The sequence below is a fragment of the Diorhabda carinulata genome, chromosome 2 (assembly GCF_026250575.1).
Source record: "Diorhabda carinulata isolate Delta chromosome 2, icDioCari1.1, whole genome shotgun sequence".
Taxonomy (NCBI): domain Eukaryota; kingdom Metazoa; phylum Arthropoda; class Insecta; order Coleoptera; family Chrysomelidae; genus Diorhabda; species Diorhabda carinulata.
In genome coordinates, this window is record NC_079461.1 from 17505924 (window position 1) to 17645343 (window position 139420).

Genomic DNA, 139420 nt, shown 5'->3' on the forward strand with positions numbered 1-139420 from the left:
TGACTGCATCTCATTGGCCACGAAAAACTTTGAAGTGATATTTATAACAAAATATTTTTTGACACTTAATTTTTCATAAACATAAAGCAAACCTCGTGAATTATTTCAATTGTCCATTATATTTACTCAAGGTTAAAATTAGTATTATTGTCACCAGACATAATAATTATAAAAAGTCCAAATGACATAATAATTTCCCATTTAAAATTATTTAAATTTAAAAACATTGCACGAATGTAACGCAAACAGAGATGCAATCTTTTAAGTGTAAAACTATTAGTCATTTAGTTAAAGGATACAATAACATTCCCTATTTTCACCCTCCATTAACGTATCCTCGCGGATTACATTTGAGGTATCAAATTACGTACTTTATTTTATATAGATGTGACTGTAACAACCAGACTTATAGATAATTACAACTTTTTTATTTATTTAATATTCTGGCGTTTGGCGAGTATGGTCGTCAGATTATTGAAGCCAAGTTTAACTACTTATTTTATTATTTAATAAATAGTTTATTTCAAAGTAGTTTTGATGTTTTAATACAACGAATATGGTGAACCATCATTAGTTAGCCCTTTTTAGGTTGTTTACAAATAAAAATCATATTTGTTAAATAAACATGTAGTACATATATATTTACTTATGTCTAAAAAAATAACAATAATTTATAACATTTTTACAGTTTTTTAATAATACTTTCAATGAGTATACATTCTTAATTTGAAATCACTTCTACATAATTAGCCGGATAAAGACCAACTCTACCGTCTTTCCTGCCTTTACACCAACCCTGTTCGTCTTCATCTTCTAATTTTTCAAAAACGTCTCCTGGAATAAAGATGTTTATTAGTACACCTCTAAATTTAATAAAAATAATGTGAAAACACGGTCAAAAGGAGAAATTCAAAATTGTGGTTACTACAAAACCATTTCCTTAATAACGTACCGAGAATATTTGCAAGAACCATAGACAAAAGATTAGAAACAATCCTTACAGAAACTCAGTTTGAATTCATACCCAATAGGACACAAAACACGATATTCATTTTGAGAAAAGAGGAATATACACCTGTGTTTAATCGATCTTGAAAAAACCTTCGATACATAGAGAAGACTTATGGAAGATATTCGAACAGAGAGAAATAAACCGAAACTCAATTAGAAGCTTTAGTATCTGTATCGTATAGCAACATGAAAAATTGCATATAAAATCCACTGCTCTACACAGTCGATGAGGATATAAAAAAATGGACAAAGTTACACTAACAGAAAGATGTTATGCTAATGATATGATCATATTTGTAGAGGACGAAGAAACAATACATAAAAATTGTACAACTAAACAATAAAAAGATACAATATGAATATAAACGTATATAAAATTAATACAATGATCATAATCACAAAAAAAAGACACACGACAAAATAAGAAATTATGTGATTAGTTTATTGTTACTATCGCTAGAAATATTGTTAGGAAATGTAATCGTCTGTAACAAGACATATTTTACCACACTGATATCGTTTACAAACAGAAGAAACAAAATAGGGCCTAGTACAGAACCTTGGGGCACTCCACATTGTATCGGCTTGCAAGAAGACATCGTTGTATCAACCCTTACAAGCTGACTTATGTTGGTGAGGTATGACTTAAACTGTAACCGTATTACTGCAATTTGTTAATTAAAATATTATAATTAACACAATCGAAAGCCTTAGAAAGATCACGAAAAGTTGTTGCAGTGGATGGCTGTTTACACGTAAACATTATTTCATAAATTAGGATAAATTAGGTGTAATGAACAACATATATGTTTGATTGTGGTATTTTTGGGTGAATAATTAAGATAAGTGAGAGTTTAGAATTCAACGTGTGCGTTTGATTTAAGCAGAATCGAACCAAACACAAAATAAAAGTAGAATATTTCATGGCGATCCTGCCAGTGCGCAGCTCGTCGTAATGCAAAAATATTCAACGTATCAGACAGCAGAGCGGCCCTACAATCACTTGACTTATATAAAATTGAGTCAAAGCTTGTTTGGGACTGCATGAAATCTTTAAAGTCAATGGGATGAAACAATAACTCTCTCTGGCCACACCAGAGCATACGACAATGAACAATCTGATCAAGGTCTGATCAATCAAGGTCTAAAATAATCGATTTCTTTATTATTGTACCAACTGATCTCAAAAATCCCTTTCATTGGGTAAAGATGAGCTAAGGAGAGTTACTGGTATGCTTGCTGGACACAATCTATTGAACTATCACCTCGACCTCGACTACCCCCTTTTATGAGTGCCAGTTAATCCATAAACAAAGACTACGGTACTTAAATACAAGCTTTTTGTATCTAGAAGAAGTTACCTACGTAGCTCCCAGATAGACTTTTGCAAAATCCGGGGTACACAATAAATCAATAGGTCTAAATGTTAGCGAGTTATATTCACGGATTTACGCTCTCTAACTTATCTATTTCTTTACTTTCTGATATTCCACAAAAAACTACATACTACTCACCGGTTTTAAAACTAAGCTCGTCATTTTCTGCGCCATCATAATCGTACAATGCTTTAACGGGTACTCCCGGTTCTCCATTATCAACGAGAGCATCGTTTTCTTCCCACTCTTCTTCTTCGAAAGGATTAGATTCATTTCCTTTATTTGTGGAGCCGTTCCTACGGAATATACACATTTTTATAAAAATAGTTATACTATGTGAATTTTGAGGATGAAACATATTATTCGGGATACTAAAACGAAAACTCCAACTAAGCACTCTGTTTACACTACATTTACAACACTCACAATTACACTGTCTGACTTACTGATAAAAAGACGATAAAATGATTATCGAAACGTGAGTCAAGCAGTGTGATCGTAAACAGTATGTTCACCAACGGTTCCGAAAATTCCAACTTAGTTTAAATAAACTCCAATTGAACACTCTGTTTACACTATATTTACAACACTCACAATTACACTGTCCGACTTACTGAGTTTACCTTCAGTTTCTGAAGATGATAACATGATTATAGTGTTGATATAGTGGTAGTGTAAACAGTGTGTTCATCAACGGTTCCGAAAATTCCAACTTTTGATACAAAAATGTCACATTCATTCAAGACTAAAATATCAACATATAGAAACAGTCTAAACAAAATTGAAAAAATAATATTTTGAATATCTTTTTGATATTGAAACTTAAGAGTGAGGGGACAAAAAATCCGAACAAATTGTTTGTTTTAATTTAATTATTTGTACTTCACTCTATAAAACAAACACTGTAATTACACACATTTTATATAACTGAATCAGCACCCAGTGAGTCCCCTTTCCAAATACGTTCGATTGGCCTTAGTTGAGGCACATTAGAAACATTTCTAGACTTCTCAATAAATGGAATATTCAACTCTGCAAAAGCTCCAAAAACGTCATTTGCATAATGAGCAATTGCACTAATTGGACAAAACACAACATTTTCTTCAGGATGCTTTTTCTTTATGAACAGCATTAATCTATATCTAGCATACTCTTTTTCATATATTTCTGAGGTTACAGAATTTTCAGGGTGCCAAACGTATGCTGAAGAACGACCAGGAGAAGATATCGCCAAACATACCAAACAATTTTTTGTGTATTTGGAAATACACAAACTATTTTGAAATATTTATCAGGCGAAAACTCAAAGTCACTGAGATTTCTAAGTTTTGATTATTTTTTCATTTTTTACAGAATATTTGGGTGCCGATTTTCTTGATTTTTTAACTACAATGTGTTCCTTTGTAATGCTGCTAGCATATATTTGATCAAATTTGAATTTTCTGGAAGGAAATTAATAGAAATGCGACATAGTTATTGATTGGGACAAGTGAATACACTATCAAAGTATTGGGCTCCCATTTTTGAGAATTTAAAAATTTTGTAGATAGTTTAAACATTTCAGTAAGGCCGCCTTATTGCGTGACGTCATAGGTATAAACACTGAACATAAGATATAAAGTAGATAAGACAGTTATTCTCATGGTTATTCTTTGATTTAACTTTGATTAATTTAGAAAATGTTATATAAATCGTGTTTTGTGCCAGGATGTGAAAATACCACGACAAAAACACCTGAAGATTTTATTATGATGCCAAAAAATTCGAATATACTACAACGAAAATGGTTTGAAAATGTTGGTTGTTTTGACGATACTGCGAGATGTAATTATTTTTGTTGCCAGGATCATTTTAATGTAAGTAACATTCCAATTTAACTTATTTTAACATTTTATAATAATTAAGTTTATTATGCTTTTAATTTTTAATGTAATAATATAAGAATATAACCTATAAAAGGTTTATTAACTTTATTCTTATATATGAAAAAATGTTATTTGTATGTAACTAATAAAAATAACAGCACACGCTAAGTTGCCGGCAACGATAACCCCGTGATCATCAAGCAAACAACTGCTCAATATTTTTTAAACCAATGAAGTGATAACTGAAAACCAATGAGAAACCAAGTACAAAGGATTGCATTTTCCCTGGTGAGCAGTCAAGTCAATACTTCCCGACTTATTCACGACTGAAATTTTCAATTTTCAGGATGTTTCGTAAAAATATAAAGAACGAAAATATTTCTTAAAAAAAACATAAAAATAGTGTGTTTGTGATTAATGCACATCTAATATAAAAGTAATTATTACTTGTTGAAAGTAGATGAGTATTTTCAAACGCGAAAATGGAGAGTTTCTACATATAATAACCAATAAATAATGCATTTTCGGGAAATATTTAAAAGACATTATTTGAGGACCTTTAAAAAACCTTTATTTTAATTTTTTACAAAAATTCCTAGCATCAAAACTGAGAGAGTTATGAAGAGAATAATGTCGATTCCTATTTTTTCAGCGGGAAAAAATAATGAAAATCTCACCTATGACGTCACAAATGAAAACCAATGAGAATTGTTTTCTTATGTAGTAAAATTTGAAATTTTTGCGATTTTTGATTAAATATTTGGATATTTAGATCTTTTACTTATAAAGTATTCCAGTACAACAGCATTGTTCAACTTCCTTTATATACAAACACTTTTTAGGTTATGTTTACTGGCGAACCATCGATCGTGTTCGCTTGCTAATTATTGCTATAATAATAAACAAATCGACTAGTTACATGAAAAAAAATGACTCACGTGATCGTATTAGAAGGACTATTGATTGTTTCTACAGTTGTTTTAACTTCAGTAACTTGTGTTACCACATTTGATGGTTTATTTGGCACTTCTTTCTTGATTGATTTCTGAGACGAATAATCCTAAAAAACAAAAATCTGGATGATGATTTTATATATAATATAGAAATAAAAAAAAAGTTAGACATCAGTGAATACTAACAAAAATCTCATCTTATAAAAGGACGTTTCCATGAAGTTGGAGTCAGACGACTGGCGAAATTATGTTGATTAATAGATCACCTACAACGTCAATATCAATGCAATTACAAAAATTCAATCGATAGCTTCAACTTATTTTTGAGAAATACAACTCAACAAAAAGTAGAAAAAATTATTGTGGTTAAAACAAATTTCTATTTTAATATTTATGTTGTAGGTGATCTTTTGGTAATTTAATACTTTTTTTTGGCTCTAGAAAATCAAGGAATTTTTAAAATCTTCGGTTTTAAGGCGGATTTACGAAAAAAATTATGGGAATAAAAAAAACTAGTATTGGTTTCAGGGCTTTAAATGTTCATGAAGATCCTCTCATTCGTGTATATTTGTTAATAACTTTTTTCCAAATAATCAAATGAAGTTGTATAATTTTTTTCCATAACATACACAAAAAAAACAAACAAATTGAAAAAAAAATTTACAAAAAGTAATTATTAAGGTGATATGAACAAAAACATTCTTAAAATCACTTATTGTAATCAAGTGTACAATATTAAAAGTTAAATGTTCACCATTAAAAAAATGGTTAGGTAAGGTTAGGTAAGATTAGGTACAACTAGGTACTAGGTACAAAAAAAAATTATACAAAAAGTAATGAATTTTCTATGAATATGAAAATTAAAGATAATCACTCCGTAATATATTTTATTTTGATACTCACTATATGTTGAATAAATTTAACAAGTTGTGTTCAATATTTTCGAAAATTAAACAACAATTGAAAAAAATATTAACGTTTGGTTAATATCTCATATAATTCAAGCTTTTCAATACCCTCTTATTGAAAAGTAGCCTAACTCTTTGAACTAGATTATTTAAAACGACAGATTTGGGTTTTTGGCCCCCTTCATCATGCATACCATTCACGACACCATCAATGATGAAGTTTTCCCCATACACACGACTCATTCTCCGAAGAATTTCTGCGGCACTATGGCCTTCAGCCTGTAGAAAACGAATCACACTTGGCGGGAGCATCAATAATGGCGGACATGTTTACTTGGATGCAGCACAACGCCGTCTGACACATGAGTGTTAACAATAGCGTGTAGTGCGAGAGCTTCGCAGTCGCCTACAGCCTGTTAGGAGACTTCGCAGCTACAGAATTCCTATTAGAAGATTTGGCAGCTACAGACTTCCTGATAGAAGACTTCGCACCTACAGAGAGGCCCACGGACCGACTACCCTCATTTTTGACAAACAAAGATAACGTAACCCAAACTGTTTTAAGCATATAAAATATTCCAAAAGTACATGGTTGCACTTGCATCTTTTATCCAGGAATTTGCTATATTACGTAATACATCTGACCTACTAATATATACAAGGTGATTCAGAATTATGTACATCGAGTTATACGAGTTGCTAGCACAACCAAAAGTAATTGGTACTTCTTCATTTAGACTTTTTCCGGAAACAACATTTTAAAATGGTAACTCGAAATTTTTTTCTTTCCAAATATATGTCAATTAATTTTGATTACATTAATATTTTGTGAGTGTTTGTAAGGCACTAGAATAATTAATTTCATGTCACCACCCACTGTATCTATCATTAATACAGGTCTGAAGGTTGAGCTAGAGTTATTGCATCACATTTTTTTCTCAATTTTAATGATTTATTTCGCTAGACTATCCCACGTAAAAATAGCAAAACTATATGGTTGGATATTGTTTCTAGGAAACTGAAATAGTTCAGAAAGGGAAAGGATCAATGATCCTCTAGAACCAACAACTAGTGTGTTGAAATATATAAACGAAACAAAGAAAGCAACGACATAATAACTAAGGAGAAAATGATGAAAGGATAATTGAAAATATCGATCTCCTTTATATTAAAACATGATCTTTGTAATCACAACCATTTCATAGAAAAAATAAGGTTCAGTAAACATAAAAGGGACTATAAGTTTTGGACATCCTTTAAAATGTATAAATAATTGAAAATAATTTTGGATAACCTTGTATATTACGACTTTGGTAGCAAGTTTTAAATGATATTATCTAGAATAAACAATATTACGAAAAAAAATCCTTAGAACAGAATAGCAAAACTATATGGTTGGATCTAGTTACTAGCAAACAACGACATAATAACTAAGGAGAAAATGATGAAAGGATAATTCAAAATATCGATCTTCTTTATATTAATACATGATCTTCGTAATCACAACCATTCCATAGAAAAAATAAGGTTCAGTAAACATAAAAAAGAACTATAAGTTTTGGACATCCTTTAAACTGTATAAATAAATAGAAATAATTTGGGCAACCTTGTATATTTTGAGTTTGGTAGCAAGTTTTAAATGATATTATCTGGAATAAACAAATTTAGAAAAAAAGTCCTTAGAAGCAAAATAGCAACAATATATGGTTGGATATAGTTTCTAGGAAACTGAGAAAGTACAGAAAGGGAAAGGATCCATGATCCTGTAGAACCAACAACTAAATAGTGTGTGGAAATATATAAAAGAAGCAGGAGAGCAACGACATAATAACTAAGGAGAAAATAATGAAAGGATAATTCAAAATTTAGATCAGTTTAGTCATAAATTGAACAAGAAACTAGAAGAAGAGGATGTGGCATAAGATGAAAATTTAATTAGCAATGAAGAAACTATCTTGAAAACAATAAGCAATGAAATGTAAGAAACACAATCGAACTTTTATATTTTAACCAGTTTTGATATCACACAATACTAAATTATTAATATTAAATTAATAATATAATTGTTTATAACTATAAAATAAATTCTCCAAGAAAATTTGTATTATTGATTTGGGAAGAAAAATTAACAAATATCGATAAAATCTTTTTTATTATAAAATATTTTTAAAAACATATAAGAATTTGTATACATGGTAAATAATTAATTTGGCATTGATTATTCCTGCTTTTCGGGGAGCGCTGCAAAAAAATATAAAAAATTAATCATCATCGCATTAAAATAAAATTGAAACAAATTTATTTTGAAAATTATAGAGAAAAACTAATCTACGAAAAGCAAGTGTGTGGAGAGCCAAAAGCCAGAATTGAATTATATCCCGATTCTTGAAAATGTAATATCCAAAATTCAACGTAACTTTTTCTTTATTAATTAATATTATTTTGAAGCGAGCTAATGACATTGATTCTATTCATCTGGTTAACCCAATCAAATTTTCCGCAAAAGTCCTAATGTAGAATATTGTAAATGTTGTGCTCTCACCAAAATGAAAATGTAAATTACAATTTCAAGAATTAGGATTCAGTTAAGTGACAATTCTTCTACTTACCATTTTCGTTCAATTGATTAATCGATCAAAACAAATTCCTTCACTTTGTCAGTACAGTGGATAAAAACTCACTATCAATTCATTCAGTGTGGGTCGTTAGTAGTAGCTTTAATTTTATAAATTTAAATAACTAAAAATCACGGGATTTTATGTAACGTAATGCATTGCGGTGTTTTCATATGCCAATCATTTGGTGAGGTTGTTAACTTAGTAAAAAGTGTCTTAACTTTCACATGCTTTCTTTTCTAAATATTTGAATGTTTTCAAATGAACAAGCAATATGGAGTCTCAGTTTGGATAAAACCAAATGACATTGAGCAAATTGAAAAATTTAGTGATGTTGGAAATCAATTACCAAAAAGCAAAAGATTGCCCAGTCACTCAAATTATATTTTTTATTTGTTAAAAGGTTTTCAAGTAACATTATTCTGTGTGTCCATGAAGTGCTATATCTAACCTTATTAAATTTTTTTCTGAAGTTATTTCAATCTATAATCAAATTTGTTCTTGCCCGTTGCCTAAAATTCGAATCGTACTGCCTCAATCGATAAATAAAAAACCTGAACTTTTGTATAAAAAAAGTTTTCATGAACTACTCGCTATATATAAGGTTTTAATGTCATATTGACAGACAAACACACAGTTTAAAGTTTTCTGATAAACTATATTTTTTGTTTTGTGTTGTAGTGGGTAAATAAACAAAGTTAAATGTTTTTCGACGTTTAATTGTCCATGCGCGAAACATGAAAACTCCAAGTTGATTCCGCAAACTTCCAGCGACTGGCCTTGCGATTTATTTATGGTTATCGCAATGGCCAGACGTACCGGAAATTTGTAATCGTTTAAAATCGTTGGAATCATCGATATATGCAGGATCCTTTGTATTTTCCCTTTATGATTGTTGCCTCAATGACGTTATTCATCACCTTTTTCACATCCTGTTCCACTGCAGAGTCGAAGTTGATTAATATCACGCTGCATGATGACAACTGATCCTTATTTTAACTGAAAATCGTGAGGTAATAATCCAGGTAATTCTGTGAATTTAAAAACTCCGTGGGAGTCATCCCGGTTCATAACGGTGTCGACTGATTTGAAGGAAGCCAAACATATTTTTTGTTTTATTTTGTGGAACGTAAATAAACAAAGATGAATGTTTTTCCGACGTACAATTGTCCATGCGCGAAACAGGGAAACTCCAAGTTTATTTCGCAAACTTCCAACGACTGGCCTTGCGATTTATTTATGGTCATCGCAATGGCAAGACGTACCGGAAATTTGTAAACGTTTAGAATCGTTGGAATAATCGATATACGCAGGATCTTTTGTATTTTCCCTTTATGATTGTTGCCTCAATGACTTTATTCATCACCTTTTTCACATCCAGTTCCATTGCACAGTCTAGGTTGATTAATGTCACCCTGAATGATGACAACTGTTCCTTATTTTAACTGAAAATCGTGAGGTAGTAATCCAGGTAATTCCAGTGAATTTAAAAACTCCGTGGGAGTCATCCCGGTTCATCGACGGTGTCGACTGATTGAAGGAAGCCAACTGTTACGAAAAAAAATTCTGAATGGTCGCATTGATATCCTTATTTTTTTCCGCCATTTATGATTATTGAGCTATTGCGCTATATCTGAAACACGCTGAATAAGCTCCTCTTTTGACTCTGTGATGTGCCTGTAATCTGTTGGTAATGTGATGTTCAACAGCTGCTTCGTAAACACATTTAAAGTTTCATCTTGTTGCAAAAAAACTCGAGCACGTATATTATTGCGTTCGGAAATTTAATTTGTGATAAAACATCAAAAAAAATCAAAATTATTGTTTCCATTTAATTCCGAGCATTTTCATATTTATTCACATTTTAAACCTTCTCTGGACTGGACTGGAAACAGTGAATTGGCAAAAAAATTAATTGAAATCAACAGTCGATTCGTTTTTTAATCAGATCAGAAGGAAAAATTTAAGAAATGAAACTATTTTATGAATAAAAATATTGAGGTTGCACCCTATATCATAAATAATTTATTCAAAAAATAGTAAATTAAAATTAATAATTAATCTGCTTCGGATTTTTTCATTTGATTATTTATTCAATAAATATTAATTTTATGTAAAGCACTATCTAAAAACACGGCATGCTTTAGTCGAATACCACAATTGTAGAGAGAGAACCCTAACCAGGGTAAAGTTAAGTAAAAATAATAAAGAGTGAAAAAAAATAATAGTAGAATGAAAGCTATTGGAAAAGGAGGAGACTATAATAAAAATGAAAGGAAAAATAATTTACTGGCGATCTGAGATAGAGAAGGGAAAGAATGTGCGTTTTTAAGGTTAAAAAGTTAAAGGTAATGAAAAGATCTACAACTTTTGTATTTACACTTTTTTCACATAACCTCAAAATTCATGTGAAAAATTCACTTTCGCTTTCAATTTTTATCATTTACGAACAAATTTTATTTTTCACGAAATGTAATGAAAACTTATCTTCTTATGTCCCAAATATACTGTAATTTATTCGAATCGAAATATTTATTTTTTCACGTAATTTTGACATAATCGAACGAAAATTCTCCCGTCAATATATCAGATTTTTATTCGTTGTAATATCTACTTTTTGATAGTGTATAAATTTATTTAACAAAAAACTTTCTCAGAAAAGGCAATAAAAAAAATCTCATTACGTACAATTTAGTAATAAGAGTTAAAATAGGGAGCGAGTTTTTTTTCTTATTTTTAGACTTTTCTGGGAAAATTTACCTTAGATCATCCGTAAATTATTTTTCCTTTTATTTTTATCATATTCTCATCCTTTTCCAATGAGTTTTATCTACTATTTATCGATAGACCGATAAATTAATAAACTGGGAAAAAATAATAATTTCATATTATTATTTTTTTTGTGATTATATATCTTGATTTTAGGTATCTTTTCATGGAAAATCATGATTTATCTTGATTTTTACCTGTTATTATAAACTAATTTTCTATGAAAAGACACCTAAAATCAAGATATATAATCACTAAATTAAAATAAAAAGATACAAAAAATAAAAAGTTGATGAAAATATTATTTAGATAAAACGATTTTGATGTTATAAGCCAAATATTTTTAAACGTTTTAAAATGTAAAAATGCTTTAAATTAGAACCAAAATATTTCGATGTCATTCTAAAAACTCACAATTCAACAATTAATCGATTCGAAACTCGAAGAAACTCACCTTCAAGGTGAACATATCTCACGATACATACCTCAAAATATAATCTTCTAAGAATACAAATAAAAAATTGTTAATATACAAACTACAAAACAGACAAATAGGTGAACACTTCAAAAAAAAATTCAATTAAATAATAATTAATATTTTCACTAGTATAATGAGATTAGCTTCATTTAAAAATTTTCAAAATTTAATTTTAGCTTTTGTAAATTTTTTTATAATGATCACATTTGAAAGTTGGTTGTATTTTTATTTCGAACCATAAAAGGACGAGATTTCATTGATCCCCCTGTATAAAAATATGTCTCAATTTTATTTTACTGATTTTTAACCCAAATTAATTGTGGGATTTTTGTGAATCCCAGTCCAGATAAAATATGAATCGTATTTTTTCAGAAGTCATGGGGTTCTAGTCGAAAAAGTAGGTTAGTTAGTGGTCGTCTTGAGGGGGCTTGAAAAATACGTTTTAACGAATATCTATCAAACCGCGCATCATACGACAAAAATAACTTAAATCATTTTTATAGATAATAATTTTTGGCATTTTTTTATTTGAAAATTTTTTTTGTATAATGCATAGATTTTTAATTATGGCAGTCCAAACTTTTTACAATATAGTTTTTGCTAAATATATAGTTAACGGTTTATGATTAAAAATCATTAAAATCATTAAAATGGTGGTAATTGAATTTGTAGAGCACGAAATTTCCTATAAATTGTATAAAAAACTTTTTCGGGCTAGAAATTGAAATATATAAAAAATAAGTAGAGGATGTCCCCCCACAAACGAAGGGTGATGAGGTTGAAGTCATATTTGGATTTGAGATCGTCAAAAATGATGTCAGGACCGATTTTCATGCTATTAACCACATTTTCAAATAATCATTGTGCATTTTTTCATTTTGAGCAGTGTATATTGATAAACGACATTTAGCGTGTGATATTTTTGAAACATTCACCCTTATTAAATAATTAAAAAAGCATACATGCAAATCTTCTCCGACTTGACGCTGATGGATCAAAGTGATTCCGGATGGAGAAGCCTCTTTGGATTTCCCTTTGTGGATGTCACGAAATTCTTCAGTGTAGTCCTAGACGAAAACGCAATCACAAAATAAAAAAATAATAATAAAACTACACATGCGTATCTAAACAGAATATTTTGAAATTTTACCTCGAATTGCGGCCAATTCATTGCCATGTTAACGCCGTGATTGTTCGACCACCATTTTAAATCTTTTTCGTAATCAGCGTTGTTAATTGTATGATAAAATTCTTCATATATTTGAGTTAACCTGTATAAACAACAAATAATAATTTATTTGTCATTAGTTATTAGAAATAGGGACGATATACAATAAGTGTCTGTAATTTGAAATTTGCACATTTCATTATATAAAATGGTACATCGCAAAATTTTTTTTTTAAATTATCGTTATTTTTTCCAAAAATATGATGGCTCAATTTCGATTTAGTGGCACAAATTTTTTTAGGGACCATATATCTGGTAAACTATCATAACTACAAAATTCTCGATTTTGGGGTTATTGATGTAACTGCATTATCAAAGTGTATATTCTTGATTGGATAGTTGTCTTTTCTGCCCAGTTAATAAATGGCGTCGTAGCCAATGTGAATTTAATGTATCTGTCATGATATGATACGAGGAAAAGTCAAGTAACTTGAGTTACAACTGTATACCCCTATTAAATACTGAGTGCGAAGAACATGCAAATGTGTTAAGAGAGTTTACCCCCGATAAAAAAAGGCAACACTGTCAAAAGCTGACATGTGTCCACAAGGTAACAGTTATAGGAGGTATTGCTACTACTTTTCTTGTTTATATGATTTATGGCGTTTTAAGTGTCAAATATTAATAATTATACTCCATTATTTATACTTGTAACAAAACAAATGAGTTATTGTTCTCAAGTGAGTGAAAAATCCATGTGGGATGAAACAGTGGGTGCTCGTGGTGGTTGTGAAATAGTATCGTACATTTTTAAATGGGCAAAAAAAAATTAGGGGCTGAAATAGTGGAGCTCCCCTGTAAAGTCAGAAAAATGTCAATTACGATAGTTTACTTCTGATGTACAGATAAATATTTCGATAGGGGACCGTCTCCTCAATCATAAGACATAAAAATTGTCTTAAGAAATGACAAATTAAAAAGTTATAGTTTGACTCAACTTTACTCGACAAGCTTTTGTTTTCCATAATATTTTTGTTTTTGCTTAATTCCAAAATTGATGATTTAAATACCTTAACAAAATTAGCGAATAATTGCTCTGGGTAAAGAAAAATTTTTCACAATAAAAGGTGCAGGGTCTTCGAAAAAATCGACTTAAAAGAAATGTAAATACCGATTATAACAAAAATGGATTCCATCTAAACCAGTCATACATTAGTCAATTTGGACAGCAATAATTCATACTAATTGTTAGTCAACTACAATGTGCACCAACCATTCGAAAACAGCAAACTCTAGCAATTCCAAAGACACCTCTCAGACACCACAGATGTACTTTGAACCTCCGGCTAGCCAATGCACATACAACCAAATATATACCAGAATAATTCATACCTTACACTATAACGGAGATAGAAAATAGTAACAGTGAAACAGACACTCAAGACAATCCGCATGAATGGTGGGTAGTCAAAAAAAGGAAAAAAACAAACACGAAGGAAAACCTCCATCGATATACATATATTACACTTTAAAAATTAATGCTGATACACCGGAAATGTACAAAAAACTAATCTGACACCTCAACAATGAAAAAAATCATTCAAACATCCAAAATAGAGTCCATTGATCCAAAATAGAGAAGATAGAGTCTATTGAGTGCACATCCAACTAGTGTGGGAGCGCAAACTATGAAAGCATTAGCTAACAAAAACATGAGATCTCTAATGTTTTCACCTGGGTATACCAGGCAATGAGGGCGCAGACAAAAAGGGGGCAACGACTCCGTACCAAGGAGATGCCTCATCAATAACGAATTAAACGGATGGCTAAAGAATCAGTTGGAGTCTGACTGGAGAAAAGCTTCATGAATAAGACAATACAAAATATTCATAACCATAATCATATAATCTCAGAAGAACTTCTAGTGATGAACAGAAACGACATTAAACTGGTGGTAAGTCTTCTGACAGATGCAAGTGATGGAAACAGCAGAGCATCTACTCTGCGAAGGTCCTGTCTATTTTGTTAAAAGGCTTAAGTACCTTGAAGGAGTAGTACTAACACCTTGGGAAGTGGTACACAAGAACAATGAGATGTAAAGTCTTATACAACATATCTTCTGAGTATAGGTGCTGTAAATGACTCCCAGAAACAACCTTCGAGTAGATTAAAAAATTCAAAACACTCAAAACTAGTTAATTTATCAGTTTTGATGTTGTTGATTAGAAGGTCATTTTTAAATGTGATATTGAGACACTTACGTTGGATCTTGAGACAAATTGAGGTGTTTATGTATTTCAAATAGAATCGATTTTATAAAATTAAGCCTTTGAGCTTCCATTTCTTGACATTTATCAAACACGACTGTCATATCTTCCATATATTTAGGGTTATATTGATTTATTTCTTGGAGCGCCAATTCGTATTTTTCTCGACACTTTTGAACTTCTTCCTTAGATTTTTGTACCCTGTCTTGCATTTTCCTAACCTATAACAAGCAATAGATTAATATTAATTCACAAAAGGGTAGAAAACTAAAAATGAAATTAGTTATCCCTAAGTGAAAATAATGAAAGGATCGCAACTATATGTTCTTCTTCTTATTTAGGTCTACCGCTAGAGGGTGTATTTGAAAAACTTAAAAAAGAAAATTTTTTCTAAATATACCCAATTAAGTGGTACTTTATATACGATAATCGAATTCTTTAACAAATTCTGCGCATTTTTTATTTTACAAGTTTTAGTTTATCTCTTTGTATAAGAGGTGAGGAAGCAGGGCCGTTCCTAGCTTGTTGGCTCCTTCAATATTTACATTAAAAAATTTCTAATAACAATTTTATAAATTAAAATAAAATGAAATACAAAGTTCAATATCTTAAAATTTATTTTTTCTAGCTTTGACAGACGAAAAAGTGGTCACAATGGATATAACAGAAAGATCTGAGAATTTTTAATTATTTTTAATTTTGAAAAAGACCTTTCTGTTGGCGCAACTGAGACTGTTAAAGTAAGGAGGTCTTAAAGAAATTTCTGTATTTGTTCTACAATACCATATATCTGCGTCACTAAACAAAAAGTCATTGCATCGGTATTCGATATTGTTGGTACCATAAGTAGACAATTAATTTTAAATATACTAACTACTAACTACTTTAAATATACTACTTTATTCAGAATTTCCTAGCTATTAGATTTTTTAAAGTCTCTTTTAATGCTAATCGTCGACTTATAACCAAAATGTCGGTGTCCCCCAAGGGTCCGTTATAAACCCCATTCTATTTAATCTATATCTCTGCTCTGGTCTCCTTTTCCCCATTAAATATGCTTTACATGTAGACGATCTAATAATTTTTAACCATGGTTCTTCCATCTCAACTACTACTAGTCTAATTCAGTCACCAGTAAATACAAGAGTCTTAGGACTAACTCTATCCGTCACAGAATCCAAAATTATTAAATTTAGCATACGACCATCGACAATATTCCCCTGAGTCTTTATTGACAACAACCCCCTTCCCGTTGTGGATCACTGTAATCACAGCATACCATGGAAATCAAATCTACAAACTATTAAACCTCAACTATGAAGCTAATGAGTCTCCACTTTATACCCGACGACAGTAACTACTTCTTTCTTATGCTGCCTCTGTATCATCTAACCCCTTATACCCACTATTCATAACCACCACTAAAACTTTATACCAACCATCAATCATTCCACCAATAATCCCATAAAGCTTCTCGACAGCACAGACGTCTCACAAACAAGCCCTTTTCCTATTTCCACTACCCCACCATTGACACCCAAAACAAGAAATCGATTATGCCTTTAAACAAATAGTCCCAGCGAAAAGAACAAATTAGTGAAAGTAATCGCAGAAATTGTTCAAGTGATATTTATAAGTAAATTATTGTAAGTTAAGTGTATAGAACGAGTATAAATATAAATGTTTTTACTTTACCTGATCAGCAGAAAATGATGTATCTCCCGCCGCGTTTCTTTCTTGATTAGAAGCCGATTTTTCCGTTTTACACGCTGTATGGTAATCAGTTTTAGCTTTTTCCACTTTTTGTAAAAGTTTGGTCCAAGGTTTTTGCGCCTTTTTGAAAGTATCTTCCATATCTTTCTTTTCTTTTATATTCATCATAGACTGAAAATAAATAAATTGTTTTATGAATAACTAGCCGTTTGGACTCCGTTGTCGCCGTGTTTACGACTTTGGCGACTACTTTACCTACTCGTCGCTCTTAACAGTCTACAAGATGGGACTAACTCGGAAACGGTATGTGTAGAATATTCTCCCATATTATGGGTAGTATCACCTTCGATATGGAAGCAACAGTGATAAATGAGAAGGATGAAGAAGATCTCAAGATAATCCAGAGAAAAATACTGAGAACTATAATCGAATCAGACTAAATTGGATAGGATACCTCATGAGAAGGAAGTCTACAGAAGTGGTTAGGAAGATAACACAATGGATACCTGGTATGAACAAGAGGCAGATGCAGATGCAGATGCAGACCAAGAAATACCTGGAGAAATCAAATTGAACAACAGACCTAGATGAAATACCAACAATCCTATTGAATAATTGCGCAGCTGAACTAACAAGTCTCCTAAGCAAACTCTTTCCTCTATCATATAAAAGAGATCTCGTCCCCTAAGATTGGAAAATTGCTCGGTTCAATCCATACCAAAAAAAAGGAAAGAAGATGGTTCTCAATAACTACCGTCGGATTGCTTTGGTCCCAACTATTGCCAAGGTCATGGATCATCATCAGCAACCATCAATACAGCTTCCATGAACATAGATCAACCGGGGAACTCTTGGCCTATGTCACGTATGGAATGGAGCTATAAAGAAATCTAGAGGGATCGCACTATACATTTCGAAGGATTTGACGAAATTTGGTATGCCAATCTTCTAAATAGATTAAGATCGTACGGTTTGTCGTCTTCACTTATCGACTGGTTTGGTAGCTTTCGCAAAGACCGATCCATCCAGGTCGCTATCAACGGACACACCGCAAAAAGGTTTGAAGTCAATGCTGGTGTTCCCCAGGGATGCATCTTGCCCCCTACTCTCTTAATACATCATCAACGATCTACTCGACCAAACTGCAAACCCGATCTGTAGCTTTGACGATTATAGCAATTTGGTGTCGTCGTTAAAATCAAAATCAATTCTTGAAAACATTTCGGAGTGGAAACAATCTGAGTTTAATGCAGCAAAGACCCAGACTATTTTTACAAAAAAACTGTTGGGTGTTGAGGTTGGAAGCAATATGTCCTGGCATTTAACCACGGTAGCTTCACAAAAACTTGGATACCTCTTCAAGACCAAAAAGCTATATACTTCGCAGCATCTTCTAATTCTTTAAAAAGCCCAGATTAGTCCATCTCAAGAAAGCAATTCGACTTATAAGCGAACCAGAGTGGACCGGAAACTTAGACAGCTTAGAGCATAGAAGAAAAATTGTTGACCCGAGTCTCCTGCCACTACCACTCTTCCGAACTATTCAGCATAATTCTACCTGCAGACGACCAGTGCAAGTCTATGGAATCAGTTACCAAAGCACGTGTTTCCTGAACAACTTTTTACATAAAAAAATAAAAAAGGAATAGCAGAGAAACTCAACAATATTACGAACTCGTCCACGATATGGACCGTCAAGCCGGTTCTGTTCAATTATGTTGATAAAATCTAAAATTTGGTAGCAGGATATAAGTTTCCAATAACGATTTGAATTGTTTTTTATAACCCGTTTACAGTATGTTATGGTTGTTTTCATAGCATCAATTTCTAGTAAGTCCTTTTCATTTATTTACATTATAGAACCGAATTATCGAGATATCAGTTTTGTATAAATAGGCTCTCGTTCGTCAGTGAGTCGGTCAGTAAATAATTGGATGTCATAATAATGAAATAGTAAAATAAAAAGTAAGCAGTGAATAGTTAGTCTTAGTGTATAATTTAGTGAATCTAGTGTAAGTGTATAAATAAATTAATTAAATAGTTAATTAATTAATTAATTCATACTGTCTGTATGAATTTATCCCGTCATATGAGAAGTTTAAATATATAGGAAAAACATCACAATATAAACAAAAAAATTTAAAAAAAATACTAAAAAAGGAATAGAAATTATTAGAATATAGTATAGAAAAGTACCAGGAAAAGAGGAAGTATGGAATTGATAAAGTATGAAGGAGACGAACTTCAAGAAAAATTATATAGTTACGAACGTGTGTTCCAAAGTAGAAAGTAATCGAAGAATTTTAATAAATTATGTAAATTAGTTAAGAAATAGTGATAAGTGAATTATTATAAGTGAGTTTAGTGTACAGTGGCATCGAAGAGAAAGGCGATTATTAGCCGATCAGTATTCTCATTGGACTCTGTAACAATGGTGAACTGTTTTATTCGATTCGGTCTATACCATTCGGATGATCGAGATAGAGTATGGAGACGACCAAGGAAGCGATTTACTCAATATACCATTCGTGAATCATGGCCTTTTGAAAGGGGATCAGTTATAGTTTAGGATGGAATTAATTTCCACGCTCGGACGAATCACAGTTCTGGACTGGCTTGCACGATCTAAATCCCATAGAGCATTTGTGGAATAATAAATCAGTTCTTCGAGAAGAATGGGATATTATGGCGGCGGGGTACGTCCAGAATTTAATTTCGATGCCTGACAGGGTTAGAGCCCTTCGCCATAGCAGAGGGAGTAATATTAGAATTAAATAAACCAAATAAAAAAGTAAAATAACGTTTTTTATACCTTATGATAATTGTCCTTTTGCCATTGTTTGATTTTATTAACAACATCATTGGCTAATTTATCTCTTATTCTAGAATGTAAATCACATCTCCGGTCTGCTTCAACTAACGATCCCTTCCAAGCTGCTTCGGTAGTTCCATATTCCGGTCCCTTTTCTATTGCGTCATTCCATTTTTTCGACCACGCTTTCATCGCTTTCGCATAGTTTCTTTCTATATCGGCTCGTTCACTAACCAATGATATTAGTTCTTGACACAATTTGTAACCATCTTCAATTCGTTTCGTAGTCTTTTTGTAGTTGCCGGGTTCCCAGAATGAATCACTTGTGGCTATGAGCATGTTGTCATCACTGTGATGTGACATTATAAAGCTGAAAATAAATAGTTACATCAAATGAACGCAAGAAAGTAATCAAAAATAAGAATTTTGATTCATATTTGTAAACCAAAGTATTTAATTTCACTAACTCGTCGACGACATGAACCGTGAAGCCGGTCCTGTTAGGTTTTGATGAAAATGTGTAAAGTTTGGCGAATGCGGGTTTTGTCGGATACATGTTTTTATACATATATACAATAGCGATTTGTTTATATTGTTTTTAAAAACCAATTTCTACGTGGGATTGTTTCTTTATTTACTTATTACTTCATAAAATTATTGGAGAAATGCTTTTTCATATAAATATTATCTTGTTTATCACCTAAGAAGTCAGTACAATTGAATGTCTTAGCGAACGGATCGAAATAGTAAAAAGTAACCGATGAATTTAAATAAATTATATAAGTGTGAATAGTTAATTATTATAGTGAGTAGTTTAGTGTAAGTGTGTAAATAAATTAAATGAGTAAGAGACAGTGTGTTTAAATAAATAAGGAAAAATTTAAATGGAATATCATTGAATTAAACTGATTTAAGTTATCCAAACATTTTTATTTATTATACAAGGGAAAATGTTTGATTAAAGAAATCTTATATACAGTGTGGAATAACCAAATGGAATAAATTGGTTGATAAATAAATAAGGGCGTGTTGGGGAAAACGCTTACTCGGCTTACAGCATAGCGAACAAAAAATTGTCGGACGGAGCCAGATCAGGAATATATGGTGGATGTTCAATATATGTGAAGCCACATTCGTGTATAGTAACTTTGGAACGCAGAGTGGACTGGAGCATCATCACTTTATTGGTGCTTTTTGTGACGTTTGCACTTCTTTTCGATTATGTCATGGAAATCTCTTTTGGATTTCGGATCATAGTAAACGGTCCTTAGAACATTTGTTTTGCAAAAGTCGGTCTATGCTGCAATTTCTTTTGTTTTTAGGCGCGGAAACAATTTTTTTACTAATTTCAATGTTTGATATGGCGGACAAAAGTCACCGTAAAGAGCCGCCCTTTTCTTTATTTGTGCAGGTGTTAATCCCAGCGCAAACCTCAATTTGAGAAATTTTGTCAGAAAAACTTAATCCGGTCGTCTTTCAAGCTCTACTATAATAAAATAGGTCGAAGTAGAAAGTTGTAATTTTGTGTTAAGGTTGTTCAGACTTGTCACTGGCGCGAGTATAAGTTCAAATAAAAATTTATCACTGATACCTGTAGGCACAAAAGTTTTATTTCTCATTCGAATTTTTGGTTTGTAACGGAGCTATGAAACACTATGTGTAGTTCGAGATAATATAAAAATAAAGATATCTATTATTTCTAACTTTTTTTATATCGTTTAAAAGAACTCATTGCCCAAGTTTGTCGTATATGATTGGTGCACCCTGTATAAAAAAAGAGAATAATTTATAACACCGTCGGCCAGATTTTTTAAAATTTATCCAATTAAGTGGCACTTTATATACGATAATCGAATTCGAATAAAAATTTTGACGTTTCGACTACTTTCAGTCTTTATGAAAATATTTTGATAAAGGCTGAAAATAGTCGAAACGTCAAAATTTTGACCTTTCATAAATTATAAAAAAAATTATTTTATAACAGAAGAGACCTAAAATCAAGACGATTTAGAAACTTAAGCTTATCTAAAAGGTCTAATAAAGTAGCTCTTATTGGGAACGTGGCAATGAAACACCAAAGTGGACAAACTTTAACATAATTCCTGAGCTTTCGAATACTTATGTATTCATCGTCTGGATAATAATTAAGATGTCCGGTGATTTTTGACAGTATTAATGCTTGTAAAAATTTTTAAATTCATAGGATTCAAAATTCAATATTAAAAGTGACGTGATAGAAATAGAGTTATAGCAATCAATAAATCACTACGCTTGATAATTCTATTAAGTGTCAATTTGAATATTGAATTTTGAATTATGATTGGCTATGGTCTATGCAAAAAAAGAGTCGAGAATTTTGGATGACTGTAAGACCAAAGAGGGTGTCGTAGTAAAAATTTGAAGGGCTTTGATTTTCTTTGTTACAAGTTCTAAAATATAAATTGTACACCTAATATGGACATAACCACTTGGACTTTGCCAAGCTTTTCTTACGCCAGAATGAACAAAAATCGTTTTGTGAGATCTCATTTTCTTGTCATGACTGGACTATAGAATAAAAAATTATCTAAAAAAATATATTCTTCTTATAATAGAATATTATTTTTTTTGTGTTTAATACCGCCGAGGGTTTGTCCAGTTCGAGTCTATGGGGTGGATTTCGGGATATGGAGCTCGTGCTATCTTTTAGCAATTGATTATCAATAAATTACCTCAAAGAGCGCGAGCTCGTAACTACTTGTGGCCGAGGTAGCGCAGCTTAACTCCGCCGAGAGGTTGTCGAGTTCGAGTTTTCGCGATACGGACTCATGCTATCGCAATTAATTAGAAATAAATTACACTGAAGAGCGCTTGTCTCTGGCTGTTTCTGTAGCCGAGTTAGCGTCTTCAGGCCGCAGTTTACTCCGAAGAGTGCGAGTTCGTAAATATCTTTGTCGCCAAGGTAGCGTTTTCAGAATGCCACAGCTTAACCCCACCGAGGAGGTCAAGTTCGAGTTTTGGGGTGTTTTTCGGGATCTGGAAGCAACGCTGTCTTTAAGCAAATAATTAGTAATAAATTACTCCGAAGAGCGCCCGTCCGTAGCTATTTCTGCCTTCAAGTTGGTGTTTCCGGGCTACTGCAGATTAACACCAACCTAGGGGTTGTCGAGTTCGAATCTTCAGGGGTGGCTTTCTTAATTAGCAATAAATTATCGCTTCGAGTTGGTTGCGACAGGTTCCACTTATGTCCTTATAATGCATATGGCTGCTGCAGCTTAATATTAAGGTGGAGGGAAACGTTTTGAGCAATAAAATCGGTTTTTGCGAAATAAATTAAGTTCTCTCCCCTAAAATAGCTGCCGCAACTTAATAATATGCATAGTATATTCTATACGTTTATTTGCTTTTCCATGATTTCCTTAGAAGGTGTGGAACGTTGGGTCGGATCTTCTTGCAAGTGTCGACGTCTGAGATTTTGTATAGCCCTCTAAACCAAAAAAGGGATAAATTTTGCGAGTATAAGTTCCAAAAAAAATAGAATAATCTTGGAACTGCTTGGTAGTGGGACTCAAAAAAACTTTCACAATTCACAATACCCTCCTTGTAGTCTTCTGAATTCTTATCGCACGTATTAAAGGAATGATTTTTAATAAAGTGCTAGTTCTTCATCAGGAATTATACGATTTTTCTACGAAGAATTTTTTGACTGGATACAGAACGAGTTTCTCAAGTGTACATTTTCAGACAAATACGTTTTTATTTTTTTGACCAGAGCAAATAATTTTGATTTTATCACGCAACAGTGCTTTTGTAGCAAAACTAATTTTCTAAGTTCAGTTTTACTATGTCTTGTTGTAAGTTAAAAAAATTAGAGCACTGTAAATATTATTTTAAAATGATTGTACTTTGAAAACCGTTTGGTGTAAAATTTTTTACCAAATAAATATTTTTAGAAAATAGTTAACATCTTAGTAGTAAAAATTCGTCGAAATTCCAATAAAATGTAATTACCCCAAAAGTGATTAAATGAAATTTTCAAAAAAACAAACAATGGTGTGTCAATTGTAAAGTAATATTTATGTAATCATCTAGAAGCTAAAAATATTATGTGTTTTTATTACTAATCTAATGAAACATAATTTATAAAATTCCACATACCACCTTTTGCATATGACACGCTTGATATGTATAATATAATACCAAAATTGTAGAGAATGACTCATGTTTGTAAAGATCCAGTCAAGTCAGTTTACCCTGTAAAAAAGTCGTGTTCAATAATCAAATTAGTGATTTATTACAAAGTCTACTTGATGCCCTGCCGTGTCATATATACACGGTGTTTTTAAATTCATGCGTCAAAATTCGGGAGCAATCGTATGAAATTAAGTTGTAATAGAATTCCCTCAGTCCGAGATATCACCCTTAAAAGGTGGTGTGACCAAAATTGCGTTTTCATTTTTTTTTCTAAAATTTCAGTAATATTAGAAACTTCTGTAATTCTGTAATTTTAGTGTAATCGTAAAGGACTAACTACGAGTGTTTTCTCAATATCTTGTAAAGTTTGTAAAAACTAAAAAAACAAACATAAAAATAACTAAATAAAGATATAAATACAATTAAATTTCAATATACAGAAGGAAACCACGATGAGTAACAAAATTATAGGTAAAAAAGATGATATCGATTTGATTTCAATTGGCAAGTGATTGTGCATAATATTAAGCCTTTAACTAATTCTGAACGTGGAGTAGGTAGGTAATAGTGGTGTTCCGCGTTCCTTTTGTAGTTTGAAGATTCGCTCAAATTGAGTCGCACCACACGTACCCCAGAAGGGAGATGCGACTCAATAAGGGCATAATGAACTGTTAGGAAGGTGGATAAGTTCAGTTCTTTGTAAACTGATCCCAACGCAAAACAGTAGGAAGGAAGTATTTTATATTTAAACAGAAATGATAAAAGCCTATTTTTGACCAATCTTTCTATGATCTTAGATAGAAGGAGTGCAATTGGACGATAATTCGATGCTTGATTTTCAACCTCATCTTTATACAGAGGCCTCAAGGCAATGGGGAAAAACACTAATTGGAAATGAAATGTTAATTAAAGCGGTAAGGTTATTTAATGTGCAATCGGGCAGAATCGAAAGTCCATCAGTTCCAGATGAGTATTTAATTTTGATGTCATCAATTGTACTGCGAAGCTATGCCAAAACTAAGGGCATAAGGAAGAAACTGTGTAATTTAGCATTAGCATCAGGGAGATATAAAAGCGGACCATTAGAAGGAGTTATAGAATTTGATAAATTTCGGCTACATTTACAAAGTAATTATTAAGGTTATCAAATGAAGTAAAGATTATACTAGATGAAGAAACCTCATTTCTTAGATCATTCACGATGGACCATGTTTCTTTAGAAATATTTTTGGCAGTTTTTAGTGTCTTGTGATAAATTTTTCTGTATAGTTTCACGTAATTTTTTAAGAAGACACTATCCGTGAATTTCCTTAGGTAAGATAAAGTTGGTATAGTCTTTGCAGATATACTTAAACCTTTAGTGAACCAGGGTTTATTTTGCTTATTTTTAATACGCCTAAAGGATAACAGACTAGTTAGTGTTTTTATCCAGTCCACATCCATATCATGATATATTGGGTGAACTGAAAACCGCTTGTTAAGTAGATTTTCTATCATCCACCACTTAGTTGCCACTGAAATTTCATCACCATCCGAACTTGTATCAATCGACATTACTTTCCAATGGTCTGAGCTGGACTGACACCGCTGGTGACTTCCTCGCTATTTGCAGTCGACATCCACCGCAACCCACTTGTCCTGTTCGTACCCTTAGTTGTAACTGAGGGTATTCTGATGGGAATGACGTTGTTTTGTAAGGAATTTGTTTTTTAAAATAATTTAGATTACGTTTGTAATTTCCCTTTGTAACGATTTTATCGAACTGACCTTAATCCTACTAACCTAATACTTACGGGAATACTTATAAAAGTACAGTTATTGCAGGATAGCATATATTTATGTGTATTTCGCAGGAAAATTTTTATCAGAATACTTGTATGTAAAGATTGGTAACTAATAAAATTAAATAATAGTGGAAAACTGTGATTAATCATAGTTTTTAACCTTAAATCTGATTATATCAAAACTAAAACTCTATAATTTGTTAAATTTTTTGGGGTTGATCTTAAAATATCCCCTTTGAAAAAGTTCAAAATGTTTTCGAATTTTTCACTGTTTATTAACAATCAAAGACATTAAAAAATTAATCATGTAAATAAAGCCATCAGGAATTTTTTCCGGTTATTGTAAAGAATTGAAAGTAATTTTTACAAAGTGTATAGTTTACAAAAATTAATTGATTTACAGTATGCTGGAAAGTTATGTAGTTGAATCAAAAGAAAAAGAATAAGAAAACAATGAAGACACAATGACTCACCACCACCGAAACGTTCCAAAAAAATAAAAATTAAAAAAATTATAATTGTAGAATGTTCATAACTGTAAAATCAATAAATTTTTGTAAACTAATAATCAATTCATTAGATCCTTAGAATGAGAAAATAACATTAATTTTTTTTTAAATAATAAAGTCGCTTCCAAAGCTCAATTTGTTCATTTATTAATGAAGAACAAAAAAGTCTTTGAATGTTCTTATCATATTTTCATTAGTTTATGAGATATTTGAATTGAAATAGGAAAAAAATAGTGATTTAATAAATAAAAAAACTCAATAAACTTTTGTAAAAATTAGTTTCAATTCATTAGATCCTCAGAATAAGAAAATAACATTATTTTTTTTAATATTATTTATAATTTTCTAAATAATGAAGTTAGAGCTCGGTTCCAAAGCTCAATTCGTTCATTTTTTAATGAAGAACAAAAAATCTTGGAATGTTCTTATCATATTTTCATTGATTTATGAGATATTTGAATTGAAATAGGAAAAAATTAGTGAATTTAATAAATAAAAAAACTCAATAAACTTTTGTAAAAATAAGTTTCAATTCAATGAAATATTTGGAAAAAAATGTTCCTGATGGCTTTATTTGAATAAATGAATGTCTTTGATTGTTGTTTATTGACATATCTACTTAGAACGCTAATTTTTTCATTCCTTGATAATAATATTTAATCAGGCAGGCAAACCACTTGTTTCGACCCTTATTTTCGCCGTTGAATTAAAATTATAGAGGGTGTAATCACTTCTTAACAGAAGCCTCATATTATCAATGCAATAATAAAAACAAAACAAAACCTATTTGTTACGTAATTTGTGACATTACTACAGAAAATAAATTCGAATTAAATTTATTTTTGAGGTCTATTTAATTTTATTCATTCTGTTAATTAAAATATTCGAAAGCCGTCTGTTCAATTTCCTCATCACTATTAAATCATCCATTACTTAATTCGATCTCCAGTTTTTTGAACAAATATTCGGACGGAGCTAGGTCAGTGCTATATGGTGATTTTTAAATTTCTGTTAAGCCACATTCGTGTAGCCTTGGAAAGCGAATCAGTGTAGATTAGATCATTATCGTAAATCAAACGTATACCTTAACTGATTTTGCTGAGACTTTTTTCTATAAATTTTTTACTCAACTGTCTTAATAAATCAGAGTAATATTTTGGCACGGTCTCTTTGGAAACTCTTTTGGATGTCGGATCATTTAGTAAAAGATCATAGTCTTGGTCTTCTTGTCAAAGCTCTAAGCTCTAGCTTGCAATTATTTTTGTCATATTTAAATTCTCATCCTTTAGAACATTTGTTTTGGTTACGTAGATCTTTGCTGCAATTACTTTTAGGTCTTCGATTTCAAATAGAAAGATGTGCGTCAGCGCTCAAACGTAAACTTTGTTTTTTTTGACCTATAAAAAATACTTACATCACAATTTTTTGTTAATTGTTTTTAAATTAGACGAACTTTGTAATAGTTAAATAATTTTTTTTTTTATTTTTTGGGCCTTCGGTTCAGAATAATGAACTAATTAGAAAAAAGCTTGTTTAAACATCTTTTTATCCACTTAATCTCCAATTTTTGGTAATCAAATTATGTAGCCTATTATAATGTCATTATATGTCTACGATATTGACATTTTTTCGAAATAGTTCATTTTATTTTATAAAAAAAAATCCGTGGTCAACAGAAAAATGGAAAACAGAAAAAAAAATCATTCCAGTTGATAAAAAAGGATTTCAAATGATCCCATAAGATTCCCCATGTATCACTTGGTCGTTTAATTGGTTTATAAATAAATTGCCGGTAAATCCTACCGAGAATTTCAAACATTCGAAATCGGTGTCAAGTTCAGTAGAAATTTTTATTATGAATACGTCGACGGTTTAATAAATTAAAATAAAAAAAAACATAAACAAATTTTGAAGGAATGTTTACATACTAATTGTAAACTAATAATATAATTCGTTTACTATATATATATAATGTTCAAACAACAAGATACAAAGGAACCAGGCCTGACCTAGAGATGGCGGTAGTTGCTTGAAAAGTACAAACAGCCATCAATAGCGAACATTTTCAGTAAATTTGTAAACATGGAAAAATTGGTCATCGATATGTGATACAACAATTTTATATAAAAGGCCTTAGCCCAACCAATATAAAACTAGATTCTATTCCTTCGTTATTAACAGTAAAATATTGAGTTTAAACTATCTTAAATGAGGTCAATAGACATCAGAAATCGACAATAGACCTCAATTGGCTTCAATGGATGATAATCGACAATATCTGACAAAAGTAGATGCCAATTTACATGAATATATAAGAATTGATGTGATTCGACTTCAATCTACGTCAATAGACATCAATCAACAGTAAAATATTGGTTATGTTAGTAAAATATCGTTAAACGAGGCCGTACGACCTGCGAAGGCCAGCATCGAAGTGGTCGACCAAATGAGGTGACGACTCCAGAAATGTTGAAGAAAAACCACAAAGTGGTAGTGGATAATTGTCGATTGAAAGTGTGCGAGCTAACAGACGTAGTAGTCATTCCAAAAAGTGCGGTACATCGCAAATTAACTGCAAAGTTGGACATGAAAAAGTTGTGCTCAAGATGGGTGACGCGTTTCAAAGAAATAAAATCAAATTTTAGCGATGTTTCATAATCAAGGATGGAACGTAGGTCCATCACTTCACACCCGAAACCAAGAATATAAAGACCGTTGCATTTGCAGGCAAGGTCGTGACGTCGTCTTTTTAGGATACGCGTGGAATAATTTTCATAGACTAACTTGAAAAAGGAAAAACTATCAAGGACGAATATTATGAGAAAATATCATACAAAAACGGCCGCATTTGGCTATGAAGAAAGTGTTGTTTTATCAAGACAATGCACGTGGACAAGTGAATGTAACCTCATCCGATTATTTTTGTTTTTTGTTGTTGTTTTATTTTTGTGTTACTGCTGGTTGAATTATAACTAGATGGTGAGTATAATAAACGAGTCAGATATATTAAATTTATTCTTGGATTGTTAATTGCGTAATTTTTTTATTGTATAAGATCTGCAACATAGCTTTCGTTGCAGGGTTAAGGTGGACAATAGGAAGCCATTATCTGTCTATCTATCTATATTACGATATACATCCGTGAAGTTATTATCACGGTATTCGATTAGATACTCTTGACTCGGCCGCTTCGTCGCCTCGTCCATAAACATCTATCTCGTATCGTACTTAATCACTTCCCGGACTTATAACGTAAATAACTAATAACTTAATAACAATCCAAGAGTGTTTTTTTAAAACCAAACAATTGTTTCAAAAGATAGACTTTCTTGCGCATTGCCTCAAGTTCGGTAGTACGAGGTGTAGGTATTAAATAACGAGACTGGTTACAAAAATGGGTTTTATTATAAAAATTATTCTACATTCGAATGTACCTCGCCACACACCTTTCCATACGTTTTTTCCATTGATCGAAGCAGTGCTGAATGTCTTCTTTAGTGAGAGCCTTTAGGAGGTCTGCCGTTTTTTGCTTTACCGCTTCCATCGACTCAAATCGGATCTCTTTCAAAACAGATCTTTTTCTAACCTTTTAAGGAAATCTGAGCAGATCCGTTGACGCTTTTGGTCAGAAGTCAGATTTTTTGGCACGAACTTCGCACTGAGTTTTGTCATGTAACTAATCGTGTAAAATTTTTCTAATCTTTCTTCATCGGCGTTTGAAGCCTCGGCAATCATCCGGATGCTCATTCGACGATCTGCACGCACAATTCGGTTGATTTTGGTCACTATTTCCGGAGTTGAAACAATCACAGGTTGACCTGGGCGCTGGTCATCTTCAATATCATCACTAAAGCGCTTACACCACTCAAAAACCCGCGCACGAGATAGAGAATTGTCCCCATAAACCTATTGCAACGATTTATAGCACTCAGTCAGAGTTTTTTCCAATTTAACTCCGTTTTTCGTCACACATGGTGAGAAAAAACACGTTCGTTTTAAATACCCAACCGTCTAGGGCGCCCTCTAGGCGCGCAGTCTCGTTATTTAATAACGAGACCTCGAATACCACTTCAATCCCTTCGAGAAAAAAACAGTTTTCGTGAGGACCATCCAGTTGTGAGCAAGTGCATTCTAATTTGTGAATTCTTAAAAATTTTTATAGAGAGAGTTTTTATTTACCAATACTTCCAAACCTTTTCATCATATAATATTTTTTTATCCAATTATAAGTTGCTAAATCAAACTGATGTTTTTGAGTATTTGAAATTTTGAGGTTATAGTGAAAAATTTAAACTTTTTTTGTACAGGATCTCTGCTCCACATTTTTTGTCCCGGCAGTCTGTATTGAATTCCTCAGTTTTCCGAAATTCAAAATGTTTTTGAGTACATGAACTCATTTTACTACAAAAATTTTGAAGTTAGGAACAAAATGCTTGAATACCAATCTGTACAAAATTTTGTACAGTAGTTTTTTGCTCCAGCATTTTTTTTGAATTCATCTTATTTTTAGAATTATTCCAAATATTCAAAATATTTTGAGTGTATAAATCCATTTTAAAACGAATATTTTGAGGTTAGGAAACAAATACCTGGGATACTTTTTTGTAAAGAATTTTGTACTCTACATTTTTTGTTATGGACTTTTTTTTCAAATTCCTCGCTGTTTTCAAGTTATTCGCGTTTCAAAATTTTTTTGAGTTTCATGTCCCAAAATTTCGTGCCCGTAATTTTGTTAAGAGTTGCTAGACTTATTCAGTAACCCAGAACCTCTCGGAATCTAGAAAATCAAAACCGCCCAATTTAATTCAAGGTTTTAGCTCAAAATTGCCTAATTTTCCTGTACTATTGACTGAGTGGTCGTTCGAGATCTATTATACTGAAACGAATCGCGCATAAAGATTTTTGAGTACGCACTCTATTCACTAAAGAAGCCAAAAACTTCTACGCTATATCCAAAAAAAAAAATGATTCTAAATAATCTACTGTTTAAAACACGTTTATATTTCATAGATTTTATGATCAACTCATACTACTGTAATTTTACAAAGTTTTGTTAAAATAAACAATTACCCAACTAAATTACTCGTGTATATTTATATACAGTATGTGATTAAGATAAAACATTTACATTCATTTCTAGTTAAGTGGACTTTATAAAGTAAAATAAGGTCAATATTTGATATTTAATTTACTCGATTTTTCAGTTATGTAAGAAAACCCAATAAAGGCAAAGTTTAATCAGTATTTAGATAGTTCGTATTGAAAAAATAGGAATTTCAACATAAAAACTTCGATAGATTAGCTTCTAACTTTTCTCTCTCGTCACCGTTGTCCTTAATAACCATCCCCAAGAAATACATAACTTTGAACTTGTTCTAGAAGTTCCTTCCTATATATATCACATATATTCAATGTCTCTAAAGCTTATTTTAATACTCGTTCTTCAAATTTTTGTTTTTTCCTAACTTAAAATAATACCACATGCCCCTGGTATAGAGAAGAATTATCTAAAGCAAGTCCAGATACAACTATTTTATTGACCGCCCTATATCCCGGACATAAACCCTATAGAGCAACTCCAAATTCAAAAGAGGAGCTTTACAATCCAATATGAATACAATTCCTAAAGCTTAGATTAAAACTTTCTCGCAGTAGCCTGCAGAAGAGAATAAATGCAGCTCCCGGAGGAAATACTCTGTATTAAATATTGTCTTGGTGATTTGGATCATGTTTTGTCATAATGACCACTTACTTCATGACATAATCACTATTCCGCGGGTATGAAGTGTATTTATCTGAATTAAATCCATATTCAACTATTAGATTGGCCGCCCTACATCCTGGACATAAACCCTATAGAGCAACTCCAAATTGTACATTTCAAACTTCACGCAGTAGCCTGCAGAGAAAAATAAATGCAGTAACTCAAGATCGATGAGGAAATACTCTGTATTAAATATTGTCTTGGTGATTTAGGATCATGTTTTGCCATAATGAAAAGAAAAGGTCAGAATAGAAAAAAATACACAGATACTTTCGATATCACCACAGGAGTAAGACAAGACCACCTTCTGTTCAACCTTTCTGTAGAAAAAGCTTTGATAGCAACTGAAGCTATTCCAAGAGGAAAAAATATCGAACAGTAAAAGTGACCTGAAAATACTGGCACAAGTATTCTATGAAGAAGCATGAAAAGTAGGATTGGAGGTAAATGAAGATAAGACTGAATATATGAAAGTGGGAAGAGTTGCAGAGCCCAATCATTCAACGCTAGACGTTATGAGATACAGTTTCAGAATTACCGAGGAATTTAAGTATGAACAGCAACAATAAAATAGAAGAAGAAATACAGATGAGAAGAAATACAGCCAGTAGATGTTTTTGGAGCCTGAATAAGAATATACGCAGTCAAAATACAACCAGTTTTATTGTATGAAGCTGAGGTGTGGACACTAACAAAACACAACTAGAAGAAGTTAATAACATATGAAAATGAAATATTAAGGAGGACATATGGGCCAGGAAAAACAGAGAGCTCAGGGATCAGTACAAACGACCAGATATTGTGGCTGTGATAAGAAGTAGAAAAATTAGGTGGCTGGGGCAAGTAAGAAGAGATTAAAAGACAATAATAAGAAGATCGTGGAGAGGTCAACCAGAAGGGAGGCGCCCACTGCGAAGAACCAGAGCAAGATGAAATGACAAATTGGGTGAAGATGTAAGGAGACTTGGTGGAGAAATATACATGGCTGAGGATAGAAAATTATGGAGGCACCTTGTTGGCGAGGCCAAAAACCAGCTTGGAATTGAGTGGCCGCAGTATTAGTAGTTTCTGTAGTTGCGGTTAAATCTTAAAAAATGTGTGTAATTTTTTTTCTTCATCTTTATCTTGAATACGGACGACGTTACGAAATTTTTTTACCGAGAAAACCCCAAATATTTTCTATCTATCCTAGAGACGGGATCACTTGTTTGTGAAACACCCTGTGTAAATAAATAATGAAAAGAAATATACTTCCATTATTTTTATATTAATGTTAATAACTGCCGAAAAAATATACTTAACAAGACCGGAACCTGTTCTTTCGGACTTGAGGATTTCCAGGACTCGCCTGTGGCGTAAACCATGGATGGCTTCACCATTTTACTAATTTGATCAATTGTCAAATCAGTTTTATCAAATTCATTTGCTTTCCAAGATAAATATTTCATTATTTAATTTTTTTAACATTAATTTTTCCGCAAAATTAGTATTCAATAAATAATTTTTTTAGATTGTCTTAACTTCTACATCAGTCATATCAAAGATACGGCCCGCAGGCCGTTTCCGACAAACGAGAGAGAAAGACAGTAACGCCATCTCTAAGCAGCAAGCAGAAATATCCTATTATTTTTTACGATAGAATCTTCCACGCGCTTCGAGTCTAGACTAGAACCATCATCAACCATATCAAACGAGTACGTCGGCGCGACGTGAGTCAGTTGAGTCGAGTAATCGAAGCGATACGGTTGAAGAAGGATTTTAATTGTAGTGATTGTGAAGGTATTGTGCATTTATTTGTGTCGTGCGCGTGCGATATTCATAATTGTTGTATCGAGTTCCATAATTGTTACGATTCGAGCTCAACATAATTACCTACCATCATTTATAACTTTGATATGATTTTTAACAACCGTATATTATATACTCATATAATTTAATTTCATTTATTTTCAATCTGACCCATCTACGAATTAAAAATTTAATATATGGCCCACTGCAAAATTGAGTTTGACACCTCTGTTCTACATAGTATTGGAGTTCAAAAGTTAATAAACCAATAAAACCTACAAACTTCATGAAACCGGCTAATAATTTTTATTTTTGTAAACAACAACTAAACTGTTATTGTAGTAATAACAACAATATATTTTTGACTAATGTTTGGAAGTATTTAATGTCAAGAAACTACCCACGATTGAATTCCTGAAACTTCTCAAAATAAAATTAGAATCGAGTTCATTGCAGCTGGATGTATCAATAAAAAAATAAATTTTAATTAATAAAGTGGCATCATCGCAAAACATAACATTACTAGAAAAATTTGGATCGTTTTGATTGTAACATTTTTCCATTATTAGGTCTGCAAACTCTTCACGTCTATCAAAATAGTCATCTGACAATTCTTGAACCAACGTTACTTTGTATGGATGGAATTTATTATCACGTAAAATTTTCATCAAGTTTCTTGAATATTTGTCTTGTAGTCAAATGTGGATAGTCCTCTAACAAGACATCTAAAGATTTGTTTCCAGTTGTTGCAGTTTTTCTACGCCCTGATTAGGATAAATCTTTTACCGAACCAGTTTCATTAAACTTTTCTACCAATTCAGTAAATCTTGTTATAGGATTTCGGTTAGGATATACATTATTAAAGATATTAAACGTTTCTTGTTGACTTCTACGCTCGTTCTTTTCCAGATAAACGATCCATTTTGACTTTCAATAAACTCCAACGATAATAATTTATCAAAACGTCAAATTTGTTATTGCAGCAGACATAGCCGCCAAAATCTATTACATTTTAACTTCGCAAAAGTAGATGTAACTCCGAAATTATGGCATTTAAGTATAGGGAACATTAGATGAATGATAAGAAGTATTTCGAATAGCGAAAAATATACAGGGTGATCATACAAACTCACTCTGTATGACAACCGCAAGCAAGGTGCATAAGGGCATATATAAAATCGTAAATGAACCTCTTAGACTTAAAAGTATTAACGAAAACATTGTGAAACAAAAAATTAGAGGTCAGAAATAAAAATGAAGACAAGTTATGATTATAAACCATACAGCAAAATATAAATAGTTATCAACATCAAAATTGATGAAGTAAACAGAAAATAAACAAGGTTGATCTCTAATTGTGTTTTGAATAAGGAGTTTTCATAATAATTGTCACAACAGACTTTCTGTCTTAACATAAAGACTGTGTTTTAATTTCCTAGTTTGACTACTTCCATATCAAAGCATGTGTCATTTATTATTATTATTTATTACTAAATGGCGTCATACTATAAATAGAATAATAATACAACTATATGATGTATTATAAACTGAAAGATCAATCACATTTTATCTATGTGACAGAAATATGTGATAAGAAGTTTTGTACCCACCCACATCATTTAAACATAATATTATCATATCTATTATGAAATAAGTGAATTACTGACAAAATTTCAGGATGTACTTCAATAAGAAACGAATTTTCTTCGAAATTGCATAATTTTGAATCAGGGAATTAATAGAAGATAAAACACGGACTCTTTCATTTCCCAAATCAATAATACTAAATCAGTTTGAGGCTCAGTATGAGTGAAAAGCATCAAAAATCACAAATACTTTTAGTGAGGAATGAATATATTACTTAGGTCTAATAGTTAAAATTTTATGAAATATAATGATCCAAAATATCGGCTTCTGCCATAGAAAACAAGTTGATATCTCAATTTACTAAATCATTCATCTTAAGCTAATAGAAAATATGGTAAACTTGGTACACAATAGATAATTATTATACAGCTTGTTTCAAAAAAAGGTGATCCCTCTTCTTTTTCCTAGCGTGCCGTATCAAGTCCCTTTGATGTTGGTAAAACTCTCACTATCTTAAGCTAGTCTAAATAACTGTCCTGCTTCTCTTATTCCAGTCCATTCTCTAATATTCTTTTGACTAAGAGGCTTATTTCCTTCCCATTCCTTCCCAAATAAGCTACTCTGTTAAGGACTGTATTGTTTATTTGTATAGCTGTCCACGTTATCAGTCAATGCTTCGGCACCATATAAGAGAGATCTGTTAAGGTAGCAGTGTCAAATTGGCAAAAATCAATAAAAAAATATGCAAAATTTGTAGCTTTTTTGTTGCTATTTAGTTACTGAAACTGTGATTTTGTTACTTAAGCTGTTCCCTAAAAATCGCCATTTATGCTAAATTCATATAAAGCTAGCATAAAATTTCAATAAACCAATAAATATCGAGTCAACTAGTGAACTAAAATTTGTTGCTGCAACTAAGTAGAGTAATAATCATATACTGTTTTCCATCGTTCTGTGCCTGTTATTTATTTGTAATATACTTTTTCTTAGTACTTCAACCTCTATATACCAAACAGTAATGATGAAATGTCAATTTTTGACAAATAAATCATAGACAACTCACAATTAATTGTTGAAAGATCAGATTTAGGTACATAATCATTATTTTTCACAAAAAAAGAACTTATACTTTTAGGTATAGGGAATGCTTGAAAAAAAAGAAATATTTTGGTAGTACTTTTCAATACTCATATAAAATATAGGGTTTCATTTAAAAAAAAACTAGAAAATGTATCAAATGTACAACCAAAATTGGTTATAACTTTTTAAATACTCCATAGAACACATCACAACTTCACATTATTGTAATAGAAGAATCAAGACGATTCCAAATATGCAATAGAATATAGGGTGTATATAAAAAATATTTAGTTTTAACAATGATCAAAGTGAAGTTATAATTTTTAAAAATACTTCTAATTAATTAATGGTTTTTGAGGTACTGCAAGCTGAAGCAATTTTTAAACTCCATTTTTTAGCAACAATTTGATCAAATTTATAAACAAGAATAACCTTTTTTCAATTGAACAATGTAATTAACGAAAAAAAAAACAATTATTTTACAACTGTATTAATTGCTGATAAATACATTTCATAAAGTTAAATTTAATTCATATGCATTTAAAATTCCTAGCAGTTTTTACTGCGTAATCGAGCAGGTACATAAAAACGTAGCATTATATAGGTAGTTTACCTGTATATGGACACCTACCTACTTTATAACAAACCTGTATGCAATTTACTGTGAAATTTGGTTACGGAATTTAGTAAACTGACACTTTTAAATAAAACATTAAACTTACTTTAGCAATTGGAATAAAATAACACTCCCAACAAATGAATATTAACACAAAATTAAATTAACTTCTATTTACCTACTTATCCACCTGATCACTGTATCAACAGTCAATTTATAGTATAACGTTGCGGTTTACACTAAATTAACCTAAACTAGTTTAACGGAGAGTTGTAGAATTTAAATATTTATTTTGTTTTGCAAATAAAAAAGTTCACAAGCCCAAAGAATTCCTGACACAACGACACTATCAATCCGATCTCTGAGATCCGTTTGATCAACTGCTCTGAACAGCACTCGACATATGCGTTGTACCTATTAAGATTGATTCTGTACAGTTCATGGTAACTTTGTTACAAATAACAAATAGTCAACCAACTAAGCAATCGATTAGTAACCAGATAAAAAAATCGAGATAGTAGCTGGGCTGCATTATCCAATTACAGAATGTCAAATCTGTTTCGTGTTCCATTAATATGACAGTTCGAAAAATAATCCATTGGACTAATTGTTTATATTATAATAATAGATATTTACTGACATCTTGCATACCAGCTGGATACCTGGAATAATAATTCACAGTGACGTAACCGTAACCGTTGTCTTTTTGGGTACATACACGTATAAACTAGGAAAGAATTTTATAAAATAACTTTATTTATTTATGTTTTGTTTGGAGCGAACATTGATTTTTTTTATATTTTGGGTAATTTCAATACACTTTATTTTTTTGAAAATTAGTTGAAATGATAACATAGTAAAACTATACACTTTAATAAAAAAATGTTTATCTTCCACTTTGCAATACTGATACAATTATTAATCCAGTGCTAATACTATGTACATCTACGTACTTTTATTATATTATGAATGCTGAATCAATATGGTATTTTTCTTCAATCAATTATAAACTATTTATTAGATTAATACACTCTACTTTTTCAACATACGTTCAAAAATAAGAAAAACTAACCATTTGACTCAAATTGAAAAAAATATATTTTAGTTTAAAGATGAAGTATGAAGAAAACTTTTTGAGAGCTAATAATTTTATTTTAATGCATCTAAAAGCTCTTGATTTCAGGTCTCTTCTGTTTTAAAATTAGTTTTTTTAAATAATTCTAAATTTGACGTTTCAACTCTTGTTTAAGTCTTTATCAAAATTAAAGAATTTTATTTTATATATCGTCAAATAAATAAATTGTAATGTATAAATAATTTGTTAATCAAAATAGACAAAGAGTATTTAATACTAATGACATTTGTAACTCTTCTTCCTCATGTGGTATTATTATATATCCAAGAATGTATACTCTTACATATTCAATTATAAAATGTATCCCTTGACTAATTTACTCCATCTCCATCAATGATTTTTATAACCAGTTTCAGTACTAAGGTCACAGAAGTGCTGTGTTCAATATGTCTGTCTGTCTACGTATATGGTTATCTATGATCTACCACGAGTATATTAAAATCTAAATTTATGCTGGAAACTAACAAATTATTCGATTAACTGTACAAATAAACGCTTTCAGCAATAAAAGAGATAAATTAGTTTCTATTCTAAAGCATAAATACCTATATTCAATTAAAAACAAAAACACTTCAAAATTTTGAAATGCAGGCAACCATCATCACAGTATGCAAGTTTTCTAAATTTTATATTTCATAATTTAAAGGGCTAAAGCGTATTAAGTTAATACTTTTGGAAACAATATGTACTTAATTTTTGATCTTTTTTTTCAATGTAAGCTAAAATTTAACCAAAAAATGAAAATCTAAATTAATGCTAGAAACTACAAAAGTATTCATTAATTGTGCAAATAAAGGCTTTTGGCAATCAAGGAGATGAATTACGTTCAATTTTGAAGCGCAAATATCTATGTTTAATTAAAAAGAAAAACACCTTGACATTTTGAAATACAGGCAATCAATATTACAATTTTCAAGTTTATGTTCTTTAAGCCAGTAGGAGCGTATTATGTTAATACTTCTAGAAACATCATTGTGCTTGATTTTCGTTTTTTTATAATCAAAATATTTTGATGCAAGCTAAAGTTTAACCGAAAAGTTAGAGATTTCCATTAATACTTAAGAATAGTTATCACAAGATAAAGACGAAAAAATAAAGCGATGTTGAAAACGTGGGCTTAAATTAACATATGATCGTTAAAACTTAATATTTATTACTTTTTTATTCATAGGGCAAACACACAAACATGTGATATGTGACGACAGTGTCGACATCTACTAATAATCAAAATTTTTTACTCATCTAAGTCTACCTTAAACTAGGGTCATTGTATAAAGAATTCTTTATACAATGCTATAGGGCTAATTTAAGGAATCTTAAGTGTTGTATCATCTTCTCCTGAAAGGTTATAATATAGTTCATTAGATGGCGCAAATTTTGAAATTTTTTGGAACGTAGTCATAGAGTAGTATTTTAGTTCTATGGTCGAAACACACCCTATATCTTAGTTGTGTCAATTGTCATATTACTTTTAATTCTATTTCTCTCATTTCCATAGTTTTCTTTTTTGCACTAACTATTAATCATTGGAGTAATACAATTTGAATTAGTATTTGCCCACCGCTTCTAGTAGGTTGGATGTGGTTAGGTTTAGGTATTTTTAAAAGTTAATAAGTTTACGATGCTTTCCAGTAAAACAAAACACTATTTACATTGTCTTCTTTTTTCAAGTGTGATAATATTTTTTGAGATATTTACTGGAGGCATTAGAAGCTTTAGCAGTGGAGTGTTTATACCACCATCAGAGTTAAATCCATGGATTCAGTACGGAGTTCTAGGAACGACTATTTTGTATATATTGAGATTCTTAACGTTTCTCCCTCTACCACAAGTACTTTTTAATTGTGTAGGCTTAACGCTCTATAACGCTTTTCCGGAAAAAGTAGTGTTAAAGGGATCACCGCTCTTGGCCCCTTTTATATGTATTCGCATTGTAACAAGAGGCGACTTTCCACAGTTAGTAAGTACTATAGTTTTATTACAATTAATCTGAATTCCGTTTTAACGAATTATCTACTTTTTCAATGAAACATTTCAAATCAACAAGTTCCTTATTATTTACAGTATTTCAAATTTTCCAAGCTTAAATGCCTAAAGAACCTTCTTTTGTAATATCCTTTTTTGTGATAGTCATTCTTGTACACATCCTACAGGATTTGTTAAATAATTTTAGAGATTTAAAGTCGCCTTAACTCATTCCCTATCTGATTTTCCTTTCACATAAATAAGGGTTATTGCTTCTAATTATTCTTTTATAATAAAAACTGAATGTAAATAATGCTGACGGAGATCTCTATAGCTATAGCTGTTTTCATATAATATGAAATGTTTAAAACTGATTTTGGTATGAACTTATTCTGATATCTTTGATTTATTCATCATACATTCAATCAAAGAAAAATCAATTAAAAGCTTAACTTTAGGTATTAAGTTGAAAAATTTAGCCATTAAAATATCTATTTTTTATAGAAATACTTATTTCTTTAATTTCTAATTTTTTAGATCTTTTAAGTCTCTATTAATTAAAAATTCGTTTGAAAGCATTTATAATTGGTAGGGATCTAAAATCAACATAATTTATCAACAAAGCAATATTAATTATTTGATTATTATTTTAAATTATTAGGAATTTTAAATTTCCAAAGGGAATACTATACATAGAGGTGTAAAATTCTTGGTAATAAATAATCTTTAGGAGAATATTCTCAAGAATTTTCTTATTAAGGGAATATCCCAGAATATTGTCCCAAATATTGTTTATAATACCAATATACCCTCAAGTACACTGCCGAGCATTAAATTAGTATCATCCCGTAATTTGAGAGGTTTTTATGGATTATTTTCCAAGTGTAACATAGTTTGCTGACTGTTTTCTTGAATAAAAAAAGTGTCTGTTGTTGAAAATTTATTGAAAGTAATGAAAATGAACAATTTTACTACACTATAATTTTCATTGAAACTAAAGAAATTTTAAGACTTTCAGTAGCGAGTATTCCCTCCTCGTGCAGTGATAACTCGTTGCAAACGACGAGGCATGTTTTGGATCGCATACCTGCACCAGTATGTTGTGAAGCTCTGTAGAATTTCTGAGGGCCAGCAAATGTCTCTGAAAAGGACTCCCCATCTCATCTCAAATATTTTCATTGGAATTTAAGTCTGGACTGCGAGCAGAACAAACAAATTGTGTGATGTGAACCTCCTCATTATACTTTAGTGTAAGGCCATGAATTATCATGCATAAAGGTTAAATAACCATGAATGAGGCAACATGGTTTTCTAGAACCTATCTCAGGTACCCATGCGCAGTTAACGTCCCAATCTCTATAAAGAAACACTACCTGTGAGCGTCAAAAACGCCCCCCTGTATCATAACTGATCTTCCACCAAATAGAAGTCACTGGGCAATCTCTCAGCTTGTGGTCGCCACACTCTTACACGTCTATCTGAGCAGGTAAGACAGAATCAAGATTAATTGGAAAAAAATAAGCGATTCCAATCTGCTATTGTCTAAGCAAGGTTTCTCGTGCAAGAAGATACAGAACAGAAGATAATAATGAATAAAAATTTTAAAATTCTTTTTACGGATGTTACTCGTTTTTTTTTACTGAGCAAGCCCCAAATATTTTTTAGTTTTCTATCTATCCTAGAGATGTGAATAAACTATCTATATATCTATAAAATTACTTTATCCAGAGATTCTAAAACCCTTTTGTTAAAATCATCCATTTTGCCCTAACAAACATCAAGTTTTTAAAAATCTGTTAAGTAGAAAATGAAAAATATTTTCAAATGCGCCCTTTAGTGGTTGATTATTATGGAAATAATTTCCAAGTGTTTCTCAGGACGACTTTTGTTATAATTTTTATTCTGTGAAACTGTAATATAATCTGCTTCTAAATTATATCGGATAGGCGTTCTTAGTTGCCCACCTGGTACATATTTTTAATTCATATATTCATTTTTGGTAATTTTCCGACAGAGTACTATCGTGGATTAAGTTACTTGATTAAATTTATTATATTCCTATCAATAGCTATTAATAAAATTAGTAAGATTCACTTTGACTTGATCATGAAGATAATCAGTTCAGAGATTAGTATTTGCAATAAATTTTATAATTTTAAGATTAAAATGATTCATCACTATACTAGGAATTTGTATTTACCTAACAATTAAAACAACTAATTAAAAATGGAATTATATTACATTTACCATAAGTAAAAACTGCTTACTAACCATTAATTAAAAAAAATTATATTCTAAATAGTATTTAAAAGTTGATTGCATATTAAGAAATTAAGTATAATTTTAGATCATTCCATTATCGCGGGTGCAACTTTAGACGCATGTTTTCAGTGTAATAAAATAAGAAATATTTTATAGTACAAGCAAAATAGGCGATTTTGAGCTAAAACCTTAAATTAAATTGGGCGGTTTTCATTTTCTATATTCTTATAGGTTTTGGGATACTGAATAAGTCTGGTAACTCGTTAACAAAATTACGGACACGAATTTTCGAAATTTTGAGACTTGAAAAATATTTTGAATCGCGAATAACCGGAAAACTATGAGGAATTCGAAAAAAAATACCGAAATAAAAAATGTAGAGTATAAAATTGTCTACAAAAAAGTATTTCAAGTTTTTGTTCCTACCTCAAAATTTTCACCTTAAAATGAGTTTATACATTCAAAAATATTTTGAATCGCGAATAACTGGAAAACTATGGGGAATTCGTAAAAAAGTGCTGTAACAAAAAATGTAGAGTACAAAATTCTCTACAAAAAAGTATTCCAAGTTTTTGTTCCTAACCTCAAAATTTTCACCTTTAAATAACCTTCAAATAAACACTTTTCTCTTAGACCCAATAACCTCAAACTTTGACTCATCACTCCATAAAACTCTCTCCCGTTCTTCACGCGTTTAATTTTAATTTTCTTTAGCCCATTGCAACTTCTTAATTATATTTTGACGTCTTGAAAGAAGTTTCTTCTCTCAATCTCCTTTTTACTATAGTACTCTTCTAAGGTATATCCCTAGATCAATCGATCTGAGCTGCTATTTCTGGGTGGTGTACAAAGACTTAACTCTAAAGGAGCATCATATTTTTATAGTGGCATAGAAAATTGAAGAGTATATAGAAATAAAGAAATAAAGGAAGAATATATTAAAAACTAATCAGTTTTGTACTTGCCCATTTGAGGTTGAAAGAAAAACAACCCTCGGATAATATTTTTACCTGCAAACGGGTGTCACAATTAAAAGAACATATCTTTGCTAATATTTCCTTGTAAGTGGGTCAGTTGCGTAATAAATAGATCTCTGGGATGTGCTTTCGCAAGTAAATTTGTAGAAATCAAACGTTGAATTAATTAAAATTCGAATATACTCTAGAAGAATTGAAAATTTGGCTGGCCATAGTCAGTATCATAAAATTGAGTTGCTGTATTTATTAACCTTTTGTAATTGCCACAAAGTTAAAATGTCCGTTTATTAGAACGGACTTCTGTATTTTATATGATTATAACTCTTTTGATATTTTATCTACTGATAAACCCACGCGATAAAATTATTTATCAATATTACTAAATTAAATCTACTTCCAGAAATTGTTTTGACTCCTAATGTTGTTTGTCGAGAAATTAGCTCCATAAGAACTCCAAGAATAGAAATGAAAAACAAAGTACTACATTCGTTTCCAGTTATCTCATTCAAAGGGAAATACTGAGTCAAAAGTTTACTGACATTGAAAGAACATTTCGTAATAAAATGTTTCGAAAATAAAGTTACGAAGTCAAAAATATTCTCAATTTCTATTTGTTATTTCAAAAATAGTTGAAACACTTCCAAAACAAAACTCTATTAAATGTAACGTTTTTAATTGGATCCCTTATGTCCCTTAGACACTTGAAGTTCTAGTTATTCCAATTTTAAATTTTTGATTTCTGCCTTTTGCTTTTATTATTTTAGGGCACAATTTTGGTATTCTCTAACAATTCCGACAAATAATCGTCGTTTATTTGCTTACATCCGTTTTTCAGGATATTCCAAAGAAGTAAGACGCTGCTTTGTCACTTCCCTGTCCAATTTCTCCCACAACAACTCAATCGGGTTAAGTTGAGTGACTGCTGCCAAATTATAACTTTCAGTACATTCTTCTTTCCCAATTTTTTTAAATACTCTTTGCACAAGTTCGAGGAATGCATGGGATCTTTGTCATGCAGTAAGATAAATGTTGTGCCGATCAGTTGCTGGCTAGAACATTCTTATCTTCCTCCAATTTTTTATAGCCTTCGTTTTTCAAAATCTCCGTAATTTTTACCAGGTGGTCTTCAGTCGCTTTTCGTCCAAAACATCCCGAAACCATCATCGATTCAAAAACCTCAAACTTTGACACATCATTTCATAAAATTTTCTTACAAATTTCGTGCGTCCAATTTTCATTTTCTTCGGCCTACTGCAATTTTCATTTTATTTTGACGTCTTGCCACCCTTCAAAAAGGTCGGCTTCTCTCAATCCCTTGTTTACTGTAAAAGTTCTGAAACGCAGATCCCTAGATTAATTGATCTGAGCTGTTATCTCTGGGCCCTTGAGTCGTCAAACACGTTTACTGATCATTACAATACGTTTATCTTTAGCTCCTGGCACTCCTAGCACTAGTTTCAATCGATAGTTCATGGGTTTTACCCTTTTTAAAACTTACAAGTCTGCATTTGCGAGAACGAAAACAATTTTTGTATACAAACTTCACGAATAAATATCTTGGTCCACAACTGAATTCCCAGTTGTTGAAGTTCGGTTGAATTTGTTCGTTTGTGGTGTACCGGTTAAGAGCTTTGGGTGTGGTTGACCTCCCAACTTAGCAGTTGCGGAAAAAAATACAATAAGGGAACACAAATGGATATTATTAAAGAAGGAACGAGTAGGTAGAACATATTTGATTAAAGACGAACTTATTCTCTATCATATAAAAATAACTGAATATATATTTTTTAAAATATAACCAAACAGGAATCTGTTCTATTATATTCGTTCTTTTCCCCAAATAAACAGATAATACGAATTTACAAAACTAACTGGAATTTTGTCAGCATTATAGAAAAAGAAAGTTAAAAAGATATAAGAAAAACTTACCAGCGTATATAAAGAATAATATCACCACAAATTTTACTAAATTTACTTTGATTTAAACACTTTTAGAGTGTAGGTAGATAGAGGACGATTTAGCAACGAAACTGGAGTCTTCAAACACTCGTATGTTGACAAATAACGGACACTATTATTTTTGGTTTGTAAGACAGGATTCCAACCTTCGCTTGATAAGATTTGTTTATTAAAGTGTATTATTTTGAAATTTATTGAATAGATTATGGGGATCTCAAAACTTTGAACCGGTAGTGTACATGAACCTTCGATTTTAAATAACTTCATAATATCTAGAGGTATAAAATCTTGATATTTTGAAGGCCGCTAAACGACATTGTCTACCAGTCGATCTCAAAAGAAAACACTGATTTAAACTATCATCCATTAAGTTTGGATTGTTGACGGTAAGAAATATATTGTAAAGAACTTGTATAACTTCTGTTCGTCAAAAACGTTTCCCTATAAGATTTTAAAAAGAAATATGGATCAATAATTGTGCCATTAATTATTCCTACCCAAACATTGATTTTCTGATGGTGTTGAATATGACCTTCAGTTATCCAATGCGGTTTATCCCTTCTCTACTATCTGAAATTTTGATGATTGATTGAATCATTTAGGCACAAGATCGTAGTTTACTTTTATAAAAATCCTGGAAACTTTCACAAAATGACATACGGCGATCGAGATCATCATCGTTGAGCTCTGTAACTGCATTTTATAAGGATGTTATTTCTCGACTTCCAGAATACTTAAAATAACATCAAATTTCACGTTTTCTGATAGCTAAGGTCCAACAATTTCAATATTTTTAATATGACTTGTTTTTCATTAGCCTAAACGTTAAATATTTCAAATTTCATGAGTTTATGTTTACGATTCGATATTTTCATTGGTTAACAGTGGAGATGATGAGTCCACGTGGACAGACGTTTTACCGAATTTTATACAGGGAGTAAATCATTTCTTAATTTAGTATGAGTGCGTATTTATGGAATATTGATTGTTCCTCGTATAACTGTCTTTTTCAATTGATATTAAAAGAAATATAGCTATTAGTAGCGATCTACTCCTAATAATTTATATCGTAGAAAGAAAAAAAATCAAATTTATATTCTGAATATATTTATTCAGTGGGGGTTCCGCCTCCCAGCTCCCGGCGGGGCTTGCACACACACCCCACTAGGTCTTAGCCCTGGACCCAGCAGGGGTTTAGCCCTTCACGCCTTTTGTTTATTAGAATACGTCAAGGACGAACTTTTCATCCCTACGTGCGTAATGTAGTATTTTTTATAATTTTTTAAAAACAAAAAATTTGACGCTTGTTTATTGAGTATATGCAAAAAGAATTGTAAATTAAGAATGTTAATTAGTATTATTTTGTTGATACAATATAGAATGTAATGTACTATAGTACTAAGTTGAAATATTACAAATAAAATCACTTACCACCAAAAACATAAAAAATATAAAATAATTCAAGTGGGAATAGTTTGGGTCAAGACTGGCCTTGGGAACCCCAATAAAATTGGCTGGCCCTTGTAAAAAAATGGACTCGAAATTTGTGGTGAATAAGCAGATTTTTAGGTGCACGAATCAAATGTTAGGGGTATTTACAGTTTTTGGAATATTCAAAACAAAAAGTTCCACCAGATTTTTAAAACTTAGCGATCCTTATTTAATTAAAAATAATTTTATACACATCAAGTGCAACAGATTTTTCTCGAAAAGTATTTGTTGAAAGTTATGGATAGGTAATCGTGATTATTAGGTTTTATATTTATAAATGAAATACACAGTGGTTAACATTCATATATTAAGTCTTTATTTAAAAGATTACTTTTTCGAGAAGCGTCCTCACGCTTGAAAGAGTCGGTTCGTACTAACTAAAAACTAATAATAAAATATTTACAATGAGGTCTAAGCCTCTCCTTAAGAATCGTAAAATTACAGATGTTTTACTAAAATATATGCATTACTCCGAAAAGAAAAAAAAAGAGTCCTTTGTGTAACCCATGTGTCCGGGGTCATAAAACAGAGGTAGGACTTACTTTTCCTTTTCTAAAATATCTTTCAACTAAATGTTAAGTTTCCTTAAACATAAAATCTAAGCATAATGTTAAAATACTAAAATAAAAATAATTTGTAAAATAGGATTCAATTTTGCTCAGAGAAATTCAACAGTATTCGATATTCAACATTTAACCGTCAAAAATTCCTTGAATGACTTTTGTTTCGATGACCTCACTAGATCTGGTGGATCTTGATGAGACGGGTGCTTGTTCCAATATCAAATTGACTTTGATACATGTATCAGTCTAATCAACATCCATCACTTCTAGTATAATCGTCGAAAAAAAATTATTCAACAAATAATAATTTTTTTATCGTTAAATCGTTAAAAGACAGAAATCTGTTTGAAGGGACTATCGACATCATTAGATAAGAGTATGCTCAGTGAAATATCACCAGCTGACAGACCAATCTAACCTAACCAAATTATGATTTAAGAAATAGAACAAGAAATCGACCTAAAATATTGGATTGGAACAAGTCCCCGTCTCATCTAGATCCACCAGATCTAGTGAGGTCATCGAAACAAAAGTCATTCAAGAAATTTTTTATGGTTAAATGTTGAGTGAGAAATATTTTTTGAAAAGAATTAGTTGCACTTAATAAGCACAAAAGTTTGAAAACCTGGCATATCTTTTTTATGTTATTTACGATAATTTTTTGCATTTCTTTGACGTGGGCCAGCAATTTTATAGGGGTGGGTTTAATACGCGCCATTACATTAAAAACTAAAACTACGTCCTACTAAATACAAAATTATTTTTGGTTTCCCTAAATTTTTCAATATAAAGTTATGTTGTATATAAACATGTAATATGACAAATAGGGATCGTGTTAAGACCATGTTAGACTGATTTCCAAATTCTCTTCATTATTTCAATGTCAATTATTTCCATTTCATGTTTAATATCGTAAATATTTAGGTTTAAAAAAGTGGAACATCAAATATGTCCAAAAGTTTATTCATATTTTAATTTAACCATAAATTTTAACCTAAAATTTAAATAACCCAGTTAGCTTGAAATGCTAACAAATAAATAGACAAATTCCGTGAGGAAAACAGCTTCATTAAAATTATACGAGGTGCGACTATTAAATAAGCAAACTGATTCTTTTCCCAACGGACTGCGAAAATAGTCTTTCTTGCATCCTAAGCACGTTATACAAACCATTCAGTTGCTCAGTTTGATCTTGAATTAATCTACGCACTAGTGATTCTTAGAAAATGCAAAGGAGACAGGCGGAGCACCGTATTGAGTTGAATATCTGTAAAAACGGTAAAGAACCTTATGCAATATTCACATTATTGTCGTTTGAACTTGAAACGATTGGTGTTTAGAGCAATCGTGCAGTTCTGAAATCTACAAAAACATTGAAAAACTTGGTAAATTAATACATGCTGAACATTTACGGCACTGAACCTTCATTAAGTATTAGTGACTTTTTCTGCAGTTAAGTCGGAGTCGAAGGAAGGAAAACAAAATTCGGAAACAGTTAAATGCAACGCTTGAAAAATTGTCAAAGGGCGATAAAGCAAGGTGTCAGGAATGGTGTCAGAATATTCCTTTTTTAGCAGAATATCGGGAAAAAGTCGCATTGCGCTAAATCTAGTGTGAATAAGAACGCTTCGTACAAATAGGAATACGAATTAGAAGTGACATGTGACGTAGTCATGTTAAAAAAAACGTTGGATCATCTCTTTACAGTTGTTCCACTCTGATCTCACTAATTTCTCTTTCAATTGATGCAAAAGACGACTATGACTTTGATGTTCAACTTTAACAGGCTTTTTGAACGAAACGAAAAGCGAGATTTCTTCGTCAAGCTTTAGAATAGTCAGTCGTCTGGTAGAAAGAACTTTAGACCTATTTACATTTGTTTTTGAAGTCGAAAGATCGTTCTTCGTTCTTAGTTGACTGATTATTATCAGCACTACGACTATGACTTTGATGTTCAACTTTAACAGGCCTTTTGAACGAGACAAAAAGCGAGATTTCTTCGTCAAGCTTTAGAATAATCAGTCGTGTGGTAGAACGAACTTTAGACCTATTTACATTTGTTTTTGAAGTCGAAAGATCTTTCTTCGTTCTTAATCGAATGAATAATTATCAGCACTTTGCTGAAATCGGCTTTTCACTGGTATTCAAGTCCAATAAGAGCTCACAGAAGCACGAGGAGTGATTTGAATAGTTGGACAGTCAGAGGAAGACTTGAAGTAGCTAACCTTGATGTTAATTGGAGTGACATACCATCCAGGAAGAAATTCCTGGATGGTTTGGGCAGGCATTTCAATGGTAGCAAAATACTGGGAAGTTTTTACTGAAACCGGCGGTGCAGTCGAGAGATTAACGGCAGACCGATACATGGAAGAAATTTAATGATATCACATGGTTCCCTAAGCCAGTTTCATAGGCAATAATGTAATCCTATTGCAAGACAATGCCCGTCCACACACTGCAAGTTCCGTACGGCAGTATTTACAGGATGTCGAAACTGTCAGCGCGTAGTCCGGACTTAAAACTTATCGATCATGTATGGGATGAAGTGAAGAGAAAAGTTCGGGCTAAAAATTTTGCATCAGACACGAAATCGGTTCTCAAAATGGCGCTTGAAAACAGCGATTGAAAGTTGTTATTAGGGTCAGGGGAGGAAACATTTTTCTTTACAAAAAATAGCTCAATAGATGATCATTCATCAAAAATCTAAGACTTATGGCTTTGAAATGCTAAAATCACAAATAGAATGAAAGCTACAGATTTTTTGCTAGAGACATTTTAACTAGAGGCGTGAGACTCTTTTTGCTCACAAGTTTAGTTGGATTTTTTGAAATAATACATTAGTTAATAGTTGTCCTACATTAACTCAATTAATTAATGCTCTTGCTTGGATGTTTTCAGGTAAAAAACAATGTTAGTCGTAATATGAACAAATGTCTAGATGCAGGTCTAGAAAATTTCCTAATCGAAGTGGTAACCGATAAATCGATAGGTTTGGATCATCATAGAAGAATTAGAGAAATTGTTGTACCACCTGATTATCGTACAAAAAGTGGTGCTTTGTTCAAAGCTAGAGCATTGCAGTACTGTTTAGAAGATGAAGTGAATATATTCAGTGATACCGATTGGATCGTTCATTTAGACGAAGAAACTCTATTAACGGAAAATTCAGTCAGAGGTAAAATATCCAAACTTTCACCTTGTTAATAACCCAATTTTAAATTTAATCATTATTTTTTTATTGTTCATTTTCCTTCTTCAAAATCACTTCAATTTCAACAGGTCTTCAATCGTCTTTTCTCCAAAAATTCCCCAAACCATCATCGGGCCTCCGCAGTGTTTTACAGTGAAGATAACAAATCCATTCTTCGTTTAACCTTCCTAATTGATTTAAATACTATACACTACACTAACTTATAATAATTCAATTATCACTATCACAATTAATAATTTATTTAAATTCTCCGATTACTTTGCTAATTCGTTCTGTTCACTGCGACTATTTATTATAAACTAAACTGCGCTACATAAACTTCTTGTATATTCCAAAATAATTCTCAAAAGATGTAGTAAAACAAATAAATAAATAGAAATTATTCAAAAATAAAACATTGTAAATAATCCGCTTGCTATAAAAACAAAGATCAAATTCCCGGTTTCATCAAAAACGGCGTATTCGCCGGATTTCAGAATTCCACTATATCCAAGCAGGACCGGCTCCAGGGTGGAAAATCAATCAAAAGAATACCCTCGTAATCCTAAAATATTGTAATAATCACTTTTTTGATGCCTTTCGTGACCTTTGCTTTTTCGGCGTGGGTTTTCGTGTCCGATGCTACTCCATGGAATGTCTTTTGGATGTCGAATTATAGTAAAACCATAATTTCGTCACGCGTAATTGATCGAATGACATTTTTTTGGTCCTCGTGACAAAGCTCTAAAAATCTATCTAATATATAATATCTAATAATCATCTCCAGTCTCCATTCTGTTTGCGTTGTTGTTAATCCTCTTTTGGTCAATCGCGAAACTCAATTTGAGACTTTTTTCAAAACAACTTGACTGAGTGGTTCTATGTGACGTTTTGAACATTTTCCCAGGTTTAAAATTTTTCTTTTACATATTTGATCTGTCCTTCGATAAATTAAGTGTATAGATATTGACGTAAATGTGTGAAATTAAATAGATTTCTCAGTTTTATCTCGAGTAGTTTGAAAAGAATGCGGTACTCTTATCAAATCAAATCAAATTATTCTACTAAGTAGCAACTTTACATAAATCGGCAATAATACTAATATTAATTAGCTCTACTTTTTTCTTCTATGAATGGTCGCACTTTCCCTTTTTAAAAACTAACTGTAATAACCCATCATACCGAATTTTGATTGTGGTGGAATCTTTCAACTTTCTAATCACTGACAGCTCCCAAATTTTCAGAAAAAAATGTCAGATGGGACTGAATTTTCAATGACATTCGAGCACCAAGTGGTTTTCAAGCGACTAATTCTTGTTGCCCAAAAATCCCCTCACTATACTAACAAATGTCTTCCATGCTCTAAGTTCCTGTCTGGTGAGCTTTTTTGCAAAATTGTCATCGTCCAGCAATTTTTCCCTGCTAATGTAAACAGGAATAATTAAGCTATTGAATAGTGGTACGTGTTAAGGCTTAACAAATATTTTTTTCTATTATTGGACTGGTATTTCTATTTTAAAAATAAAGGTCTCGCCTGTTTTACGAAAATCTTGTCTGCCAGTGGTATTAGAAGTCATAAACTACTTTACCAATCCACAGTAAGCCCCACCGAGACTCTAACTTTGCCTTTTATCGTTTATTGTACCGAATTAATCATTTTCCATAAAAATATTTCATAAAATCCTTCTAAAATTACAAAAAACCTCCTCTATTTATTTTTCTTATTGTCTTTATAATTTTATTATTGATATATTATTTATTTTTTACTGCACATGAAGTGTTTTTATCAAGTTTTTGTTCAATTATTATATTATTCTTATTATAATAGGGTCATATAAAGATAATATCGATAGCCACGTTGCAAAAATTCAAAAACTAAAAATGTACAGTAGGCGAATAAAACTGCATATTTTATGTTCCATTTTTATTTCAAGCTTAAGACAAAGATGGAATGTTTTGAGTAAAATTTTTGTTTTTAATTTTGTGAAATAAGATTTAAACCCAATTTCATAACTTACTTATACCTTACTCGGTTCTTACAAGCTTTGTCCTCATAGGAAAATGTAAAAAAACAGAATTTATTGCAATTACTTTATACATAATATGCCTAAAGTCCACCATTTTTTAATTTATTCCACATTTTCGAAATTTTGAGACCTCCACTAAAAAAAATATATTTCTAAGTTTAAGGGAGTCAGATCTAATATTTTTGGGATTTGGACAAATAACACTTACAGCTTTCAAAATCTGTGAAAACCTTGCCAAAAATTTATATAGGGTGTTCAGAAAATGGTACCGAATTTCGCTATCTAAAAAATTTTTTCAAATGGCAACCCACATTTTTCTCTTTAACATTGGATTCTACGCTTCAAATTAAGGGGACATCGTTAGTAAATTCATATATCTCAAATTAAGGTTTTTTTTATCGCTCCAGACAACCGACAATTAAAAATCAAGAAGATTTCAGTTTTTTCGAGTTTCTACAAAAACCGTTAATTTGAGATATATAAATTTTCTAACCCTTAATTTACAGCGTAGAATCCAATGGTAAAGAGAAAAATGGGGGTTGTCTTTTGTCAAAATTAAGTTTATGAAGTTTTTATATAGCGAAATTCGGCACCATTTTCTGAACACCCTGTATAAATTTCTGTCAAGGTTTTCACTGATTTTGAAAGTTGTTAGTGTTATTTGTCCGAATCTCAAAAATATTAGACCTGACTCACTTAAATTTAGAAATATTTTTTTAGTAGAGGGCTGCATGTGTCCAAAAATTTCGAAAATGTGAAATAATTGAATAACGGTGGACTTTAAGCATACTATGCCTTATATAAACTAATATTAAGTTTTTGTTTATTGTTATTTCGATCAAATATTGTTATTTTTATTGATTCTAGTCCAACAATTTTTTTTTATTTCGAAAAAAATTTCATTTTTTCTAAAAAATTGCCAAAAAAAGACGATTATACCGAAAAATTAACTTAAATAGTGTAGAGACACGTGTTTTTTGAATTAAAAAAAATTCTTTTTGTTTTTTCATCTAGCTATAAAAATGTTTTTGTTTTTGTAAGAGGCATTCCTTTATTTTCGTAAGACATAAGTGAGTTTTTCTACAACAAAGTTTCTGGTAATTTTATACTTTCGCGGCCCCCTCGTTTTTTGGCTTGAAAATCGAAAAATCATCTGATTTCGATGATTTTTTTGTAAAAACTTCGTTTTTACGGCGGTTTTATAAAAAAAAATATGGAAATAAAAAAATTATAACTTATATTGGTTAGGGTAGGTTAGGTTAGGGGGCGTTTCTTTTTTTGAAAGTTAACTTTTAATATTATACACTTGATACATTTTTAAGAATGTTTTATAATACAAAATATTATATGTTAAAAAAGGTCAATTTTAAGAGAAATTGTTATTATTTTGAATTGTAAAAACATGAAAAATCAAAATCAAAAAACGAGGGGATCGCGAAAGCATAATATTACTAAGTTTCTAAGTCATAGATACTTATTAATTCATAGAGTTTTCAATTTTTGCACGTTTAAGAAGTTTTCAAAAGTTTTTGATAGATGGATTTTTTTATATATGGCTAATACTTTTATTTTCGAACAAACATCAGTTACATTTCGATATAAGAAGGGAGGTTTCAATTTTTTTTTCAAAAATTAAAACTGAAATTTTATCATAACACACATTCTTATATCCTCAAAATCAAAAGCTTGTTGAGGAAGGACATATTTTTTTGGGGTGGAGCCACAAAAAAATTCTATTTTTAACGACCACCCCAGAAAACAAACAAAAAAATCGTCCCTAGAAATTGATCCTATAAAAACGGCCGTAACATACTGTATATAAGTTATAAAAATGTGTTCCACATCCGCCAAACTTTAAATTCTATTTTCATAATAAAACAGGATCGGCTTCACGATCTACGTTACCTGACGAGTTCGTAACAATATATTTTTTTAAATTTTACTTATTTCTTCCTTAAAATTTTAGAGGATTTATAGTCCGGAATTTTGATCGAATAGAATTAAAATGTTATACATAAAATTCATAAAAATAGATCGATTATTGAATTACTGATATGCCCCATAGGTATTCTAAATTTCGTCATGGATGGAAAACATCATTTCGGTCAGGGACTCATAACTTATGCGAATGAGGAAGTTGTTAATTGGATTACAACTTTAGCTGACAGTTTTCGCGTAACTGACGATATGGGCAAATTGAAATTGCAATTTTTGATGTTTCACAAGCCTTTATTCAGCTGGAAAGGATCTTACGTTGTTACACAGGTTGGTTTCACTTTGTTATTCATTTTAATTATTACTATATTTCATGTAAGCACGGAAAAATCTACTTATGGACATGTAATGAACAATATTTATTATAATACATCATGTCAAAACAACGCAAACGATAAGAATTAAACATTTTATTTTCAAAGTTATCATATCTTAGTAGTACCAAACATGTTTTATTTTCTGTCAGTTTAATTCGTGTTAGTTTCAAAAAATGTATTCGGAAGAAAATCGAGCAGGCAGTGCTGATTTGTTACCAGAAGAAATCTAGATCGAGATATGAACACGAGTATCAACTTTTTGCAAAATGGCGAGATCTCAAAAAAGTTAAAACTGACGATATTCTTATAATTTATGTTGTAAAAAAATCCAAGAATATGAAATCTTCCACGTTATGAAGTCGGTCCTCAGCTAAATAATAGCTATAAAAGAAATTACTGTTAACACAAAATATCCCAAAAATATTTTTTTTTATGCATCATAACAGGCAAAAGTGATTTTAATATTTAGGATCTTTGGTGCAGAGATTATTTAATACGTTTCAGTTTAGACGATGTGTTTTTGCTTGATGTGTGCATTTTATCTTAAAGATGCAGATCTTCGACCAAAAATATGAGCAGATGATTATTAGTCGCATACCGAGAAATATACCGGACATCGACAATTTCAGGGCGTCGGATAACCAAAAAATTGTTTTCGGCTTTTGCATACAAATAATAATGACGTAGTCATAGATAAAAACGAAATATTATTAGATTTTTCACGGGAAGATCCCCACTGCCAAATGATCGCATAAACGAAAAGTGCAGTATTTGAAAAGTATCAGCCCTTAAATGTTTCTAGTGCTTTTACTGCATCGCGTTTTCGAAATTTTCATTAAATTAACTTCCGCTTCCATTTCATCGTCATCTTCATTTTCCAATGCTTGAACAATGTACCTTTCAGCAAGTTTTTCTGAAATTAATCGTCGATGACTTTTATAAAATCTTTGAATGTTGGCTGTTGATTATTATCGTTGCTAGGTTCCATTCTTCAGTATCAATTTCTAAATCTTCATCGTCCTCGTGTAAGCTCTCAGATACGGATATTCTGATTCAAATTTAGATTTTTTAAAGCAGTTTGTGTTCTGTTATAAATTTTGATTGGCTTAACTCGCTTCCGGGCTTTCAATACCTGCTTCAGCTCCTTCAACCAATCGGAAAAAATGGTAGACGTCATCTATACTTTTTTATTATTTTGGTAATTCACGTACACCTTTTTTATCGTTGAAAATGTCATCAACGACTTAAAAGAATTTGCATGTCTTGAATCAATTGGCTACATTTTTTAAAAACAATAACGTTACTTTCTTCACAAATTACTTTGGAAAACTGCTATTTTTATACCCTTTCAACCAATCATCGCTGCTACCAAAATTATGAATACCGAGCCTTGGTAAATTGTTTACCTTTTCTTTAATCCTCGGTCCATTTACTGGAAGCTGCTTGTTTGACCCAGGCTAGCAAACACCGTCCATGTTCAGAATATTCTGAATTATTGTACAAAATTCGACACAGATTTCATCGCGTTTTCGTTTTCCGTTTTCGCTCATCTCTATTATTTTAACTAAGTACCCGGCGTAATGTTCGTGTCAGCCGACGACATTGCGACGTATATTGTTAAGATATCCTGTAACGTACGATTTCCAAAAAGACTTATTTTGTTTAAAAACATACAAACCACGGTTCTCGTAATTCTGAGGCTTGATTGTGTGGTTAAACCATTATTTTACTTACGTTTATTTTCCATTATTCGAATCATAGATATATAAAATTTGCTTCGTCACACTAACATAGATAATTCAGAACTAAAATGTTCAGACCTCTGCATGAGTTCCAGTTGTGGAGGTTTCTCACTTATCCAAGTACCTCTTAATCAAGTTTCACTGTATGTATTTTATATACGGTTGTTAAAAATCATATCAAAATTATTTTGAGCCCGAAGATTCAGATACCTGCCTTCTCTTGTTTTTGACAAACTCATTGATGTCAGGTATCATATTTGTTGTAATTATTTGAAAAATTGATTGGAAAACATGAATTCACATAAATAGGTCCCACCAAACATACAAACTCTTAAAATATAAAACATAAGAGCGTTAACCTCTTCAATTGAAAATCTATCAACCCCATTTGCAAATGTGCCTGTGAATCTTCAAAATTGAATAGATTCCAGAATTCCAATTCATTTATTTTGTGGCAGTTTGTTTTATTTCATAACTGACTGAATTCCGTCATCAAATGATAAAAAGTTTGATTTCTTACCTGATTTTCTCACGGACTCTACTTGAGGCTTGAATACAAGTCAAGTGTTTACTCATATCTACCAAAAAGCATCATGAACTCACCAGTCATTCAGTCACCAGATTCCTTTTTCTAACATAGGATCACGTAAGCAAAAAATCTTTCTAAAACTACTCCTCTATTGATCCTGTGAAAAAAGTGGAATTAGAAAATTTTAAGTGTCAAGACACCAACGATTCCTGATGAATTATACAGGTGAATCCCCCAAAATTTCCTGATTTTCTCTATTCTTACTTAGTTTTTATTAGATTAGATGAGCTAGGGTATAAAATTTTGACCTATTGACCTGTCTAATGACTATGCGGCTTACCTATTCTGGCTTTAAAAAGCTTGAGTTCAAGTATCGTAATCTTTGTTTATGGATTACTTATGTTCCTTTGGTTGCTGTTTCTCTGATATTTATCAGATGGTAGTCCAGTAAGCACACCAGTAACTCTCCTTAGTTCGTCTTTGTTCAATGAAAGGGATTTTTAAGACCAACTGATGGAATAGGAGAGAAATATTCCTGGGGTCTTATTCCCACTTCTTTATGAACCATGGCTTTATATGAAACCTATCAAAGGTTGCGGTCCTATAAAAAGGTTTGATCCGCCTTTTTTTTCACCAAATGATCAACTTGTTCATCAGTTAACTTAGTTACAACGCCCGAACGTTTGCTATCTACAGTGTCCATTGGGGTGGTTAGGTTAGGTAATACCCTGACAAACCTCCTGTGGATATAAGCTCCCCTTAGTATCTTCACCTATCTTAATATCTGTAGATTTTTCCACCAAATGATTTTTTTCCTATCTACCTCCTTATTTATGTCTTGGAGTCGATTCTGCAAAAGATTTATCCGCATTTTTCTGCTTTCTCATTTCCTTCCATTGCGGTGTTATAATTTCCTACTTATTCCAAATCCAAATTGTGCTGTTTGAATATTGTTGTACAAAATGCTTTATCCTGATTATAAATCATTTAAAAAATAGTTCAGTAGATGTTGAATTTCCTTTCACTGGAAGAAACCTTGAAACGAAAAATATAATATTATCAAATTTGTCATTGTTTACTTTTTAATTACATCTGTTATCTAAGATCTTCTTTGATTGTTTATTTTTGATAATAAAGTGTTTATTGTCACTTCCACTTATGATTGGTGCTGTATTAATCCATTGTAGGGTGATAGTGTGAACATATTTTTTAATACACTTATCACAAGTACGGAGATTTCCAATTGTTATTTGATTATTGTAATGTTTTTCGTATTTATTTTCACGTTTTCTATTCGCGGGGCTAATTAATAAACACTGTCTCTTACGTTCTTAATTTATTTAATCACTGTACACTACACTAACTTATAATAACTCACTTATCACTATCACATAACTAATTTATTTAAATTCTTCGATTACTTTCTATTCATTATAAACAAAACTGACCTAGATCTGAAGAACTGCCTCGAATATTGTAGCTCATTCATGTTAACAAGAAAAGAATTTAGAGTGAGAAGTTTTTTTAGTAATTGTTGGCCTGTGACTTTAGAAAATAGAGCCATAGGATTAATAACGTTTGACAAAACTCTCAATAGATTCCGAGACGCACCGAAGCGAAGAGAAATGAAATAAATGATAAGCTCGCAGACAAGCCCTTCATGGAGCCTGAACCCTTCTGTGGCATCAGACACAGAACAATGGAGAAAGCACTGGAAAAGATGGTAGGAGCAAAACCAATTATTGGGACAACCTAGAAGAGCTGAGACAGGCAAAGATTCTTCTGGAAAACTATAACCAGATCTACGAATACTAACTGTCGCTTCAACAAACACCTGAAGACGCTAGACCTAGCAGATAATGCAACGTGCAGATTTTGTTACACAGAGGAGGACTACACCCGGAAGCGTATGAAATAGAAAATGAGATTGAAAATTGAAGTCATCCAACATTCTAGAGTTTTTAAAAGGATGATGGATCAGCTGTAAACACTGGGTTCTCCAGTATCCCAGCAAGAAAGGGGGACAAAATAGATCCATACAACTTTGACAAACGCCATCCATTTCATCTTCAAACAGTTTTTTTAGATCAGGTCCAACAAATAAACTTCCTTTATTTGAGCGTTACTCGAAGAAGGAACATTTTGTTTTAAACATTTGAAACCAGTTCCATCTTTGTCCACAATTTTGATTACCCCTAATAATGATGTGCATTGGGGGTAATCTTATTTTTTCGGTGTTAACTGAAGGTTCATTTGTTCAGTTCCCTAAGCCAAAATTAGTCATGGAAGTTTATTTCCGTTATGGAGCAGTGACTTCGAGGAATCAATGATGAGTCCCCATTCCTCTGTCCTAAGTCATTGTCATTACAGTCCATTGAGTGGTTCTCTTTAGAAAACAAATCAAAATATGAACTGTGACGTTTTCGGTACACGGTAACTTTAACTCCCGTCTTAAGCAGATTCAGTCTTGAACTTAACACTCCAACTTTTTATTTGGGCAAATCCGAATCTCTCAATAGATCATCAAATTTCAATTTCTTCGTTTTGCTTGAACTTTCTTCAACACCATAAACTTTAGAAGGCTCAGAAACTTCTTCCGAATGAAGGACTGTTTTTGTTTGTTTTTACAGTATGCCTCGATTTCCTCGAAAAGTCTTTGATATTGAACCAACAAAAATAAGTCGCTATATGGTTGATAGATTCACGCCATATCACTGGTTTAAACATTGTCCATTAAACCAATCGATCAAATTGCATGTACAACAGATTTGGTTCGAGTAACTTTGAGTGTCATTAGAGCCTAGAAGATCAGAGTTTGATCCTCCTATTTAGAGTTTCCTCCTCGTTAGTAAGAATGTATCCTTTCTTGTTCTCACAAAATTTTTTCTTATGCTGTTAACCTTCTGGTAGAACTTTCATGATACTGACTGGTTTCTGAATCGTTCAATTCATCCAGAATTATCTTTTTCTGTTATGTGTCCTCTCTTCGAATATTCCTGCACTCTTCTGTGGTATCAGATACAGTAGATGTGTGGAACCCAAACATTTAACTTCGTTACGAATTTCCAGGTTGAAATATTTTGGCGTTTAATTCTATATTCTTCCAAAGGTGATTTGGTGAAAATAATTGATGATAACTATAAAGAAATTACAGTATTTAACATAAAATTGGTAAATTTGGTGAAACGATTTCAGATGTAAATGACAAAAACTGATATTTTTGTATTAACTTTCAATAAAATGTACAACAGATTTGGTTCGAGTAACTTTGAATGTCATTAGAGCCTAGAAGTTCAGAGTTTGATCCTCCTATTTAGAGTTTCCTCTTTGTTACTAACAATGCATCCGTTTTTGCTCTAACAAAATATTTTCTTTTGCTGTTAACCTTCTGGTAGAACTTCCTTGATACTGACTGGTTTCTGAATCGTTCAATTTCATACAGAGTTTTCTTTTTATTTTCGAATATTCCTGTGATCTTCTTCTGCTTTTCTTTTTTTCTCTGATATGTTTTGTTTTATTATAGCAAGTTTAAAATATTGTCAACTAGTCAATGAACAACCACTATGCATTAATTTATTTTTTAAATTTGAAATTGGAACTACTGATCGATGAGTTCCTGAAATAAATTTAATATTTAAACTACTTTTTTGTCGAATTTATGATTGTAAAGGTATTAAATTTATTTTATTTTTAGCTGGCAGCTGAAAAAGACGTTTCGTTTGATAATGGTATAGATGGATCAATAGCAGAGGACTGTTTTTTCGCAATGCGCGCTTTCAGCAAAGGCTACAGCTTCAATTACATCGAAGGCGAAATGTGGGAAAAGTCTCCGTTCACATTCTGGGATTTCATTCAACAAAGAAAACGTTGGATTCAAGGAATTGTTCTAGTCGTCCATTCCAAAGCTATACCGATCAGATACAAAATACTTTTAGGATTATCTTGTTATTCGTGGCTTACTTTACCTTTATCTGTATCCAATTTAGTTATCGCCGGTAAATTCCCGATACCTTGTCCTCCTTTTATAGATTTCGTTTGTGCATTTATAGGTGCTGTTAATATTTACATGTTCATTTTCGGTGTAATCAAATCTTTCACCGTATATAGATTCGGTTTGTTACGGTTAACATTATGTATCATAGGAGCAATTGTAGTTATACCTTTCAATTTAGTTATTGAAACTATAGCTGTACTATGGGGTATATTTGGAAAAAAACATAAATTTTATGTAGTCAATAAAACAAACGGACCTGCCGTCACAATAACAGTTTAATTTTAATTTATTAGCAAAGTGTTGCTATAAATTATTTTCTATTTTGTGATAGATGAAAGTCAGATGAGGGAGGTAATAGGAATATGGTAAAGAACCTGAAAACCAACAAAAATGCGTTTTTTTGTTCATTGTAAGTACCTAGTTGATTCGTTCTGTAGTATAGATGCAAAATAATTGAATGTGTTCTTTAATCATTGGCGTTGAGGGTATAAATCGTCCGTTTTTATTTATTTTTATTGTAACTTATTACTTTTTTGTGATATATTATTTTGGATAATAATTAGACGTTATCCGTTTGAAAAGTTCGATTTTTTTTTCCTTAACCTTCATGTTATGTACCCTGTATATATCGGCCACTCATATATTCTTTAATACATTCCTTGATAGAAATAAAACACTCGTATACTTCGCTAGTCGTCCACAAGTTCTCCCTTCTATCATTCCCGAATGACTAACTCGTGTTCGATAATCTTTATTCTTATTTCACAAACATGATTATGCAACAACTTGATAACAAATAATTAGTAATATACAAAGCGATACGTCACATCTCTCATTTTTTAGCATAAATGCTAAAACTAGTACTAAATTAAACTAGAAACCTCAACTCTATGACATAGAATCAATCATATTTAAACCAAAGTGACTAACAGTATACCTAACTTTACTACTTACTACTTAGTTTAATTACAAAACAAAATATATACTAATGTAATAAGAAAACTTTAAACCTACAACATAGTATCATATTTGAAACAAAGTAACTATTTGTATAATCAAAACTCGTATTTATTATTTTCCTCCAAACCTGAAATAAAGTACATATTTTGTTTAGAATAATTATGGTCTCCTTACAATATTTTCATATACACTAAGATACATAGGCCCATAAATTCCGGCATCCCACAGTTATGTTTATTTAAAAATTATTTTCCCGGGTATTATTATTATTTAATTATTATTCTTAGTCTTCTGAGTTTTCTTTATTTGTTACTTGCCACTGACCTTCCACTTTCTTCAAGTGGACTATATTCCTTCTTTTTTTTTGTCCAGTTTCATTATCTTTTATAAGGATGTCTCCTCCCTTCTTATTAATTACAGTGTGAGCGGCTGAATCAAAATTAGGGGTGACCTTGTTTGATTTTATAAAATATTTTTGATATACTTGATCTCCGATATTAATATCTGTATTTTCTGATGCTTTTCGTTTTAAGTTCTCGCAGTACCTTGCTTTTTCTTTTTGTGTTTGGTCTCTGTCAACTGTGTGATCATCTAAAATACTGTGTTGTGAAACGGTGCTACTGAGAAGCTTATCTCGAAATTGGCGCCGAAAGAACAGTTCACTTGGAGTTTTTCCAGTTGTCGTATGAGGAGTACTGTTATACATCATTAAGTAATTAATAAGTTCTTCATGCCAATTAGTTTTAAGTGCCATACTGATCTTCAGTCGCTTCAGGATATCACGATTTTACGTTCCACCTCGCCATTCATTTGTGGCCAGTAAGGAATAGAATAATAAATTTTTATGTCATTTTCATTACAAAATGATTTGGTTTCCTCGCTGGTAAATTGTCTTCCAATGTCGCAGGTAATAGAGGCTGGAAAACCTAACCTTGAAAATATTTCTTTAAGTGCATTGATGGTATTTGCTGCTGTTATACTTTTCATGATTTTAATTTCCTTGTATCTACTAAAGTAGTCGACTACTACAAAAAGGTGATCTCCGCTCGGTAAAGGCCCCATAAAATCCACAGCGACATCTATCCATGGTCCTGTAGGGATCTGTCTTCTTTTCATTGAATAAGAAATAGTTGGTGCTGATACTAACGTACAGCCTTTACAAGCCTTAACAAGCTTTTCTGCTTGTTCATCTATTTTGGGCCACCAAACTTTTGTTCGTAACCGGCTTTTCATGACCACAATTCCAGGGTGACCCTCATGAGCGGCTTCTAAAACTCATTGTCTTAGCTTCTGTGGAATTATAATCCGCGTACTCCTTAACAAAAGTCCCTCAGTACAACAGAATTCTTCTTTAAATGCTTGGCAATGTTTTACTGGATCATTCCAGATATTCTGTTCAATGCCAGCTTTCAGTTTTAAAATTTCCTCATCTGTTTCTGAATGTTCCTTAATTTCATTTAGTCTTACGGCTATTGGCCGAGAGTATTCAACAATTTGTTGGATGCAATCGTAGTTTTCAAATGGAATGCTATCGCTAGATTCGCAAAGTCGAGAAAGCGGGTCAGCAATATTATTTTGTCCAGGGCGGTATATAATTTTAAATTTAAATGATTGCAAGCGTAAAACCCAACGTTCAATGCGGGCACACGGTCGTGATCTAGGTCCAAATATCGTTTCTAATGGTTTATGGTCAGTTATCAATTCAAATATCTCTTTTCCGTATAAGTACATCGTAAAATGTTCAACTGCCCAAACTATAGCAAGAGCCTCTTTTTCAGTTTGACAATAACGTTTTTCCACGTCTGTGAGGCTTTTGTTGCCATAAGCAATAATTCTAGGACCCTTATTATCAAATTGAATGAGCACCGCTCCCAACCCCACTGAACTCGCATCAGCTATAACTTGAGTTCTGTCATTTGGGTCTTAATATCCTAAAGTTCTTATGCTGGATAAACAATTTTTTAATTTTCCACGTCTGTGAGGCTTTTGTTGCCATAAGCAATAATTCTAGGACCCTTATTATCAAACTGAATGAGTACCGCTCCCAACCCCACTGGACTCGCATCAGCTATAACTTGAGTTCTGTCATTTGGGTCGTAATATCTTAAAGTTCTTATGCTGGATAAACAATTTTTTAATTTTTTAAAAACATTATCACCCCAATATCTTGAAATATCTGAGTTTTTTCCTAGTTTAAGTTTTAAAAGTTTAAAGGCTCTGTTAATGTGGCCAGATTGGGTATCCACTTACCAACAAAATTTATTAATCCCAAAAAACGTTGTACTTCACCAATGGTTTTTGGGGCTCTAAATGATTTAACCACGCCTACATAGCTTTCCAGGGGTCTTATTCCTATTGGGGATAAAGTGTGTCCCAGAAATGTAACTGTGCTAATTTTAAAAATGCATTTATCGTTGTTCAAAAACACATTATTCTCTTTTAGTACGTTTAATGTGAGGTTAACCCGCTCATCATGTTCCTGTTCGCTGCATCCGTAAATCAATATGTCTTCAATAAAATTAACAGTACCATTATACGATAACAACATTCTTTCAAGAATTTTTTGAAAAATCTCTGGGGCTGCATTTATTCCAAATAGTAGTCTCTTATATCTATATAACCCTCTACTGCTTATAAATGTAGTAATATATCTTGATTTTGGAGATATTTCGATCTGGTGAAAGGCGTTTTTTATATCCAATCTTGAAAAATATTTAGCTTTGCGGAATTTTGATAAAAACGAATTGATAGTTGGCAGTGGATAGTATTCCCTTTGTACCGCGGTATTGGCCTTTCTCATGTCAACACATATCCGTACATCTCCATTCTCCTTTAAAACAGGTACTATCGGGGACACCCATTCCGATGGACCATTTACTTCTTCAATTATATCGAGTTGAATTAGTTCCTCAAGTTTTTTATTTATTTTTGATTCTAGAGGAATGGGCCCCGTCTGTACGGTTGATTTATGGGAGTGATTGTTTTGTCTATAGGGATATGTACAACACGTTTTTAAATTTTGGGAATGGCTCTATGTTTACATTATTTATGTTAAGTCCAATCTTAAGAACACCTAATGCGATTGCGGTATTTTACTTCCAGAGTCGATTAACATTTCAACCTTGACTCCTCCTACTTCACAATCTACAGTGTCGTCACTGTCCAGGTGGAACACGTATTCTGCTTCTGCAGTTTCCGAAATGTTGTCTACATTGTTTGTATTTGATTGTCCTAATCTAAACTTCTTTCTTGGGGGTCCCTTGTTTAATTTATTGGACGGGGTAAAGGTCCTTGTTGATTTGTAACATTTTGCAAAATGACCTCTAAATTTGCATTTGTGACAAGTAATGTTTATTGCTGGACAGTTGTTATATACTGCCTCTGTAGATCCACACCTAGGACAATCTCTGGAAATGGTTGTCTTCTATTTTCTTTTGGTATAAACTGCGTTTAGCGTCTGCAACGAACTAGGAGATGGCTTTTCATTAAAACTAGAAAGCTGCCTTTCTATGATCTCCAAGGTATTAGCTTCTAGAATTATTTGGTCTAGAGTTATGACATCGCCGGCTGCCAGTATTTTCTTCCGTAGGTCGACAGAAGTGCATTTTTCTGTTATTTGGTCAATTAATTGTTCTTCAACTGCTTGAAACTGACATTTAACCACTTGGTGTCTCAGTCTGTTGTTAATTTACAGTGGGTTTTGGGTTTGTAGTTGCAAATAAATTGAGTCCAATCTTGATCAATGTTCGATTTATTGAACAGGATTTCAAAGTGCGTTCAAATAACAATAATAACGGAATAACAATTTCGGAGCACGTTTTTCTTTCGCCTTTCTTTTCGCTTGTGTCACTGTTACATGAAACTGTCAAAAGGTGCTTATCGCCTACTAACTTTTAATAAAATCAGAATACATTAGAAATACATAATTACCAACTTTGACTCTATATAAAACAAAAGTATAGTGTGAAATTGGATAGGGTCAAGGTTAGGTTGGGTTCGGGTCAGCTGTCAATTGATCAATTCTCAACACAGTCTCACTAAAAACTTTTCAAATTTCTCCCCACTTTCTTGTTTTAATAAGCGGAATAAGTGCCTCTCATACACTTTTGATTGCTTTGGTGAAAAATATTCATCTAGCTTTGTTATGGCTATCTCAAAAATGTCACGGCCATTTTCATCTGGTACGTCGGCATTAGCGCCAAGTAAATTATAAAATATTTCCTGAAGACTGAGCCCACCAAAGTGTAAAAGGGTGGCTTTTCTCTTTTTAGGTTCATTGATACTTGCTGCATCTAAATAGATTTGTAGCGCCCTCTTCCATTTCTGCCAGCGTAATCCTACAGAGCTGACATCACCATCAAAATGGTCTAGGGTAGGAAAACTTGCCATATTCCTAAAACAATTAGGTCAATAGTAAATTTTATATTATATACGTATTTTTGTAAACTATTTTGTACACTTAAATACGGCCTTTGCCTGATTTTCAAGTTCCTGTCTTTAATTCTTTATATTTTCCATAATTTTATTATGTTCTTGTTTTTTCTTTAAACAGATATTTCTTTATACCTTTACAACTTCTATTAGGTAAGTATCTCTTAATACTTTTAAAAGACAGTGTTTTTTATACTACAACATTTCTATAAAATGTTTGTTTTCTAATGCCATTGTATTTATTAATATATATATATATATATATATATATATATATATATATATATATATATATATATATATATTTATATACATGTATTTTTTTTATTATTATTATTAAAAATATATTTGTTATTTCCTATTTACGTAGGTACTTACATATTTAAATTGTTAATCCTCGTCGCCACTTTGTTATGTACCCTGTATATATCGGCCACTCAGATATTCTTTAACACATTCCTTGATAGAAATAAAACACTCGTATACTTCGCTAGTCGTCCACAAGTTTTCCCTTATATCATTCCCGAATGACTAACTCGTGTTCGATAATCTTTATTCTTATTTCACAAACATGATTATGTAACAACTTGATAACAAATAATTAGTAATATACAAAGCGATACGTCACACTTCATATTAAAAAAAGCGATTACCCTATCTTTAAACTAGAAGGACTCTTTTAAATTAGAATCTGTAATTTTGACAGACATTTTGTAAATTAATTTCCAAAACCACCGTTTTTGGAAAGAAAAAAAGTTTTTGGATAGTTTCACAGATGTGACAATAATTTTTAAAAGAAACTCATCTCTAGGATGGATAGAAAACTGAAAAATATTTGAATTAGTTCTTTTTCAAAAGGGCGAGTCCAAGAAAGTAAACCAAAAAAAAAGTGTTCAAATCAAAATATTTTTTAAAAAATGTCAACCTGTAAAGAAATTCAATTTACAACAGGATTGAAAATTTTACAATTGTATCTTTATCCATAATTTAGTTATATAGTTTTAAAAAAATCAAGTTGCAGGGAGATAAAATTAAAAGATAGTAAAATTACTTAAATGAGTTGAAAAAAGGAAAAAAAATCAAAGTTGTAGATTTGAGGCCGTATTTCTGATTTATGGGTCATCGTTGGTTTCTTCAACCTCTAAATCGCTGGTAATCTCTTGAGATTTGTCATCAATTGGCCAGTCACAAATTTCTTCGAAAAATCCCCGATGCTTGTTTGGAATGTAGGTTCTCAGTTTTTTAATATCTTCCATTTTTGCTGTTTTTATTGGCACTCGACCTTGGTAAGCATTAACCGAAGGCTTTTGTCTTAGCCAGTAAAAAGTTGTGATAATTAATACCATTTATTATAGAGTAGGCTCCAACACATCCTTTTAACTTAGATTATGTTGTTTTTTTAAATAATTAACTTATACTCTTTCTTCTTATACACCTTTTATTTATCAACTCCATGTACAATACAAATCTTGTTAATATATCATCTTAACCTTAATGATGAATAATTCTCGATAATTCTCTATGATTCTCACTAACTGACTTCTTCTTTTTTTTTTATTTTCATATATCTTAACAGTAGGCCAGAAAGTAAAAAAACTAATACCTATATTATTAAACACAAACCAGAAAAGTATTATTTTTAACACCCTCTCTTAATACTTTTCTATGAAATCTCAAATATTATATTTTGATTTTTCTTTTATTAACATTAATAATAAACAAAATATCTTAACATAAATTTAAATAATCTCTATTCTTATAAAACTGTCTTTTGTGGAGCCCCTTTGTTAAAATGTCTGCTACTTGATTTTTAGTTCCAATAAAAGTTTCTAATTTCTTAAACCATAAGCAATCTTGTACTGCGGAACATAATGCCACTAACTCAGCTTCTGAGCTTGAAAGAGTCACACAATTTTGTTTTCTTGTTACCCACATCACTATATTACCAAATAATTTAATTAAATATCCTGATACTGATTTTCTATCTACCACTTCACTTCCCCAATCAGAATCCACATAACACTCAAACAAACTTTCATTATTTTTTCTTTCAAATTTTAAATGCATATCAACTGTTCCTTTTAAATATCTTAAAATTCTTTTTAATCCTGTCCACACCAAACTATTATTTTTATCTTGAAATCTACTTAAATAATTTACTGAGTAACTGATATCTGGTCTTGTTCCAAGCATCAGATACATTAAACATCCAATTAATTGTCTTACTGGTAGTGTGCATTCATCATCTTTATTTTCAAAAATATTAAACTTTGGATCTATAGGTGTTGCTGTGGGATTGCAATTATCAAAATTAAATCTTTCTAATATTCCAAGTAAATATCTTCTTTGACTTAATTCCAAGATTCCTTCTTCTTTAATATAATTTACTTCAAGTCCTAGAAAATTCTTTAAATCTCCTTTATCTTTTATATCAAAACATCTCATTAAATCATTTTTACAAATTTCAATTTTATTTAATTTTTGCCCTGCTAATATGATATCATCCACATAGAGTAATAAATACATAATTTGTTTATCTTCATCAACTTTTGTATATAGACAATAATCAGTTTCTGATCTTGTAAAACCTAAATTTAAAAAATATGTATTTATTTTTATGTTCCAGCATTTTGCAGCTTGTTTTAAGCCATAAAGAGCTTTATTCAATTTTAAAACACATCCTGGTTTACAATTTACCCTCTCTGGCGCATAAACATATATTTCTTCTTTTAAATCTCCATTTAGAAATGCCGTTTTCACATCAAGTTGTTTTATATAATATCCATATTGATTGCTCACTGTTAGAAGAGTCCTTATTGTTGTCATTTTTGCCACAGGTGAATATATATCATCATAATCATAAGTATTTCTCTGTCCACATCCTCGTACAACTAATCTCGCTTTGTATCTGTCTTCCATTATTGTTTCTAATGGTTTCTTAGCAAATACCCATTTAGCTGTCAAAATTTCTGCTTTTTCCGGTTTCTCTACTTCATTCCATGTCTCATTTTTCTCAATTGAATCAATTTCCCTTTTCATAGCCTGTATCCACATATTTTTGTCACTTCTATTATCTATTTCCTCCACTGTCTCTGGTACTTTTTCTACAAATGATACTGAATCAAATGCCATATATAATTCATAATCATTATATTTTTCTGGAATTTTGACTTTCCTTTTTATTCTTTCAAAATTTTTTCTTTTATGAGCTTCATCATTACTCTCATCTTCTTCGGATTCTATTTCAACGTTTTCTTCTTCTTTATCTATTTGTTCTTCTTCTAAACTGTTTTGTTCTCTATTATTTATTTCAATACTTGCCTTTTTTATTTTATAAATAAAATCAGTTTCATTAAATATAACATCTCGTGCTACTATCACCCTTTTTCCTTTTATACTCCACAATCTGTAACCTGTATTTGTATATCCTATAAAAATCATTTTTTCAGAAACTGGATCAAACTTTTCTCTAAACTGTTTTTGTATATGAGCATATGCTGTACATCCAAATATCTTAATATTTTTTATATCAGGTTTTTTACCATACCACAATTCTGCTGGTGTAACATTTTCTAAATGTTTGCTAGGGCTACGATTTAAAATATAAGCAGCTACTCTAATGCTCTCATTCCAAAATGTTTTTGGCAGGTTGGCTTCTTCTATCATTGTTCTTGCCTTTTCCAACAAACTTCTATTAAACCTCTCAGCCTTACCATTCTGCTGTGGCGTATATGGTATTGTATAATCTAAAACAGTTCCATTTGATTTACATAAATCTTTTATATCTTTGGAAATATACTCCCCTCCATTGTCACATCTTAGCACTGCCAATTTTATGTTAAATTTTGATTGTACCATATTTACATATTCTTCAAAACACTTAAACACCTCATCTTTACCTTTTATGATATACACTGTACATGATTAGAAAAATCATCCACAAATGTAACAAAATATTTACCCCCATCGTGACTTAGTGGCGTTATTGGTCCAACAACATCAGTATGAACAATCTCTAATAATCTTTTTGCATGTGATCTTGTTTCAAATCTAAGTTTTGTCATTTTACCTTTTACACAGGCTTCACAAAAATCAATTTTATTTACATTTACATTTTCCAAACCTTTTACCATTCTTTTATCAACTAATAACTTTAAATTTGCATTACACATATGCCCTAATCTTTTATGCCACATCATTGATTCATTGTCATCATTTTCAATCATAAAACATCGATTTTCTATCTTATACTCAAAAATAATCTCATAAAGCCTGTTTCTAAATCCTACTCCTATCAATTTATTTTCATTATATAAACTAACCTGACCACCCTCAAAAACTACAGATACATTAGACATTTCTAATCTTTTTACTGATAATAAATTCTTCCTTAAATTTGGAACGTAAAAAACATTTTTTATTATGCATTCAATGATCTTTCCATTTATTTTACTCAAAACTTTAATATTTCCAATACCTATTGCCCTCAAATATTCATTATTCTTTGCTACTGCTATGTTAATTGGTGTTTTTAATTCTAAATATTCATAAAAATATTTGTTATTATTTACTAAATGATCTGTACAGCCTGAATCTATATAGAATGAGATATTATCGTTACTTACAATCTTACTTTCATTACCATCCATCAAAAAACATATTCCATCTTGCTCTTCCTGATCTTCGGAACTTTGTTTCTTGTTCACCTCTACATGATTTCCCTGATTTCTGTAGTTTGTATGATAACTTCTACCTCGAGTGAAACCTCTACTTGGAGTTGCATATCCTCGAAAACCTCTTCTACTATAACCACCTCTATAATTTCCTCTGAAACTACCTCTTGTAAAACCACCTTGCACAACTCTTGAATTTGATTGCCCTGGTACACTTTCTTTACAGTCTTTTTGCATATGTCCTTCCTTGTGACACCGGAAACACACTATTTTTCTAGTATTTGTAGTATTAAATACTGCTGATTTTTGTTCATAAGTTGATTGTTCAGATTTTAATGCTTTTCTTCTTTCTACTTCACTTCTAAATTTTCTTTTGACGAAATCTATTGTTAACACTTTAGGATCCATATTCTCTAATATTGTTATAACTGTTTCAAAACTTGGAGGCATCCCCATCATTAACATACATACAATGTCCTCATCACTCATAACAGCTCCTGTAGCTTTTATCTTCCTAACAAGATCATCAAATTCTGTCAAATAACCTTCCAAATCTTCATTCTCTTTTAATTTTAATGACATTAACATTCTTCTTAGCATCATTTGCCCGGGTAATCCTTTTTTTTCATAAATATCTCCTAAAGCTTGCCACATACCATAGGCTGTATTTTTCTCCGTTACAAATTCTAATTGCTTATCATCCAAACATTGTATTATCAATGACTTACATAACTTATCTTTTTTCATAGCTTCCTTTTTGTCTTTTTCCACTGTATAATCTGATTCCACAAATTCTTTTTCTATCCATTCTGCCACATCTTTTTCTTCTAGTAATATTTTCACTCTAAATTTCCATGAGTAATAATTTTCACCATTCAATAGTTCTATGTTATAAATATTTTTTATTTGTGAATTAGCCATTTTCTTTATATTTTAATTATCCACAGAATCACCTGGGCCCATAACCTGTTGTTTTTTAAATAATTAACTTATACTCTTTCTTCTTATACACCTTTTATTTATCAACTCCATGTACAATACAAATCTTGTTATTATATCATCTTAACCTTAATGATGAATAATTCTCGATAATTCTCTATGATTCTCACTAACTGACTTCTTCTTTTTTTTTTATTTTCATATATCTTAACAGTAGGCCAGAAAGTAAAAAAACTAATACCTATATTATTAAACACAAACCAGAAAAGTATTATTTTTAACAGATTATCCTTCTCAACTGTGTTTTTTCCTTTTGTTTCTTGTAATATACACGATTTTTTGTAAAACTATGTCAAATAATGTAACCTCCTGAACAGTGAACTCATTAAACCGTGATGAGATTTGAAAAATTATGTTAGTTATTTCATGAACATCAAAAATTACTCCCAATTACTATATTTTCATCCATTAGCCTGTCACCTACAACTACTAAACTATTAAAACTGTAAAGTAAGCCTACAAAAAATGTACAAAGATATTTAGTAACATTCACTACAATATTTTGGAGATTATAATAACAATAGACAAATTTAAGCAGTAACGGCAGACTGCAGATAACAGAATCCATAGAGAAAATGCACTTGCGCCCTTTTAAAATAAAATCGCCTTTTAACAAAAATCGATGTTATCTGATGTTTTGACCACAAAACCACCAAAACCTGAAAAGCGGAAAAAAATAGACTTACGCCTGTTTAAAAAAACGATTAATATGGGGTTTGATCAGTAAAAAATTTTCGTAACGGCATCCGTATTCAAGATAAAGGAAGTTGAAAAAAAAAATTATGAATTAATAACCGATGGTATAAAGTATCGATAAAATTATTAATTAGTAAGCATTATGTGAATTGTAACTTTTTTGTTACTTATATGAGACCCTATCGATAAAACGGACACGGAATTGGGACTGAGGATTTTCGTTTCTTGTAACGTTTTACAAAAATCCAGTCCAATAAGTATAGAATTTTATTTTTCAAAGTTAAATTTTTAATGTCTCTAAATATTCTTGATTTTAGATTTTTTCTGTTTTAAAACATTTTTTTTATAATTTGACGTAATTATTATTTTTATTCTGAATGGATTGGAATGAAGACTTTGCCAGCTAGATTATGAGCGTTTTCATAGTGGGATTGTGGCAAAATTAAACACCAAAGTGTACTAACTCTAATATATTCCCATATTACTTCGGCAATTTGTTCTTTTTAATATATTATTGGAATATTAGTGAACATTAAATAAAAAACTTTTTGATTGCTGAATTACAATACTCGTGTTTTAATTTAAAAATAATTTAAAGCTATAAAATTTATATTCTAGTTGAAATATTAAAACGCTAAAAAAGCGAATCTCGAACTAACATTTGATTGTGACTTCAAGAATCGATATCTCGAAAACGAAACAAAAATAGAAAGATTTTATTATTTTGGCCTTATTAAACTAAATTCATTGTCACATTATGGCGCCACGTTTCCCTATTTTTGTTAAGATTTGATTAAACACTGCATCTATTTTTTAAGTATATTAAAATATCAAAAAACAATTTAATGATACATACCAAAGTACCGTTTTTGACGTTTTTTTCTTAAATCTAAATTGAAAAGTATGAATAGAAAAAATCTTTATTTTACAACCTATGAAAATTTTTTTGCTACAACGTTATAGTTATTTGAAAATCGTATCGCAGTTATACTGGAAATATTTTTATTCCGGGTTTTGCCAAAAATTTGAGGCTTTGGCTTCATAGTGCAATGAGCAACTGCAGGTAGTAAAGAGATTAAACGTTCAAATAATGTTTGATTTATTTTTCAATATAATATACCATTTTATCGACCCACCCTATACATTTATGTATAATTTTTAAATAGTTCTTTCTGAACACATTTGGTATACACAATGAGCTGTTTTCTATAGTTTTAGACCAACCTAGAGAGAATCAAGTTTGGCTAATCAAGTATAGGGAATTTTAAATTACTAAGAGCGGTGTTGACACTGTTGACCATTTATGTGCAGATAAAAAATTCCGAATAATAAACTCCGAGAGCTTTTCTAGAAAATCGATCCAACAAGTACCACGTTTGACTAAACTACACAATAAGGTGGTGTCGCTCAGTGGAACTAAATATAAACCCGAATAAACTACCTAAGTTCCTTCACTAGGAAGAAAAAAGTCAACCTCAAGCCCATCAAGCTAGACGAGCAAGTCATTGAGTGCACAACGGTGTTGTGTGGATGTACACGACAATAGTGAGACCAATCACCACATATAGGGCAGTAGTTTGGGATATTAGAACTAATTCGAATACCACTAGGAACAATATCTATGGCTTGCCAAGGCCATGAAATCATGCCCAACAACAGCACTAGAAATGATTCTAAATCTTCCATCTTTCCAAATAGTAAATACTGGAAAGCTCGGCGGAAAAAACATCACTTGGAATGTTCAGAGATAGAATCACCAAAACCTTAAAAAAATGATCAAACCTGATAAATGTCTCAGGATGAAATAGCTTTGGGAACAATAAAAAAAGCATTGGAAAAGAAGGGAGATAGGAGCAAAACCTTTTATTGGAAATGGCTAAGGCAGAGTCTTCTGGGAAACTAAAATACTGACAGTCTTATTGGGGCTCTGTCCCTTTAATGTACATCTGAAGACGGAGATTCTGTTGCGCAGAAGACGGAACCTCTTTCGACATTCTATCGAAGTATGAAACACCAAGGAACTCCAGTGCACTACACCTAGGAGCGAAGATCTACACCCATCTCACATTCTGAGGATTTGGATCAATAGATCAGCTGCATGTACTGGGTTGTCCAGTATAGCAGCAAGAAAGGATGACACAATAGATCCTTTGGTCGAGGTGTATATGATACCTCAATATTTACGTACATACCACGTTTATCTCGATTACAAATCGAAAAAATCTTTCAAACGAATTTAGAAGATTTAATTCTATTGCTACTTTAAGAAAAATTTGAAAACAGGTATGCAAACAAACAAAAACAGCATTTTTTGATTGTAGTTTAATAAATTGATGTCAGTTCCTATTATTTAGGGCGAAAAGTGAAATAGATTTCAAATTCGCAGTTCAGTTGTTTAGTTGCTCTTGATTAAGATGAATAATAGGTTAGGTAGAAATCAATCAGATACTCAATTCTGTAAATGATAATAAGCAATATAATACTTTTAAAATTTTTTATAACCTCAATTTTCTACAAATTTTTTGATTCTCTGTAGGTTTGCCTAAATTAGACAATTAATTTTAAAACTTGATGATTCTCAACTATATTGAATTAAGTTAGCGCACTTTGATGCACTCTACCTCAAAGTACAAAATTATATTAATAAAAAAAACACTCACTTATCTACAAATATTGATTATACTAAGAAAGGTAGATAGATAAAATTCTTAATAACTGTAATAATAAGCTTGAATATCTACAAGGTGGTCCAGAAATATTTGCATATCAATTTATAGACTGATATTACATTAAAAAATATGGATACTGCTTTTTGAAAAATGAGATCCTTCAATAACTCAGATAGCCATGAGACTTGGAAGCACTCAAGTGTTCAAGTACCTCCGATATTTCTACTAAATACACTGTTTACACCAACACTCACAATTACACTGTTGAATGCGCGTTTCCATAACCAAGTTATCTGCAAATGACAGTTTACCTTCACTCTCTGAAGACGATAACTTGGTTATCGAAGAAAGAAAATATAGTGAGATAGACATAAAAACAAAGACTCAACTGGGCTGGGCATATAATGGGAAGAAAACCAACTGAAATTGTGGCTAAGGAAGACTCGGAGAAACGAAATAACAGCATTTAATATAGAGAACTGGAGCGCAAAATGCCGGAACCGAAAGGAATGGAAAACAATAACAAAAGCAGACAAAACAAATGATAAAGTATAAAGAAAACAAAAATATAAAAAGAGGAGTAATCTACCTCAAGAAAATGATTTTAAAGCGCTAAAAGCGATACCCATAATCCAAAGAATTGATGATGATAATGAAGATGATATTGATATATGTGATACAAAAAATATGACGAAACAATTTTCACAAAGAAATTTGAAAAGGCCACTGTGGACTAGATGAAAGCCTTTGTGTTAAGTACTACCAGCATTGCTAGCAAGGGCAGTATTTTGAAGAAGAATAATAAAAATTTTTTATGACATAAAAATAAATCGCTAAAAGTATTCTTTGAACTTCAAGGTCAGTTCTTATTGGAGAAAATATCGACAAGAAAAACGTGAAACGCTTTTTACTTTTTCTAATAAAAACGTTTTCAACTTGTCGTTAATGATAAAATAATAGAAGAAGCAGATACGCTGAAAACTGATGTTTCCTCTAGGTAGACTTGGTTGTCAGCTGTCACTGTATTTAGGAGCTCTATTGATGAATAAAACAAAGTTAATTTGACCTTTCCAAAATCGCAGAATAGTACTCAATCCACCCATCCAATGGATTGTATCTACATTTTAAATTGACCTACATAGTTCTGGATCTTCTTGTATATTTATATAAGTCATAAGTAATGGTTCAAACAGTAATTATTAATATCCTACTTAAACTTACTATTGAGTGAAAAAAGTAAAATGGAAAATAAAATATTAATGTTTGAATTTTTATTAACTGAAAGTTACAAATTGGTTTCGTATATAAAGTCAGAAGTTTTGCAAAAAAATTGAGTTATTTTGCAAAAACAAATAATTCTGTTCGAAATTAACAAATTCGAGGTGTACTTTCCCAAAAAATACCAATTTAATATTTGTTTGTAAAACGACAATAAGGCCGACAATCATATTTTTATACTTTTGGATCTATGGCAAAAATGATTCTCGTGACGTTAATGATATGGAATGCCCTCTCTACAAGGTCATTATGTAGCAACTTGTTGTTTTCTTAGTTTGATATTTTTAAAGTTAAAAATTTCTTTTAATTTAAACGATTTGCAAAATTGAATCTGTGACCCCTGCTGCACCCAAAAACCAACCCTTCAGAATGGAAACGATTCGTTCAAAAAGGTGAAAGGTCAGTGGAAAACAAAGTGTATAACATAATTATGATATTTCTTCACAGTTATTCTCAAGATTTGTTATTTCCATGTGATTTTCCTACATGTGTTCAACGTTTAACCAAAAAGAAAAAAAGCGCCAACATTTAACGATAAACGACATCAAAAAATTTCATAAACAATACTCCCATAGAAACAAAATCCAACAGGATAGTTTTATTTCGAAATATATTTAATCTGTTCCCATAAAAACGATCCCGACTTGTAAAGAAAAACGTTCCATCAAAAACTGTGAATACCCAGTACTTTGTTAGAAAAGCTGGAACTCAAAAATTCCTGAAATCAATCTACGTTTGTCAAAATCTTACGAATTTCATCATTTCGAATCAAACTCCTCTCAAAAAAATTTTGGTAGAGCGGAGAGAACGACCTAGATTAAACGAGCAGTAGTTAAGGCTTTTCTTGAAAAACTAACTTTCGTTAGATACTGTGAAACTGTTGTTAATGCACTTCTCTATTACAAAATACTTGGAGGTAGGACATACCCAAATAAAAGTTGACTCGATGCACAGTGTAATTGAAAAAAAAAACTTGCAAAGCAAAAACATTATGTTCCTGCAGACTTTGTAAGACCTATCAGGACTGCAAGGATGAAGTCAAATACATATAAAAAGACTTTTTTAACTACAGTGATGGATACCAAAAAAGTATACGCCCTGTGTCAAAAAAGGAGATCCTCAAGTTTGCTACAGATTTTACATTTATTACAAAATAGGCCTACAAGAAGAGTGGACAGAGCTGCCAAAAAGACCAAAACCAATATCTGAAGTATTGAACAAAATCAAACTCTCTAAGTCCACCTCTAGCAATTAATGAAAATAAATTTAAAGACCTACAGGAATTGAAGACCTGCCTTGAAGAAGACTACCACTCATTTTATGACAATTTACGCCACAGTTAAAAAATGTCATTTTGAAAAAACAATATCATCACTACCAATTACAACATTTTTATTTGCAAATTTTAAAGAAAACTTTCAAGTTTGTTCTGTACAAGTGGAAAGTTATTTTTTATAAAAAAATTTTTAAGGAAACTCATTATAAGGGTGTTTCTCTGTAAACTGGACAACTCATTGTCCCAGGCTAATTTTGTTAAAAAAAATAAAAGACCGTAAATATTTCATAGATAATTCCAAAAATCAATACCACTGCTCAACATAAGAAATCTATTAAAATAAACTTTATTATATTAAAAACGTTTTTATAGTTTTTAAAAACCAGTCCCCTGGCATGTCACCAAATCGGTATATTTACTTCAGACTAAATTAATCGAGATACTAGCTATTAGAATTAATCGAATTTTTGCATTATTAAATCAATATTGTTTGATTGTCAATGAGACCTTTTAATTTACATTAATATTTTATAATTTAAAGAAAGACAATGAAACTTTGTCTTCGCATTTAGTGAACAGTCTATATTTTAAATTACGTGTCAGGTAGCCGAAAGGTTAAACAACGCCTTTTATGCGTGTAACGAAACGCAGAGTTTGTGCGGTTGCCGCTAGACGACCCGAACATCATCTTATTTAGTAATGTTCGAGCGTCCGTGGAAGCTGAGTTGTGTAACCTGACAGCAAACAGCCCTTTGGTAAGGATAATTTTACTTCTATTTATGTATTTTAATGATTCCTTTAAATATTTGAATTGTTACAATAGATACATACTTCCTATGTGCAGCAAAGTAGCATAGATCAATTACATTTTGTAGTACTCATCAATGAAATCGAATTAAACAGTTCCCTACCTCTCTACAAGACAAGGGACTGTTGCAGCATCCAGGGGACTGTCCAAATTATATTCGTTATTGTTTTAGATTTGTTTTGAGAATGGCACCAAAGAAAGAAAAAGCCACTAAATAAGAGATTTTACAAAAAAAAAGAAAGAGATATGAAAAAATTAAAAATGACCATCAGAAAAGGGAAGAACTTAAAGAAAAAGAATGCCTTAAGTACCTTAAGAAAAAAGAAAAGGAAACTAGAAAGCTTGTTGATAATATGACTCTACAAGAACACCATGAAGTGCCAGAAGTGGAAAGAGCATAACCAATAAGAAAAAAGTATTAGCAAATATTACTAACTCATTTATTAAAGAAAATACTCCAGATTATGATGTATTTACTTCATGTCAAATATCAACACTGAAGTTGCTGAAATAATTAATAAAAAAAAGAAAAGATGCAAATATAAAATAAAGAAGAAAAGAGATGAAGAAATTAAAGAAATGCAAAAGAATGTATTAAAGTAAAAAAAACGTTTATCGCGACTAAAAAAAAGAGTATACACCAAATACAAAGTTACAAAAAATGGCAGATACTCCAGAATCATGGAAAGATCTAGTCAAAAAAGCACTTTTCGGTGAAGTACGAAAACAACAATTGCAAGAAAATTTTTTAGAGATGAAAACCGTAAAAGAAAAAAGACTTAACAAGAATGGTTACTGGAGAGATAATTAATAAATATAATTTATGGCAAATTAACAACGCCGGTGTAATAAGCTACAAAAGAATAAACAAGCAAAAACTGGTCATCGATTGGAAAGAAGAAACAAAATTTCAGATGCATGTATAAGAGCAGTTGTTAATTTCTATGAAGATGATTCCAATAATAGGCTAGAAGCGTTAAAGAAAGAATTTATTACGGGAAAATCAAAACGAAAACAAAAGCGATACATGCTTGCCTCATTACTAGGGTTGTAAGAAAAATTCAAACAAGAGTTATCCAACTTTTTGCAGACTGCGACCGTTTTGGATTGTCATGCCCAAAGTTGATAAACCTGATACTTGCTTGGGCATGAATCACGCAAACATAGATTTAAAAGCATCTGCTTTATTCAATGCAAAAATTTTTAATTATGATAGCTATCAGAGATTGCTTCAGGAGCTGTGTTGTGACCGCTATAATGAGAAATGTTTGTCTAGAGACTATCAAAAGTGTGTTAATAAGATTCCTTCTTATAAAGAATTTGATAATATAAGACATATCAGTTGTAAGAAATGGATATCTGAAAAAGTTGATTTCATAGGCTCAAAAAAACTCGTCGAGTAACCAAATACATTAAGAAATCCTTTGATGTGAAATCGCGCGACCCCAATATAGAATTGCAAGAAGAGCTATAATCTGTTTCTTATTGTCTGACAGCATGAGAAAAGGTCACAGTTGCTAGTCAGGTAGTAAACCATAAGCGTCATCGTTCATCTATGAAAATTATTTACTATTTAATTTTATACCCGATCTGATATATAAAAGTAATATAAATTTAAATTTGATTAGTTAAAACAACTAACTGACCGTCATACATTTGTAGAGTGCATGGAATTAAAACAATAAATTATTTTTGAAATAATCTTTTAACGCAACTATTCAGACTGAATATTCATTCATTAATTATGTTGAGAATTTGGCGCAGGTCAATTCTTAGGAGACATATTAACAAACCATTTATCAATTAATTCTCCAGATAATTACTTTCTAATTTTCGACATGTTGATAATAACATTTCCAAGAAACATTACAATAGGGTCCTACTAGGGATTATCCTAATTACTACTTAGAAATTTTGCAGGTATATTTGGTGAAACTTGGTCTCGCCAAAATTTGTATAATTTGTTTTGTTTACGTTCAATAAGTGTTAACTGTATTGTGAAAAATGTCTTCAAGTTTTACCTCAGTAAAGTGTAAGAGCGTGCTTAGCTTACAAACGAAGACTGTAGTGTTAAATGTGCATGATGCTGTTTTACATCAAATGCCAGCTGCTACTGTTAGAAATATGGTTTTGACATGTTCCAATATGACAGAAGTTAGTGAATCTACTATTTACAGGCTTCTAAGAGACAGGAAAAATGGAAATATATCTCCACCTAAAAAGTCAACTGGAAGAAAACCACTTGACCTTGATGAACATATGCAAAATACAATAAGACGAAAAGTGTATGAATTATATTTTAAAAAACAGATCCCAACCCTTGACATAATTCTAAGAATGGTGAAGGACGAGAATTTGCCTAACATAGGGCGAAAAACTTTGTGGAAAATATTACACAAATTAAATTTTACTTGGGAGAAGCAAAGTCGCAAATCAGTGCTAATCGATAACGAAGAAATAATTTGTTCCAACATATTATTTCTTCGCCAGTATTTATGAGATATCCGAAAATACAGATAGAAGGGAAGACAAATCTATTATTTAGATGAGACATGGCTCAATGAAGGACATTTAGGTTTATCTACTGGACTGAAAACTCCTATCGGTAAAGGTCGCCGACTAATAATAACGCATATTGGATGCAATCAAGGGTTCGTTGAAGGTGGTTTACTGGAGTTTCAGTCAACATCAACCAAAGACTATGATGAAGAAATGATTGCAGATGTTTTTAAAGAGTATTTTACACAAATTAATTCCAAATAATGCTGTATTGGACAATGCCACTTATAATTCGCGATTAACAGAAAATCTTCCATCTACCTCTTGGAGAAAAGCTGATATTAGAAACTGGTTAATCGTAAAAGATATACTATTTGAAGATGATATGTTGAAAAAAGAACTTTTAAAGGTTGCTTCAGATCACTGGCTACAATTCAAAAAGTTTGTTATTGATGAAATAGACAAAAATCGTGGAATAACAGTGCTTCGTTTGCCGCCATACCATTGCGAAATAAATACGATAGAGTTAATATGGGCCCAAATGAAAGGTTATGTAGCTAGACATAATAAAACATTTAAAATGAAAGATGTTCGTGAACTCATGAAGTACTCATTGACAACAATAACTGAATAGAACTGGAGAGATGCCGTGAATCATGTAAATAAAGAGAAAGAACCGATAGTGATTTCTCTCGACGAGTGTTCGGATGACTCTTGTATGGCCAGCAAGAGGATGATACTATAGATTGAATTTTATATTTTCTATAAATTGTATGTTTACTTTATTCAATATACATTAATTAAATAATCAAAATGAACTAATATTAATATCGTAATCTCTTTTAGTATTTACTTGTAAAATTCTTAGGATCACTCTGTAAGAGATAATTTTCTATTTGAATATTTAATGAGGCTTCTGTGCTGTCAGACATTAAGAAATAAACTATAGAGACATTTTTTCGTCACGAAAGAAATATTGTACATCAGTTCAGTGCAATTAAGAAACTTAAAAATACACTGACAGAAAAAAACGGTCTTATTCACATGGACTTTTATGAAAATTATTCAACTTTTATTATTTAGTTACTTAATTTTTAAACTCCAAAGTTTATAATAATAAAAAAACATTTAATTTCGATGCTAGAATTGTATTTTTTTTATTTAAGTTCACAGTCCCTGGCTTTGACAACAGAAAATGCTTAATATTTTCTAAAGTAATGGAAATATTTGTGGTTCATTTGCTCTATATTAATAAATAGACGGATACTTGTTTCCCAAATAAAATTTATTATATTATGAGCAAAAAAGTTGTCTTAGAACGAGTTGCCCAGTTTACAGAGAAACACCCATAAACATTATTTGCTACCCAACTGTAACAGTCACTGTTTTGTTCATTAAAGTTATCTCATTAATAGTCGTATGAATTTCTTGAAATATAAAATACAAAAGATCTTAAGTTCAAAGGTAAAAGGTAGTATGTGAAAAAGTGTCTATGTATTTAGTTGTAAAACATCGTATGTATTTGGAAATCAGTAAATTATTAAGTTAATCATTTACAACTCCTACCACGTGTTTTTATATTTAAAAAGAAGTTAAATATCAGTTTTTTTGTTCATCTTTTGGACATACGTTTATTTTTTTTGGCACTTACTTAGACCCTTTTGAATTTCCATTCTCCAATTGTACACATGTTTTATTCGAATTCTATTTTGCCAAATTAGTTTTTCTCGTTGCATACATATTTTTGTAAATCGTTTTTCTTTATACTAAGTGAAAAATATTTCAAACCATAAATCCGTACTTTATTGTAGTAAAACACGATACTATGCCTTTTGAACAAATTATACTATTCCTAAGAGCACAACTTAACAAAAATAAGACCAATTAGCGAATGGATGAAAATGTATACAACTAATAATAAAAAGCATTTGGAAACTTGTATATAGTTTTTTAAAATACTCCGTGCTTATGGTGAATATTTTCTTTTTGTTGTTTTTAAAAAAAATTGCTTAGTTGTATAATTTTTGTAATAATGCCCCTTCAGGGCCGGATTAAGCTGAGGGCTTGGGGGGCTATAGCCCCGGACCCCAAGTCATTTGGAAAACATTCTGTATTATTTGTTGTGTTGATACCACAAATCTAACGTATTGATATTATTTTTTTATTTTTTCCTGCTTTCCGAATTCCTTAAGGGGACCCGTCATTATTTTAGCCCGGGCCTTATAAATCTTAATACGGCACTGGTTCCCTTTATTGTGACACGTCTATATGTAAAGTGATTTAGACACTTGAGCAATGAATATACAGCGAATACATTAATAAAGGAAAAAATGGTTTTGTCGGTTTACATATTGTACAAAATAACCTTAAAAGATAAAATTTCCTGGAAAAAACACTGAATATGTGAAAATTTTACTTCCAATCATCAGAATTAACTGCTGGTCTGATTTTCTATGTCGTAAGGTAACATTCAAACGGTATTTTGACCACAAATTTCAGAAATTGAGTGGCCGATAAAGATTATTTTTCAAGAAAAGTAGATTTTTATCAAAAAGAACATTGTGACAGCAGCAATTCATTACGTGCAATTCGCGCGACGTCTTTCATCTGTTTTTACAAACGGCGGACGTTCCTTTGATGTTTCATTTTAGAAATTTTTATTAGAGCGGGCGGGTTATTTACAGTATTTCTTTTAAATTATTTCCAGGAAAGTCTATTTATTTCTTTTTGTTCTAGACCTTTGTAGAATATTATTTTTTATAGAGAAATTTGTTAATTATTGATGCGAAAATATGCTAAAAAAATATTTTATTAATGTAAAATGACTTTTTTCAAAATACAATAGTTTTTTGTTTCACTTAATAGTCCCTTGTAACGTTGAAAAACAGTCCCCTGATGTATCAAACAGTCCCTTTAAAAGATTTCATAGATAGGAAAATATGAATAAATTCGGCTGGAACACTTATCTAACTAAAATAATAGTAAATTTTTTCCAAACACAACAGTTTTTTGTGTCACTTTATAGTCCCTTGACACGTTGAAAAACAGACCCCTGATGTATCAAACAGTCCCTTTTCATGATTTTTTGGAAAATCGTTAATAATTCGGAAAATATGAATAAATTCTGTGGGATTACTTATCTAACAAAAATAATAGTTAATTTTTTTCGAAATAAACACGATTTTTTGGCAAATGTTGAAAATAATTATCAATTGTATAGGATCTGTACGAGCTTACAGAGAAATTCCCTGATATATGTTTAAATTTTTTCTTTAAATAATTACTCACTAGTATTACAAAAAAAGCTTTAATGGGTTTTTATTTTAAGGACTTATAACAAAAACTATGAATAAGGAAAAAATATTTCTCTCTAGACATTTTATGACATCTATAAAATAAACATTCCACAATATGATTTTTGTAATAATAATCTATATTCAAATAATGTAGCCTCAATAATAAAATTTCAAAGTTAAGGAATGTCTGGTCTCCGGATATAGAAAAAAGTGTAACAGATGTCAAAATTAATAAAACCAAAATCATAATTAACCATAATTAGAAGCATATTTATGCAAAGAAAAAATGAACAAACTTGAAAAAGAGTAACGACATATTAATATTTTGGAAATAAACTGGCAGAAGAAGAGAAGATCAATGAATTAGAAGAAAAAACTGTATAGTAACGAAAGTAATAGTGGGCACAGTAATATGTAAAACGAGTTAGTTGTTAAAAATTGTAAAGTTAATTAATAAACGTGCATTTCGACTCAATAAAAAACACGTACCATTAGAATATAACAACATAATATTTGTATAAATATATAGATAGATATGAGGCGTGGCATTGCAAAACTCACTATATCCATATTTTTCCAATATCAAGGTAACGGTGGAATTTGAATCTATGCATGTTCCTCACAAAAACTGCAGTGTGTTGTCGTTGCAAAAATGATTTTATCCCTATTAAATTCAGACGATAAAAATGGGTGTCACTCCAAAACTCATGATATTTTACTGCATTAACGCTGCAGTACTAACTATATCCACTGAGCCAATGAGATCGCTCAAAAAGATTACAGTGACGGCAGTTGGAAAGTTCTTTTAATTTAATCGTTTTTAATAATTGAAGCGTTCATATTATTAATTTTTAAGTCATGGAAATGTGTGTGACCCCTGCTGCACCAAAAAAATCAAGAAAATCGCCAAAAGACCCTTCAAAATGGAAACGATCTCTTCAAAAAGCTGAGAGGTAAGACAGGGGTAATCACAGTGTATAACATAATGATGATAATATTGTTTCTTCACAGTTATTCTCAAGATTTGTTATTTTCATTGTTTTAGGCATACTCCTAAAAGTCTACCCGATTTTCCTACATGTGGTCATCGTTTAACCAAAAAGAAAAAGACGTCAACATTCAAGTGCATGACTTTGACGATGAACGACATCAAAGAATTTCACCAACAGTTTTACGCCCATAAAGACAAAATACAGCAGGATACTTTTATATTGAAATATATTCAATCTTTTCTTATAAAACTATCCCGGCCTGTAAAAAAAACGTTTCATCGAAAACGGTGAGTACCCAGTACTTTGTTAGAAAAGCTGGAACTCAAAAATTTCTGATTCGTGTTTGTCAAGCTACGTTTGTCAAAATTTTACAAATTTCACCGTTTCGAGTCAAACTCCTCTCAAAAAAATTTTTACTGTCTGGAACTTTACCGGTCGAGCGGAGAGGAGGACCTAGATTAAAAGAGGTCTATATAAGAAAAAGAGCAGCAGTTAAGGCTTTTCTTGAAAAACTAACTTGTGTCGAAAGTCATTACTCTCGTGGTTAATCGATCCAAAGATATTACGTATCAGGAGACCTAAATTTGCTCAAGCTTTGGCGTATGTACAATAATCAGCAGCCTGATGAACTGAAAGCCAAGAGAACGTTTTTCAGAAAAATTTTTGAGCAGGAATACAACATAGGGTTCGGTTCACCAATAACTGATGCATGTTCCAAATGCATTGAGCTCAAAGGGAAAATAAAGAGGGAACGAGATGTTCAAGAAACAAATAAATTGATTATCGAGCATGCTGTTCACAAAGCGAGGTACAAAGCTTTTTATAAGAAGCTAAAAGACGAACAAAGCGACCTACTTATTATGTCCTTTGACTGTCAAAAAAATTTGGTTTTACCAAAAATTCAAGACCAAAGTGCATATTACAGCAGACAATTGTATATTTACAATTTCACCATTGTGACGGGATCTTCCAAAGGCCCCATGACACCGGGCAACATATTTTGCTACACTTGGATGGAACATGAACACAGGAAAAGTTCAAACGAAATCGCATCGGCAGTTTTTCACCTCCTGACATATTTAGACTTGACTTCCTATTCAAGGATAAGGCTTTGTGCTGATGGATGTGGAGGACAGAACCGAAATTCGATAATGTTAACATTTTTTTTTTTGCAATGCGTCTCCAATCAACATTAAGTCGATTGAACTGGTGTTTCCTATTACCGGACACTCTTTTTTACCACCCGATAGAGTCTTCGCTTTAATAGAAAAAAAAAAAAACTCAGACGTCTCCCGGTTATTATTCAACCTTCTGAGTACCACTCAATTTTTTCTGAACATTGCACAGTTTTCAAACTGGGAGAAGAAGTTGAAGTGTATGACTAGAGAAGTTTCAATGCTGCTTACTTCAAGAGGCCTGCTAGTTGGCATTTCCAATTTAATGAAGCAAAACGCTTTTTATTCAAGAAATCTTCCCGAAATAATATATTAATAGCTGGAGAGCCTTTCTTCAATTCAGATGTAGGCCAATTCAAGAGTGTTTCTAAGAAGGGTATCAACCTATCAAAACTTAAACTACCTGTAGTAATCCCACAAGGAAATCCTGTGAAACTAGCCAAGATCAATGATATTCGACAATTATTATCAAGCACTTTGGAAATGAGTGGCGCGATTTAGAAGAATGCAATTTTTATAAAACCGTTTTTGATCATGCAATAGTTTCTAACAATTTAGGACTTGAAGATGAGTGTGAATGTGAAGGTCATGAGGAGGATCATGCAGTAAGAGTTTAGAACTTTTATCAATAATCAAATTTATCAATTTTTATTCTGCTGGTATTTTTTAAGTGCTTTTATACTGTAAAAATTATTTAAAAAAAAAATTCTTTTGTTCAATAAACTTAACTTTGTTCAATGACTTATTTATTTATATATTTTCCCTTCAAATTTAACAATCATGTGTTACATTTTTGCATTAATACATTTTCAGTTGTGTAAGTGCAAAAATTGCTATATCCATCTAATGACGGTGCAAAAATATCTATATCCACAGTTTCGCAGCAAAACTCACTTTTTCCGAACTTTGAAGTGCTATAATTAAAAAAATTCAGCGACCCCGTTTAAATTTTCTTGTCAGAATCGCTATTTAGATGTGATGGATGGGTTTGGAAAAAAGTAATTACTTATTTGTTGCTGATTAACCCAGATAACAGTTTTTCGTGAATTCTGAAAATATTACAAAAATGGATATAGTGAGTTTTGCGATGCCACGCCTCATATAGACACACATATAGTTGTTAACAGTGACATTTCTATCAATATTCTTACTGACAAACGCGGTGTCAGATGTCAGTAATCATAATGAATGTGTAAGTTGAAAATATACCAGTGTTTTGAAGATATGGTCCCACTGATTGAAGACTCTCGACTTTATACAACACTTGACGACTACACCAACACTCACAATTATACTTTCTGGCGCGCGTTTCGATAACCTTCAGAGACTGAAGGTAAACTAAAAACTGATAACTTGATTCCCGCCAAGGACGTTTTCCCGCTGGAATCAATTTTCGCGGGAGAAGATTTGTTGGCGGGAAAATTCAGTATAAAGCAGCTAAGTCAAGTTATTAGGTTTTAGTTTAACTTCAGTGTAATTGTGATGTTGGTGTACCGGTAGTGTAACCAGTGTGTTCAGTATCACCAACGGTTCCAGAAATTTCGACTTCGGGATAACGGAGTGATAAAAAAAGAACTTTATTGGAAACAAATTTCTACAACACAGACAAGAGTTCTATTATACATGATAACATGGTACATAACATCATGTCATGGTACTAAAGCTTGTATGGCCCGTATGGAAAATCCACTATAGTTAATTGAAAAGGGATATTACCATAAGTATGGGAGTACAGAAGACCTTGAGTGCTTCAAATTGTAAATACCAGTAGAATATGGAAACATTGGAAGATAAAATAAAATTAATTGTTGAGGATATCAATGAGCAATGGAAAATTATTTTAAAGAAAGAAATTCTTGAAAATCCAAGTATACATAGCGAAATAAAAATATTAAGAAAGTAACAAGAATCAACAGAAAAAATTAACACGAAACAGCCTAATTGGTATGGATATCATACAGTGTGTATAAAAATAGATCGATAAAGGAACTAGGGCAAGATGGACTGATACCCTCATGAAACACCTGGTAAGAAGATCATTAAATATGTAACTGAAATGTATAAAAAATGGCAATCAGCATTGCAGAATATGTACAGTTAGAATTATAAGATACGGATATGTAAGTATTAATATTACTTACAGAACAGGACTAAAAGCACTCATAAATAGTATTAGCAAAATTAGTCAATTATTATGAATTTGAAAGACCAATATATATATATATATATATATATATATATATATATATATATATATATATAGAACCACAAAAATCTGTTTTTTTTAGAAACGTCCATCAATTTCGTAGATTTAGCATTAATTATACAGAGTGTTTCTAAATTCATGCGACAATATTCAGGAGGTGATGAAATTAAAATTTCCTCAACCCACTTCCCTTTCCACGATATCACCCTTGAAAGGTGGCGACTGAAATATAGTTTGTATTGTTTTTTTCTGAAATTTTTGCCTTTGGAACGGGATAACCCGTATTGTATATATCATCATACCCAAATATACAACTGTAAATTTTTCCCAAAACCAATAGCAATATAGAAAAAATTTAGTCTCTACCTTTTAAGGGTGATATTTCGGACTGAGGGTATTTTGTTATAGGAAAGACTCATTATAATTTCATACCTCTTCAATGGCAGGAATTTAGAAATACCCTGTATGTATTACCTTTTTTTTTAATATGGGAAGGCACCGAATGTTTCTAATCTTATGCATACCAATATTAATTTATCAAAGGGCGTAGGACGAATCACGTAATTTGCTAATACAAATCTGATTTGATTCATAATGAATAGAAATAATAAATTCATTTGGAAATACGTTCTTTCCATCCACCAACTGGTCTAACAACTGATTGGTCACTTTTGTTTATGGAAAAAATTATGATAGACATTATACTGAGATTCGGGTGTTGACAACCCAGGCATTTCTTGTCGATAAGAAGAACCTGGATAGCTGTCCCACCACATGGGCAGTGTAGTATGGGCAGGCGGCCCCATCACAGGAGGCCCGTAGGTCGGAATCGGAAGTGGAGGCTGCAGCATTAATAATGTGGGCACTGCGGTGTAAGATGATGTTTGCGGAGGCGGTAGATGTGGGGGTGGTACTATGGGACACCCCCACACTAACTGCTAGCATCTTTGATTGTTCCAATGGTTCATATACTCTTGATAAGTCACTGTTATCTTTTCACTTTGATAACGAGTTAATTTTATTGTACGACGCACTTCGCTAGATATCACTGATTTGTAGCCTCCTTTACGTAAAAGAGAGTCTATGGTTTGCAGCTGATCCCAACCTAACGAAATCGAAAAAAAAAATTAATAAAAATACATAATATCTAATAATAATATCTCAACATGCTTCAATTGCAGACGTGTGATATTTTTAAAAAAAAATTAAATTTCTTTGTTGGCCTAAATAATTCCGTGAACGTTCCAGAGCTAAGTTAGAAATTTTTTTAAAAATTCAATACGTAATTTTTTTTGCTACATCTAAAGCTTCCAAACTGAAGGCGAAATTGGAATGATGGCTTGCCAAATTAACATAATTCTCTTTTAAACAATATTGACGTGGAATGCATGAGGGTCTTTTTTTTCAACCTCCGATCGCTCCGTGCAGACGCTACGCGAGCATTCAGGCGTCAGTCGGCGTTGTGCTACTTTAATGATGCTCCCGCCAAGTGTGATTCGTTTTCTACAGGCTGAAGGCCATAGTGCTGTAGAAATCCATCGGAAAATGGACAAAACTTCAGTGAGTGTTGGTGTTGTGCGTGAATGGTGTCGAAAGTTTAAAGATGGCCGTAGTGATGGAATGGGCCAAGAACGAAAATCTGTAGTTTCAAATCACCTGGTTCAACGAGTTGACAGAATGGTTAGAGAAAACCGCAGATTCACAATTACTGCTTTTGTCTACGGAATTTTCAGAAGTTTCGAGGTCTGTTCTGTACTCTACTCGAATTCATTGGCGGCAACTTTCTTTGAAGATGGTACTGTCTGCAGATATAACAAATGTCTCAATCTCTTCGATGATTATGTCGAAAAGTAAGTTTACCAATCTTTTCGTAATGAAATTATTGTTTTATATGAACTTGCCTTTTATTTACAGCCTATCGGAGGTTGAAAAAAAGATAACGAGAAAAATCATTCGTAAAGAGTGGGAATTATGAATGTAGCAGCTCTCCTGTAAAATTATACTGGCAGACGATATTGAAAAATTTCAATTAGTTTAAAATAGTTGAATATGCGAAATTTCTGAAAACGTTATTTGTGATCTAAAATAAAAAAATGATGTCATAGACAAAAACTGTCTGCCATAACTCTTGTTTTCCCATAAAAATTTGAGTTAATAAAGTTGATAAATTAATTATGAAATAAAAATTCCAAATATCCTCTAGTTGAAGACACTTCTGCAAAAACAAAAGATTTTGTATATATTGTATCTTTCTTACAAAATTCTAGAAAGAACAATAGATAAGGTAAATAAAAAGTTTTATTGTCTCCCCCAAAATGTTATTGCGGCCATTCTGATTCACCAATTGAAATTTCTGCATCTTTTGTCGATGATTCTGATTCACCAACTACCAAAGAGGAAAGTTTTTTCGTACAACTATCGACAAAACTTTCTGCATGAGTCCTCCTCCTATTCTTTCCATTATCCTCCAAAAGATAAAGTGACACAATTTATATTTGATTCAGTAGTTGTTTCCATGCTTGCCTATCCTCTACAATATTTTCGGCACGGTGCAGTCTCATATTTCTTATGGGTTTTGTTTGGTCAATCCATTTAGTTGGAGATCTGCTTCTTGGGCGTTTGCCTTCTACTTTTCCTTGGATGATTAATCATTCCATTGTTGCTGATCTTCTAGCTATATGTTCCAATTACTGCAGGTACATGCGGTTTATTATGGTTAGCAATGAGTGCGACAAGTTAAAACTTGCAAATACCATCTGATTGTGTTTATGAGTGTAGTTAGCTCTGTGACTCGCAAAATCGTGTTGTGATTTAAATTTTTTGGATCAAGACAGAAGCTTTGGTGATAGAAAAAGGTTCTCGAAAACCACAAATAAATTTAGGGATTTGCTTTCCACAGATTGAGAGAATTCAGCCTTTTTGGAATGGTGGCAGTGAAGAAACTTCTTATAAGATGTCAAAATAAAATTAAGAGGTTGCAGTAGGTTGAAGAATATAGAAATTGGACGCATGAAGAGCGGGAGAGAAGTTTATGGAGTGATGAGTCAAAGATTGAGGTTTTTGGGTCTAAGAGAAGACAGTTTGTGCTCAGGTCAAAGAAAGAACAGATATTAGATACATGTTTAATGTAAATATAAATGGTTCCGTTTAAAAGATTGAATTGAGATTCTTTTCCCAAATATTTTTATTGTAGACTCTTAATAACGACTGATGATTTTCATGTCATATTCTAACCTACCCCAATTATTAATTTAATGAGTTTTTCGGAAATGGAAGCCAATATAAAAGCGTCCATGATAGTTAAACTAAAACCTTGGAAATTTTTTCTCTCGGTTAATAAACCTAACAAGCACAGACTCAAATTTTTTTTCTGCGATGCAAGTTTTCGCACCTACCTAGACAGTATTATCTCTGATCCGATTAAAAACTCTAATAGAAATAACACCACAGACAACTGGTTCACATCCATCCAACTGGTTGAGGAATTTTAAAACATAAACTAAAGTTAGGTTAGGTTAGGATTAGGTTAGGTTAGGTTAAGATTCCCTTCTATAGGATCCGAAAAAACAAGCGAGAAATACCTCAAACCATTATTCCAGGTAAGAAAACTTAAACAGACACATCTGATTTTGTCTCGACAAAAGATGAAACTTTGGTTTTCTATGTACCCGAACCAATTGAATATGTAAAGTACATGAAATTTTTAAGAAACCTGATACCCATAACAATAGATCACGCGTTTCAATAACTAAATTATCGTCTTAAGAGACTGTGGTCTAGTGGTAGTGTAATTCGGTATGAATATCACCAACGGTTCCAGAAATTCCAACTTAGTTGATATCTTAAAAGACAAAGGAGAGACTGAACTTTATCACACTAAACAATCATACCTTAGAAGAATAAATTGTTAATTTTTTTTCTTTAAATTATTAGTCAATTGTCCTTACTGTTATTGAGCTCTAGTAAGATACAGTATGATTTATATAGAGAAACTTTATAAAAGTTTCAGGTCCTAAATAACCCAATTTAGTAATTTAGAATATTTTTTAATCTGGTTACAAAGTAACGAACGTTTTAGATGAAATCTACTTAATAGTATTGATATTTCTTACTATTTTCATAACAGCTAAATTTCGTGAGTGTTTATTTTGTCTAGTGGTAATCTTTAAAAACAGAATAGGTGCTGAACTACTAGGACAACCAGTGCTAGTGATAACGTTGGTACCCTCTTTTATAATGAATCCTTTCACTTATTACTATCATATATACCTAGAGCTTTAGACATGTCCTAGTAAATCAAGCACTGCTGTTATAAAAAGATGTCAACACTTTATGAGAAATCACCTATGCCCTCTGTTATGACTCCAATCAGATGCTGCCCAATGACTTGGGAATACCATGTATCCAAGATGTCATCAAAGACATAAGCGCTCATCACCAATTCTTCCGCCTCTTTTGATCAACAGTCAATAAGAGACTAAAATGTTGTTCGAGCTCAAGTAAGGAAAAAGAAGAGGTATCTCAACCTCCATTGGGTTATTAGATACTCCAACTTCTACGCTGGATTCCATCTTAGCGTAATAGCTTATAGAAAATTTTGTTTAGATTGCTGTTGAATAAATTTGGAAAAAAATTATTACTATTGAATTGTATTTAGAAACACTTTGTAAAATAGAAATCACATTCTACCTTGTTCTGAAGCTACTTCTGGTAAATAAGTAGCAGTCCTTTTATTCCCCTTCTCATTTATAAACTCAATTCTTATTCCATGAATACCGACTTGCCAATCTAAATAATCATCACCATCTTCAAAATGTCTCAAAATTGACACTGAAACACTCAGTTTTGGAAATTCGTCACGAGTTATTGGACTAAATCTAGAGTCTTTTACAGCACTTGTAATAGCATATTCTCTTAATCCCGACTGGAGATTCATTGCATTAAATGTTCCTATACATCCTCGCAGTCGTTTATCTTTACCTATTTTCCATGTCACAAATAAAGGGCTGAAAATTTAGATAACATATTAATTTTCTTCATGTAATTTCGAGTACAAATTATAACAATGTATATCAAATTCAAATCATTTTATTGGTGGTTTATTACTATCGATTTAGAGTGGATAATTTAAATATAATCAAACAGCTTTTCATTTAAATTTTTTTATAGTTTTCAGTCATCACATTTCACAATCTAAATGAAATAGATTAAAAAAACTGCTTTAAAGGTAGTATTGTAAAAGTAAGGCATGGTAAGCTGAAGATTATTGTGAATATTTTATTTTTGTGTATTATTTCTAAGACTAATTTCCAACTCGTGATAGATTTATACTTGATTAAAAATGATAAGACCAGGGTTGGACCAAAAATTAATATTGATTTGATTTTTTTGAAAGTTTTTATTCTTCAGTGCTTAATTTATTATTTCTGAATTATTTATTATTACAATAATTTGTTTAAACAAATTGCATCTAATTAAAAATTTGCAAATAGCGTAAAATTATTTTTCCAAATCTCTCTAGAGAAGCAGATACGAATAAAACTGGATGCAGGGCAGTCTGTGAAAGTTGCAGTGAAGAAATCAAAGATTATGAGTAGCATTTGAAGATCTACAGTTATCTCTTGTAAAACAACACATATTTCTTCATCAATATGAGCAAGCTTTAACTCCATATCAGTTCATCACTTACATGTGGGACCAATCTACAAAGCGCCCTGGAAATGATTCAAGGAATTTTATGAACAAAGTGGCTCCTGCCTTCAACAGTACAATTTATGCCCAGTTGGAATCATTTCGAAAAAAAATTTTTACTCAGGAAATAACATCAAAATTCTCCGGCATTGACTGGTGGAAAACACAGAGATATTCTGAAATTGGAAAGCATCTACATATCATAAAAGTGCAGTCAAAATCAAGGAACCGACTAGGAATAGAAAAGGCGTCCGAATTAGTATTTTTATAGTTCCTCAATGTAACTTCAAGATAATTTATTTTTGAGCGCTTTGTCTATTTCTTTATTTGATTGGTAGATATTATAATAATATGACAGCTTGTGTGAATTAAAAGCAGAAAATCTAACAAATTCATGATTTGATTCTTATTCCAAAAATCATTAGATTAAAATCATCAAAAACTTTATTAAATCCCCCTTGCTAAAAGTAGGAATGTATGGTATAGCTTTTTGTACAGTCTCAGAACATTAGTGAAAGCTATAGTTTTCTCTGCACTCGTTGCAGGTCTCTCGAACACCTGAATGAAATGTGTCGTCCTCCTTGAAATTACTTGTTGATAAATCATAAACTTGGAGTTCTAGGAGGGGCATGTAAAAAAAGTATGGTTAGATCTATAGTGTTAATTTCTATTTGTTAAACTAATCTGTTATTATTAAAAGCTACTCTGAAATAAAAAAAATCTTTTGGATTTATACCCATAGAAAATATTCCACTTGTTATCTGTTCTGTAGAATTTCTGTTAATTATAAACAAATTCAAGAGAATTTTGCAATTGGAGAAAGAAATATCTATAAATTTATAAAAGAATTTTGTCTTGTTTTGTTGGGAATATGTAAATAAATGACTAAACAACATTTAAGTAAGCTTCAAATTCACTTAGTTACTATTGTAATTATAATAATATAAATTTTGATGAGTTACGCTATGAATAATTATACTGAAACATTTAATAATTGTTTGAGTAAAAAGTGCACTTTGGATTACAGTATAATTTTAATATAGACTTAAATATTAATTGTAATTTAGACAACATTTTTATAAAATATACATAGTTTTCTCTTAAAATTGTATTTGCTTGTCAAAATTTTGTAAGAAGTTATTGATATTTTTTCTAGTTAATAAATTTACCAAATTTTTATGAAGAATTTATGTTAAAAGTTGTTATTTCATGCCACTTTTCTTATAAGATTCAACATGTTAACAAACCAAAAAAAAGTTAATTTGTATACTAGTTTTGAAAGAACTTAAATATTCTACAAGAACGGTTTTAAAAAATGACTAATAATGTTTTAAAAAATTTATAAATCAACAGTACATGAATTATTTTTTTCAATGCACCCTCAAACAAAGGAAAGTAAACCAGCAAGTTCAATGACCCATTCGTCATTATCTAAGTTTAATTATTATACGAAGTGTAAAAATAAATAATGATATACTAGCACTAGTTTGAAAAATTAATATCAACTTACTATGCATCGTTACTAAACGATGGGTTCTTTGGAGGAGCGAGGTTATATAAATGACTATAAAGAACATCAAAACAAAAGAAACACATTTCTGGTAACGCGACAGTTCCCAAGCCATTGCTGATACCATTCGGCATAACAGAGGATCCATTGCAGGATGGAATACTAGAAGAATTATTCAATTTTTGCTTTTTGGTACCACAACAACCAGCAGCCATCGCACTTTTCTTTCCAACAATCAACACAAGTAAACAACACTCTACCAGCTGAGTTGTGCCACCAAGATCGCTAGCTACCTAAAGTCACGAAATGTGCTCCAATCGTTTGGTAATGACTTTTTTTAATGTTGTGTCTTAATAATTGCAAAAGCTGGAATTCCCATGTTTTGCGTCTATATAATGAAATTTAATTGGCCGATTCACTTCACTTCTACCACAGAACATACCCTGGGTATGTCTGTGACTTCTACTACAACTACCTCTTTGTCCATCCAATAATATTCAGCATTCAGTTTAGACTAAATTTAACTGATGATAATAGGTTTGTTCCAACCAGCTAGTCGGGACCGTACTTGGAACGGTTATCAGAAGCGTTTATAGATATTTTCTGCGCAATCTCCTGCTATGGACCGCTCTTGTAACAGTACTTGTAATCAACCAAGTATCGAAAAGACCGTCCCTGAAATGGTTCACAAACAATACCTAAGTCGGTTGGAACGCAAAACAGAATCGTTCGTATAATGGTAGCCGGTCGGTTGGAACACGTAATCTCTATTACGCAGAATCGTCACCGTACCAAGGACAGTTTTTTGATGGGCTGGAACAAACCTAATATTTCTAAGCTTTCTCTCAGACAATCGATTTTTAAACTCGATACTTCTCTCTCAACCTTTCTTCGATATCAGTTATTTATTATAATCGATTATTTTTTTATTTATTTTTATTTTATTTTTTCATAATTTCAAGACGATAAATTAAAGTGACCTTACGTTAGCTCTGACAGTTCTGTTTTATAGGGTACTGTCCATGATGTAAGACTACAAGATGTGCTATAGCGCACCAGCTGGAAAGCAGCCAATGAGAATTTGCTTCCAAAACGACGCGCCAATTTGGGAGCGAATTCTCATTGGCTCTTGAGAGACGCGCAGAACAATTCGAAAATGAGCCCTCGAGAAGAACACATCTTGTAGTCTTTACATCATGGTACTGTCCTACATAATATATTCTGTTTTTATACCCTAAGAAGATATGAAAACTTAGTAGTTAATCAGTGCCCTCGATGGTAGGTAGCAGAATTACTTTATTTTCGTGTCATCCAAATTTACAACAAATAATATATTACTGTATTCTATGTTATTCATCTCCATAGACTTCCAAATTGGCAGTTTCCTGAAATCACTATAGAACTGGGACACGTGTATTTACAAAATAATATTTATATACATTTCAATTGAACAAAGGAAAATTAGTGGATATGATTAAAATATCACTTTTAAGATAAGAACTAACAAAATACAAATTTTTCTAGCAAATCGAAAAGATATATGTAAATAAATACTAACCAGAAATAAATATGCAATGGAAAATTACAGAAATAGAAACTTAGCTAATAATTTTTCAAGTATTTCCAATAAAATCCTTCGTCGCCTCATTAATTCGTTTATGATAATATCACATAATTGTGTATCCAAATTTGAAGGAAAAGTAAGGAAAGAAAAATTTGACATTGACAGTAATGACACATTTTTATTACACTAACGTCACGATTGGTAGGTGCATATTCTATATGGACAGTTTCCATAAGTGGAAGGTGTTCCGACTAAATGAAACAAAATAATATTTCGTTCTCTCTCTTCTCGGCCGCTTCAGTTAGTTCTGCGCATCTTTTGCGCGCATGAAGCATGCGCAGTATAGATGAAGTGTCCTATAAAAACTGTCCATACAGGAGTATTACGTAGGTGGCAGAACTAAATTTGTGCTGCCGAGATTTACATAAAAGTTGACCTTCTTTTTGGTATGTTCTGTGATGTAACCGATGCAACGAAGCAACTGTCTTATTAGTGTCTAGAGCTTTAAGTTGCTCTCACTATTCTACTCACAATTCATTGAACAATTAACCTTTCAATTTGATTTTATTAGGAAAACCAAGATAGAATCTGTAGTGGTTTGCGAGAAATGTACGAGTTAGCTTTCTATTTCTTGGGGGGGGGGACGGTTTGATATTAATTAATATTAACTTCTCTACGTTACGGTGACAACAGTATTCATTTTCTCACTCGTTCGAGACACTTTATACTGCGCATGCTTCATGCGCGTAAAAGATGCGCAGAACTAACTGAAGCGCCCGGAGGAGAGAGAGAACAATACACTATTTGTTTCACACCTTCCACTTATAGAAACTGTCTATATAGGATTATTACAAATATGGTTTCAACGCTTACTTCGACCCATTTATTGACATAAGTTGTTAGTTGGTAAAATGTTAGCAGCCAACTTCATGTATGTTATGTGTCGGTTGTCTAAGTTGTCGCTGAAAATGATATATTATGTAATGAAGCAAGCATATTTTTTTTATTTATTAATAAAATATTTAAATTTCAAGAAATTAATCAGTATTTCAATGCAAGAAGTCTCTTCCAAGTAATAATCAAACATAAGTCATCGTTAGCGTTGGTCATGACGTCATTGTGACGTTCTCGGCGCGACCAAAACGATTGTCGCCATGTGGAATGCACAACAAAGTATTTCAGGCACTGTGAACGCTTACTGGAATGCACCAAATTTCAAACTTTTCCCATTGTTTTTATCAATCTTTATTTTTGTCTAATGTAGGATGCTACTTTGACAATGTTTTCTCATCTTTATTTAATATGCAATTTTGTTATTTTGATACTATTTTCAACGATAGGGATTAATCATAGAGCTGGTAATATCATTGTTATATTTGTTATTGTTATATTTATGTGATGAATGAAATTATATTATATGATTATGAAATATAGAACAATTAGTTCGAATGCTGTGGAAAGAGATAGAAAAAGAAAATTATGTCCTACTGTTAGTAGTCAGCAACGTTTCCTTCCTTCTTGACAGATGCGGTAGTTCAAGTAACTAATCTTTAATGCTAGAAAATGGCGCTGATTTATAAGGATTAATTTTGTTTTTATAAATTTTGTGGTAAGAGTGATTATTTAAAAAATTTGTTAAAACGACAATAATTTAGTATTACTATTGTTTGTGGAAGTCTACTGCAAATTCCGTTCCATCACTCAGTTAGTTGGCGGGAAATGTATATTAATATACCATTGTTTTTAGTTCTTAATCTAAGCTTGTAGGTATTGATATATTTGTTATTAATAATATTGAAATTTATTTCAGAATAAACTAATCGAATAAGATGTCAAAGGACGAAATAATTTCCAACGTTCTGGATGGTTTAAGTAGGGTTCAGAGTTTCCTTAATAATTCTGATATAGAAATATTTTTGAAAACTGATAAATCCGGTAACAAAATTAAAAAATCTAAGAAGTTCATCGACGATTTATTTGATCTGTCAAAAAATATCAAGGAAAGTTTTTATGAGCTGTACTCCAAGTACGAGATAGAGGAAACACAAGAATGTGAAAAAAATAATTTAGCAGTGCCAAAGAGTAGAATCAACAATGGTTTAATTTCCAGCAATAATTTAGGTAATGGTGATAGCAATAGTCAAGATGATGAAGATATATTTCAAAATGCAGGTGAGTAGTAACCCAATTCACATAGAAATTGCAACATTTCATGGATAAGTATAGTTTTTAAAAATGTTATATGATAACTATGTTTCAAAAGAATGTTTTCAATGTACTTAATTTCTAGTGCCTAGATTTCTTACTCTTTCAAAGGTACTTACTTATAGATGTTTATTTAATGAATGTGCAAATATTAATAACATCAGTTACCATCCATCCATCTCATCATAAAATGAGTCGATATTTCACTCTGACATTGACAATCAAGTGGAACTTATTGTGAAAGTTCTTTTCTAACTAAGTCACAAAACAATCAAAATAAAATAACAATGTTTTGTATATTAGCTTTGATACATATTCACTACATTCATTAAAAGACAGTAAAGTTGTATCAACCATGTTATATGGCATTGAACAATTGGAATTTTATTTTTATATTTGATAAGAAGTAATTCAAGGTATACTATCTGTCCACAGTTTTTGTCCACCTTATAGTTTGCATGATACACAACAAATAAAAACAATATGAACGATTTTTATATTTAAATTTAAAAGAATATATATAGATACCAATATATGTAGTACTAATAAAATAATAAAACTACATTCTGTAATTTATCGATGTACCCCCTTTTTACTTTTATTATTTTGGTGCACAGTTTTGGCATTCTCTGTAACAATTTTCACAATTAATCGTATTTTGAGTATTTGATTCCATTTGTTTTTCAGTATATTCTAAAGATGTGTGGTGGAAGTAGGAAACTGCTTTCTGACACTATCCATCCAATCATTACATTCTTCCTCTTCCAATTTTTCCTAATATTCTTTGCACAGCTTCCAGGAATGATTGGGATCATTGCCATGCTTGAAGATTAATTTTTCACTGATCAGCCTCTGACCAGAACATACTACATTTGATTTAATATTTTTTTATAGTCTCCTTTCTTCAAAATCTCTTCGATTTTTACCAGGTCTTTTTTCGCCTTTTTTCCAAAACATCCCCAAATCATCACAGAACCTACGCTGTGTTTTACAGTTAGGATGCACATGGATCTAACATCCGTTTTTCCTTTGGCCTGCACATAAATACTCAAAGACAGATCCCTAGATTCATTGATTTGGGCTGGTAGGTCTTTGGTCAAGTTAACTGATTAATAAAATATGATTATCTTCAGCAGTTGTGGTTTTTTAGGCCACCGTTAACGTTTTTAATAATGTGGTCAAAAATGAATGTCTTACTACTTTTTGTTGTACTAATAAGTGAATCCTGAAGGTTTTTATATAAACTAATTTGGCTTACACACTTTTTGTGATGTCTGGTGCATACAGAGGTATAAAAGTCAAAGTGATTCAACTTAGAAGTAACTAATATCATATGTTTATTGATGTACCTGTCATTATCAGTGTTCTCTTGCCTTATTCTTCGATTTTTGGATCCAATTCTATATATAGATTTTTTTCTTTTGACAGATAAAACTAAGAAAAAAATATTTGAAGTGGTTTACTAAAAAATGTAATAAAATAAACATTGGGATTAAAACTCTAGATAGAAACAATTAAGAAATGTAAATTAAGAAGAAGAAATTGAAATTGAGAATAGAAAGAAAAAATAAATGAATTATATCAATAATATTTTTATTGGTTTACAAAATATTTACCTTGAAGACATCATACCTTTATAACTCTTTATTGGGGCATTGAAAATATGTGATCAAATACTTTCACAATGTGTCACATTTGTTTAATTCATAACAAATTGTGCTGTAACATCCTTCTATTTTAGTGAAGCTCAGTTGCCATATATCCAGCTTGCATTAAGTAACAATCACTGTTTGCATCTAATATTATCAGAACAAGAAACTTTTATTGTAATGGACTTAACCTGCCGTTTGACCATTTTTTCTAGCCTATTAAAGTTAGTGGATATGGATTGGGAAATACATATACGGAAATGTCCATTTTTTTGTAAATATCTGTGAGATGGCGTTCTTCATTTTGATCATATTCTTGTAGACTTTTATATCCATGACTCTTAGTAGCAGATCTAGAGGACTATTGTTGATTTTGTGTTATATTTGTTTCTCCAATTGGTTCTTAGTTCTGGGTTTCTGCTAATTAAACTAACAAAGTGCTAATTTATTGAAAGAGCAGGTAGCGCAACATATCAGCGTATTGTTAGGAGTTCAATGTTGCAGTATTGCAGTTTTCACTGTTAATTAATTAACAATGTTAATACTGACTACATTTTGTGCATAATACAGCTACTTTTTGTGAATGGAAAGGCTTTTTATGAATATTATGTGGGCTTTTGCCATTCTTGAACCATTAATGTTCCTACTGAGATGGAACTCTGTCTCATCACTCATACATAGATTATGAACATGCTCTTCTTGTCATGATTCAATCAGTGAGATTAAGCTCTATGCTATGTATTTTTCATGCAACCAATTAACATCATCAGCAATAGGAACCCTAATTTTTAAGTAACGCCAGCACTTTCACCAGTAAAGTTACATTTTTCATCATTTATTTGTTTTACTTCTTCTACTTATTTTAGGGCTTGCCCAGTATTCTCCAATTTTTTCAGTCTCGATTTTGGGATGCCGAAATCCATGATTTGGCCCATCTCTTTATAGGTCTGCCCGTTGATCTTTTAGTAGTTGGGTTCTCCTTGAATGCTTGTTTCACCAGGCGACTCCTCCCCATTCCCATATGTCTACATCTGTCAATGTCCAGAGAATTACTACAGCTATTGATCTAAGTCTTTTTATCCCTGTTGTTTGGAGAAGTTGTTTTGTCCTGCACAGGTTACACTATATAACGCAAACTTCTGGTGATTGTGGCTGCCTTGTTAGCTTATGATGGTTCTATTACTTGATGTTATGGTTTCTAGACAGTTGAAGTTCATAACTTAAGCTATTATCGCTACTGGGTCTGTACTTAATGTCAAAGATTTTGTCTTGGGGATAGATATCTTCATGTTGAACTGTTCTGCCATTTGGTTAAATCTGAAAAACATTCGTTGTAGATTGTCTTCTGCTATGAGGACAGGATTATCTGCATAGCAATTTGGAACTCGCTGCTTCCCATTGTGCAGTTTTGACTCCATTTATTATGCAGTCTAGGTTAAAAAGCATTGGATTTGGACTGTCATCTTGTCTAATTCCTGTTGTTATTAGAATGTCTTCTTTGAGTGTTGTCGAGTTGTATTCCTGTATGGTTTGGTGAGTCTAGTTCCTTGACTTTTTTGTTGACTTGTTCTTTCTATAAAATGTATATAACGTCTTTGAGTTTTACCCTGTCGAAAGCCGGGTCTAGGTTATCAAAGCATAGGAATGAACATTGAATAAGACTCCTAAGATTTAGTTATCTGAAAAATTTGAATAATGTAATTGTTAATTTTTTTAATAATTGATTTGTTGTGCGTTTTTATCATCAGCAATTCCATTATTTCAGAATCCATTGATGAGAATGTGGTTACTTCCATTGATGATGATATGGATCCATCATTCAATAAAACACCTGAGCTAAATACAGATAATGAGACTGAAATTGTACATATTGATCCATCTGAAGATCAAAACTTTAAAGTTGAAAACATGGAAAACGAGCACCCACGAATTCGATTAGTAGATTTGAATAAATTGATCGATCCAGACAAACATAAGAAATCAGTCAAGTTTGATACTTCTGTTATAATTTTATCCAGTTCAGATGATGAGAAAGTAATAAATAGTAAAGAAATAAATACAGATTCTGTTAGCGAAAAAATAAATTTTTCTAAAAAACAAAAACCAGTTTCTTTTGAATCGGGGAAATCTAACCACAAGAAAAATATCGATGATATCGATTCAGATATAGAATTGGACAAAAATTCCAGAAAATCTAGACGGTTAAAAAATGTCCAAAAACTGAAATCAAATATTAAAGAAAAATATCGACAAATCGAAACAAGAAAAAAACGTAAAGAGCGCTCTAAAAATACAGCTCATGTTGAAGTTATTTCAGATTCTTCCAGTGACTCTGAAACAGAAAAACGACAAAGAAAGTCAACTAGGATACGATTGGGTCGAAGCAACAAGATGGATGACATCAAACTACATAGCAAAGTGTATGTTCCGTTACCTTTATTTCAATGTCAAAAACTGAAGGAAGTCTATAACAGAAATAAAGAATATTTTGATATTATAAGGTAGAATAGTTATATCATTTTTTTAAATTCTAAATTACAGTCTAAATTTATTTTTATAATTCAATAACATTCAACTGAAATTTTGTGATTTTTAAGAAAAAAATATTAATTTTCTTCGTTAATGTGAAGTATTAATTTTTAGATTACACGGAGTAATTACTTTACATATATTTTTTCATATATCAAAGCAAAGCTCTCTCCGGAACTGTGCACACTTTTTTCGACATTGAGTAATTATTTATCACATACTAATGCCAAAAGCTTGTGGGAAGTAGGGAAAAACTCAACGAATGAAACATTTCGATTAATATCAAATGAATAATTCTCAAATGTGCAGGTTTACTGTTGCCAGAACAGCCCCAATCTATGACCTTATATTCAATATATTTTATCCAAATTGAACCAAAATTATTGCCTTCCCTTTGGCCTCAAGGGGCACAGATGCTTCAATTTTTTTTTCTATGAATATATTGTAGACAATGCAAATTCGAGCATTTTTCAAAAAATCAGCAAAACGTGATCCTGGAACTTTCTTGCATTATGCATTATGACTAGATAACAATGTAGGCAATTTGAATAAATGCCAGAATAACATGTGTAGGAGACAACGTATATCATTTTAAGTGGTTATTTTGGGGCATTTCACAATTCCTGTTATTTTCTAGTCATAATTAGAAATGAGAAATGGATCTACTAATCACAGTTTTATTTCGAAAGAAATAAATAAAAATTTCTAAAATAAAAAAATATGTAAGTGCATAGATTCTAAATAAACTTTGACTATAATGTAAAATACGAGAAGTACCTGGTCCTACAAAGAAAACAAACATTTTGGAAAAAAATATTTATTTTTGATAGTAATCTCTCCATAAACCATAAGAATCGTTAAGCTCCTCAAAATAGCCATCAACTGGTGACATCACCTCTTCATTGTTGGAAAATCTTTGACCTCAATAGGTTGCATGAAGTATCAATTCAAACTTTGATTTATTAATTTTGGCCATTGCAATAACGGATGTGTGAGCTGGTTCATTATCATGAAACAACACTTTCTTCTTAGCCAAATGTGGCCCTTTTTGCTCTTTTTTATTCTCATAATACTTGCCCTAGATAGTTTTTATTTTTTGCAATATAGTCAATGAAAATGATCCCACGGTGCAGATGGAACGGTCTTTGCCTTATTTAGAGACGGTTCTCTCTCTTTAGTCCATTGTTTTGATTGTTCTTTTGTTTCGGGTGTGATTTGATGGACCGTCGCTAAAATTTGATAAACTCGATTACCGAATGTTAAATGAAATGCAACTGCCTATCTCAATGAGATTACTCGATCTTAGACTTCATCTTGGAAACCAGCCGAGGAATCTTGAAATTTAGTTCTTCAAAACCAAGATTTTATAATTCCTCTTGAGGTATCTGTCTTTTAGTGCCCTTTTCTGACCAGCAAAACAGTTTTGCCTTTCATTGTCAGTTGGACAAAGAGCACATTTAACTTCAGATTGTGATGAAGATAGAGGTTTGTTTTTGACATAGCCACTGCTTTTCTATGCGTTTCAGATGATTCTTCTGCATTAAACAGACTGCCTTCAATGTCTTGCAGTGGATGAGATCGTTTTCTCTTATGTCTACATTGAGATTAACCGGATTTTGTTCATGTATGGATGATGTGTTAAACAACAGTTTGTATAGTAAAGATAAGAGTTATCTAAGAAAAAACTCTAAAGATGTTTGAGTTTTTATTATGCAAATTTCATGGCGTGATTGTGTTTGGTAAAACAAATGAAAAATAGAGTATTGAATATTTCCAAACCCATTTTAGACAATAAAAACTTAAATATCTTTCTCAGATAACTCTCATTCTGAATCTTTACTAATCAAACTGTCTTTCATACAAGTTTTTATCTGTGTTTCAAAAATTATAAAAAAAAACTAATTTTAAAACAGAAGAAACCTAAAATCAAGACGATTTAGGAAAATTTGATTTTAGTCTGATGGCGTCATTTTTTCTGCTTTTTATTTTTGAGTTTTTTAGACTTCAAATATTATATATTCACATATATTTAAATTAAAATTTTTATCAATGAATAAACAATTCTGTTTTTGATTTCTTAATATGTTGTAGCCCGGAAAAGTGGGAATCATTGAGGAGGTCAAAGCGAACAAGAAACAAAGTAGAAAATGAATCTTCAAGTGACGCTGATGAATCACAGATTAAAAAAACTAAAGCAACAATAATCGACGGCGAGGACTCTCAATCTGATGATGCAAAGGTGCCCAAAAAGAGTTTAAAAAAACGAAAGAGAGATGTTGAAAAAGACATAGTTAATAGAGGAGATTCTGATGAAGGAAGATGCACTAAAACAAAAACAAATTCTAAAACGAATACTATAAGTGCGGAAAATTCTGATTCAGACGAGAATACGTGGAAAGAAGACAAATTATCAAAAAAAAAGTTATTGCTTAAGAAAGATGCAGGAGGTGAAAAAAGAAATAAAAAACTAACATCTACAAAAGAAACTACAAATTGTAATAATGTAGATTTACAAGAACAAGTTGACCATCCCGTGAACAGGAGTAATTCAGACTCAGAAAATGAAATGTCAAACGAAAGAACATTAAAAACAAGTAAAAATCAAAATGATGAAAAATCTCATAATAAAAATCTTTCAATGAAAAGTGCTGAAACTACAAAGGATTCTGCTAACGGGAAAACATCAGATTCTAATGAAGAAAGCACCGAGAAAATATTGAAACATTCGAAATCAGGAATACATGTCTCTGAGGAAGATGAAGAACAGGAGGAACCTGAGATTGAACAAGACCCTCTCGCAGTAGATGATCCGTTGTCAACAGAAATCGACATACCAGAACATGATCAAACTAATAGGGAAACGTCAGTGAATAAAGTTAGTGTCATCTTAAATAAATACCAAAATTTTTTTTACTAAAATACTTTCCACTTATCATATGGTTACAGTCACAATTACTCTGTCCAACGCGCTTTTTGATAACCTAGCTTTCATCTTCAGAGACCAAAGATGACATTCATCATCGTCATATATAGCTTCCAGTGGAGCAAAGGGCACCTGTCTGTCTTTCAGCAGCTGTGGTAAACAATAAGGTCACTATCTTCTGTTTTTGGCTATTACTGTAGCCTCTTTCCATGTTAAGATAATCTTTTCTTGTAGATTGTTTAGGGGAGTCGTTTTGGCTTTATAGCATATACCTTAAAGATATTTTGTCCAAGACTCTACATCTCATTGTTCTGCTTCCAAAATTCGTAGACTCCTCCCAAAGGCTATTCTCTCAAGGTGTTAATACTACTCCTTCAAGCCTTTTAGTGAAATAGGCAGGACATTCGCAGAGTAGATGCTCTGCTGCTTTCATAGCTTGCTCGCAGAATCTGCAGTTGTCGTCCTCTGATATGCCTAATGTTTTAAGGTGGTGACCTGTCAGAAGACTGGCCACAAGTTTCATGTCGTTCCTGGTCATCAAAAGTTCTTCAAACTTAGTTGATATGGTTATGAATCTTTTGGATTCTTTTAGGCATGGAAAGTTTCTTCAGTGAGATTCCATCTGATTCTTGAGCCTTCCTCTCAGTTGATTTAGTTAATTTTGATGTGGCATTTCAGTAGGGCTCTAGTCCTATGTATGAAGTCGTTGTCCATTGTTTGGCAAGGCTTCCTGCTTCCTCATTGCCTGGTTTACCTTGGCGACCTGGTATCCACATTAAACTGTAAATCCAGCGCTGCTAAATCTAGTGAGGTTTTTGTGCACTACCAATGTCCACAGTAGGGGTGATAAGACAGTAGTGATAGTGGAAGTGTTTTTGTTTATTTATGCCGTTATTATACGATGTTGTAGCATCGCCTCGGCCCAATTTAGAATAGGAATTTCCACTTCTCGTTTTCCTGTCTTTTAATGGATCAAACTAAAGTGTTGTCAAAAGCTCTTTCTATATCTGTGAAAGCTGTTAGGGCAATATCAATGCTGTCAAGAGCCTTTCCTATGTTTCCAATTAGGCAATGTAGATATTTTGGGATAGCTTTGTATATTACTTCTTTAGCTCAAAATTTTTTAAATTAATATTTTTTAGGATACCATAAAAGATTCTGCGGATGAAGATAAAAGTGAGGAGAGCCACGATGATAATGATGTGGAGGTTTTGAATAAAAAACATAAAGGAATTGAGGATGAATCTATAGAGTTAAAAAATAAGAGAGATGAAGATAAAAAAGGAACGGAGAGGGGTGATTCTGAAAATCTTGATTCCGAGGATGAAAATAAAAGGGAAAAGAAAAATGAAAAAACGCCTCAACAATCAGATGTGAGTGATATGTTAGTTATATTCGATTATCTCTCAGTTATCAATCTCATAATTTTCAGATATTAGATAACATAAATCTATTTAAAAAATTATTACACATTCTATTCCTGTTTCAGATTTCTGATGACGAAGAATCGACTAACAAGAACACCGATAAAAAAATAATGGTAAGCTCTGATTCGGATGAAGGATTTGGAGCTTTTTCTAAGAAACGGGGTAAAACAACTAAAGAACTTATAAGGTATGTTTGGTGTTCATTATCTCGCTTATGTCGTCCAAAAATATTTCTCATGAATAACATGGTTTTTATCACAGCTTTTTTTTAGCGATCACTAGAGGCGGTATTTGAAAATTTAAAATTGAAGAAGCAAAATTTTTTAAAATGTACTCTATTAAGTGGCACTTTATATACGATAATCGAATTAATCGACAAATTTTGTTCATTTTTCATTTAACAAGATTTAGTTTCCCTTTAACTAAAATGTGGGGGAGAATAGGAACCTTATTATAAAAAAAATAGTTACAGAAAAGTTTGCTTGTTGTCTTGTATTTTACCTTCCAAACTCAAGATTCCAATAGATTTATTATTAGTTAAGAACCTAGGAGCAGGAAGACTCTTCGTGAACATATCGGCAAGTTAATGATGACTTGAAACGTGTTCCAGCTTGATCTGCTTATTCATGACTCTGTCCCTTATCAAACGGAAGCGTACCTCTATGTGCTTAATCCGGCGATGAAACTCTGGGTTCCAGATTAAACTTATAGTACTCATATTGTCAACAAGCAACGTTGGTAACTGAGACATAGACTCAGCCACATAACTTCCTTCGCGCCTTCACTTGTAACACTTGGACAGTCGACCCATTTGCTGTTTTCTTACCGCTAATCCCAACATCACCATTATTCTGTGATGCACGTGAAGTTTCATTGCAACTCCCTTTTTGCTTCAGCAACTCGGCAAGAAGTGCTACTTAATCATTTGATTCTTTGCTCGGCAAAGGCATTTCAATTAGTTTCAAACGTTCCGTTAGGCTATTGAGGTTTCTGTCTTGATTAGGAAGGATTCCTTCACCATACAGTCCTAACCTGGCGGGTGATTTTAATTTTTTTCCTGAACTCAAGCAGTGGCTTGGAGAGTGGTGCTTCCAAACTGACATGGAGCTCAAAGAAATCATCACAATTCAGTGTTACATACATTTCATGAAGGTGGTATTACAAAGTTTGTTCACAGATATGACACATGTCTTAATCGTTAGTTTTGGTAAAAAATATTTGATATATTCCACCATCTTTCCTTTACAGCCCGCCCATCAGAGGTTAAAAAGAAACAACCCTCCTATGTTATTACACATATGAAAACTGAATTATAAACTAAACATTAAAATAGTGGTTGGTAGCGATTAGTAGGATTAATTTCCAATTTTTGCATCTAATCGGCTCAATAAGTAAAACTATAAATATCTATTATCATAAGTTTTCATTGTTTATTATATCCACCAATGTAAAACATTCTTGTTAATATTGATAGCATTAAATCTTACAATCATTTTTTTTTGTATTTTTGAACATGTTATGATTTAATAGAAAAGCAAAGAAGAAAATGAAAGTAGTAGTTTCCGATTCCGACAATTCAGAAAATGATGACAAAGATAAAGAAGATACAGAAAAAGAAGTACAATCTATTTCTGAAGAATCAGACAAGCCAAAAGAAGATAGTGATGACAAAAAGAAGTATGTTTTTTTCCGATTGTTATCTACAGAAGAATTTATACTTTGTTACTATTGGTTTATAGAATCCAAATTTTATATATATATATATATATATATATATATATATCAAAAATTTTTATTATTGTTATTTTTATTATTAATTTGCACTTTTCAGAAAGTCACGAAGGAAGAGAATAAAGAGGACCAAGGACAGTAGTAGTGATAGTGACGAGGAAGTAGCAACAAGAAAAAATATTCGTAAGGTAAAAATTTTTTATTATTAGAATTTTGGATTAATTAAACTATTTATTCTATCTAGTATATTGATTGATGAGTCTTGTCTTTTAGAGGTTATTATACCTCAGTATTTATCAAATATTTATGTTTTTAGGTGTTGGATAAAAATTCTTTATCGGAAACGACAAAACAAGCAGAAGCAGAAGAAAAAGAACGGAAGGCACGTATTGCTGAAAAACAGAAAAAAGTGAGTAAAGTAGTTACAATATTGAACTTCCATTAATCACATTTTAAACTGAGGAATTGAAATATAATAAAAATTAATTATTACAATTTCGATTAGGACTTGAGTTTTGAGATAGACAAAAAAACAAATATTTATAATTGAATATGGTTTTCTAAATATTCTCCGTTAAGATCAATACACCATTTGAACCAATTGTCGAAGCATTTTTTCCATTCTGAATGGGATACCTCATAAACATCAACCGCTTCTCCATGTGTAGAAAAACGCAATTTATTTCGATGTCAACTATTCGAGGTATTTATATGTTTTGATTGTTCCAAAAGTCAAAGCGAGTTGATTGGTACTCTGCTTTTGGTTTAATCGAAAGATGAATGTTTCAAGTATTAATAAACAACTCAAATAGTACCCGTATACGTTCTGAGTACGTTTACTATTAAAAATGTTAAACTCTATGATGGCAATGTGAGATTTGACATATTCATATCAGTGTTGGCATATCTCAAGACTCTCGTCTTACAAGGTGAGGTTGGAAGCCTCTTTTATTATTGCGAGATCATTTTTAAACCAAAAGTTTTAATTGTCTGATGCATCTTTTCAAACGTTTACTGATGTTGAGTAAATGTTCGAAAATAGAAATTTTCAGTAACTTTCGTTTCTAAAAATCAATTACAGTTTTGTTTCTAGAATAATAACACAAACAGAGGAATCTAATTTGCCATTAACAGAAAGTAAAAAAATACAATATGAGGCAGTCGTTCAAAACGTAACAGGCGAAACGAAATATAAATCGAGTCAGACAGGTTGACGGACTATCAACAACTCTAATATTTCACTAGACGGAGTAATAAAGACTGCAAGCTGACAGTTACAATTATTATTAAAGACGTCCAAATATGAGTATTCGCAGATGATCTGGCGATAATAACGTGAAGTGTAAAGAGCCTAAAGGAAATATTCTTGAAGAAGTTAGTAAAAAGGGACTAGAACTAAATGAAGGGAAGACTCAGTATATGGAATTAAAAAGAAAAAAAATGTCCCCAAACAAAAGAATATAAAAAAAGGGAAATATGTCTTCAAAGAGGTTAACAATTTTAAATACTTGTAACAGTTAACAAACATAATGAACTAGGAGAGGAAATTACTCAAAGGATCCAAGCAGGCTACCGAGCATATAATAAATTCCGGCTTCTACCTCTGCAAAAAAATCAGTAGACGTATAAAAATGAAATCTACAGAACAGCAATAAGGCCAACAGTAACCTATGAAGGAGAATCGATGAATCTAACAAAAGCTGATGAAGAAAAACTTGACATCTTCGAAGGAAAAAATATAAGTGTCAGCCAATATAGAATCCTATAGAACGCGGAAATTAGAGGAGACTATCACCAGACATATAAAATCTCAGCGAATACGCTGGCTAGGATTCATAAAAGGGATGAAAAATAATAGTGAAGTTAAAAAAAATAACAGAATGGAAATCCTTAAGAAATCGGCTCAAAGGAAAATCGAAAAGTCAAGTAACAAGAGATCTGAACAAAATGGAAGTCTGTGGATGGTGGAGTAATACCTATGACAGGATAAAGTGGAGAAAAATAGCGGAAAAAGCCAAAGCATGCAATGAACCTTAGTTTAAAAAAAGGAAAATGGTTAGAACGTAGATTGACCACAATAAAAGAGTCTAAGAGCTCTTGATTGAGATGTTACTATACCTACTGGAATGTACAACTGAATATATACAAATATATTAATGCTTCTAAAAGGTCTAAGAAATAAGAAATTAAAGAAATATAAATAAATCGTTATTGTTACAAGACCCACAATTTAATTTAAAAGAATTAAAAATTACATTATCACATCTGAGGTGATTACTTCTCCGTGTTACTTATTATTTGAAAAATCGGCAATTTGAAAATCAACCTATTTTGAGATTTATGTAAAAAGTAAATTGTTTACAAAGTAACATATGTAACAAAAGTTTTTGGAAAAACTTTGCGGTGCAATTTGAAATGACAAAATAATGTTAACAATTCATTTATTTAATTTTATTGACATATAGTTAACAAGAAACACAATTTAAATTATACTCAAAGAGCCATTTTCTTCAAATGCGCGTTATTTATGCTTAACGCATTACTTTATATGCTAGACGGCGTGATTACCAATTTGCAAATTTTTTTGTAAATATTCTACATTGAAGCTGTTGCTCATTTTCGCCTTTCCAATCTTTATCATACACTTTTTTACTCAATACCTCCCAAAATTCTTCAATATGGCGGGAGATTATTTTCTTTTGGTATAAATAATGTCCTCTGGTATCTTTTTTCGGTACAAATGGTATGCGGTGAATCTCTAATCAATCTCTGGTTATTCTGACGAAGTAACAAAATATTACTTCGTTATTAGGATGATTTGTATTAATAAAATCAATCAATTGGAAGACATCTCCCTGTATAAATATGTGCATCCAACGCCTCACATTTCACATGTTCGACATAAAAGACATGAAATGTCTGCTTTGGATATGGCACCCAAACCAAAACTTTATCTTCAAATTTCTTTTTGGATACATATTTCACGTCATTGGGACAATTTTTTAAGTCATCCGTGTAAAATCTATCATTGTCTGTAAAGTGAAGTTTTCTTAATGCATGGCAGCATATTTAAATTCTGCGCAACTAATCTTCAGCATATTTTTGACATTTCTTCCTTTTCCGGTATTTAACTCCTTTTCTCTTTAATTCTCGACTGAGGCGATCCAACCTTCGGGTTGATGGTCCTAATTTGTCTTTTGCATATATCACAAATTTATTTGACTGGGCATTAGTCAAAGCTTTAGAACGCCTACTTCTTGGATGGTTTAAACATGGTATTCCTTGTTCGCATTCACATAATGTTTTATAAATGCTCTCTAAATATATTCACAATGTCAGTTTTGTACGCTGTAATCAAGTTAAAATTTGACAAAAATTGAAACGACATATGAAACATGAAATATTATAAAATCTGTGTTTTTGATGGCACCTAGATTCTAAGTTATTTTAAATTAAATTAAGGGCGACAAATGTTTTCCGAAAACTTTTTACATGGTTTAATGATATTTTTCCATAATTGCTGTGGTGTTCATTTGCCGATATTTTTGCTAAGCTAATTGTCCAAAAATTGAGAGACCGTATATGTCACATACTGTTACATTTATTTTTATTTTTTTAGTACAACCATATATTTGAAGAAAAGAAAGACGCCAAAATTGATAAGGTAGTTTTGGATTATGACGCAAAAACTAAAGAGCCTCTTCTGGAGGTTCACAAAAAAATTGTCAAACATTTGAAGCCTCATCAAGCATCCGGTATTCAATTCATGTATGATGCTTGTTTCGAATCGGTAGAGAGATTGAAGGACTCCCAAGGATCCGGTTGTATATTAGCGCATTGTATGGGTTTAGGCAAGACGTTGCAAGTAATTACAAACATTTTTAATATTTTTTAATTAATCTAAAAAATGCATCTATACTTTGCAACCGATTTATGTAGTTTTTCCTTTAATATGATGCACTTGTCCTGAAACTATATTGTCCTCAAAGTTTATTTTGCTATTTTGACTACACAATTTGTAATAAATACTCCATAACTAAAAATTTTCTTTACTTGGGCAGTTTTAAGTGCTAGATTATAAGAAGCAACAATATTGTTGGTATGAGTATCAGATTTTTGGAAAAATATTTTTTCTTATAATCAGTAAATGGTCTTTTTAACGTCTCTGCTCATCGTTGAAACATCTTCTCGAATAGTATAGTGTAATATCGTTTCATAATATATTCATTGAGAATAATAAGTACTTGCATAAATCAATCCTCCCAACTTTGTGGTTAAATAGTTTTATTCCTAACCGCTATCATGAACTAAATGTATGTAATTTTTCGTTTCTGTGAAGGCATATTTCACCGAGTATTTCAATCACAAAGATATAATTGATACTTGCTCTACATTAGAAAAATTATTAATTAACTCTCTTCGTCCCGGTTGTTCCAACCTTCTATAGGCACTAGAATCTTAGTGCCGAGTAGGACGAAGAGGTAATACAATCAGAAATGTTCGATAAGTACTCATATATACGAATACTGACAAAAGTCAAAATAAACAAAGTCGCGCGTGCCGAATCTCTAGGAGTAACATAATTCGGCAGATATCCAGGCGTTCGAAATCTGCTCAACACTCTGTCCCAAGAAAGAGTGCTCTTAACAGTTCGATCCAACATCTTGTCTGGATTTGTGTAAGTAAGGAATAGTAGGAGGTGTCATGAAACAATGAAGGGAGAAGGATGTAGTTAATTTGGTTTTTCATAAAATGTGTTACCACATTAAGCTGCACGCTGTTACGATATTAAGAAGGTTATGAAATAAATGAGACTTGAAATTTCCAAAAGAAGGTAACTTGAAATTGCCTGGGCCAGGTATCAGTTAGTCAGGTTTAAGGTTTGTACGACTCATGAGCTTTTCACATCATTATTAAGTAATCACCTTATGAGGCACTTTTTGGGTGGAAAGTAAAAGTTTTCAAGGGATGAAAAAACAGGTTGCATTTATATGGCTTGTGTCTGCCAAAAAGCTAAGTATTGTGATTTATAGCATCCAGAGTTACACGAGTAGCAGGATTATCTTTGAAGGACTTGACATATTGAAGGAGGGAGCGCCATTCATGAATGCAGGTTGCATCCTAACTCGAGGGAAAATTAGCATTAGCTTTTAAAAAATTTGTCACTATTTTCTTTGTTAACTGCCATCAGGCATGGTATAGACATGGACCCGGGTATTCGTAAAGGTAACTTTTTTCTAAAATTCTCTTCTCTGGATGACTGATATTGCAGTAAATGTGATTTCTACTTAGTCCAGGATGTTAACCAACAGTGGTTTATTTTTTGGTAGCTATTCGTCAACTTAACGACTTCGTCATATTACCCGATTTTATCATAAATCAATATACCTACTTTACTCTTAAACAAAATTCATTAATTCGTTTATACAGTAAATATCTGATTGTTATATTTAAGGTTATTCACATGATGTACACATCTTTTCATGCCATCTTCTCATAAAGATTGGCGACCATGTTGTTCAATGTGTCTCTGTCCATTTTCTCATGTTACGGAGCCAGGATTTCTTCTTCCTGTCGATGCCTTTCTTTCCCTCTACTTCACCCTGCATTATATTCAGTAGCAGTAGGTATTTGTCGTTGCCTAAGATGTGTCCTATGTAAGATATTTCTTCAATAGCTTTCTTGCGACCAACGCGTCTTAGTACTTCGTCGTTGGTAATTCTGTCAGTCTAAGGTATCTTCAGGATACGTCTATAGAGCCACAAGTTTTTTTATCATTTGGGCTTTCAAGACCTAAGTTTCCACTTCGTACACCAGTACTGACCACACATAACATTCCATGAATCCTATTCTGAGGTGGAGGTTTAGAGTTTTGTTTGCAAACATTGAGGAGTACTTGACAAATACCTTTCGAGCCATTTCAATTCTGATCTTGATTTCTTTCTATGTACACGTAAATAACAATAAATATGTTCTTAGTTTCTTCAGTAGTTTAAAAAGAAAATTTAATTAAAATATATAAAATATAACTTGAATGTTATGTGTTTATTTTTAGGTAATTTCCTTGGTCCATACATTGATAGTAAACAGTAATATAACTAAAGTTCATAAAGCAATGGTTGTTTGTCCTATAAATACAGTTCTCAATTGGAAATCAGAATTTAAAAAGTGGGTACCAAATAGCTCTCCAATAGACGTATACGAATTGGCGACGCCAAAGAAGAACTATGAAAGGCAGTATACAATCAGCGAGTGGAATTGTGGTGGTGGCGTTTTGATTTTGGGGTATAATATGTTCAGATTACTAAGTAATCCGAACAATAAAAAAATTACGAAGAAAATGAGAACAGCATTTGTCGAAGGGATGGTTGATCCAGGTAATTATATAGACCATTAAATTTTAATGTAGTTATTGTTTCAGCACAGATATAGTAGAAATGATAGAAGTCTTGTATCACGTGACCAATATGTCAACAAAAATATGAATCAAATGAAAATTTCTGTCAAATCAGTAGAAATAATCGTTATGACTAACATTCTAAAAGTCAGCATTTTAGGAATTATTTGGATCTTATTTATATGGTTAACATCAACAGATTTAGCAAAACTTTTAATAAAAACGTCCTTTTACTGAGTCAATAAATTACAAAATCCAAATTCAATATTAGCCATGCTGGTTTAATACTTGAGAACCTATTGTTTGCAGGATGACTTTGATTTTATATAAGTAGATATATATTTATATTCATAAAAGTAACGTAATAGATAGACTAAAATTTATTCTATCAACTTCTTAACTAAATTGAAATTACACTTTATTAACTGATTTATATTGGGAGAGTTAGTCTTGTAATGTTTATAGCAGAATATTTGACTAAAACTGTAGAATTGGGGCAGAAAATTTTGCTTTAGAGCTTATCAGATACAGAATCTGGTTCATAAAATAATAATTTTCTTGTCTATTAAGATTATAAGACGAAACTAACATCGCGAATTTTCACAGGAACACACATGATTTAAATTTTCTTGTGAACTACATTATCTATATAGCAAATCTGAAATTTCGTTTTGGAATGATTTTTTTTCCTTTCAGGGAATTTAATAAAAACTGATCTTCCTAGTTCCTATCGAATTGTTGCCAACTTAGTTTGAGTTGATTTTTAACTCGTATACAGAATTTAATGTAGAGCAATAGAAGTTTGACGAAAAATTCATTTAATCTAAAATTCAATCTAAAGAAAAAGCTTGAAAAATTAATTCATTGTTATTCATATTTTATTATCGACAGCTGCCACCTGAAACTTTTGAAAAATTCAGAAAAAGGGGATAACGTAATTCTCGAGTTGTAAACTCATCTCAGCTTATATAATTATATATTTTTAATGTTTTTAAATCGTCTTCATTTTAGGTCTCTTCTGATTTAAACTGGTATCTTTTATAATTTTTTAAAAACCGATAAAAATTTGACGTTTTTATTTCTTTTAGACAGACCTAAAATAAAGGACATAGAAGCATAAATACCAAAAGGTCTAAGAAATTTATATACACATACTATATGTAACAATGAGATTGTAATGTATTAGACTTTAAACACAAATTTTGACGTCTTTCCAAATCGAATTCGATTTTCTCAAATATTTTGTACGTTCTATCACTTAATTATTATAACACATCCAGAATATCCAATAACTAGTAGTAAAAACCACTTAAAAAAAGGAAGAATACTATAAGTCAACTACCTATAATCCAAACTCTCTATCTGTACGTGTCAGACAACCCATGTACCAAGGGTTAGCTTCTGTCAGATGTTTAGCCTGAAACCTACTCTTTCGAATGCGATGTCTATCGTGTCTGTAGATAAAGCAGTGTAGCCGTTTCTTTCGTTGGTATGCCGTGAAAATGATCAACGTAAAAATTCAGGAAAATGATGTTGTGAAATTACACATGAAACTTGGGAAAACTGTAAATGAAAATTCTAACAACTGAAAAGTGTGTGTAAAACTAGTGCTTACAATATTTACGTTTGAACAACAAGAAGCTCGCTAAAATATTTGTATTGACACTTTGAATGCTATTGAAAATGAGTAAAAATTTATTAGAAAAGGCACTAATGTGTAACGAATCTTAATTTCTTACCTATGATCCTGAAACAAAGCGTCAATCCATGAACTAGTAGAGTCCAACTTCGCCAATTGTGGAAGGAGAAATCATGGCTTCTTCATCAAGACAATGCTCCAGCTCATTCTGCACTATCCGTAAAAGAGGTTTCTAGCCAAGTACAAAATCCCAGTGTTCCAAACTTCTCGAGCTATATATGTATAGATCATATTTTTCTTTCTTATAAACCTTTTTGTTTTAGGTCCCGATATAGTGATATGTGATGAAGGTCACTTGCTCAAGAATGAAAAAACCAATTTGAGCATAGCTATGAACAGAATAAAAACAGCAAGAAGAATAGTTCTTACTGGTACTCCTTTACAAAATAATTTGAAAGAATACTGGTGTATGGTGCAATTCATAAAACCGAATCTACTTGGAACATATAAAGAATATATGAATCGATTCGTAAATCCCATTACAAATGGCCAATATACAGATTCAACTAAACACGACATAGACCTCATGAGGTAATTGATATATTGGTCATATCTATTTAAATTTAGATATATTAGAATTCCTTATGAACCTTTCAGACCTGATTTTTATTTAACAACAGTTGCCGTTATAGAATTCTATATGTACATTAGAATGTATAAAAGGACAGAAAACAATTTTTTTACATGTTATAAAATTTATTGTCATAGAGGGGCAAATGATCAATATTATTGGGTTTTTTCTCATCCTTTTGACAGTTTTTGATTATGTTGATGTATCATCACAAGCTGAGTTGGTTCTTCCTCTTTTTCTTACATTCTCAAAAGGCCTAGGTGCCATTACGAGACCATTGGTTACATCAAAGTGAGAGTGAAGAAAATGAATTGCTCTATTTTTAAAAAATATTTCTTATTCGACAGTCTTTTAAATTCCAGTAATGAATTAGCTAGAATAAAATCTATCATGTGCATTATTACTCGCAAAATCCATTTTCGTGATTTTATGAAAATTCCATAGGTGCTAATCATTTCATCTAATAAGTCAACACCTTCCATTGAGTGATTGTGTTTTGCAATTATTCAGGCCTTGGTATATTCAAGTATATAATAGATTTTTGTTACACCTTCTAGTAATATCTTCCTGTTTTTTTCCAATGAAGTTGGAGCTACACAAACAGTTTTGTTGTCCAACCATTTTACCACTGAAATATTACCCGCACTTCTAACTTCATCTGTAAAACCTCTTTTATTTCTTTGTCAGACAGCACCGGCGATTTTTGAAATCGATTCAGTCTCACGACATATGCTGCCCAAATTTTTTGGAGGAATTCTGCTTGCAAAATGTAAGACGACGTTGCCCCTTAGTCCATATTGGTTCAAATTTTGCCCATCTAACACAATTTCTTTTGGTAGTAAATCATAGACGATTCTACTTTTTCCACACAAATAATAATTTTTATGTCCAAAGGAACCATTTCCCCCTTGATGTAGAGGTTTTTCTCTAAAATCAGTTCCTATCACTAACTAACAAATGACGAACTTGTCTTTGCAATTTTTAGGATGACGAAGAAGATCAACGAAATGTAAACATGTTTGTAGCTAAAAAAACCTGTCCCTTGACATATTCTCTAGAAATAGACCGATACCAAGAGTCGTATCCCAATATATTCTAAGTTTTGGAAACTTGTTCAGGAAACTGGTGGCAATATGAAGTGCTATAAGAGTTTTCATTTCATGTTTATTAGTTAGCTTGTAAGAAGGTATTCCTTTTTGCAGCGCCTACATATTTGTATACTGAGCCATTTCTTGAAATACATCATCTCCAATATATCGTAAAAAATACTGCAATGGTGTATCTTAACTTTGTGGTGGACTGCGATTATTTGAATCTTGCAAAAACGTAGTATCCGGAGTAATAATTGCCTATCGCATCCAAAAAATTGTTTTTTTCTTCGTACTGCTTGCTTGAGTTGATGTCTTATTCATGGTTTCTTCAAATTATGGTTGATTTTCTTCAGATTCAGACTCACTGGAGGATTCTAATGAAACGAATTAAGCGGTTTTTTTTGTTCCATTCTCTTTGGACGATATTCATAATCGCTACTATAATCTGACCAAATATCTATATCTGAAGTGTCTAAATTCTAAAAGATCTTAATGTCTGCACCATTATTTAGGTTGTATCGCCTTTTTGTTTTTGTGGAGGTCCTCTTGATGGACCTTGAATATATAAAATCCGAATGTCAACATAGGGTTCGTCAACCTAATGTACCGGGTGTCCCAATAAGAATGGCTCTCGGTCATATCTCGGGAACCGTTTATAGTACAGCTTCGGGGAAAAAAAATTATAACAAAAGTGACCTCTAGAAAAATCTGGAAATTATTTACAGAGTTGTAGGGCGTAATTGAATACCAAAAATTATAAAATGAATAATTTACAAATTTTGCCTAATTAAGATACATTTAAACTATGATTATCGCATTCTTCAAGAAATTCAGCGTATATTTGATTGTACAAGTATTAGTCTATCTCTTCAAATAAGAGGTGGGGGGAAGCGGGAGCTTTATTATGAAAAAACGCCTATAAGTCCAGTTCTACTTAAACTATCTATGTAAACTTGGTCTTTTTGGAGAGAGCTCCTTTCTACCAATGTAAGAGTTATAATTTCGAAACAACCTAATGAGTAACGTATACGCTAGAGGGCGCTATTTTTTTTAAATCTAGCTATTCTTGAAAAATGTTAAATGGAAACATGCAGTTTTAATTAACGAATATAAAAGTAGACCAAATTAGCAACAGAATAGTGAAAACCGCATATCGCATATTGTAGCTTCGTCTGACCTCAAAATACGTGACAGTAATTTAGGGTCGTTATATACCATATGTAGTAACCAGTAACCAGCAATAATCCAACCTTCTGTTGTAATCACGATCAACCAACTGTTGATGCAGTACTATATGATATGGATGAAATCTAAAAGAAATATAATGTATAATTTTATAGTAACTTATTATACAAAAATTCCAATGAAATTGCTCAAAGTTTTAGCAAAAATACAGAACCAAATCTGGGACTACTTTAAGACACCCTTTAATGTATAGGATATGTTCTATCAAAGTAGAGCGTTATGTGAAACAGAACTAAACGAGGTTACCTTAACATGTAATTAATGAGGTTTAGAGGAAGATGAATAGATAATTGATTATGTATTAAATTAAAAAATTATGTTTTTTTTTTGTAAAAATAAAACCAAATATCTATTTCTTACAATTTGTTTTATAATAAGCCATTTTTTTTAATTTCTACAATCATCCATGCTTTTTATTGTGATCTGCAGTCCTCAAAGCAATAAGGTTTCTTTGATTTGCCAATCATTACAGCTTAAATTTTTCTGTGCCTTTAGAATTTGTACAGAGCAGAATCGTTTTTTGCTGTATCTCCCTCCATGACATTTTTCATTTTTAAATGTTAATGTTTTATGAGGCAGACATTAAGTCAGCGTTAAAAACATCATTGTGATCATATCTATTCGATAAACTCTCCAATTGACTTGTCCATTCGATGCAAATTTTTTTGCTTACACTTGCACTTTCAGCCAAACTTTTTTGAAGGCCATATCGTGTCTAAAATTTCTCAACCAACAATTGCTAGCTTTAAAATTTTGAATTTGCTGTGATTTAGCAGCTTTTTCCTTCAGTATAGAGCCGCTAACACTAATGATTCTATTTCTATATTGTTTAAACCACGTAAACAAGCATTAGTTCTAAATAAGGGAATTCAGCAATTCTTCGTCTTTTACATAGAAGACTTTCCCCTGATTCTTGCTTCTTAAATAATTCATCTGCGTTTTTTAATATGATGGGTATGAAGTGTACTTAGACCTTAGTGTTTTGTTTACATTTACACAAAGACTAAAAATTGCACTGTCTGACGCACGTTTCGAGAACCAAGTTAACGTCTTCAGAGACTGAAGATATAAACAGTTTACTGTATGAATATCACCAACGGTTCCAGAAATTCCAACTTATGATCTCTTATGGCTCTTTTGTTTGCATATCGATGCGATGCCCAAATAATTTAATATTTGTTTGTAGAGGGTTCGTCTTAAAATTGATTATCTATGTTTCATTTCAGAAAACGATCTCACGTTCTTCACAAACTCCTAGACGGTGTAGTACAACGACGAGATTATGCGGTTCTTGAACCATACTTGCCACCGAAACATGAATATGTTCTGTTTCTCAAATTATCTGATGTACAAGTTAAACTATACAGGCATTACATTGAACATTATGCTCGCAAAAATGACGGATCAAATAGAACGTCATTTCTTTTTGCCGATTTTCAAGAACTACAAAGGATTTGTACGCATCCGAGAGTGCTGAAGGATAGAAGCGTGGAAAAGAAAGAAAAATGGGACGACGAAGAAGAATCTGAAGGTACCTAATAATTATTATGAAAATTTTTTTTTCGTAACCGAATTCTACGAGGGGTATTTTGTTTTTAATCTCCGATGCATTATAAAGTTTTTTATTGAAAAAATGTATTTGTTTTTATCAAAAGTAATATACAATAAATTGAGGCCGAAAAAAGGCTTTTTAAGGATTTTTTTCCAGAAACAATACAAAATAAATCGAGATAACAGAAAAGTGATTTTATTGTACATATCCGTGACTGAAAGTGAAAACTGGCCTAAGAAATCGTCAGATAATTGTTAATAACAAATAAACTTTGCAATACAAAGTAAAAAACCCTTTTTATTTCCAAGGAAATTTTTTTTTCCTAGATATATTCACAATTTCAAGTCAATAGGTTATGAGTCCAGTTAATCTAAAACTGCAGTATTTAGATAAACGCGTTTAAAGTTTTGAATAGTGGAAGAAAATAATGATTAATTTTGACTTTCCATTATATCTTCCTGCTTTTGCATTTCTTTTCTGCTTGATTTTGATGCTTCTTTTACTCCGTCAGATAAAGATCTTTTTGTAACCTTTATACAGTGATTGTCGATCTCACAGTACATTTGGTAGCTATTCGGTTCGATTTCCATGGTCGTTGCCTCAATTATGTGCAAAATTGAAGAAAACCCGTCATTCAGCACACAAACTACAATATCCGTGGCTACAACCAAGACCTACTACTCGAAATGGATTTCGGGGGCCAATGTCTATACAGTGAACTGAAGCTTTCGTTATTATTTTGTTTGTAAACACCGATGTACCAAATTAGAAGATCTTCATTACTTAGATCTTCTTATACTGGTTTGATACCTTTATATATATAAATTGGACGAGCTGGTTTGTGTTTTTACTCAGCCTGAGCGGTATGCACTGCTTACTCTGAGAATGGCTCTACGTTCCACCCTGGTTATTCTTTTGTGGTGGATTTCTATCTGCATAGTATCTCCACAGTAGAGAGGTATTGAATTTGTGACTGACTTTAACAGTTCCCTTTTGGTGGCAGTCGGGACCCCGATATTTCTCATTAGTCGGCTTAGCTTGTTGCTTTGTCTGCTCCTTTTATTATTTGTTCTCCAAAATTCATTTTCGAGTCTAATGTGAATCCTAAATATTTCATGGATTCTTTCGTTTCGATGAAGAGCTTTTCGATTTTCATTGCTTGAATATTGTCAAACATTTCTTTCTGCTTCCTAGTCCAGCAAAAGCTAGGCAAGCTGAACACCGTTTATTTTGTCCGAACACACAATCAAAAAACTTATGGCTTTATCCGGACGCCTGGCAACGCTAGATTCTTAAGAATATCAATATTTTGGACTTGATGACAACCAGGTCAATGGTCCACAAATGGATAAAGTGGTACTTTTTATGGTTCATAAGTGTGGATAAATATATTTTTAATGTATTTATAGGATTGAATCTTATTAGGCCAAACATTCTATGTTTTTCTAATTTTAATTTATCAAAGGTTCCCTAAAGGATTTTATTGATGATGGCGAAGTATCAACACACTCAACTTCTAGTTCTAACTCTAATAGTGAAGAAGATAGTTCTCATGAATCCGAAAGCGAAAAAAAGAAAAAGAAGCCCAGGATGACAAGAGCTAGGGCTGCACAAAGTAAGTAACTATTATTTTGATCCTGTAATCTATATTCTTATTTTTTATATTAATTTATTTCAGAATCACTAACAATAATGGCAGCCATAGCTCAATATGGAGGCCTATTTGTGTAAATCTTGAACTTTGACTATTTGTTGGTTGGTTACTCATTTATAAAAATTATCAAATCATAATATTTGAAATATTTGTTTGCTACTAACATAAAAATATGCTTAAGTTATTTAAAGTTTAAAATAATTTCACATTAATATATTTCAAATATTGTGATGTTTTGCCTTGAACAAATGAAGTTTGACAGTCCTGCTGTGCTGTTTTATATGTTTTATATATATATAATGTTGTAATTAACTTCAAGGATTTTGTTAAAATTGAATTAATAATTTCATGTTTCTCCACTAGTGCCTATTTTTTGCAATTTTATTAATGTACTGAATCTTCGAATCTTCTAGAGAAAGACGACAATGCAGATAGTAGCGATTCAGATATTGAAGAAGTATCAAAGGAGTGGTGGCAAGAATTCTGTGATGGTGATGAATTAGATAATATTAAGAACAGCGGAAAATTATCTTTATTATTTGAAATTCTCAAAGAATGTGAAGAAATAGGTGATAAAGTATTAGTGTTCTCTCAATCGTTAAACTCATTGAATTGTATAGAATATTTCCTTGCTAAAATTGATGAAGCAACCGAAGCTGGGGATACAGAAAAAATGGGTTATAAAGGTGAGTGAATTTAATATTATCGTTGATACCTCGATATTTTGGCATCAAAATTTAAATTAACTTATAAATCGAAAAAAAAATTCATAAGTTTGAAAATTTTATGCTTTTAGGATTAACACTTAACCAAAATCAAACTGAAGATGTCCTTTGAGACTAGTGAAAAAATATTATTGTTTATTTTGTTTTGTTATCATTCTCCGAATCCCATTGGGAGAATAAAATAATTGAAACTCAAATTTTTAATTATTTTTTTTTTTCAAAATTTTTTAGGAGATTCAATTTTTGTGCAAGTGATGATAGATAGTAAAATACTCTGGAGTCACCAATTCAGTCATTTTCTGAAGAATAATGATCATTTCAATAAATTCGTTTCATTCCAAATTTTCCGGTAAAGGGATTACAAATTCAAATATTTTTGAATCTTGATCAGCGTTTAAGTTGTTTCGATTGAAATTTTACTATAAAATTTAAACATTTCTGAGGATATTTATGTTGAAAAATCGTCCTATTTCACACAATTGACTACTTGAAATTTTAAGGTTTTCCAATCACTATGTGTATTAACCATTACTTCCATATTCTGCATTTCTTTTATAACATAATCCGAGACCTTATAATATCCTTATAAGTTCTTCAGAACATTTCGTTTTAGAACACTCCAGAATATTATTCGTCAGAACGTTCTTAGAACATTTTAGAAAACTAAAATATTGTTCTTCAGAACATTTCGTATTAGAACACTCCAGAATATTATTCCTCAAAACGTTCTTAGAACATTTTAGAAAACTAAAATATTGTTCTTCAGAACATTTTACAACGCTCCAGAATATTGTTATTTCTAGAACGCCTCAGAATATTGTAGTTCAGAACATTCCTAGAACGTTTTAGAACACTCAAGAATATTGTTCTTCAGAAAATTTCTAGAACGTTTTAGAACACTCCAGAATATGGTTCTCCGAACATTTCTAGAATGTTTTAGAACGTTCCAGAATATTGTTCTTCAGAACGCTTCTAGAACATTTTAGAAAACTCCAAAATATTGTTCTTCAGAACACTTCAGAATATTTTTCCTCAGAAAATTTCTAGAACGTTTCAGAACACTCAAGAATATTGTCCTCCAGAATGTTTCCAGTACGTTTTATAACACTCAAGAATATTGTTATTCAGAACATTTCTAGAATGTTTCATAACACTCCATAATATTGTTCTTTTTTTATGTATATTTTCACATAATATTGTATATTATTTTGTAGCCTATTAAATAAATTATAATCAGTTGAGTATTTATGAAATTAGATTGTTAGAAAAATTAAGGGGGCGCTACAATTTTTTCAAAGGGAGCGCAGGTATAAAAAGGTTGGAAACCACTACTCTAAGGCGACTACTATTTTAAAGTTTTTTAAGAACAACAGTTATAATTCCTATAATAAAGATAAGGATTTATAATAAGCGTTTCTAATTACAGGTAGTTGGAGTCTTGGGCTGGACTATTTTAGATTGGATGGCTCTTCTAGTTGTGATAATAGAGCATATTGGTGCGACTCTTTCAATAATCCTGACAATGTCAGAGCCCGTCTTTTCCTTATTTCTACCAAAGCTGGTGGCTTGGGAATCAATTTAGTTGCAGCTAATCGAGTGATAATATTTGATGTGTCGTGGAATCCTTCTCACGATATACAAAGTATCTATAGGGTATATAGATTTGGCCAGGTGAGCTACAAATTCAAAGTACAATACCGTTCAAAATTTTTCGCCCAAACCATAGTTTGCGTGACACAACAAGATCAATTTTGATATTCATATTTTAAGGAACATATATAGTTAAGAATATAATAATGAAATTAAAGTTTGTGATTGTTACATATTTGATTCATTGATGTAACTCCCTTTTTCTTTTTTAATGTTGTTGCACATTTGTGACAGTCTCTGTAAAAATTTTGACAAATAATCGTCGTCTATTTGGTTCCATTCGTTTTTCAGGATATTCCAAGAATGTAAACTGAAAATATAACACTCTGATTTTCCTGTCTAATTTGTCCCACAACAACTCAATCGGGTTTCTATTTTCAGTACAGGAAGATAAATTTTCTGCCGATTAAGGCTAGTCTTTGTTTAATATTTTTTATAGCTTCATTTCTTCAAACATTCTCTTGGGCCCAAAAACTTTAAACTTTGACTAAAACTCTCCCCCAATCTTCATGCTTCCAATTTTTATGCTCTGCGGCCCACTGCAACCTCTTTTGACGTCTTAAAAGAAGTTTCTTCACTACCACCATTCTCCTTTTCACTGTAGAAGTACTTAAAGGCAGATCTCTAGATTTATTGATTTCAGCTGCTATCTCTGGGCCCGTGAGTCGTCTATCACGTTTACTGATCAATAAAATACGATTATCTTCAGCGGTTGTGGTTTTCCGAGTCCGCTTTGAACGTTTTCTATCACCAAAGCTCTTGGTGGATGCGTTTTTTCACGTTATAGTCCACGATACGTCGAGGTATTTTTAATTCGGCAACAATGATCGGTTATTTTTCCCTAGATTGTTCTTGAGATTAAAGCTCGATTTTAAACCGATAGTTCCTTGGTTATAATAATCAATTATCATACAATCACCAGGAAGCGAAGACGTAGAAATTTTTAGGAGCCGAAAAGGCTTTTTTTGCATTGAACGTACAAACTGTACCGGATACTCGGCTTCGGATTCGTCATGACCAGACAATAGTCAATAACAGTGCTTTGAGAAGGTAGTTTGGGGAAGGACACTTTGGAAGACATCTATTAGTGGGTGGCAGCGGATATTCCATTCGACGATAACTCATAACAAAATTGGAAAACATGAATACAAACGCTGAAATATTATACTTAGAGCTTTAAGTCAAAAGGAATCTTTAGTTAAAGTCACAATTAGGGTGAGATTATGAAACCGGTCGTTATTTTAAAATTTAATGAATAGATTATGGGGTGGGCAAAAACTTTCAACCGTTATTTTACCTTCTGTAAGCTCCAGACTATTACGTATATTATGTTGGAAGAGACAATTTATGACAAATCGGTGTTTTATTTTATTTATAGTTGAAACCAAGTTACATTTATCGTTTTGTAACTTATGGTGCAATGGAAATGAAAATATATGAAAGGCAAGTTACTAAACAAGCTATTTCGAAAAGAGTTATTGACGAACAACAAATAGATAGGCATTATAACCAAAATGACTTACAAGAATTATATAAATGTGATCTAGAACCAACTGAAAGACCTTTGCCTATGGTACCAAAGGTAAGTACTTGATGCATTTTTCATTAGAATTATTCTTAAACTAAACATAAAAACTCACGCCAGTTTTGATATGTGTTTTCGTCTTTAGTTAACATGCACATAACACACGCAGATAGGTTTTTGTGGCAAGGTAAATAATGTTTCTTCATAACACATACCAATTTTCATTTCATTTCATTTCATTCATTTTCATTCAATCTATTGAAATAATCTACGAGGTGTAGTTATTAAATGAGAGGGCTCCCGCAAAGTCTGAGCGTGCTGAGACATGTTTGAACAAGACTATCTGCGACAGAAGCTTATGTAATGTTGAAAGAAGATGAGCCAGGAATAATTACAATACATTAAGTATACATATATAAAAAGATAAAACAGTGCTTCTCAAAAGTTCCCTCCCCCTCTTTTCATTTGAACGGTGATAGACTGATGAAATAGGCATCGGTAACTTTACCAGGAAACTGAAACTGATAATATTAAATGGGACCTTATGGCAACTGGCACCTCGGTCGAAAGGTTTTTAGATAATCTATTTAATCATTCTGATTTTATTTTTGGATTTACGTTGTTTTTGATGGTTAAAATAATTAAACTCTAAAATTTGAGTTTCGCTTTTAAATAATAGAGATTCAAGAATCTGTCTTTGGTTAATTGACCTAAAAGTTAAAAGCTTTTAGTCCTTAGACCCACGTCTAAAAGACCAAACCCTGCAAGCTGTTTTTTTGGGCGGAGTCGGATAAAGTTGGTGCTTGGCGCAATATCGTACTGGGGTGATGGGGAGTTTGGCTGTGAAGCTGTCACGAACATGTCAAATTTCACGGAAGAAAAAAATTTACAATCACATTCACCAGTTTTAATTTGATCAATAGTTTTTATTATAAAAATACCGAAAAACATGTCGGACAAAAATATTGGGACATTATAAATATGTCAAGTTTATGCAAAAAAAATATTATTACCACATAGTCGCCTTTAATACCAAAAAAACTATTAAAATAATATGGTAACCGTGTCGGACATTTTTCACGGGGCATATGCGCAGGTTTCGCGCCTAAAATGTTAATTATCCGGAAATTGTGATAAAAACTTGAAAATTTTTAGTTTAATTATTGTTTAATGAGATGTTTAATTATTTATATAAACAAAATGGTAGATACTCTAGCTGACAAAGTAACAGCTCATCACAATTTATAATTGAAACGGATTATAAACCACTAACTCATTTATTTTCAATGAAAGACCCAACTTCGAATTTTGTTATACAGTACGTTAAAGGAAAATCAGATAAGCTGACAGTGTATCCAGAATTTTTATAGGAGAACTGAAAGACTTATATATTAATAACTCACACATTTTAGCGATCACAAGAGTGAAAAAGAGAAAGGAAAATGCCCAATTAAAAGAGGATTTTGTACATGAGCAAAAAGTATAAGAAAAACCTTAAGTGATAGAAGTTTCATATAATTTTACCTACTGGAAATACAACTTCGACTTATGGGGTACGTTGGAAAAGCTTGATAAGCTAACAGTAAAATTTGAAGTAAAGAAAATGAAAATATATGTAAATGATTATATTTTCAAAATGTGCACAATAAAAGAATTTATAGAAAAAAGTAATCGAAGATTAATAAATGTACAAGTATTTATTTGCGAAGTACCAAAGATAGTGGAACAGAAAGGCGAAATTAAAAGATACCTCAGTGATACAATGTTTGGAGGAAACAAATATGTAAAGAATTGTCACGAGTGTAAAGTAAACAAAACTAAACCAGGTCATAAAAGGAAATTTATCATCACATCTAAATCATTCGACAAGCGTATAATATATAGACACTATATAGCTCCATTTTTCGAAAGTAACAATGGAAACGGTGACTAACGGTCATATTACTGGTTAAATATTTTACAATTGCATATAAAAGTACGGTTTAATGCAAGGAATAAGGACCGACCAAGGAACAGAATATAAGAATGAAATCATGTATAAAGGAGAAAGGAGATCATGTGGCACCTTATTGGAAAGAATTAAGATGTAAAATTTTTATAATGACTCTATCACAATACTTTACGTAGAATAAAGATAATAATGTCGCTTAATATTTAAAATGTATCTTTCAATGTACTTAACAATTAAATTAGATTTTCAAAATGATCATCATTCACTTCTTGGCAATAACTGAGACGATTTTGGAATTCTCGTACATGTTGTATGACATCAGGAGTTATTTTGTTAATTTATTCGGTTATCATAGCTTTTAAATCACCAATATTGTCTGGACTATCAGAATATACTTCATAGTTTAAATAACCCCATAAATCAAATCGGGGGGTCTAGACGTCCATGCGATCGTTCACGTATAGGGAAAAACCTCGTTTAAATAATTTCTAACTGTACGTGCAAAATCCGGTGTAGCTTCGTTTTTTTGGTAGTAAATAGATCGATCTATCTCATTTGGATGATTTACATCAGGAAAAAGTCTTAGTAATGTAGGCACTCAGAAGTTAATAAAAAAATCTAGATACACCTCGCCATTAATAGCGCCCTCAAAAAAATAAGGGCTAATCATTTTATTGTTAATAATACCAGTCCACTTTTTTAAGATTTTTAACTTGCGAAAAACTTTTCAAATGTTGGAACTTATTGCATGTATCGTTTTACACTTATCTTCATACTAGTACTCCATTTAGAAAAATTATTTCGATTGTATATTTTAGGATGTCCTACTTGGAGAAATGTTACAAAAATACGAAAATATTATATTTAAATATCACTTGCATCAGTCCCTCTTGGAAAATAAACAAGATGAAGGTCTCAACGAGGAAGAGAGAAAAGCTGCTTGGGAAGAGTTCGAAAATGAAAAAGTTCTTAGGAAAACAACTACTAGTACTAATGCATTCTTTGTTCAAGCATATGGAAGTAAGTTTTTTTTGTAATTTTTTTGGTATATAATAACCATTGACCCTGACTCTATTAGTGATAACTTCCCGCCACAAACTATAGTCTATTTTTATGGAAGAGAGAGTAAAAAAATGATGAAGTATTTGTAAACCATAGGCGTATAAATACCGAGTGTTCACTTATATTTTTATCTAATTAACCTACTTATAGTTCCTAAACGGCTGAAAGTGAAATGATGCAATTTTCATGTATTACACTGGTAATATTGGTATAAGAACTATTTCTTAACGATCGTAATAGGAATCAGAAGATGAACTGTTGGTACCAATATTCACAATGAGTGACTCGATCATATCAGTAAATTTGTCCAACTTCCAAATTTTCTCTTCTTCTTTAGTCATATGATTAATTACATTTTTTTCATTTTTAGGCTTCACATTATTGTGATATGATGGAGATTTGCAATATCTGCTGTTCTTTTCTCACAGAACAGGGATGGAAATTGATATTCTTTGAATTGAACTAATTTTGTAAATCTTTTTTTAACCTCTTGATTGCGGAAAATTTTTCTAAAATCCATTACTATTATACAGTTCTGAGGAAGAAAATTTATCATTTGTTCGATTTATTCTTAAAACTATAAGCAAATATGTCTGTCCTCATGGTACTCACTGAAACAAGTAGAAGTCATTAAACCACCTTTAACCAAACCGTTTGAACTACCATAACATAGTATTATCAGTTTGTGCCCTTTTCCTGTTGGTGCATTCAACCCAGTAGATAAATTATTTGAAAAAGTCTGTATTTGACTTGTAACAGTTTCATTTTGCCGAAATTTATTTGGTGTATGTCACAACTTGGATCTCCTTACTATAGGGAAAAACTAAAATCCTATATTTGGAGTAATTTGTCTGGAGGAGATTTTTTGAATTAAAACAAAACTTCTTAATTTTATTGGCAAATAGGTACTCATAGATCTTATGATACGGCTATGTAATCTTAAAATACCCAAGGTTTTTGACTAGTCCAAACTTTTTTCCATTGTTCTCTACACCTCACGGTTATAAAAAACCAATAAAAGCCCAAAAATTTGTATGAGCTCAGGTACATTTATGAAACAGAATTTATTATGGTGGTAAGAAGAGTTTGATATTCAAGATTCAAGCAAGTGACAGGGGGTCAAAGTAAACACCAGGATAGCAATATAAAAGACAGTTTGGCTGAGGAAAACAAAACGAAAATTAAAAGCACAAGTTTTGACAAAAGAAAATACACAAAATTACATAACGAAAAAAAATAAAGGCTACCTGAAATCTCAGAGGGGCATATGTAGTCTCGGATCATGTTCTAGTTATAACTAAAATGAACATCAAAACATCAAAGAGTAAAATGAAGAAACATTTTAATATGAACAGACTATAGAGTGAAGATGCTCTTGAAATATCTTTTGTTCTTAATAGTCCTCCTAGGGCTCCAAACGTTTTGTTCCCAGTCGCCAGTCTTTTGTCGACTTTCCTGATTTCACATACTTCGTTTATCACTGCCACTCCCAGGTATTCGAAATTTTGGACTCTATCAAATCTATACTCCTTGTTTTGCTCTGTCGTCACTTTCAATTGGTTGCAGCTATTCAGATCCCCTCCCATCTCCATATATTTGTCCTTTTGTTTATTTATGCGTAGTCCATAGTCTTTTGTTTTCTTTTCAAAGCTTAGAAACATTTTTTCTAGATCTTTTTTCGTTCTACTTGTAAGTACTACAACATCTGCGTAGGCAAGGATTTGTGTTTTGTTATTGTAAATAATCCCCTGGGTTCAGATGCCACTACTTTTCAGGATCACTGTTGTTAGTGGGTCTCTTATCCTTCGACAGCTACTTCATTCTCGGTATTATTCAGGGTCATTTTTACCAAATATATTAGTTTCTTAGGTATCTCGAGTGCTATTAGTGTTTGGAACAAATGTTTTCTACTTATTGAATCATACGCTTGCTTGAAATCCACAAAGAGGAGCTTCAGGTTTAATCATTGGTCATAGCTATTGTTCTTGATTGCCTTCGGTATGAAAATTTGATCACCTTTTTAATGCCCACTTGCTATAGTCCACAAAGGCGAGGATTTTCCAGATTTTAAGTCGACCGCGCCTTTAATAAACTATATTGTTTGCGCATATAATAAATCATTTGTGTCAGGCTCTCAAAATTTCAAATAAAGAAAAGTATTATCAATTTAGCTTTTATATTTATTTACTATTGTTTTAGATGCTGCAGGTTTTCAGAATATGAGTGCTGCAGCTATAAATGCAGCGCTGATGAATATAGTGAGACGGGATAATCCTACTTGGTCTGAACAACAGATAAAGGGTATAATACCTGCACTTGTTAGGCAGCTACAAGTTCAGATAGAAGAACAGGATATGTCGGTAAGTGCCATTAGAGCCATTAGAAATGGCGAAATGCCATTTTTTTGAAAAGAGTGGTGATTAACTATTATATAGGATATATTGGACTCACCCATATTATTTCTTTATTTTTTAATAAACCTTTTACATCTTGCCTAAAATAGCGAAACCATACACTTTTAACTTTGTTTCTTTCGTTTGTCTCTATTTTTTCCCTCTATCTGTAGCTATTTTTGGTATATTTCTATCTTTCTTAGTTTAGGAAAAACGCTTAGTTGCAAACTGGCAATTTTCACATTTTTCTTGATTTTTCAGACGAGGAACGCTATATGTGGTACTTATGCTGTTTTCTCTTTTTATTGAAGTTAATATTCTCATATTTGTATCTACTATAGAACCGAATAAACAGATATATACTATTATACCTTCATAATAGATACTAGGCTATGTTACTACCTTTCCCAATGAAAAACCGCATATAAAATCTTATTTGGTTTTACCATTTTAGGTTGTTTTAGAATTTTTACTTTTTTTGCAATGGACATTTTATATAAGCATAGATATTTCAATGTTTACTATGAAACGTACAGAGCAGAGCTAAAAGCTATGAATATTCGAAACATTTTTTACATCAAGGCTGATAACTTATCACGAGACTTTTAATTTCTTCAAAAAATCGAAGGACGTCATCACTTAATTGATGGCACAAGGGCATTGCTGGTCTCAAAGCAGAAGATGTTGGGAGTGAATTTATCAAGTTTTTAAAACTTAATCGTGATAACAATTTTAATTTGTATGGATAAATACACACACACACACACACACACACACACACACACACACACACACACACACACACACACACACACACACATATATATATATATATATATATATATATATATATATATACACTGGATATCGTTTATAACGACCTTCAATGGACCAGGCACATTTGGTCGCTATAGCCGATCGTCGTTATAACCGATCATGACATCTACATTAAGCAAATGTGAAATAGGAATTTTGTTAAATCAATTACACATTGTCAACATAATAATAATAGAATTTTTTATTGATAATTATATAAAACTTAATTTTTTAAAATAATTAACATAAATAAAAGGAAAATCAATTTCGAGCTGAAAAGTAATCGGTAATAACTTTTTGTTTTTTACATTTTTTTAGATAAAACTCGCGCGAAATTTTTTTTTCGATTTCATCAAGTCCAGATTTTATATTCTGAGTACAAAATTGATTGTCACACATCACAAATTTCTTCAAAAGTTGTGCCGCCCTCAATGCGTCGGTTAACGGTGGGATGTCAAGTTGTTCTTCTTCATCCTCTTCTCCATTGTCGGTTTCAATATCGGCGTCAAGTTCATTGATAAGGTCCTCATCACTCATCTTGTTCCGTGTGGAGACCCTCGTCAATTGTTGTCGCAGGTACATCTTCCCAAGCTTGGTGGACCATTATAATAGCATCAAGGATGCTAATTTTTGTTTCCCGATTTTCCTCCACATCTTGAAGAAACCGTAAAACAAGCTGCTTTCTGAAATTGGTTTTAATCTTCTGTATTATCCCTTGGTCCATTGGCTGGAGAACGGACGTTGTGTTAGGTGGTAAAAATACAACCTTTATAAATTCAAAATCTCTCAAATTAATATGAGAAGGGCAATTATCGATGAGTAGCAAAATCTTTCTGCGCTTTTTCTTCAATTCCTTGTCCCAGTCTAAAAGGAATTTATTGAACAGATCGGTTGTCATCCAGGCTTTCTGGTTATTGTAATAATCGACTGGCAAATTTTTTACATTTTTGAAGCAACGCGGGTTCTTAGACTTTCCTATCACGAAAAGCTTACGTTTTTCTGATCCACTCATGTTTGCAGCAACTAAAACAGTTATCCTTTCTTTCGAAAGTTTCCCGTTTGAACATTTTTCTCCTTTGAAGTGAAGGGTACGGTCAGGCGTAAGTTTATAAAATAAACCTGTCTCATCATCGTTGAATACGTCACTATCACTGTAGCCTTCTCGAATAGTAGGCCAAACTTTGGATAGCCAATCATCAGATGTTGCCGATGGGACTCCCGCGGCTTCCCCACTAAGTTTTTTAAAAACAATGGCATGCCTAACGCAAAACCGTTGGACCCAACTTCTGGAAATAATTTCTTGCGATTCCCTGGAACTACGGGGGATAGATTTTAAAAAATCATTCGCTTTTGCTAGCAGAATTGGGCCAGAGATCGGAATATTACGACTGCGTTGGATTTTGAACCATTTCAAAAGTAACTGATCCACATTCTCGTTAGTGGAATTACGGAGTTTCTTTTTTTTTAATGAATCCCCTTTTTGAACAATGTCTTTTATCTCATCTCTTTTTTTCCAAATGGATGATATTGTAGAGTGACTCACCTCTAATTCTTTTGCTAGGCTGACGTTCGTTTCTCCATTCTCTAGACGGCAGCAAATGAGGTATTTCTCCTCCAACGTAAAAGTTTTTCTTTTAAACATGATGTTCACAAGTTACCACACAGAGTTGCACCTTTGAATGTTAAAGTTAAACTACATAAGCAAAGAGTGAACAGTCAGAAAAGTCCCCACCACTTCAAAACCCGATCGAAAAAGGTTTCCTAGAAAAATTAGGGATTTTTGTACGCAATTTTCTCCTTATGAATTACTGGTAAACACCCAGAAAAGTCCTCACCAGTTTAAAACCTGATTTTCTATCAAAAGGGGTTTCCTAGAAAAATAAAGGCTTTTGTAGACAATGTCTCCTTATGAATTACAGGAACGGCGTCGCTAAAACCGATCTTTTAATTTGGTGGGTCTTACCAAAATGAGTTGTTATAACCGATCAGTCGTTATAACCGAGGTCGTTATTTCCGATCAAAAATGCGTTGCTAAGGCTTGTAGAATCACGGGTCCGGAAAATATGGTCGCTATAACCGATACGTCGTTATAACCGAGGTTGTTATAAACGATATCCAGTGTATATATATATATATATATATATATATATATATATATATATATATATATATATATATATTATAAGACAAAAGTATGCACCTATTTAGTACTAAACAAATATTTCATACCTGTAAGAAAAGAAACGACATTTATTAACAATGTCTGTTCCAAAATCACAAATTAAAATAAACTTAAAAATGAAATTGTTTTCCAGCACACAATCCCACAACACGACATTCGAGGTTATGCCCCTGCTTCCCATCGATGACAGTGACAGATCATCTGTCACAAACGGACTTTATGTGACGTACGGCAAAATAACACGCAAAAGAAAATTATATTTTTCTTTACATATATATATATATATATATATATATATATATATATATATATATATATATAAAATATATATAAATATATATATATAAAAGCCGTTTTTCTCAAAACTAGGTTTTTACATGTATACGGTTTTTCCTTTGTATGCGAGAGATGTTTATTACAATCTTAATTGCGATTTTGTGTAAGTCTCGATCAGTTAATGATATGTTTAATATTTCAGATGTATCAGCGTGTCGTCCAAGAAATACAAATAATGAACCAAACGAAATTGAAAGAATCACTTTATCAACAGCATATGATGAAATATTACCAACAACAGTACCTTTACCAAAAACAACAACAAGCAGTATTAGGAAATTTAAATATAAACCCTCAAACGCTACAAAGGTAAGTAGTAGATAAATAAAATTAATCTTTTGGGCGAATTTCTATCAAACTTTAACTTTCTTAAAAAGTCGAATTGTTGTTCTCCCTAAGCTGGAATTTCTGGAACCGTTGGGTATATTCATACTGAATACACTGTTTATACCACCACTCACAATTATTCTGTCTGACGCGCGTTTTGATTACCAAATTATCGTCTTCAGAGACTGAAGTAGTGTTGATATAAACAATATATTCAGTATGTTTTTCTCTCTATTCTCAGTGTCTCTTCTGTTACATTCTATTATTTCATTATCGTGATAAAATTATATACTAGAGGTTTTCCAAGTTGCCATACATTAAGTATTAAAGTTATAAACAAATGACTTTGTTTTTCTCGTTTTCATAATTTCCCATCATTTAGAGCGCCTACATATTCCTTTATTGGGGTGGATACTCCCCTTGTTTTTTGTTGGACTTGGTTTCGTTAGTCAACTATTTCAATTCTTTTCTATTTCTGCATTTTGCTTTCTAGTCTATTATTTCCATGATTGTGTCAAGTAAGATATTAGAAAAAAAATATTTTTTTCAATGTATGTTTTAATCGTTTAGGGGGTACTGAAATTTATAGTTATTAAGCTAGAAATTTATAGAATTTAGTTGCAATCACATGTGTCGTTTCCTTTTTACATTCGGATAGTTTTTTAATTTTTTATCATACAAAGATGACGTATGCTCATTGATGATATAAATATGAATAATTTTTGAACAAGCTATTAAATTTAGATCGTAATTAGTTTTGATTGCTTTTTTTATACGTGCAGAATTATTTGTTAAAATAAAGGCAAAAAAGATCTATTGCAATTAATGATATCAGTGAGATCCAGGATGGTTGCAGCCCTCAACTGAATTCCCAGATATTAGAGTGAGTTGAATTTGTAGTCTGGTATGACATGTGGAAGACTTGGATTTAACATTTCTGTTCTCAAAAGACTAATGAGAATATAATTAACCTTTGAAATATTAGTAAATATTATTTTTTTTTCAGCTTATACAGTCAGTCGAACTATTATCCTGGAAACACCCAACAATTTTTAAATGGACCGAGCACATCATCCAACACATCTAGGCGTCCTACTGGTGAAGTTATAGATCTTAATGACTGACAGTTCTAAGTATAATTTTAGTTTATCATAGGCGAATATTTCAATTTTTGAATGATAAAATATTTGGAGGATTTTTTTATATGATTCAGATATTTGATTGGTATTCTGTGAATACCTATATTGTCTATAAACTTCAATCTTAGATAAATGGGGCATTATTGCCGCCACGGTTCAATTGACATTTATTTACCATAGCTTATCAGATTCTAAAGAATTGTTTCTAGTACTGAACTAATTAATTTTTTTCAATAATTCTTGCTCTTTGTGGTTGATAGCATCAGTATTTTCAATAAAATTGAAAGGTGGTGTATACAAAAATACAAATACAGAAGTAAAGCAGTTGTGGGTTGTGGAATTTCTTGAATTGAACAACTAAAAAGAACAATTAAGTTGAAGTTTCTGGAACCATTGATGATATTCATACTGAATACACTATTTACACCAACACTCACAATTACACTGTACAATGTAACAATTCGGTGTTTCTGGAAATTCTCCGAGCAACTTTCAATGTGTATATATATTTCAACTTGTATATATTTATATATATA

At 31.7% G+C, this 139420-nt stretch overlaps 5 protein-coding genes across 9 annotated transcripts; 2 read left to right on the forward strand and 3 right to left on the reverse strand.

Moving 5' to 3' along the window:
* Positions 1 to 670: 670 nt before the first annotated feature.
* On the reverse strand, positions 671 to 37629 carry LOC130903862 (protein kinase C and casein kinase substrate in neurons protein 1). 4 transcript variants are annotated; one of them, XM_057816212.1, is made up of 10 exons: positions 37415 to 37625; positions 24073 to 24168; positions 19936 to 20305; positions 17106 to 17294; positions 15405 to 15631; positions 13126 to 13246; positions 12938 to 13042; positions 5191 to 5312; positions 2526 to 2683; positions 671 to 834 (listed from the first exon to the last, which is right to left on the reverse strand). In XM_057816212.1, the coding sequence occupies exons 2-10, from the start codon at positions 24135 to 24137 to the stop codon at positions 722 to 724; spliced, it is 1470 nt and encodes a 489-aa protein (XP_057672195.1). In that variant the 5' UTR covers positions 24138 to 24168; positions 37415 to 37625; the 3' UTR covers positions 671 to 721. The 4 variants fall into 4 exon arrangements, with proteins under 4 accessions (XP_057672195.1, XP_057672196.1, XP_057672198.1 ...); XM_057816213.1 differs by lacking the exon at positions 24073 to 24168 and having other exon boundaries at positions 37415 to 37629; XM_057816215.1 differs by lacking the exon at positions 12938 to 13042 and having other exon boundaries at positions 37415 to 37620.
* A 2163-nt stretch (positions 37630 to 39792) lies between these two features.
* Positions 39793 to 61963, forward strand: LOC130903627 (beta-1,4-mannosyltransferase egh). The gene is made up of 4 exons (XM_057815843.1): positions 39793 to 40331; positions 50487 to 50763; positions 54871 to 55070; positions 61083 to 61963. The coding sequence occupies exons 1-4, from the start codon at positions 39993 to 39995 to the stop codon at positions 61659 to 61661; spliced, it is 1395 nt and encodes a 464-aa protein (XP_057671826.1). The 5' UTR covers positions 39793 to 39992; the 3' UTR covers positions 61662 to 61963.
* Positions 61964 to 63113: 1150 nt separating this feature from the next.
* On the reverse strand, positions 63114 to 63575 carry LOC130903824 (uncharacterized protein K02A2.6-like). Its single transcript, XM_057816163.1, has one exon. It carries the CDS (start codon positions 63573 to 63575, stop codon positions 63114 to 63116), a length of 462 nt encoding a protein of 153 aa, XP_057672146.1.
* A 20074-nt stretch (positions 63576 to 83649) lies between these two features.
* On the reverse strand, positions 83650 to 96978 carry LOC130903687 (AMMECR1-like protein). The gene is made up of 3 exons (XM_057815916.1): positions 96542 to 96978; positions 94030 to 94346; positions 83650 to 90445 (listed from the first exon to the last, which is right to left on the reverse strand). Exons 1-3 carry the CDS (start codon positions 96754 to 96756, stop codon positions 90279 to 90281), a joined length of 699 nt encoding a protein of 232 aa, XP_057671899.1. The 5' UTR covers positions 96757 to 96978; the 3' UTR covers positions 83650 to 90278.
* A 2628-nt stretch (positions 96979 to 99606) lies between these two features.
* LOC130903846 (transcriptional regulator ATRX homolog) lies at positions 99607 to 139041 on the forward strand. 2 transcript variants are annotated; one of them, XM_057816191.1, is made up of 21 exons: positions 99607 to 99714; positions 99916 to 100277; positions 103725 to 104460; positions 106580 to 107363; positions 108554 to 108784; positions 108901 to 109025; positions 110369 to 110515; positions 110670 to 110757; positions 110886 to 110978; positions 114189 to 114434; positions 116625 to 116946; positions 118929 to 119196; positions 122799 to 123103; positions 124590 to 124739; positions 125192 to 125464; positions 126930 to 127174; positions 128532 to 128735; positions 131448 to 131649; positions 133891 to 134051; positions 137561 to 137727; positions 138752 to 139041. In XM_057816191.1, exons 2-21 carry the CDS (start codon positions 99935 to 99937, stop codon positions 138867 to 138869), a joined length of 5208 nt encoding a protein of 1735 aa, XP_057672174.1. In that variant the 5' UTR covers positions 99607 to 99714; positions 99916 to 99934; the 3' UTR covers positions 138870 to 139041. The 2 variants fall into 2 exon arrangements, with proteins under 2 accessions (XP_057672174.1, XP_057672175.1); XM_057816192.1 differs by having other exon boundaries at positions 103725 to 104379.
* Positions 139042 to 139420: the final 379 nt, after the last annotated feature.

Excerpts from the sequence above, each read along its gene's own strand:
- LOC130903846 (XM_057816191.1), top strand. The coding sequence starts at position 99,935 with ATGTCAAAGGACGAAATAATTTCCAACGTTCTGGATGGTTTAAGTAGG. Across the intron at positions 109,026-110,368 it reads ACAACTAAAGAACTTATAAG|AAAAGCAAAGAAGAAAATGA; the intron begins GTATGTTTGGTG and ends ATGATTTAATAG. Across the intron at positions 110,979-114,188 it reads TTGCTGAAAAACAGAAAAAA|TACAACCATATATTTGAAGA; the intron begins GTGAGTAAAGTA and ends TTATTTTTTTAG.
- LOC130903627 (XM_057815843.1), top strand. The coding sequence starts at position 39,993 with ATGCTTTCCAGTAAAACAAAACACTATTTACATTGTCTTCTTTTTTCA. Across the intron at positions 50,764-54,870 it reads AACGGAAAATTCAGTCAGAG|GTATTCTAAATTTCGTCATG; the intron begins GTAAAATATCCA and ends TATGCCCCATAG. Across the intron at positions 55,071-61,082 it reads GATCTTACGTTGTTACACAG|CTGGCAGCTGAAAAAGACGT; the intron begins GTTGGTTTCACT and ends TTTTATTTTTAG.
- LOC130903687 (XM_057815916.1), bottom strand. The coding sequence starts at position 96,756 with ATGGCTGCTGGTTGTTGTGGTACCAAAAAGCAAAAATTGAATAATTCT. Across the intron at positions 94,347-96,541 it reads TCGTTTAGTAACGATGCATA|CCCTTTATTTGTGACATGGA; the intron begins GTAAGTTGATAT and ends CTAAATTTTCAG. Across the intron at positions 90,446-94,029 it reads AGAAGTAGCTTCAGAACAAG|GTTGGGATCAGCTGCAAACC; the intron begins GTAGAATGTGAT and ends CGATTTCGTTAG.
- LOC130903862 (XM_057816212.1), bottom strand. The coding sequence starts at position 24,137 with ATGAGTCATTCTCTACAATTTTGGTATTATATTATACATATCAAGCGT. Across the intron at positions 15,632-17,105 it reads CATCATTTTCTGCTGATCAG|GTTAGGAAAATGCAAGACAG; the intron begins GTAAAGTAAAAA and ends TGCTTGTTATAG. Across the intron at positions 835-2,525 it reads CGAGCTTAGTTTTAAAACCG|GAGACGTTTTTGAAAAATTA; the intron begins GTGAGTAGTATG and ends TCTTTATTCCAG.
- LOC130903824 (XM_057816163.1), bottom strand. The coding sequence starts at position 63,575 with ATGAAAAGCCGGTTACGAACAAAAGTTTGGTGGCCCAAAATAGATGAA.